This window comes from Zingiber officinale, chromosome 4B, assembly GCF_018446385.1.
Source record: "Zingiber officinale cultivar Zhangliang chromosome 4B, Zo_v1.1, whole genome shotgun sequence".
Taxonomy (NCBI): Eukaryota; Viridiplantae; Streptophyta; class Magnoliopsida; order Zingiberales; family Zingiberaceae; genus Zingiber; species Zingiber officinale.
This window is the reverse complement of record NC_055993.1, coordinates 139,671,328-139,793,223: the sequence shown is the minus strand read 5'-3', so window position 1 is coordinate 139,793,223 and position 121,896 is coordinate 139,671,328. Positions and strand designations below refer to the sequence as shown.

The following is a 121,896-nucleotide window of genomic DNA, read 5'->3' as shown; positions in this document are numbered from 1 at the left end:
TCATCCTGAACCTCAGCAATGTACCAAGCAAGATCATCTTCTAAATCAAGCAACATCTTCTTGTGCACATCGAAGAGTCTTCCAAGAAAATAAGGCAGTAGGACATAGATATAATAGTCAAACTTAGGCGCCAAGTAGGACATAGATAATACAGTCAAACTTAGGCGCCAACTCTTCAACGAGGGTGATTATAAACTCAATAGCCAAATGTCGTGTACCCTCCTCGTGTCTATCTAACTCATCAATCTGCAGCATGAAAATAATAGCCCCACCAAACTTCTGGTAAGCAATGAACCTTGCCTTTGCACCTGCAAGTTCGACGAGGAGTTTGAGGGCCTCTTTAGTGGTAGCTTCGTTGCCATAATTGATAGAGTCGGTTAAGAATATCATCATGGCAAAGAAGAGTTCACTATCAACAAAATCCAAGGAAATGATAAGAAGGTTGATTGCCACAGACAATGCAGCCAAGACAGTGCAGCCAAGCAGACATTTGTAGAGGAAGGGAGGGAGAGGCTGGCGAAGAGGAGAGTTTTAAGGGTGGCGAGGTGAGAGACGACGACAGAGGGGACATTAGCGATCTAGGAAAATATGAGGCCATACTCCTGTAGGTGAGGATGGGTGTGGGAGGCATCAAAAGTGCTAAAAAGGAACAGGAGAAGATCAGGCCAGGTGGAGTCAAGGAGGAGGAAGGAGACTGCGAGGGCAGAGATGGTGTCGGCAACCTTCTTGGCAGTGGATTAGTCGGGCTCCAAGCGGAGGGCGGAGATGAGGCGGGACTTGAGAAGGTTCTGGGAGGCGGGGCCAGAACGCAGCATCAGAGTGACTATCATCGCTGTGGGTGATGAGTTCACGGAGAAGGATGGCGGACATGGCGCGTAAGTCAATGGCGGTGGAGGCGTGGAGGACGACGGTGAGCTTCAAGACGAGGGTGTCCGGGTGATGCTCGCGAAAGTGGTTGAAGAGCAACGCAGCATGGTAGCGCTGCTCGTTCGCCGCGGACATTAACTGGCCGATAAATGACTCGAAGGGGCGGATGGTCGAGCCAAGAATCACGGCGTCAATTTGTTGCTGATCCATTCTTTTCTTCTTCTGCCTTCTCCACGGTGCCAAAGTGACGAAAAAGGAAATTTGCGGTGGTGATACGAGAGGGGAATCGATACTGTTTTCTTTCTCGAAGCTTCGAATGGCGAGCTCGTCGACCCGTTTATCTCTAGGGTTTTCGAGAACGTGGGTTCACAACAATCGGGTTCGAGGTAAGTGGCCAGAGACGATGCTTTCTTCCACGAACTAGTAAAATTAGTGGGTTCGCAGCAATCAGATCACAGTTAATTCGAGGTAAGTCGACAGAGCCGATGCTTTCTTCAACGAACCAGTAATATTAGTGGGTTTCAATCAGGTTCAGAGTTAGTTCGAGATAAGTCGCCAGAGTCGATGCTTTCTTCCACGAATCACTAAAATTAGTGGGTTCACGATAATCAGATTCACAGTTAGTTCGAGGTAAGTCGCCAGAGCACTTTCTTCCACGAACTATAAAAAATATCCATTCCCCGTTCGAGGTAAGTCCCCAGAGCGCTTTCTTCTGCGAACCAGTAAAAATATCTCTTCCCCTTCCGTTGACTTCACACGTACATATAACCACGTATATTTAAGTAACTAATTATAAAACATGCTAACATAACTATTGACTTTAAAACATAATTATCTACTATATAACTTCTTATGTATTAATTTTGTCCAGGACCTAACCATGTTTTGGGCTTGTTTCCATATAATGCAAAGTGTCCACATCTGGAACTTAGTTCCCATATAATGAAATGTGAAAGATGTATGTTTATTTTGAAAATAATGATCCTTCCTTCACCAATAAGAGAAGCAAATATCTCATCGTTTATTAGTAATTGCCAATTGTGACAACAAAACTATAAGGGATTTAAGTACCTATTATTAGAGATTGATGATATACGGATATCTCTCTAAAACATAATTGTCTACTTTTGCACACATATTTATATACAAGTAATTAGGATTTCACAGTCAATGCATGTAAGTTGCAACTCTCCTTCTTGTTGGATATAAGTGAATGAAGAAGAGGCGGAATAGGAAAGAAGTTCCATTGTAAATAGGACTTTAGTCCCATATTAGGAGCTTCAAGACATATTGGTTAATTTATATTGATTCACATGCATTGATGATTTGAACAAATATATAGAGAGAGAGACTCTCTCTCACACGTGGGTGCAAATCCAGGGTCCGGATTACACCGAACCAAGTTGACTCGTGTGCGAGCACGACATGCACGCGTTAAATGCTCTCAGTTCGCCATGACCATCAGTGCTCCATGGAAATCACGGTAAAAACGACTCGCAGCTCACTCGCTCGGCCCGCTCAGCCTCTCTGTCTTTAGGTTGTACTGCCTTTCACTGTAAGACTATACTACTCAGTCGGCCTAATTGCTCGCACGACCTGTCTATCCGGTCGGCCTAACTGCCCGCACGGTTGCTCTACACTCTCCTTGGTCTACCAATCTACTACTCGTCCATCCGAACCTTTAGTCCATTGAGACTCAGTGCTCGATCTGTACTCAACAATTAACAGAAATCAGTCCTTACTAATAATCTAGTAAAGTACTCAAAATTTTCGATAGATTATTTTATCTAACCCTTCTGCGCCAATTTTAATGTAATGGATTCTTGTCCTCTATCTGTAATTTTTTTAATCACCTATAGTTTTCTCTTTGTTTCTTGCTTTATGCTTTATGTTGATTAGCTAATCTTGATATTATTGCTACAATTTTTTAGACTTCTGACGCTAACAAAGAGAATATTGAGGGTGCGCTTGGTTCTCGTACCATCCAACCCAGCACCCTGAGTGTCAGGCCTTCCCAGCTTCATTGGCAATAAAAAAAAATTTCTAATGTTTCAGACAAAGCATCGTTAGCAGCACCAATTTGACCCGTCTTCAAACTTTACAACATCTGCTTTCCACCAAAATAAATGAATTTGACTAATCTACTAATGCCATAAACTAGAAATTTTCAACAGGAAAATAATACTATGGATTAAGGTATGTAAAAAAGACAATTTGAGTATGTTTCTTTCATTATTTTAGGGGTAATAATAAAATTGACTTCCTTGCATAGTTCTCTGCAAGGAGAGAAAAAAACAAAAAAGGTCCAGCCGCTTGAATTCACGACGACAAAACAATTCGGGGGAAAGAGTGGCATTCTTAAAAGAAAAAGAAAAGAAATGAAAAAAAAAAAAGAATGAATTTTGTAATAAAAGAACGGTAAGAGGAGTAAATCCCTAACAAACTATTCCAGCGATGCATCTCGGCGCTGCCGCAGTCGCAGACATCCCATGGAGTTCTCTTGCTGGTGCGCGCGCGCTAATCTGTCTTTTTTTTTTTTTGGATTGCAATGTACATCCATAAGGTCCTAGGTCTGTATGCCATGTTGATTTCTGGAGCTGAATTATTCTTACCAGAAGAAAAGAGACTTGTTTTTACATTTGTTCAGATCGGATAGAGTGACGTAGTAGTATAATACTGAAAATTTTATCTCAGGTTTAGGAGCGTTATTAAATGATTTTGCATTTGCGGGGTAATATACAAAAAATAAAACTTAAGACATAAGCGAATTCATTGACAGGAGAAGCAAACTGGATGTGTTCACGAGCATTTTTGAGTGAACTAGTTGTTTGCTTGTATCGTTATTTCAGGAAAGAAAAAAAATATGTTTGTATGAGAATAAAACATTAAGTTGGTCAATTGGAACAGCTACCGTCTTCATAATTCAAGGAGGATCACTCTGTCATCACTTGGAAGTAATAGTCACACTGTAATTTCTTTTTTATCATTTTGTTTGGGAAGATGATATATCATATTTATTCTGTTTTGAAAAAGGCAGACTATTCTTCAATTTTTTCTTGATTTTGGAGAAGTGGTTCTACATGATGCTGATCCTAGTTTAAAGACCTTCGGTTCATGCTAAGTAGGTAATTCTTTCTTCTTTATGCCTGGGTACCTTCAACATTCCTGATTTCTTCTGTGTTGCATTTATATTTCGTTTGTGGTCATAAGCAAGTAGCCAACAAGTAAATGCCAATTTATATGCTGTCGCAAGTGGACAATAGTGTAAGAGTTTTATTTATGATTGTTGATTCTCATTTTACTTTGTAATTGGCTCTTGGCTTCAATTTACTGCTACAACGTCATCAGGCCCTTCCCTAATTTGAAGAGATCAGACATTCTTGTCATTTAGGTGCATGAGCTGAATTCCTGATTAATGAAATATATCATGATCTGTGTTTTTGTGGTAGCTTTCTCATGTTTTAAGAAGCTTCACGCTTTTATTGGTGCATGGTTGTACAACATCTTGACTAAACTAGCCTCTTGTTGGAATGATTCTGAATACTGAACCCTTCTTAAACCTCAAACTTGTATTGGGCTTACAATTTTCTTTAGGCTTGGCATTGTGTGTAAAACCAAAGAAAATCTTGGTGGATTTTTTTAGGTCATGGACCGTGCGACTTTATCTAACAATTTTTCATATGCATGTAAATACATTGTTCCAACAGTTAGAAATCAGCCCATTGGTTCTCTTCCTCATACTTCTAATATGAAATCATTAACAATTCACTTTCCTAAACTAGATTTCCCACAACCTTGTGTTAGGTTGCATATAGGGCTTCTGATGCATCATAAATACAAGAAACACCACCTTTCCTACTTGTACAATTTCCTACTTTCATTTCCCTCGTAAGTTTCCTAACTAAAGTGTACATTATTATCGACTCAGAGGTTTCCTAGAGCTAATTTCAGATCCTTGCTATTGAATTAATCTGTGTCATGCATATTTCTAGTCGTCGACCATGCTACAAAAAAAAAGGATTTCTTATTAATTAAAAATAGGGAATGTGATGCTATCATGCTAATCGGGTGATTTTGTAACTGCACCAATGTAGATGAAGACATTTAAAATTTTGGGATTGACAATTATGGTTGGAATTTCAGTCCTGTTGTAGATTAAAATGGTGTTTTTCATCTGCTGAAGTAGAACATAAAAGTTGAAGCATTCTATATATTAGAACAAATTTGTCATGTGGTACCAACTTAAGCTGTCTGGAGACAAGAATGATAATGATAAGATGATTTTCCAACAGGCTTTTGCTATTTTTTCCCTTCTCAGCTTTTAGTCTGCTGCTGAAGATTAGCTAAAGATAATATACAATATTTTTTTTTGGTGATTTTGTTTTTAGGGAGTTTGCAGATCCAGTTGTTGCAAAAGCTACATTGGATTTTCTCAATTTGAACAAACCAAAAATTTTGGGTGATTTTCCAACCCTACTTCCACATGTATTATCATGAAAGGAAACTAATAATTTAATAAGTTCCAGACAGTTATTGGCTTAGCTAATTTTTTTGTTTCATAATACTGTTTTTGAGATACTGAACTTAGAAAAATGCCCAGAGTCACTCATTTGATGTTTTGATATGTAATGCTTTCTCTTTGTATGTGATGTTTTTTGAACTTTTTTTTATATGATGTTAAAAGTTACTGTAATGTTACAAGCGTAAAGAATGCAACAATTTTTTTTCCCACTTACTACCTTGTTTTCTAGTTGTTGGATGCCTACTTCTTACAAAATTCACTACTTGTAATAAGTAGCTAATTTTTTTGTAATTAACTTTCCAGATTGGTGAATGCATTTATGATGCTTTTGCCAGCAATGATGTCAACCGGATCGTTCCTTCCACTTTTCCATACACTTATGGATTTACCAAGTGAGCTTACATTTATAGTTTTCTTGTAGTGCTCGCACAATTTAAATTTTTCTTAATATCTTAGAATCTTCTAAAACAATATATTGCAACCTAGCAGCTAGAAGTGTATATTTTAATGTGCTCATAAAAGTGGATGCATTTGTCATTATTAATTTTGGACTATATTCTTAGAAGGATAACTCATCTTTTGCTCCAACTTTTAATATTTTATGGCAACTCCCGTTGGGAGTTGTGTTTTGTTTATCCTTTAAGGCAGTTCCATGGTTGAAGAACAACATTCCAAAACTTTTTTTATAACCTGGACAGATTGTTCTTGTGGGATTGGTTCACTGCTTCAGGTACTGGCTAAAGTATATTGTATTTGGAAAAACCAAAAGGTGAAATAGAACCAGGTCACCCTGCATGTCTCATCACTGTTTTTTTTTTTTGTTCTTGAAATGCTTGGTCTCGGGCTTAATAGGTTTGTAGCCATCATTCTGATTGAATCAGTCTACCAGTCAGTCCTAATCATTTTTGTTTTAAAAAGAAGTGAACTTTCTTTGAGACCTACAAATTTGAAAATTAATGTATCAATTTTCCTTCATTTGTCTTGTAAAGTTGCTAAGTACAGAGCATATGTGAAAGGAGTTTGGAACTCTGAATGTACTTTTACTCTCCCTTAATCAGTACTAGTTGTGGCTTTGGAAAAAGTGGAAAAAAGTTCTGGGTCTCTGGTTGGCAGCAGCATTGCTTCGATCCAGAAGAGTGCAGCACCTGAGCGGACTAAAGGTCCGGGTGGACAAGTAATAGATTGGCCGACCAAGGAGAGTGTAGAGCGATCGGGCCAGCAGTTAGGCCGACCGGATAGACAGATCGTGCGAGCAGTTAGGTCGACTGAGTAGTATAGTCTTACAGTGAAAGGCAGGGCAACCTAAAGATAGAGAGGTTGAGCGGGCCGAGCGAGTGAGCGGCTGAGCAAACTGACCGAGTTACAGCCGGACGGGCGTGCGACCATGCGAAGAAGAGGCCGAACAAGCTGGCTACCGAGCGAGTCAGCCTTCGAGGCCTGTGATGATCGCAATTTCCTTAAAACAGATTCGCCCTGCCTCTGACTATGCTTCAAGGCTTTTACGAGTCGTCTGTTTCCAAGAATACAATAACTAACCGTGATTCCCACTGAGCACTGATGGTCATGGCGAACTGAGAGTATTCGACGCGTGCATGTCGTGTCCGCACACGAGTCAACTTGATTCGGTGCAATCTGGATCCTGGATTTGCACCCACGCGTGAGAGAGAGTCTCTCTCTATATATTTGTTCAAATATCAATGCATGTGAATTAATATAAACTAATCAATATGTCTTGAAACTCCTAATATGGGACTAAAGTCCTATTCACAATGGAACTTCTTTCCTCTTCCGCCTCTTCTTCATTCACTTATATCCAACAAGAAGGAGAGTTGCAACTTACATGACATGACTGCGAAACTCTAATTACTTGTATATAAATGTGTGCAAAAGTAGACAATTATGTTTCAGAGAGATATCCGTATATCAATCTCTAATAATAGGTACTTAAATCCCTTTTAGTTTTGTTGTAACAATTGGCAATTACTAATAAGCGATGGGATATTTGCTTCTCTTATTGGTGACGGAAGGATCATTATTTTCAAAATAAACATACATCTTTCACATTTCATTATATGGGAACTAAGTTCCAGATGTGGACACTTTGCATTATATGGAAACAAGCCCAAATCATGGCTGAGTCCTAGACAAAATTAATACATAGGAAGTTATATAGTAGATAATTAAGTTTTAGAGTCAATAGTTATGTTAGCATGTTTTATAATTAGTTACCTAAATATACGTGGTTATATGTACGTGTGAAGTCAGCGGAAGGGGAATGGATATTTTTACTGGTTCGTGGAAGAAAGCGCTTTGGCGACTTACCTCGAACGGGGAATGGATATTTTTACTAGTTCGTGGAAGAAAGTGCTTTGGTGACTTACCTCGAACTAACCGTGAACCTGATTGTCGTGAACCCACTAATTTTATTGGTTCGTGGAAGAAAGCATCGGCTCTGGCGACTTATCTCGAACGAACTCTCAACCCGATTGTTGCGAACCCACTAATTTTACTGGTTCGTGGAAGAAAGCATCAGCTCTGTCGACCTACCTCGAATTAACTGTGAACCCACTAATTTTATTGGTTCGTGGAAGAAAGCATCGTCTCTTACCTTGAACCCGATTGTTGTGAACCCACATTCTCGAAAACTCTAGAAACAAATGGGTCGACGAGCTCGCCATTCGAAGCTTCGAGAAAGAAAACAGTATCGATTCCCCTCTCGCTATCACCATTGTAAATTTCCTTCTTCGTCCCTTGGAGAAAGCAGAAGAAGAAAAGAATGGATCAACAGCAAATCGACGCCATGATTCTTGGCTCGACAATCTGCCCCTTCGAGTCATTTATCGGTCAATTAATGTCGACGGCGAACAAGCAGCGCTCCCACGCTGTGTCGCTCTTCAAGCACTTCCGCGAGCATCACCCGGACGCCCTCGTCCTGAAGCTCACTATCGTCCTCCACGCCTCCATCGCCATTGACTGACGCGCCATGTCCGCCATCCTTCTCCGTGAGCTCCTCACCCACAGCGCTGATAGCCACTCTGACGCTGCGTTCTGGCCCCGCCTCCCAGAACCTTCTCAAGTCCCGCCTCATATCCCCCTCCGCCTGGAGCCCGACCACTCCACTGTCAAGAAGGTCGTCGACACCATCTCTGCCCTCGCAGTCTCCCTCCTCTTTGACTTCACCTGGCCTGATCTTCTCACGTTCCTTTTTAGCACTTTTGATGCCTCCCACACCCATCCTCACCTACAGGAGTATGCCCTCCTCATATATTCCAAGATCGCTTATGTCCCCTCCATCGTCGGCTCTCACCGTGTCACTCTCCTCCCCGCCGGCCTCTCCCTCCCTCCCTCCCTCTACAAGTGTCCTCTTGGCTGCACTATCTGTGACGGTCAACCTTCTTGTCACTTCCTTGGATTTTGCTGATAGTGAACTCTTCTTTGCCATAATGATATTTTGAACCGACTCTATCAATTCTGGTAACGAAATTACCACTCAGGAGATCCTCAAACTCCTTGTCAAACTTGCAGGTGCAAAGTCAGGGTTCGTTGCTTATCAGAAGTTTGGTGGGGCTTTTATTTTCATGCTGTAGATTGCTGAGTCAGATAGACATGAGGAGGGTACACGACATTTGGCTATTGAGTTTATAATCACCCTCGTTGAAGAGTTGGCGCCTAAGTTTGACTATATTATCTATGACCTACTGCCTTATTTTCTTGGAAGACTCTTTGATGTGCTCATGAAGATGTTGCTTGATTTAGAAGATGATCCTGCTTGATACACTGCTAAGGCTCAGGATGAGAATGCTGAGGAAACTAGCAACTAGTGTGTTGCGCAGGAGTATCTTTATCGATTTGCAATAGTAGTTGTTGGAAGGCCAATAGTTCTGGTAACCTTTGAGCTGATACAAACTTTCCTGCATGCGTCCGAGTGGAAGAAATGCTATGCGACCCTCATCACCTTTGCCCAGACAGTTGAGCTTTATTCAAAGGTTGTTCTATGACTTTATTTACTTTTGTTGAGACGTATTATTTTATTTCAATAGTCATTCTTACACTGTGCAGATGATGTCACAAGATCTGGAGCAAGGGATGAACATGCTCCTACTGTCCTTTCAAGATCCCCATGTCCGTGTTCGTTGGGCAGCAATTGAGGCTATGAGTCAACTCTCCACTTTTTTGCAGCCAGATATGCAAGCCAAGTATTATCATATGGTGCTTCCGACATTGAAATTAGTAATGAATGATTTTCAAAATCCCCATGTGCAGGTAAGTATTTTGGAAAATATTAAACTTTGACTTCATAGTTCTGAGTTGTAAATATGATAAGGCATGCATGTAACTGACTTTTGAATTTCTTGCTACTTTTGTTTGTATTTTTCTGAAAGACAAGTTTAATCTATATCTTGTGTTGATTGGAGTCATTTATTACTACCATAGTTGAGAAGTTTAATATTGGGATTCAAGTTAGTTAATGTGGAATACAGTGGATTTAGCTATCAAAGTTGATTGAGAAAATAAAAATTTTATGTAAATTAAACCAAATAAATAAATGCAATATGAGAAACATATAATATTGAAATACTCTGTTTACTTTCATTTTTAAATCTTGAAGAGCTCTTACACAAGAGAAAGTGATGGAGATTATTGAAATGTGTCGACATGTTATTGAATGACTACAATAACAATTAAGCATTATCCTACTATGTGGGGTTGACTATATAATTTTTTTTATGTCATTGAGCTTTATCCCCCTACTATATCATCATTTTTACTTAAATAAATTTTTTCTTAAATTGCTAATCAAGTCCTTTTTGGTCTTTCGCTCGACGTGACGGCGGACGACATGGACCAAGGCCGATCAGCCGAGTGGCTCTATTGCTCGGCGCAACAGTCGGCTTCCGATCGAGCGATCATCTCGCTTGGCCCGGCAAAGGATGACACTTGGGTAGGGGACTCTCGACCGAGCGACCATTCCGCTCAGCTGAGCAACAGACACAGCAAAATATCCTTCAACATCCTTTTGGGAGTTAGTGTCGCCGACGAACGACATGGTCAGACAGAGGATCGTAAGGCGGAAGCTTCTACTGTCACTACAAAAATATGCTCGGCCCATTAAGGTATTGTGTCAGGGACACTTTACTGACATGTCTCTTCAAGGGAAGCGTGGAATATCGTGCCCGCTTTAAAAAGCGTGCACACACGCTATAGGAAACTTATATAAAAGGGGATCCAGGCATCGGCGGAGGTATGCTTTTCTCGCAATCTTTATAGTTGTGCTACAGTTCCCCTTTGCTTCTTGTTTCACCGAAGATTGACTTGAGCGTCGGAGGATCATCGTCGGAGACCTCTTCCCTGGTTCGATACTGACGCTACTTGTGTTGTAGGCAGAAGCGAAGTCCCTTGGAGGTCAACAGGAGCACCACGTCCCAACATTCACCTCCTCGACTTTCGGACAAGATCACTAGGCATAGCAAATTTTTACATTATTGTTAATTCATTCTTGCAACAAACACCTTGTCCCCTCCATTACTTGATGCTTTACTTATCCTCGCTTAAATCTAAATCACCTTCAACTTATGGTTTTTCTTCCTATCTATACCCTCACGTAACCTTATCTAGCAAAGAATGTATTTGGGAATAACCCCGAATTTAACAAATGGATCAAGTGAAGTCTAATTGATTTTGAAAACAACCATAGATTCTCTTGCTCCTCGGTCAAATTGCAACCGATTTTTGTGTGATGGCTAATTGCTTCCAATTATTTTCTTCAAGTAAATTGGCATGCCTCAGTAGGGTGATTGATCTTGCTGAATCTTTTGGCAAAAACGAAATCAATCATCACAAATTTTAATTAGACTAATCCATATTAGATCAATTGAGTTTGTCGATAAATGGGATTATTCACCACTTCAGACTTGAAGAAACTACATTTAAGTCTTTCAAACAATATATAAGATAATTATTTTCCATATAAAAATATGTTTAATAGTCATTAAGTAACGTATCAGCAAGGACCGTTATATTTCCCTGAAAACTTGAGTGGAGTGTTAAATAGATAAAAATTCTCACACCATAAATTGGATAAGAACAAATATTATAAGAAAACTAATAGTCTAAGATTTGAAACCCTCATTGATAAAGCAATGGAGATAGTAGATGCGATAATTAGGAGAAGCATTAATATTTTCTGTGTACAAGATAAAATGAATAGACGAGAAGACAAAGATGATAGAGAACTCGGATTTTAAGTTATGGTACATAAAAAAGAGTAAAACAAGAAATGGAATGAGTATTGTTGTAGATAGTTCGTTAAAGGATAAAATTATAGAATAGTTAGAAAAGGGGATACAACTATGAACGTAATTAATATATATGTACCTCAAGTAGGATTAGATGAAACTATCAAATCAAAGTTTTGGGACGACCTAGATAAAGTATTACAAAATATTCCGTCAAGTGAAATGATTTTTATAGGAGGCTATCTAAATAGACATGTCGGAGTGAAAAATGAGGAATATGAGAGAGTACTTGGAGATTACGAGTTTGGAACAAGAAATAAAAAAAAAATTATATTAGATTTTACGATAGCATATGATCTTATATTAACTAATACATATTTTAAGAAAAGAGAAGAATGTTTGGTCACATTTAAAAGTGAGAATAATAATCACAAACTGACTTTATTATGATTAGGAAGATAGATAGAAAGATTTGTAAAGAATACAAGACCATTCATGGAAAAAAGCTTAACTACCCAATATAGGTTAGTAGATTTGATATATGTCTCGAACATAGTATTAATAGAAAGTAAATATATATGACTCATAAAATTAAGTAGTGAAAGTTAAAAAAATGGGTAATGGTCAAAAAATATATATGACAATCCCTGCGTCGAGCATGCAAATCAGCTCACAGCCCATCATTGAGTCCATCTTATCTATCCTGGCAACGGATAGAAGTCTTTTGGGCACACCTTGTTCAAATTGCGAAAGTCAATGCACACCCGCCATTTGTTGCCCGGCTTGGAGACTAGCAAGGCATTGGCTAGCCAGCTCGGGAATTGAACTTTCCTGATATGGTCGACCTCCAACAACTTCTCTATCTCCGCTCGGATGATCAAATTTTGCTCCACGCTGAAGTCCCTCTTTCTATGCTTTACCGGCCGAGTGTCCGGTCAAACGTGAAGCTCGTGTTGACCCACACTCGAGGAGATGTCGAGAAGCTCGTGTGTCGATCAGGTGAACACATCATGATTTCACTTAAGGCAGACGATCAGCTCTACCTTCTTCCCCTCCTCCAGGTCGGCGGCAATAAAGGTCGTTGCTTCCGTCCGACTTGGGTGGATCTGAACCTCCTCCTTTTCTTCATACACCAAGGTAGACGGTTTCTCAGTGAGAGCGTTTACCTCCATGCGCGAATTCTTCCGAGTGCTTCTTGCTTCAGCCTTAACCATCTCGACATAGCATCGTCGAGCGACCAGTTGATCGCCTTTGACTTCACTGACCCGATTATCCACCGGGAACTTGATTTTTTGACAGTAAGTTGACACCACCGTCGGAATTCGTTAAGGGCCGATCGGCCCGAGATGACATAAGCTGACGGTGCGTCCACCATAATGAAATTCGTGGTTCTGGTTCTCCTCAGCGGTTCTTCCCTGAGCGAGATGGTCAATCGGGCCTGTCCAAGCGGTAGCACTTCATTGCTCGTAAAACCATAGAGACGGGTCGTCATGAGCAGCAACTCATTTTGATCAATTTGTAATTGGTCGAACGCCTTCTTGAAGATAATGTTCGCCAAACTTCCTGTATCAACAAAAATTCGATGAATAGTGTAATTAGCGATTATTGACCGGATGATCAACACATCGTCGTGAGGGATTTCCACTCCCTCTAAGTCGTTGGGGCCAAAGCTGATATCCGGCACCTCAACCTTCTCTTTGTTGTATCCCACCGCGTAGATCTTCAACCGCCGAGCGTAGGACTTATTGGCTCTGTTGAAGTCGTCGTCGGTCGGCCCACCAGCGATCATGCTTATTCCTTCTCGGACAACGTTGCTTCTGTTATTTTCCTCCCAAGCGGTAGGTCTATTTATGTCAGTCGAGATTCGGGAGGGATCAGTGTTATCCCTCTGTTATTGCTGATGGCGTCGCTCGACCGACCTTCTGTCGTCCTCTCATCGCCCGGTAGATCGATGTCTGTGTCTATGATCGAGGGAAGGAGATCAACGGTGGTATCCTCTTGGAGTTGGTCAGCTGACGATGGGTGTTAGACCACGGCAATCACGCGTGTTGTGTGTCACCAACTGGTGGAAAGAGCAGAATATCGGTGTCCACACATTGCCTTTTGTCGTTTTCTACCGACCGAAGGCCACATGTTGCACGGCATGTGTCCTGGTCTCCTGGTGTGGCTGCGCTCCTTCGGCCCTCGGCCCCTTGGGCGGTTAGTGGCTGCTTGATGGTCGACGCTCGATCGTTGACATGGGTTCGATCGACGCCTCCTATCTTCTCGTCGTTTGGGTCTCTTCTACATTTATATACTCGTTTCTACATTTATATACTCGTTGGCCTTCTTGAGCATATGGTGGAAATCCTTGGGCGACTTCCTGATGAGCAATCAGACGAAGTCTCCCTCGACGAGCCCTTGCATGAAGGCGTTCATCATAGTCTCGGATGAGACCGAGGGGATGTCCATGGCTACCTGATTAAAACACTATATATACGCTCGGAGTGCTTCTTTCGATCCATGCTTCATGGAGAAGAGGCTGACGCTCGTCTTTGATAGCGTCCGCTACTGGCGAAATGATGTAAGAAGGCAGCTCGGAAGTCCTTGAAGCTGCGTATCGATCCGTCTGACGGTCTTCGGAACCAGCGCTACGTCGAGTCGGAGCGAGTAGCGAGAAAGACTTGACACTTTACCTCATCTATATATTGGTGCAGTGTGACTTCATTATCGAACATATCCAGATGATCATCTGGATTGATCGATCCATTGTATGCCCCGATCGTCGGCGGAGTATAATGTCTGAGCAAAGGCTCCTGTAAGATCTCCTTGGAGAACTGCAGTTGATCCATTCGGGAGATGTGTTGCCTCGGGACGCCTTGCCTTTTCGTGCATCTCGAACGAGAGCATCATCCAAAGACGATCCTTGTTCTTGGTTCAACTGGTCTATCTCTGAGGGGTTTGAAAAAGGGCGTGATGGAAGGAGATCGGTGCGGGCGGCGCTTCCCCTGGTGTGCCGGTAAGCCCTCTATTTTGGCCTCATACGGAGATTTGCTCCACTCAGTCTTCCTTCCCCGCTTGGTCTTCTTGCCCCGCTCGTCCCCTGGCTGTCGTGTCGCGAGTTGTGACGCTTGTCGATCGGCTAACGCCTGTTGTTGCTGCTGTTCGATCATCTTCGCTGCTGGGGCTTGCACGAGCATGTCGAGCTCTTCTGAGATGAGCGTCATAGTGGTGAATCGTCCAGCGTCCTCCATCTTCTTGACTCGGATGCAGGTTACCTTTCCATAGACGGCGTTAAATATGATTATGTCCGAAAGTCGATGAGATGGAAAGCTGGAGATGTGTCGCTCCTGCTGACCTCCTAAGGACTCCGCTCCGCCCTGCAACACAGAAGACGTCAGTGCCGAGCCAGGAAAATGGTCCCCGGTGTTGGTCCTCCGACGCTCAAGTCAGTCACCGGTGATGAAGTAGAAGGCGGAGCAACAAGAACAATGAACAGTAGCAACAACAATGTATTGCGCATATCCCCGCCGATGCTTGGACCCCCTTTATATAGATCTCCTGTAGCACACATGCACGTTTCCCCAGGCGGGCACGCTTCTCAAAGCTTTCCCTGAAAAGACTTATCAATAAAGTGTCCCTAACACAGTATAGTGGAAGCTTCTGTCATACGATCTTTTGGTCGACCATGTCGGGTGTCGACGGCACTAATTCCCAAAAGAGTGTCGATGGATAACAGAGAGAGTATGATATTGGGTCGAGCGGGTTGGCCGCTCCGCAGGAACTCCACTGTTCCTGTGTCTCGTCCACTTGACCGGGACTTCGTTGCATGCGTTCGCTCGGCCGGAACTCCACTGTTCCTGATGTCTCGTCCGCTCGGCCAGAACACCACTTGTCAGTGTCGCGTCCGCTCGACCGTGGCTCCATTATGCCAATGTCGAATCTTGCTGCCTGTCTGAGTGGTGTAGCTACTTGGCTCGGCTTCTATATATCGTCTCCTTTGGCGTCCTTCCTTATTGAGCATCGACTGTTCGACATATTACATGAGTCAAAGGTGGGGTCGGAACGGGCCTTCTCCTTTCGGTCGAGACATGACCACCCTCGATCGACCAATAATATCTTAACGTTAACCGCCTTGATTTTGACTTCCAACGTGGCAACTATCCTCCATGGGGTGGGATCCCTCCTTATCATCGCATCAAAAGATTTAGGCGATCAACTTAACTTAGGTAATTTAAGTAGGTCAAATGAATATAAAAATTTAAATTTTTATTGTATAATTCAAACTTCAGAAGTAGAACAAGATTTAAATGGGATACACAATGGAAAAGTCGTTGGATCCGATGATATTTCGATAAAAGTATATGAGTGTCTAGGGAAATAAGATATTGAATGATTTATAAAATTATTTAACATGATATTGAAAATGAAAAAAATGTGAGTAAATACTCTAGTTCCCTTATATAAGAACAAGAGAGACATATGCAAGCTATAACGATATTAAACTAATGAGTCATCCCATGAAATTTTGGGAAAGAGTAATAGAAAAAAAATTAAGAAAGGAGACCATCGTGATCGAAAATTAATTTGAGTTTATGCTTGGAAGGTCGATAATAAAAGTTATACATCTTCTTATGTAATTAATTGAAAAATATCAGGAGCAAAAACAAGATCTACCCATGATATTCATTGATTTAAAAAAAGTTTATGATAGAGTCTCAAGAGAAATTATATAGAGAATTTTAGAAAAAAGAGACGTTAACATAACATATATTGAACTAATTAAGGATATGTATAAAGATGTAATGACTAGAGTAAAAACTTCAGGCGGATTAACCAAAGCATTTCCAATAAAAATAAGATTACATCAAGGATCAGCTCTAAGTCGCTATTTTTTTACACTAATCATAGACGAACTCACTGGACACAATACTATGGTGTATGTTATTTGCATATGAAATTATTTTAATAAATGAGACACGTGAAGGAGTAATGTTAAACTAAAATCTCAATGTTAACACTAGAAGTGAAAGATTTTAGATTTAGTAGAGTAAAGACAGAATATATAGAATTTAAGTTTAGCAATATTAGACGTAATGAGACAATCGTAAGATAAAAGATAACGAGTTATGTGGAACTGAGAGCTTTAAGTATTTAAGATTATTTTTGCAAAACGATGGAGGAATTGATAGAGATATCTTACACAGAATAAAAGCAAGATGGTCGAAATAAAGGAAAACGTTGGATGTTTTATATGATCATAAAGCACCTCTAAAACTTAAAAAAATTATACAAAACGGTAGTTAGACCTGCTATGTTATATGGAACTGAATGTTAGCTATGACTCAAACACATGAGTAAAATATGAGAATTGCAGAGATGAGGATATAAAAGTAGATGTGTGGACATACGAGGATAGACATAATAAGAAATGAGAGCATTAGAGAGAAAGTTGGAGTAACATCTATTGATGGAAAACTCCGAGAGACACGCTTGAGATGGTACGAGCATGTATTTAGAGAACCAATAAATGCTCTAGTTACTTAGGCGATGTAAAACTATGATAAATATACATATCAAACGAAGAAGATCAAAAAAAACTTGATTGACAATAATAAAATAAGAAAAAATTTATTTAAGTATAAACGATGATATAATAAAGGGATAAAACTCAATGACATAAAAAAATTATATGGTCGACCCCACATAGTAGGATAATACTTAATTGTTATTATAGTCATTCAATAACATATCCACACATTTCAATAATCTCCATCACTTTATCTCGTGTAAGGGCTCTTCAAGATTTAAAAATGAAAGTAAACAGAGTATTTCAATATTGTATGTTTCTCTTATTGCATTTATTTATCTGGTTTAATTTACATAAAATTTTTATTTTCTCAATCAACTTTGATTGCAATTTTGATAGCTAAATTCTTAGTATTCCACATTAACTAACTTGAATCCCAATATTAAACTTCTCAACTATGGTAGCAATAAATGACTCCAACAGAAGATATAGATTAAACTTGTCTTTCGGAAAAATGCAAACAAAAGTAGCAAGAAATTCAAAAGTCAGTCACATGCATGCTTGATCATATTTATAATTCTACTCAGAACTAAGGAAGTCAAAGTTTAATATTTTCCAAAATACTTACCTGCACATGATGATTTTGAAAATCATTCATTACTAATTCCAATGCCGGAAGCACCATCTGATAATACTTGGCTTGCATATCTGACTGCAAATAAGTGGAGAATTGGCTCATAGCCTCAATTACTGCCCAACGAACACGGGCATGGGTATCTTGAAAGGATGGTAGGAGCATGTTCACCACTTACTCCAGACTTTGTGACATCATCTACACATTGTAGCAATAGACTATTGAAATAAAATAATATGTCTCAACAAAAGTAAATAAAATCATAGAACAACCTTTGAATAAAGCTCAGCTCTCTGGGCAAAGGTGATGAGGGTCGCATAGCGTTTCTTCCACTCGGACGTATGCAGGAAAGTTTGTATCAGCTCAAAGGTTACCAGAACTATTGGCCTTCCAACAACTACTATTGCAAATCGGTAAAAATACTCTAGTTTCCTCAGCATTCTCATCCTGAGCCTTAGCAGTGTACCAAGCAGGATCATTTTCTAAATCAAGCAACATCTTCATGAGCACATCAAAGAGTCTTCCAAGAAAATAAGACAGTAGGTCATAGATAATATAGTTAAACTTAGGCGCCAACTCTTCAACGAGGGTGATTATAAACTCAATAGCCAAATGTCGTGTACCCTCCTCATGTCTATCTGACTCAGCAATCTGCAGCATGAAAATAATCGCCCCACCAAACTTCTGATAAGCAACGAACCCTGCCTTTACACCTACAAGTTCGACAAGGAGTTTGAGGGCCTCCTGAGTAGTAGTTTCGTTACCAGAATTGATAGTCGGTTCAGAATATCATTATGGCAAAGAAGAGTTCACTATCAGCAAAATCCAAGGAAGTGACAAGAAGGTTGACCGTCGCAGACAGTGCAGCCAAGCGGACATTTGTAGAGGGAGGGAGGGAGGGAGAGGTCGACGAGGAGGAGAGTTTTAAGAGTGGCGAGGTGAGAGCCGACGATGGAGGGGACATAAGCGATCTTGGAATATATGAGGAGGGCATACTCCTGTAGGTGAGGATGGGTGTGGGAGGCATCAAAAGTGCTAAAAAGGAACGGGAGAAGATCAGGCCAGGTGAAGTCAACGAGGAGGAGGGAGACTGCGAGGGCAGAGATGGTGTCGACGACCTTCTTGACAGTGGAGTGGTCGGGCTCCAGGCGGAGGGCGAAGATGAGGCAGGACTTGAGAAGGTTCTGGGAGGCGGGGCCAGAACACAGCGTCAGAGTGGCTATCAGCGCTGTGGGTGAGGAGCTCACGGAGAAGGATGGCGGACATGGCACGTAAGTCAATGGCGGTGAAGGCGTGGAGTACGATAGTGAGCTTCAGGACGAGGTGTCCAAGTGATGCTCGCGGAAGTGCTTGAAGAGCGACACAGTGTGGGAGCGCTGCTCGTTCGCCGTCGACATTAACTGACCGATAAATGACTCGAAGGGGCAGATGGCCGAGCCAAGAATCATGGCGTCGATTTGCTGCTGATCCATTCTTTTCTTCTTCTGCTTTCTCCAAGGGACGAAGAAGGAAATTTGCGATGGTTATAGCGAGAGGGGAATCGATACTGTTTTCTTTCTCGAAGCTTCGAATGGCGAGCTCGTCGACCCATTTATCTCTAGGGTTTTCGAGAACGTGGGTTCACAACAATCGGGTTCAAGGTAAGAGGCCAGAGATGATGCTTTCTTCCACGAACTAATAAAATTAGTGGGTTCGCAGTTAATTCGAGGTAGGTCGACAGAGCCGATGTTTTCTTCCACGAACCAGTAAAATTAATGGGTTCGCAACAATTGGGTTGAGAGTTAGTTCGAGATAAGTCGCCAAAGCCGATGCTTTCTTCCATGAACCAGTAAAATTAGTGGGTTCACGACAATCGGGTTCACAGTTAGTTCGAGATAAGTCACCAAAGCACTTTCTTCCACGAACTAGTAAAAATATCCATTCCCCGTTCGAGGTAAGTCGCTAGAGCACTTTCTTCCACGAACCAGTAAAAATATTCATTCCCCTTCCGTTGACTTCACACGTACATAGAACCACGTATATTTAGGTAACTAATTATAAAACATACTAACATAACAATTGACTCTAAAACATAATTATCTACTATATAACTTCCTATGTATTAATTTTGTCCAGGACCTAGTCATGTTTTGGGCTTGTTTCCATATAATGCAAAGTGTCCACATCCGGAACTTAGTTTCCATATAATGAAATGTGAAGCATGTATGTTTATTTTGAAAATAATATCTTTCCGTCACCAATAAGAGAAGCAAATATCCCATCGCTTATTAGTAATTGCCAATTGTTACAACAAAACTAAAAGGGATTTAAGTACCTATTATTAGAGATTGATAATACGAATATCTCTCTAAAACATAATTATCTACTTTTGCACACATATTTATATAAAAGAAACTAGGGTTTCATAGTCATGTCATGTAAGTTGCAACTCTCCTTGTTAGATATAAGTGAATGAAGAAGAGGCGGAAGAGGAAAGAAGCTCCATTGTGAATAGGACTTTAATCTCACATTAGGATCTTCAAGGTATATTGGTTAGTTTATATTAATTCACATACATTGATTATTTGAACAAATATATAGAGAGACTTTCTCTCACGTGTGGGTGCAAATCCAGGATCCGGATTGTACCGGACCAAGTTGACTCGTGTGCGAGCACGACATGCACGCGTCGAATGCTCTCAGTTTGCCATGACAATCGGTGCTCGGTGGGAATCACGATTAGTTATTGTATCATTGGAAATAGACGACTCGTAAAAGCCTCGAAGCATAGCCAGAGGTGGGGCGAATATGTTTTAAAGAAATTGCGATCATCACAGGCCTCGGTGGCTGACTCGCTCGGTAGCCAACTCGTTCGGCCTCTTCTTCGCATGGTCGCACGCCTGTCCGGTTGTAACTCGGTCAGTTTACTCAGCCGCTCGACCCGCTCAGCCTCTCTGTCTTTAGGTTGTCCTGTCTTTCACTGTAAGACTATACTACTCAGTCGGCCTAATTGCTCGCACGACCTGTCTATCCGGTCGACCTAACTACCCGCACGGTCGCTCTACACTCTCCTTGGTCGATCAATCTACTATTTGTCCACCCGGACCTTTAGTCCGTTAAGACTTAATGCTCGATCTGTACTCAACAATTAATAGAAATCAGTCCTTACTGATAATCTAGTAAAGTCCTTACAATTTTCTATAGATTATTTTATCTAACACTTCTGCACCAATTTTAATGTAATGGATTCTTGTCCTCTATCTGTAATTTTTTTAATCACCTAGAGTTTTCTCTTTGTTTCTTGCTTTATGCTTTATGTTGATTAGCTAATCTTGATATTATTGCTACAATTTTTTAGACTTCTGACGCTAACAAAGAGAATATTGAGGGTGCGCTTGGTTCTCGTACCATCCAACCCAGCACTCTGAGTGTCAGGCCTTCCCAGCTTCATTGGCAATAAAAAAAAAATTCTAATGTTTCAGACAAAGCATCGTTAGCAGCACCAATTTGACCCGTCTTCAAACCTTTACAACATCTGCTTTCCACCAAAATAAATGAATTTGACTAATCTACTAATGTCATAAACTAGAAATTTTCAACAGAAAAATAATACTATGGATTAAGGTAGGTAAAAAAGACATTTTGAGTATGTTTCTTTCATTATTTTAGGGGTAATAATAAAATTGACTTCCTTGCATAGTTCTCTGCAAGGAGAGAAAAAAAAAACAAAAAAGGTCCAGCCGCTTGAATTCACGACGACAATACAATTCGGGGGAAAGAGTGACATTCTTAAAAGAAAAAGAAAAGAAATGAAACAAAAAGAATGAATTTTGTAATAAAAGAACGGTAAGAGGAGTAAATCCCTAACAAGCGTCCTAACCTAAGCCAATTATCCAGCGAACATCGTGCCGCGGCTGGCGGAAACCGCGACGGGTCGCAACTTGGAAAGAAGCGAGAGCCATGGAACGAGGTAGCGGGCAGGAAGCCCAAGTCAACATAGTTGTATTATAAATGCACAAGCTAAATTACAAATACTCAGGTTGGATGGAAGTTTTGTACCAGAGGTCATGCCATGGGATAAGGAGGTGCTAAAACAGAGTTTACAGGGAGGAGGTGATGACCTGAGAAAGAAGAAGAGGGGAGCAGCCGGCGGCCGACGTCGTCGCCGGCGAGGAGCGTGAGGACGAGGAAGAAGACCCTCTTCTTGGCGGCGGCATCAAAACCCGAACCAGCCTCCCCTGCTATAGTGCCTCACTTCCCTCTTAAAACCTTAACTAGTGAGAAGACTAAAATACCCTCCCTTCTCCCCTTAACTTCTTCTCTACCCCTAAACCGTCTCCGTATCATCAAGGTTTTGCGACTTTGAAGAGAGGCTTTTTTACAGGAAAATAAAATTTGATTCGGGATACTATTTCTTTACTTCAGACGAACAGCCAATGTGGACGAGCAATTGACATAGAGAAGGGGTAAAATACATACAACATAAATGATTTGATAATTTATAAAGTACCTACGTGATTTGATAGTTACTAAATTTATCAACGGGGTTCGATAAAAAACTATTTATTTATAGAACTTATTTATTAAAAATATTAAATTAGAGCCGGTGATTAATTTTTTTATACAGCTCAATTATCTTAATAAATTAGTTAAACATTTATTTAATTCATGATTTTTTTAATATTAATATATAATGATCCTGTCCGAGAGTTGAGTCGATGAGCGTTGGAGATGTGCGCTCCTATTAACTGGTCGAGGACTGGTGACGTAGATCCCTCGTCGTCATGAACTTGCAAACACAGCGCCGAGCCAGGGAGGGGTTCCCCGGTGATGGTCCTCCGACGTTCAAGTCAAATCTCCAGCGGAAAGAAGTAGAGCAAAGAAGAAACGAGAACTGTAGCTACAGTAATAATGTGAGCATACCTCCTTCGAAGTCTGGGGGTCCTTATATAGGGCTCCCGAGAGGCGCGTGCACGCTCCTCGAGGTGCGCACAGTCATCAGAGTATACTTGGAATGGATGTGTCAGGAAAGCGCGTCTGTCGCCATACCGCAACAGCACGAGCATATCTCTGACATGACAGTGGAAGCTTCCACCGTATGATTCTCTGTCTGACCATGCTGTTGGCCATGCCTCCTGTTGATGGCACTGGTTCCTAGGAAGATATTGCTAATCGCTCTTTCTGTCCTCTACTGGTCCGCGCGGATGGGTCGTTCGACGCGCGAATGGGTCGTTCAGCGCGCGCCCTCCCTGGGCCGAGAGGAGGCCACATCGACTAGCACCCTCTAGAAGGATGCCCGCTCGGCCACTTGTTTGATGTTCGAGTTCACCGTGTCGGGTGAGTGAGTTTTAACTGTAGGATTGATGTCGTGTCTACCGTTAGCCGAGCGGGATGGCTGCTCGGCCCTTGTCTCTTTCCGCCTTGCTTTATGAGCGTCGGAAACTCGGCGTCCGGCCGAGCTGTCGATTTGCCGGGTCGGCTATTCCTCCTGCCGATCAGGAATGTAATTCGCCCGGTTGAACGTCTGCCGAGTGTTGACCACGTTGACCCCTTGCCGGGCAGGTCCCCCTCCCTTTACCACCGGATCACATGCCCTCCCTTCAAGTCTAGTCGAATGAGACTGAAAGTCCGACTGACTAGATAAGTAGCCTGGTGAGAAGTTGGCTGGTTGGTCGGAAGATGAGCTGGACCCCACCGGTTTCCGTAGGACCGACCTTTTTCTCCCGGTCGGTGCTTCGTGCCTCTGTACTTGGTCATTTTAGATACTTTTCCTTATCGCTGTCGAGGGGGCGCGGGCCGGTTAGCTACTGCTGACATCATCCGAATCTCCTCTTGATGTGTGCAGATCGTTTCCATTAAGGCCGAGCACACACCCATTAAATGCTGACCCGTGGAGGGCGCCACGTGTCGCCGGCACAGTCGTCGCACGTCCGAGGTGACAGCTGTTGCTGTGACGTTTGGCGGTTCGAATTCGACGGTCCGATGCGCACTTCGATCCCTGTGCCCTAGATCGGACAGCTCAACTCGATCGCGCCTATCTTTATAAAGCTTCAGCGCCACCGCTTCCTTTGCATTCTGTTTCCGCTTCTCCTCCGTTTGCTCTGGCAATCTTGTTTGCTTCCGACGCTCCGGCGACTCCCAGATTTCTCCTCCGGTACTCCATTTTCCTGTAAGCTATAACTTCCGTTTCTTTTCTTTTGGCCTTCCTCGCTCTCCGGTATTTTGTCATTTTGCTTAGTGAACCCCTTGTTGATCCTGCTTTATTCTTCCGTCGACTCCCTTAGCAAATCCCTCTGCCTCTTTGTTTTCCAACTATGGCCAGTTCCTCCCAGCTAGTCGACTCGGCCCCTGGTCCTTGGTATACCACCATGGAGACCAGGTTTGATGCGGACGACTCAGCGCACCTCATTAACGCTTTTGACCTCCCGCCCGACCATGAAATCGTCCTGGCTGGACAGTTCGATCGACCACACAACCCGCCGACCGACACTATTTGTTTCTTTCGACAAATAAAATTGGGATTTTGAAATCAACATTTTTCTTAGAATTTTAAAAAATACAAAAATCAAGCTGAATACATTCTATTCAACTAAACACATTCCTATTTGTCTTCTAAGTGTACTGAACTCAAGTTCATGTAAGGATTTTGTGAATATGTCAACTAGGTTTAATTTTGACTCAACATAGTTAAGTACAATATCTCCCCTAGCTACGTGATCCCTTACGAAATAACGTTTTACATCTATGTGTTTATTCCTTGAATGGTGAATTGGGGTTTTGGTTAAATTGACTGAACTTATGTTGTCAATTGAGATTTTAGTATTTTGATATTCTAATTGGTAGTCTTTTAGGGTATGCATCATCCATAATAATTGAGACACACATTCTCCTAGAGCTATGTATTCAACTTCAGTGGTAGATGGGGCAACACAGTGTTGCTTTCTACTTGACCAACTTACTAGGCACTGACCTAGAATTTGGCAGCTACCACTTGTGCTTTTTCTGTCTAATTTACACCCGGCATGGTCTGAATCAAAATAGCCATATAGGTCAAAGGTGCAAGTTCTAAGGTATCAAAGTCCTACATTTAAGGTGCCCTTAATGTACCTAAGTATTCTTTTAACATATATTAGGTGTGACTCTTTTGCACAAGATTGGTATCTTGCGCACATACCTACTACAAATAATATATCGGGTCGACTTGCAGTTAAGTAGAGTAAGACCATCTCCAACCACAAAATCTATTTTGGTGCACTTTCAACACTAATTTGGTGTCATTTGAGCACCAAAACTTTTTCCAACTCCAATCAATAGACACCATTTCCTACACTAAAAGAAATATTATTTAGAATATTCTATTTTTCCATCTTATAATTTATTATTCAACACATATATTAATTTGTTAAATATTTTTATTATGATAATAATTACTATTAATTTTTATGATATTATTATATTTTTAGTTACAAGAAAATTAAAGTTAGTTTTTTTTGTAATTTTATTAGAAATAATTTAATAAACATACTAATATCTAATATTTAAAGATAATACACAATCATAAACAATTTAGATAATTTTTTAAAAAAATATTTTCACCAAACTAATAACACCTAAAAATATTTTAAATATAACTTGTTTATTAAAATATAATATATTTTAAAAATCCGTACTTGCACCAAATTGGTGCAAGTGAACAGTGCAGCACCATCTTGGTGCTGCACTGTTCACCTGCACCAAAATGGTGCAGGTTTTGGGGTCTCCATTGGAGGAGACCTGGTGTCCCTTTTACACTAAAATGGTGTAAAAGGGCACCGGTTGGAATTGGTCTAAGCTACCTATTAGACCATCTCCAACCACAAACTCTATTTTGGTGCACTTTCAACACCAATTTGGTGTCATTTGAACACCAAAATTTTTTCCAACTCCAACCATGAGACACCATTTCCTACACTAAAAGGAATATTTTTTAGAATATTCTATTTTTCCATCTTATAATTTATTATTTAACATACATATTAATTTGTTGAATATTTTTATTACGATAATAATTACTATTAATTTTTATGATATTATGTTTTTAGTTACAAGAAAATTAAAATTAGTATTTTTATAATTTTGTTAGAAATAATTTAATAAGCATACTAATATTTAATATTTAAAGATAATACACAATCATAAATAATTTAGATAATTTTTTTAAAAATATTTTCACCAGACAACTAACACTTCATTAATAATACATCATTATGAACCTTAATTATCAGAATTACCAAATTGTTATGTATTTTGAAATTTTAAATATTTAATTGTGTGTTTGTTATGAAATTACTAATATTATAAATTTTAATATATTTATAATCTTATCAACATAACAAATATTAAAATTTATAATATATATTTAATTGAAATTCATATATTAAATTTATAATATATAAAATTTATATAATAAATTAAATTAAATCATATTAATTTATAATATTTAAAAATATTTTAAATATAACTTACCTATTATGATATATTATATTAAAAAAATCTCTACTTGCACCCAAATGGTGCAAGTGAACAGTGCAGCACCAAGATGGTTCTGTACTGTTCACTTGCACCATTTTGGTACAATTTTTGGGGTCACCATTGGAGAGGATATGGTGCCCTTTTTATACTAAAATGGTGTAAAAGGGCACCGGTTGGAGATGCTCTTAGACTTTTATAGTACTTTGGATCTACTGATTTTCCTTCTGGGTCAGAATCAATGTTGATATTAGTTGTCATTGGGGTATTTATAATTTTTGAATTTTCCATGCCAAATTTTTTAATTAGTTCCTTAGCATATTTAGTTTAATAAATATAGATTTCATCTCTAGTTTGTTTAATTTGTAAGCCTAAGAAAAAATTTAGTTCCCCCACCAAACTCATTTCAAAATTCATTTTCCATTAATTTAATAAATTGTTTTAAAAGTTTAGTGTTGGTTGAGCCAAAAATTATATCATCAACATAGATTTGGGCTATAAAATTATTTTTTTCTAAGGTTTTGATAAATATGGTCTGATCTATTTGACCTTGGTTAAAGCCCTTGGATATTAGATAATTAGATAACCGTTCATATTATGCCCCTAGGTGCTTGTTTTAATCCATATAAAGCTTCGATCCAGAAGAGTGAAGCACCTGAGGTTACATATTTTTAACTTTTCAATTTACGTCTTTGCTGCTAAGAGAATAAAATGCTTGTTCGTTTCATGAAAAATTAAGGATACTCACCATTTATGATTCTCTACTTGTATGGCAGATGCTACTTGCTCTAATGGATGAAGCTTATACAGGGTCAGCAATAGAAGATCGAGGAGGTGACTCTGGATCTGATGATAATAATGGCATAGATGTTTCAGACCCTGTATTTCTTGACTTTCTTAAAGATGAAAATGATGGGATTACTGTAAGTTATTATCCATCTACCAGTAGCATGTGGACAGCGGCAGTCAAGCTCCCAGGACGTAGCGTAGACGGTGGGCGCATGGTATCTCTGGCGTAATGGCCAGGGGTCGATTCTCAGGAACTGACGACCTGGGGTTTACCCCACCATACACCTATGGCCTATGTACCTACATGAACCTCCCTCCATATCCGTGGAGCCAGTACTAAGGGGGCCGCTAAGGTAACGGATCTACCTTTGGACAGCGGCAGTCAAAATTGACATATCATCATCATCCCATATTGAGCTCAGCTATATAAATCTCAAACTTTTTTTGTCCCAGCTACATGTCCCACCTTGTCATATTAACCTATCACATTTCAAATTATATTTTAATTTATCAAAAAAGTGGCCTATTTTTTGTTGTCAATTGCCAAGATTCTCAATCATTGTTTTTAGTCCATCCGGGCAGGCACATGGAACTTTCATATTGTTAAATTCTTACTAACAGGGTAACAACAGAAAATCTATGATATCAAATGCAGAAGCATAATGGTTTTATACATTCTGACATTCTAGGCTTCTAGCTAGTGGTTTTACACTCACTACAAGGTGGTCTAGCATTTTCACTTGCTGCTGCTAGAACTAAACCTATTCACACATCTCATTTCAGGAACACCACTGGACATCTCCTGCTATGGCTGCAATATTACAGGCAGCTATAAATAATACAGTCCGAAAGGCTAAAAGAGGTGCTTGATATGACACCTCAGTTCCTTTCTCTGTATTTTTCACTGTGTTCTAAATTGTGCCCTCGGCGGCCGTCTAGGCGCTGCCCAGTCGCTTGGCGCTCGTCAGTCGCACCGGAAAGATTGGCGCTCGTCAGCCGCACCGGAAAGATGGAAGACGGCCAACCTAGGTGGCGCTCGGCGGCCTTGTGTGGCGCTCGATGGCCCACAACGGTGCTCGGTGGCCAATTTTTCGGCATCACGGACGTCGTGGGACGTCTCCTGCAGCGTCGGACGAGTCGCAGGAGGAGTCCACAGCCACCGGAAGCATCGTCGGACGTATCCGTAGCCGCCGGAAGTGTCACACTATCAGTTTGGCGATGCTTTCAGCATCGCGGGATGCTTCTAAAGGTGGAGTCCACTTATAAAGGTATGTTCAAAGCTTGTCTTAATATGAAATTGAAGTTGCTCATGTATATTTGCTTGCCCATTTAATTTTGGCATAATTCACATGTTTAATCAATTGCCTGGAATTACTCAAAAATTGTTCCTTTCGAGGGTCCTCAAGACTGTTATGCTTCAACACATCAGTTGTTCAACTTATTTCTGTAGACTTATAAGAAAAATCTGATGAATTCCTGTTATATCAAAGTAACATATTCTTGTGTAAATTATATTTACATGAGCATGACACGATAGCCACGCTTTAGGTATATTCACTTTAAGATAAATGCTTTTTGTTTTTATTATGATTGAAGTAATTGGACTCCATTTGTTTGTTACTTGGCTTATTATTTGAGTGATGGTGGCTGATTGTGCACTCATTGATTTCTCTGTTGGAATGTACCTGCAGAAAGCCCATCACAGATAGACTAGGAGAAGCCTGCTACAGCCTTGCAAAGGCAAGCATTTAATCTGTGCAATCTCAGACATTTTTTTCTGCAATTACAGACACTAGAAAATTCTGTTAGATGATTACTCTAGTGCTTTCTTCTTTTTATCTCCCATTGCATTTAGTAAATTAGACAATTGGTTCAATCAGACAGAGTTGGCATTAAATTTATGTTGGGCAATTGGTGAGCATGGAGCTGGAGGTTCATCCTGCCAAGATGTAGCTCGGGAACTTTTTGAGAGCTTAGAATTGCTTCTGTATGAGAATCTTTTATCAAGGTCTGTCTTCACAGCTAAAATATCTTTTTAGAGATTGTTATGTAAAGACAAATTTTCATGCTCTCTCTTCTCAAGAGCAGTCATCTGGGCTCGAGCCAGGAATTAGAAGTCGAGTGGAATAACGTGGCTCCCAGAAAATCTTCTCAAGCTAGACTTCTTTCTTTTGTGGTGACATCTATTGCAAAGTTAGCAACATGCCACAAGGAGCTACTTCCAACGGCTCGGGTATCTCCCGTGCCGCCCTTCTCATTAGTTACATCTTTTGTTCAATATCCTATACTCCTAAGTTTCTGCATATTTAGACACAGGATTAAACTCAATAGGATCTAACCTAACTTGTTTGATCACATCAAAAACAACCCTCGGATACCAACATGTCCCTAATTTTTTTTGATGTAATCGAAGGGAGAGTGATAAAAGGGAGAGAAGATTATGTTTAGGGGGAGACATATTAAAATTTTATTAAGCAATTTTCCTTATTTTAAATTGCAAAATTGTTGTAGTAAATTGCAAAATCAAAATTTGCTTATGTAAGTTTGGTTTTATTACTTTAATTAAATTTGGGGTTGATGCACATCAAAAAGGAAAATATTGTAAGTATCCCAAATAAGTTTTAATGTGATCAACCGGATTAAGTTAAGTCTTATTATATTTGATCTTTGTGTCTAAGTGTGGAGAACTTAGGAATACAAAAAATCGAGCGGAAGATGCGGTAGACGAGAATGATGACACAGAAAGCGAGTCGGCGGACTTGATGTATCCGAGGGACGAGAAGCTGTAGAAGAGTATGCCGATGGAGTTGGAAGGATGCGCGGGACATTTCCAAGGACGAGAAGTCGGAACAAAAGACTGCTCGAGAAGAAGACTAGAGTTGGGTTCGGATGAGCTCAACTCTAAATGGCCGGAGAATCACTTAAGCGACCATAGCGGAAGACTGGACAAGTCAACACTGTGTTGACTTGTCCAGGCGTCCCGACTCCCTTGAACTCCGCACGCCCGAAGCTGGTCCAAGCGCCCAGATAAGGATAAAATTTTATCACTGCACCGTTGAGTAGTCATTGCGAGCAGATAAGTTGCACATTTAGGGGTGCTCAGATTGGGTCAAGGCGCCCTAAGATGCCACGTCAGCAAAATGACTAGTTCGACAAGTAGACTATAAATAGAGCCCTAGTCCTCTTCATTTAACACAACACTCGAATAGGAACTCAGTGCTTTCATTTGTTTTACTGTCTTTACGATTTTGCGTTATCAATGTTATAAGAGACTACTCCGCTTTCGTTTAAAGGAGATTTGTTGAGTGAAGTTTTCACTGCCTTGATTAGTAATTTTCTGATTGCAAACTAAGTAAATCCTGTCTCTTCTTTTTCATTTATGTACTTTTGCTCAACTAATTTATGTTGTATTTACTAAAGCATGAAAGCAAATAAAAGTTTTAAATTTCTTAACAAGACAATTCATCTCTTTTTACCTATCACACTAGACCAACAACTATTCCTTCTTTAGCAGGGTTATAATATTTTTTCATAAAAGAAATTAAAGTAATATTGTTAAAAAGAAATACTTAAGAAATTAATTAATTCAAATAATAGTAACACAATGAAAGAAATTAAAGCAATTTTTTTTTCTATAAAAGCAATCAAAGTAATACTTTTTCTAATATAAAAAAGAAATTTTATATGTACTAAAAGTGTCATTTCCTAACCAAAAAAAAAGTGAAATAAATTAATTCTCGTATTACAATTTTAAAAAACTATTGATCAGCTAAAATTTATTCTATTCATATCCAATGGCCATGAAAAAACAAAAGAAACAACGAACTAACTTCTATTAGATGCATATTAATAGTTGTTACGGTGAAATTTGAATGCTCGTCACCAAGTTTTTGTCCAAGATTAACACACAACGTATCAAAGTATCCATGATGAGAATTCCCTAGAAGCTCTCATTTCTAATGTAATAGTGGTGAGAGAGCTCCCTCGCTTTTCCGTAGAGAGAGGCTTCCTATTCATAGAGTCACTCCTTACTCTCTTACCCTCTCTTTTTGTAAAAAAATTAAAAAAAGTTTTTTAATTATATTTTTTGTTTTAAAAAATAAAAATAGTAAAGGAGTTATTGAGAGGTTGTTATTTTGTAAGAAAATGTGGGAACCATAAAAATAAAAAGTTATGCTTAATACTTAGAAAGAAAAGTGGAAATGCGCTTTGCAAAAGTTAACCTAATCAGTAGTATTAACATATCAAAATTTAGTAGGTGATTGCTACTCGATCCCATGCTGAAACTCTCTCTGATAGCATCTTCAGAAATGCGGATCGAATATTTTCACTCTTGATATTCACCGAGATCCATTCCAAATACTTTAAGGGCTCATTAACCCTTGATAATGAACTCTCCCATGCTGAAACTCCCTCTGATAACATCTTCATAAACGCGGATCTAAGTTCACTCTTGATATTCACCGAGATCCTTTCCAAATCCTCAAAGGGCTCATTACTCACCCATGCTGGCACTGTCTCTGATAGCGTCTTCAGAATCACGGATCGAAGTTCTTCACTGTTGGTATTCCTCAACAGTCTTTCCAAATCCTCAAAGGGCCCACCATTAAACCTTGATGATGAACACCCCCACTCTTCCAAATCCTCACAACACGGTCGCTGAAATTGAAAAATGGTATAAAGAGATGATCAGTCAATTGGCTAAAGAAATTGCATCGCCATTAACAAAATGCTTCTTCAAAATCAGTATCCCAAACTCAAACCTTTTCGCATTCAGTTAAAACGAGCGACTGCAGATTCGGTGTGCATCGAAGAAGATCAGATACGGTGTCCAGGCTGAATTGATCCGCGACATCCATCTTGATCTTCAACTTGAGCAGTCTGTGAAAGATGGGAAATCCTTGGACGACGGCCTTAACGTACCAGGAATCTAGGAGTCGTGTCTGACACAAACAAAAATACTCAGTATAATATCTGCATAATTCGTTCTAAAATATACCAAAAACGTACCTGGAATTTAGGGGTCGTGCCTGGAAGACATTCAGCCGACACAGTTAGTGTTACTGCAGTGACATCGCATACCGCCTTAGCAAATGTTCTAAAGCGCCAAATACTGTATAATTCAACAGAGATCAAGGAGGGTGCTTGGACATGCAAGTACATCAAATTGAAATAGGGCTTTAGCCTTAGATATTCGAGTTTCTGACAATTGATTTGAAGCTTCCATGGAGTAGGAATCAGAGTCAATCGGAGAAGATTTGGAGCTTCTATTTGAATGAGTTCGCCCCAGTGATATTTTACAGTTAATAATAGTTCTTCCAAAACAGGACAGCCGGAGAGTAGCTTCGCCAAGCCCTCGTTTCGAATTGTGATTTCAGGGAGTGAGAGGGAAAGCGTCTTGAGATTGCTCAATCTGAAGATGCATTTGGATAATGTGATACTCGTAAAGTAGATGACTTGCAGATTCAGCGACTCTAGCGATGGCCAATCGAACAGAAGGTCGAAAAGAGGATGGCGGCAATCCTCGAAGAGGAACCGGAGGAGAGACACGTGCCGGGCATCGTGAGATTTGGCATATTTGACTGAGTCATAGACGGGAGTTTCATTATCAATGCTGTCTCCGGTGAGGTGAAGACGAGAAACAGATTCACCTGCGCCGAGGGAAGCCATGAAGCGCTTCATGATGCTGGGTTCTAGTTCGAAGTCGGAGAAGTCGATGACGGGAACGCAAGTCCAGACGTGACGCCATCTGCGGGCCAGAACGGAGGTGCGGATGGAGTCGAGGGTGGGGAGGAAGGAGAGGATGTGGCGGAGAAGCTCGTCCGGGAGATTACTCAGGTAGTCGTCTTCTTCCCCTAATTCCGATTGCAGGTGGCGGCGGTGGCTGTTACTCAATTCGTCCATGAAGATAGGGAGGCTGCTGCGGCGGCGTTAAAGGTATGAGAGGCCGCCATCTCTAGACATATATATTTATAGCAAAATAATTTGACCCAGAAAATTAAGGAAAACCCCGACAATATCAAACCGAACAGATATTCTATAAAAGAATTTGAGTAATGATTTTTAATAAAAGAAAAAAATAGAATAATATTTTTCCTAACGTAAGTACGTAACAGAAGGAAGAAAGAAAGAAAGAATTAATTTAAATAGTAAATATTTTTTAATGATATTTAACCAAATAAAATATTAAATATCCTTTTAAGGCCGCTAGATCATATTACAATTAAAAATAATAATAATAATTATAAACTATTTAGATCCAATGGCCATAAAAAAGGGTAAAATAACTCCTGATTCCTGAACTAGTCAAGTAAGACCTATTAGATACATCTTGACAGTATACTAAAGCAAAAAAAAAGTTGATTTATTATATCAACAATGCTATGTACCTTTATAGAATTTCTGTGACACAATCTTTTCTAGACGGACATGAAAATTCTGGTTGCCCAGCTAAGGATGTTGACATCTTTAGGTTGCCGGTCTGTTCGGTATTGGGTAGAGATGCACTAAATTCTCCATTGGGTGACTCTGGCTTGTCTGTTTCAAGCATGAACTCATCAAAATTTGACAGCAATTTTAACTGATGGTTGAGGGACGCTATTGTTTTTTGGCACTCAGCGAGCTTTTCGACGTCCGGCACAATCACTTTATCCTGTTGACATAGTAAGAATGCTGAAGACGTTCTCTAGCTAGTAAGAGCAGAGAACATAATTGGTGCAATCATGCAGTTTTTAGAATAAGATATAAGCAATCCTAATGAACTGAACAAATTATGATGATGCAACTGCACTACCTGTCTAACTATTGGCTTCTCATTACAGGTTGCAGATGAATAGAATTTAGTGGCTTGCTGCTTGATCTGGAGTTGGTTCTCCAATATGTGGTATTTTGATGCATGATCTCTGGATTCTGCCGCATTCTCATCTTCCATTTGCTTTTCTAAGGTGCCCAGCTTCTCATGGAGGTTCCCGACTTCTTTATGGGCTAACTCAAGTTGCAAAACCAACTCGCTTCTCTTTGCCCTTTCCTTCTCAACATTATCTTCCAGAATATTCACCTTCTCCTGTAACATGACTAGTTCTAGATCTTTGGAAGAAAGTTGATGCTCCAGTTCTTTGTCCCTTACATTTGTCAATTCTGTAGTTTCATACTTGATCAAAAGTCCGGCCGAAAATGCCTTCTCCTCCTTGAGTTTCCTTTCAATTAGACCAACCTTCTCATGTAGCTTACAAAGCTCCAAATTTGTTGATTCAAGCTCCCATTCCAATTCCTCTTTCTTTTGTTTCAATACATCTATTTTCGAACACCTAGATGCTAGTTCTGTAGACAATTTTTTCTCTTCTTCGACAACTTCTTCCAACAATCTAACCTTTCCCCTCAGTTCTATAATTTCAGCAAATGCTGACTCAAGTTGAAGTTGCATTTCGTTCCTCTTTGCTTCTGTTGCTTCCATATTTTGGCACCGCACTCTCAATTTGGAAGATAATTTCTTCTCTTCATCAAAGTTTTTATCTAATGAGGTTATTCTTTCACATAAGTTGTGGTTTTCTGTATGTGCCAATTCAAGCTGAAGTTCCAGTTCATTTTTCTTACCTTCGGCCGCCTCTAATTCTAATTCAAGCACATGTTTCTCCCCATTAGTCAAATTGAGCTGCCTTTGCAACACAACTATCTTACCTTCAGCTGCCGTCAGTTGCATACATGTATCCTTCAGCTGATTGTTTGTTACAGCTAAAGACCTTTCCATTTCAACTTTCTCAGATTTCATCTTCTCAATCGTCTCCTCCAACTCAGTTATATGTAAATGAACAGCTTCAAGTTCGTTTCGTGAAGAGTGCTGTCTAGTAACGGTACGATCTGAATCAGCATCATTATCGGGGCTGTAACTTCCATGGTCAACCTCTGGCAACGCAACAAGTCGTTCCATCTCAAGGAAGTCATCCATTAGGCCAATTTCTACAGCTGTGTTAAGACTTCTTGGACTATCCTTTTCCTTGTTGAACTGATCAAGCTCTGATATTAGAGCTGATGCACATGAATCTGAACCACTCTGCTCATGATCTAAACTTAACTGCCTCTCTCCTGCATCTGATTGGCTATCAGTGACAGACTCAACATACTGCGAGGTAGAAATGAATTTGTGCTTGTTAGCTGATGACAATTTATGTGCTGCAGCTCGTAACTTATGACACTCAGCTTCAAGTCTTGCCAGTTTCTTTATGCTATCCAAATGCTGTTTACTACTTGTTTCTGCTGTTCTGGTGATTAATTCCAATTCTAGTGTTCTCATGTGAAGATTCTCAGTAAGGGTAGCAAGATCAGCCTTGAGGACAGAATTTTCCTTCTTGAGGTCTTCGATTTCTGAGCAAAGATCATATTCAAAGGAGGTTGAAGTTTCAATTTTAGCTTCCATCTGAGCTTGCAACTCGATAAGCTGAAGCTCAAGTTCTGATTTTTCAGATTTCCATTCATGAGTTTTCCTGAGGATGGCATCTTGGACTTTCTGCTCTTGCTCTTCCCTTGTTAACCGAAGCTGCCTGACACATTCCTTCAGGGCAGCATTGAGATGAGTAGCTTTATCTTCAAGGGATGAACTCTTCTTTAATGCATCTTCATGCTGCTGCCTCAAAATTGAAACTTCCTTTTCAGCATTTTCCCAACCTGGCAAGCAAGAAGTAGAAGCAAGCTTGCCATCAATCGATCCACAAATTTGTCTATCATACAGAAGACATCGGCGAGCAGGCTTCAAACATATCTAATTATCTGCATTCAGATACTAGTGTAATGAGACGTTTAGACGGGTAAGATACCTAAAACAGCTTCTTCTGCAACTTCAGCATGCTGCTTGACCAATTCTTCTTTGGCACTAATGTTCAAAAGGGCAGCAGATAGCTTGTCATTCAAAATTTTTGTAGTCTCATCAACTTCGTGATCAACATCCTTCGAAGAAACCTCTGGCAATTGAGCATGTTTCGGGGAGCCAATCGAGGAAGTCCTTGTCGCCTCCTATTAAACAAATAAAGAAAATCAGTTATTGGTTAAAGCATTAATAGTCATCACATTAATTCGGTTATCTTGAGAAAAGAATCATGATCTAGCTAATGGACCACTGAATTATGGCTACCAAGAGATTTATGGAAAAGTTATACTCTTGAGTGTGACACCTCAATCAAGATATCCATGTGGATTGTGGAGAATCATTTTCATGGTGCATTTTATCTACAGGAACAACCTTGAAATTCATGGTAGACTTTTTGTTCATGCATAAAAAGAACATAAATCCTTATCTATTAACTTGTTAGGTTTTAAGAACCAGAGTTATTGATGCACTTGTAACTCAATCTTCCTGACTGGATAAATTGAGCTTGGTCTCTTTCTTTTTTCCCCTCAAAAAGATCGTTTCTTTGATGCATGCTTGATCTGTGTTCTTCCAATCTATTAACTTTGAACACTCACAAATAGCAACAGGTACAAGGGCAAGGCATGGAACTGACCTGTTCACCGGAGTACCTCTCTGAAGATACAGAACCCGAGCTCTCGGTCTCACAGCCGCCCTCCTTTTCCGATGACTTCCGTCTCCAGATCCAACTGCGGCGGTCCATCTCGCAACCTCAACCTTCCAATTTGCTTCGCTGATCACCGCCACCAAGCTCCCAAGTGGTTAGCCGCCCCTTCAGATAAAACAAAAGGTACTCCAAAATCCATGAACTGAAATCTAATAAGCGACAACATGTGCTAGGGCATTCGACAATCACACCGATAGCGAGTGCCAAGTAGACCAAACAAACGAAGGAAAGACCAAAAAGGGGGAAAAAATCAAAATCCTATCGAAAATCACAGCTTCGGACTCAGGATCCGCCGTAGAGTACTTTGACTGATCGCTAACATTTCGAACTTAAGATCGCCCCCCTTTGGGGGAAATCGAAGTTTTTTGATGATCCGGCCTTCACAATACACACAAAAACAAGGTATTTGATTTCAGTAACTGAATGCTTCTCTACCTGATCGATCGACGAGAAGACGGTTGAAGAGAAGAGGCAGATCGAATCGAAGCCGATCATCTGCATCAAACGCGTCGGATTTCCTCTCTCCAGGAAAAGAGCGATTCCCGCCCAAGAACGGAGGAGGTAGGCGTTATATGTTGGTAATAAATAGGGTAATTTTGAAAATGACCCGTTTTAATATTTTAATTTTATTATAATAATACTAACTCTTTAAATTTTAAATGTTTATTTTATTTAATAAAATAATATGATAATTTTGTAAGTGCCCGGGAATATTTTCGGACGCCCGGACAAGTAGGGCTGTAAATAAGCCGAGTCGAACCGAGCTTTGGAGTGTTCAAGCTTGTTTGATAAGATAATCAAACCGAGTCGAGTCGACCTTAAAATGAACCAAGCTTTTGAAATGAGTGTACAACCTTGGCTTGGTTTATTTTTTATGAGCTTAAGCTTGTTTAAAGTTTAGCTTGAGCTTGATTCATTTAGATGTTATCAAACTCTCATTTTAAACTTGGCTTGAGCTTGGTTTGAGCTTGGCTTGAGCTTGATTCGAGCTTGGTTCGTTTAGATGTTATCAAGCTCTCAATTCAAGCTTATTTGATTGTTTGAAACTTTTAGTTGTTTGATTAATTATTGAGCTAGATAATTTAAATTTATTTATTTTATTATTTATTTAGCATATTGAAAAGAGTTTTATTAATGAATATGGTTCGTGAACATTGTTCACGAACATTGTTCACGAATGTTAACGAGCTAAACACATATGTGTTCAAGCTTGTTTGTTTAGCTTAATGAGTTGTTTAAACTTGTTTGTTTAATTAATTTTATGTATATTGAATGAACATAAATAAATTCTTATAAAGTCGAACACTATACTTGTTCATGAATACTTGATTCATTTACAGTCCTACGGACAAATAAAGATCGTTTAAGAGTGTGCATCGAATAGATGTGCAGATATCATATCCTTATATAATATAATAATGACAAAAAGTTATTTTAGAGAGTATGGATTTATAATAATTTCGATAAAATTCATAGAATATGTATCTGCAAATTTGATCAATGAATTTATATATTTACTAATAAAAGAAAAGGGAATTCATATGCTTCTTTACACAAATAATAGTTGATGTAAACCTCATTACAAACAAATTATAGATTATGCATAAGTTGTTATTATTTGAATGTGACATATGCCTAATTTTGTCCCAAAATCTTTAATTTACTTGTTGATAATAAATTTTTAATTTCAATCCATTCAATCATTGATTCATCTATTACAATTATTTTATTTTGGTGTGTCTTTTCAAACTCTTGGGCCTTTATGCCCTAAATTACGAACACGCAAAGTTCTTTTAAAATATTTCAAATTTTATTTTTTTTCTTAAGATTATTTATCAATCATGCACTTTTAATATTACATCTTTTTGTAGACGCTACATAGATTCATTCTACACTAATTTTAAAGCATAATATTTATTTGATGAATCTTTTAAAATATCAAATTATTCATGTTTCTTTATTATACTTGTAAATTGTAAGTTTATAAATAAAATAAAAGTTATCTACTCCCTACATTTTCTTTTATTTTGAATATGAAATGTCTACATTATTACTATATTTTATTAATTATTATATTTATAGATTTTATGTGTTTATTAAAAAATGATTTTATGATGTGATTGCCTTCTCTTGGATCTAAATTGTCACCATAAGAAGGCAATATAATTATACATCTAAAGTCATAGGACCACCCTTTTGATTTTCAACCTCAATCATCATCATCTTGCAAACCATTTATTTGGTGCCATCTTCTCATATTTTGTTTTCTTCTTATGGAATCTTTCTCAAACTATTTTATCTAAAATTCAAAGATTTTTTTTTCATAATGTAGAACACAAGCAAGAGATGCAAAGGGGTATGTGAGGGTCCTACAACTCCATGAAAGGTCATTTCCTCCATTATCTTTGATGTGTAGTGGATGTGTAAGCCACAAAGAGCACAAACATGCAATGAATTGAGTGCCCTAAGACATGAAGGTCATTCAAATGAAATTCAAACCCTAAATTATTTCACAATTTATGCTACAGCTAAGCACTTCACAGCAACAGAACACTGACTGGTCGCGAACAATCATTGCTTCATGCACTGAACAGAAACACAAACTATCGACAGATGCAAAAATCCATCAAGTTGATTCAGATGTGTAAGCCACAAAGAGCTAAACATGTGATGAGTTGAGTGCCCTAAGGCATGAAGGCCATTCAAATGAAATTCAAACCCTAAATCATATCACAATTTATGCTACAGCTAAGCACTTCACAGCTACAAAAACACTGACAGGTCGCAAGCAATTGTTTCAGGCACTGAACAGGAAGTGAAAATCCAACAAGTTGATTCAGATTGCTGAACAGAACAGCAAGCAAAGTTAGGATACGATATCAACTGAGACATTTGATACTGATCAGCTCATATTACTTAATCACATGACGAGAAAAGTATATTGACTACCGGTATATTGAGCATCAATAGCCTAAAGTTGTCGACCCTTCAGCATACTGCTTTTCATATCAACTCCATGAATTCCAACAAGGTGAGCCTTCTATCAACTGGGCATGCCATGAAGATCTTCACTCTGTCCCTGTTTTGTACTAAGTAGCAAACATTTGAAGTATCTTCATTTCAGGGACACCAATCTTTGTGAACTCATCAAAGAACTTCACTAGCTTGTTTTCTTTTTCAGAAATACCGTTTGATCTTTGCCAAACATACTTGATGTCTCATTAACTGGCGTTTCTTCAGACAGCTTCGACCACATGTTCAAACTCATTGGAACTCGATGGCTTCATATTTCTGCAACATATAAATAATAAATATACAGGTATCATAGCTCTGCTGCAATTAGCATGTTACAATCTAATGGCTTTGCTGATGGCACATTGTTTTTCAAACATTACTTCTCCACACTATCAATGATTACTTCATTCTCACCATCAGAAAATGTATCCCTCCATCATATGGTTAAAAACTTGTCTCAGTTCTATCATATCTTGGAACAAAAAAATTGAATCAATATGAAGATATACAACATGAGATATATTTGAAAATGAGTGGTACATTTAACCATTATGAAAAAAAATGCTAAACCAAACAATTAATAGGAAATCAGATATTAACATGTGCACTGATGTTCATATTGATATGCATGGGATTACATATAAGATGTGTAGCATGTGGTTATCTTGTATGTGGGTGATTCCTTAGTTAAATAATAAGCCTTCTAGCATGTGCTACCGAAATCATTTGGCAGCGGCAAACACAACAACAATATGTTGAAAATGATATGTTCACGATTATATCAGCTTATCTAGATGTTTTACATTACCACATCAGTTCATCACAAATAAAATTTCTGCTAGGCTTGTTTCACTGTTTTGGCTGGGCAAACAAAGAGGAAGACAAAGAACAAACTGAAAAGTGCAACAAAAAAGCACAGGTAGATCAACCACTGGTTACAGCAAAGTTAAACAATTTTTGACAGTATACAGGTGAAATCAAAGATGACAAATCATGGTGAAACGAAGCATAAAATAGGCGAGCAAATTTGGATTCTATCTAATTACTTACCTGAGTGGTCGACAAATCTTGGGCAGTGAATCAAGTCTTGAGAAGGAGAAGGTTTACTTCAACTAACCTATTTCACTTCCCTTTCATTTCCTTCACAAAAAAGCAGTCAGAGCAAAGGTCGCCCAAGAGGTATATAGAGAACTCCTCGGCTTGAGACAGGAAGCCATCCAGAAATAGAAAGCAGAAAAGAAAGAGACTGAAAGAAGAGAAGGTATCTGTAGTATTCCATGTCTTTTTACAATGGTATCTGTAGTCTCATGGGAATCTGGAAACAAACTTGTTTTTTTTTTCTAAATGTAATTTTGTTGTTTATAATTGTGTTGTGATCAATATGTTGCCAAGCTACTCAACTAGTTTCCACTATACTCTTCATGGTAATTTATTAGCATAAGAAGTCACATAAAAAAAGGAAAAAAAAATCATGATTATATCGAATGGTTTATGTTTCCTTTTGTCTGTTTTATTGTTGCAGAATTTTAGATTTCCCATCACTCTGTAAATAAAGAAATTTTCCATGTTCATTGTAGCTTTTGTGATGTTAAGAACAAGTTTATTTGTTTCCTAAGTTGGCTTCTCTGGATGCATTGTTTCGCTCTTGATCTTTTCTATACACTTCTACAGATAAAACAAGCAAACAATGACCAAACATTTCTACAACTACATGAACCATTCAAATTATATGAATAGAGATATGGAAGAAAATGAGTGGTATCAAACACTCTAAAAATGATAAAGTTAGCATAGTACAAGCACCATTTGATATTATGGAAATAGGTTTGCTAAAATTGCATTGTCGGATGTTTCAATAAATGAGAATCTGTTCAAGTTTCAAGCTGAAGAAATGAGCTGGTACTGCTTATAAGAACATAACATCTCAATAGAAAATTTCCATAATTTGGTTTTTGACTCTTAAGAAATTTACCACAAATGTCATCTTCAATCAAGTCACTTTCATATGTGATGCTAGGTGGGACATTTTAAGCACCTCCATGGCGATTCAGAAGTAAACTGTGGTACAGAGTAGCAAGGTGGATGAACACCATCACCAGTACTAAGAAATCATCGAGAAAACCAACAAAACCAAAAATCCCTGCACAAAGAGCACACATTTTGTTGTTTGAAATGACACGTACCATTGTCGGATTACTAACACTTCTTAACCAACTATGCTTCAGCATCAGCTCCAGGTCCAGCTCCAGCTCTAGCTTCAGCAAGGGTGTTGATAAATTCACCAGACAAGTCTCATGTATCCTCCTCGTGTTGAGCTGCCTCAACAATGTGCATCATAACTCTAGCAACACCATCATAAGACCGAAAACTAAAGAACCGTGGTCATGCAACTGCAATATCGATAAAGAGCTTAAGGACCTCCTGAAGGTAGTCTTCGTCACCAGAATCGACAAAGGTTCGCATCATGGTATATCCGAGTTCAACAAATAGGATGTTTCAACAAAAGCGGACTTCAAGGAAGTGACAAGGTTGACTGCCACAGACAGTGCAGCGACACGGACATTTGAAGAGGAAGGGTGAGAGAGGGCGGCGAGGAGGAGAGTGCTAAGGGTGGGGAGGTGAGAGACGACGAAGGAGGCGTCGCCAACGAGGACATAAGCGATCTGGGCAATGATGAGGAGGGCATACTCCTGTAGGCGAGGACGGGCATTGGAGGCAACGACAGCGTGAAAGAGGAACGGGAGAAGATCAGGCCAGGTGGAGTCCGGGAGGAGGTAGAAGGCGGAGATGGTGCCAGCGACCTTCTTGGCAGTGGAGCGGTCGGGCTCCTACTGGAGGACGGCGAGGAGGAGGTGTTGGATGCTACTCGGAAAACCTATAGGTTCCACTGTACAAAAATTTTGTACAAAGGTCTGAACCTTTTCCTAGCTACTATGTGTTCTTTTAAATTAAATTTTGGATCGCCTGCGGAACTTAACACGTTTGATCCAAAACTTAATCTATTTGTTCTTTTAGGTTTTGACTTGGATCTCCTGCGGAACTTAACACGTTCGACCCAAGTCTCCTTAAGTTATTAATTCCATTAAATATTAATTTCCATAAAAGGTTCCCAGTACTGACGTGGCGAGGCACATGACCTTCTTGGATATGGGAGCAACCACCACCGACTAGACAAAACCTTTAATAGAAAGCTAATATTTAATTTCCTAAAATAACTTTAGGTTAACCAAAAGGAACAATCAAATCACAAGGAAAAGAAAGAAACAAAAGAACACAACTTCGAAAAACATATTCGAAATTCTAGAACGTAAGCCTCTTGTATTTGGTATTATTTCCATAAATAACTAGCATGATGCGGAAATAGAAATTACTAGTTATACCTTGTAGAAAAATCTCTTGATCTTCTACCGTATTCCTCTTCTAACCTCGGACGTTGTGTGGGCAACGATCTTCCGAGACGAGAAACCACCAATCACCTTCTTCTCTTCCTAGCTAGGTTCGGCCAACAAAGAGGAAGCTTCATCAAGGAAGAAAAACAAAATACTAACCAAGCTCCAAGAGATGCTAGCTTTCTCTCCTTCTTCTTCTTCTTCTCCGAGTAGTATCCGGCCACCACAAGAGCTCCAATAGAAGGGTAGGGTTCGGCCACCACAAGAGGAAGAGAGGGAGAGATTGGCCGGCCACACCAAGGAACAAAAGAGGGAGAGGAATAATAGATGTTGTCTCTTGTGAAGGCACCCTCACCCCTTCTTTTATATTCCTTGGCCTAGGCAAATTAGGTGTAACGCCCCGGCCCGGGCGAGCCCCACCCGGACCGAACCAGGAACGACACCAGAATTACCTATCGGTTTGATGACTAGCTCCACAGACCACCGGAGGTCCTTTCAGCGTGCTTTGTCCTCACTCGCACGCACCCTGGAAAACTTCCCAGGAGGTCACCCATCCTCAGATTTCTCCAAGCCAAGCACGCTTAACTTTGGAGTTCTTAAGTTTGGGCTTCCGAAAAGGAAGGTGCACCTTGGTGATATGGATAGTACCATCTAACCTTTTAAGTCATACTTAACCAGAATCTCAGAACCGGGGTATTACAATCACCCCCACTTAAAGACACAACGTCCTCGTTGTGTAACCACAAATCACACCACAAGCAAACCCCAGAATCTCCCTCGCTAGGTGGTGCCCTGGGTGCTCCTACCACAGGCGCACTCACGGTCGCAAGGTCGCTCCGATACCATCTGTAACGCCCCGGCCCGGGCGAGCCCCACCCGGACCGAACCAGGAACGACACCAGAATTACCTATCGGTTTGATGACTAGCTCCACAGACCACCGGAGGTCCTTTCAGCGTGCTTTGTCCTCACTCGCACGCACCCTGGAAAACTTCCCAGGAGGTCACCCATCCTCAGATTTCTCCAAGCCAAGCACGCTTAACTTTGGAGTTCTTAAGTTTGGGCTTCCGAAAAGGAAGGTGCACCTTGGTGATATGGATAGTACCATCTAACCTTTTAAGTCATACTTAACCAGAATCTCAGAACCGGGGTATTACATTAGGAAATTTAATTACAATAAATTTTCCTTAATTTCCTTGACATGATTTAATTGAGAGAAATAAAATAAAATTTCTCCAATTAATTTCAAGTGGCCGGCCACATCATTGGAAAACAAAAGAGGACAAGTTTTAATCAACAATTAAAACTTCCTAATTTGTTTCCGGAAATTTTTAAAAAATAAAATTTCTCTTTAAAATCTCTTCATGGTTGATAAAAGGAAATTTCTATAATTTTAATTTTATCAACATGTGAATAATTTTTAAAGAAAAAATAAAACATCTCTCCAATCTACAAATAAGGAAAGAGATCTAATCTCTTTCTTTAATCTTTTGTAGATCTTTTACAAGAGAGATATTTTAATTTTAATTCTCTTTAAAATATATCTTCCACATAATAATAAAAATTAAAATTAAATTTCTTGTTAATTTATTTTGGCCGGCCCTACTAGCTTGGGTTCAAGCTAGGGCCAACCATACCTAGGCCGGCCCTAGCTTCGATCCCAAGCTAGCTTGGCGGCCCCCTATGGGTGGGTATAGAAGGTGGGTATAGGTGGGTATAGAACTCATAAATAAGAGGCTACGATAGGGACCGAGAGGAGGAATTGGTTTGGTCTCCGATAAAATTAAGCATCCGTGTTCGCCCAACACACAACTTAATTTTATCAATGATAATTCATTCCACTAGAGAACTATCATGAACTACCGCACCAATCCCAAATTACATTTTGGGCTCCTTCTTATTATAAGTGTGTTAGTCTCCCGTGTTTAAGATATCGAATGTCCACTAATTAAGTGAGTTCTCGACAACTCATTTAATTAATGTCTAAGTCCAAGAGTAGTCAACCTTATCGTCATGTCGGACTAAGTCCACCTGCAGGGTTTAACATGACAATCCTTATGAGCTCCTCTTGGGGACATTATCAACCTAGTATCTCTAGGATACAGTTTCCTTCTATAATCAACAACACACACTATAAGTGATATCATTTCCCAATTTATCGGGCTTATTGATTCATCGAACTAAATCTCACCCATTGATAAATTAAAGAAATAAATATCAAATATATGTGCTTGTTATTATATTAGGATTAAGAGCACACACTTCCATAATAACCGAGGTCTTTGTTCTTTTATAAAGTCAGTATAAAAGAAACGACCTCAAATGGTCCTACTCAATACACTCTGAGTGTACTAGTGTAATTATATAGTCAAGATAAACTAATACCTAATTACACTACGACCTTCTAATGGTTTGTTCCTTTCCATTCTGGTCGTGAGCTACTGTTTATAATTTATAAGGTACTGATAACATCATCTTCTGTATGTGACACCACATACTATGTTATCTACAATATAAATTAAATGAACAACTATAAACAAATGTAGATAATTAGACGAATGTGATTCTTTATTCATAATGAATGTTTACAAAGCTTAGGCTTTCAATATACACTCAACAATCTCCCACTTATACTAATGACTAGGCTGCCATATCTTCTACCATACATCCGATTCTCATTCCTCCACATGCCGATCGAAAGCTTTTAGGAAGGGCCTTAGTGAAAGGATCCGCCAGGTTCGCCGATGCAATCTTGACGATGACAACTTCTCCTCGCTCACGATATCTCGTATCACGTGGTACTTGCGCTCTATATGTTTACTTGCCTTATGAGTTCGTGGTTCCTTCGAGTTTTCGCTATTATCACAATAAATTGTGATGATTTTGGGCAAACCAGAATCACATCTAAGTCCATTAGAAAGTTCCTGAGCCATACCGCTTCTTTAGCTGCCTCTGAGTCAACTTCTATGGTTGAGTCCGAAACGTATTTCTGCTTAATACTCCTCCATGAAATGGCTCCACCTCCTAAAGTAAACACATAGCCTGATGTAGACTTACTGTTATCCCTATCTGATTGAAAATCTGAATCCGTGTAACCCACAGGGAGCAGATCGTTTGCTTGGTAAACTAGCATATAATCTCTAGTCCTTCTCAGGTACTTTAATATATGCTTTACCGCAGTCCAATGTCCTTGTCCAGGGTTACTCTGATATCTGCTGACCATGCCCACGGCAAAACAGATATCAGGTCTCGTACATAGCATTGCATACATTAGGCTTCCTACAGCTGAAGCATAAGGAACTGCTTTCATGTCCTCTATCTCTTTCGATGTCTTTGGAGACATCTCTTTAGATAGAGCTACTCCATGTCTAAAAGGTAAGAAACCTTTCTTGGAATCCTGCATGCTAAAACGAGCAAGGATTGTATCTATATATGAAGCTTGGGACAGACACAACATTCTTTTCTTACGATCCCTTATAACTTTGATCCCAAGAATGTGTGCACAATCTCCTAAGTCCTTCATATCAAATTGTTTGGACAACCATACCCTTACGTCTGATAATACCTTGACATTGTTGCCAATTAACAAAATATCATCTACGTATAGTACAAGAAATACCACCACGTTTCCGTTACACTTCTTGTATACACAAGATTCATCCGGACTTTGAATAAATCCATATGACTGGATTACTTCATTAAATCGGATGTTCCAAGACCTTGAAGCTTGCTTCAGTCCATAAATGGACCGATTGAGCTTGCACACTAGATGCTCTTTGCCTTTTTCAATGAACCCTTCTGGTTGCTTCATATGGATGTTCTCTTCAAGACTTCCATTAAGGAAAGCTGTCTTGACATCCATTTGCCAAATCTCATAATCCATATGAGCAGCAATGGATAAGAGTATCCGGATAGACTTAAGCATGGCTACCGGTGAAAAGGTCTCCTCATAATCGATTCCCTCTTTTGAGTGTACCCTTTGCAACAAGCCTAGCTTTGAAGGTTTCTACCTTCCGTCATCCCTCTTTTCCTTTTGTAGATCCACTTGCATCCAATGACTTTTACACCATCGGTGGTTCTACAAGCTCCGGACCTTATTAGAGTACATAGACTCTATTTCGAATTCATCGCCTTTTGCCAAGATCCTCTATATCTTGGAGTGCTTCATTATATGACTGGGATCGGGTTCATGTTTACCCGGATCAAGTCCAAGACTCTCCCAAAACATGAATCTCTCAGTCGCCTCACAACCCTCCCACTACGACGAGGCATGCGTGGTTGTGTATCATGTGTGACACGTGTTGCGATCTCTTGTGGTACTTCATCTTGTATCGTTGGTATCAAGTAGACATGCCTCTCTAAGTTCTTCTAAAACGACTTTACTCGGGCTTGTGATCCATTATATAGTCTTCTTCTAAAAACGGGCATTGGTGCTAACAATGACCTTCCGGTCTTAGGACTATAAAATAAACCACCTTCGTTCCTTTGGGATATCCTACAAACACGCGAACTTCAGCGAGATTCTAACTTATCAAGATCTGGTTCAAGACATGTGCCGGACTACCCCAACCGAATATGTCTTAGACTGGTTTTCGCCATTCCACAATTCCATGGGAGTAGAAGAAACCGATTTAGAAGGTACTAAGTTCGGAATCTTCTGTTTCCAGAGCGTATCCCCAAAACGAATTTGGTAATTCTGAATAACTCATCATCGATCTAACCATCTCCATAAGAGTCCTATTCCTTCGTTCTGCCACACCATTCTGTTGGGGTGTACCAGGTGCAGACAGTTGGGATTGAATCCCGGCCTCTGATAAGTAATTCCTAAACTCTCCTAAGAGGTATTCGCCACCACGATCAGACCGTAGTGTCTTGATACTTTTACCTAGTCGTTTTTCCACATCAGCCTTGTATTCTTTGAACTTATCAAAGCACTCGGACTTGCGGCGCATTAGGTAAATGTATCCATATCTTGAATAATCATCTATAAAAGAGACAAAATATTCAAAACCTCCTCTTGCCTGGACAGACATAGGACCACACAAATCAGAGTGAACCAATTCTAACACTTCTTTGGCTCTATACCCCTTGGCCTTGAACGGCCTCTTGGTCATTTTACCTTCCAAGCAAGATTCACAAGTTGGAAAATTTTCCAACTCTAATGAACCCAAAAGTCCATCGGCTATAAGCCTCTGAATCCTACTTAAGTTAATGTGACCAAGCCTTAGATGCCAAAGATATGCTTGGTTCATTTCCGAAGGTTCTTTTCTCTTATTAGCATTAGAAGATGAGTTATAAATTTCCATGTTTTGCTTTGTGGAATAAATTGATTTAAAATATACAAATTGCCAACTAATGCACCGAAGATAATCACTTTATTTCTTTTAATAACTACATCGTTCATTGAAAGAAACCGAATATCCATCTAAAAGCAGTTTAGAAACCGAAATTAAATTCTTTCTAAAAGCGGGTACATAAAGACAATTTCTTAAAACCAAATTTCTATTTCTACTAAAAGACAAGTAGACGTCTCCCATCGCAACAACCGCCACCTTAGTAGCATTGCCCATGTAGACGGTAATCTCCCCTTCAGATAGTCGTCGGGTTTCCTGGAACCCCTGCAAGAATTGCAGACATGATCGATGGCTCCCGTATCTACACACCAGGTGTTGGTAGATAACACCGCTAAACATGTTTCAACAACTAGAGTATGAGATATACCTTTGTTTTGGTTCTTACGAGGACATTCCGCCTTCCAACTGCCTGCTTATAGATGAAGCACTTGCCCTTCGGCTTCTTCATTCCGACTTTAAATCCGTACTTTGAGATTTATTCACTTTCTTTCTGAACCAGTTTGTTTCTTCTTCTTCTTTCCTTCGGTTTAGAAGTAGAACCATTTTCAAGATAGTGAATTTGAGCATTGTGACGAAATAACCCTTCTGCAGCTTCAGTAGTTCCCCTAATGAATAAATCCTTTTATTCATATTATAGTTCAGCGGAATCGCTCAAAACTTCTAGGTAGGGTTTGGAGGATCATATCGATCCGGGTTTCCCATCAATTTCTCCTCCAAGGATCAGATTTCGTTCGGATAAGCCATCATCTTTAGGATATGATCCTACAGAGTACCCTCTTGCATGGTGGTGCCATTATCTTTCTCATGGCTTCTTGCCTATAAGCCCTATCCTCGATGACCAAAGAGTTCCTTGAGATTGTTCATGATATCATAGGTCATTGGTATTAAATCTTGATGTTGCAATACATTTGACATTGAAGCCAAAATGTAACACCGCGCCATCTCATCCGCTTTTACCCATTTCCTATGATATTCAATCTCCTCTTGGGTAGATTCACCAAGAGGTATGATGGGCAATGGGTCGAAAGTCAATTTATAGCTTTCAGAAGTAAGAACAATGTCCGTGTTTCTTTTCCAATCTATGTAGTTTGGTCCAGTAAGTCTATTCTGTTGAAGTATGATGGACAATGGGTTGAAAGACATCCTAAGAATCACAAATAACTTTTGGTCAGAACTCTAAATTTAGAATAATATTGATTCCTCAAACAATACTATTTTAAATTAACCAACACCTCATAACACCGTGAATTTTGTATGCCACGTTAGTGTGGACGTATACAAATTCAACATTTGTAAAAGGAGGGTTTTAACCCATTAATTTTATTATCTTGTCAACCTAACTTTTTGACAAATAAAAATAATAGTTGGTATCATTTGGTCACACAAATAATAGCAGTGACTCCGTTGGGGAGGATACTATTAGATGTGTCTAAGTGTATACCATTACTTGACACTAAGTCCATTAATAAGATTATGCCCCTTCCGTTGGGGAAGATCACACGCTCTTAATTAACTTCCTATAGTCATCCAAAAATAGAAGTCTGTTCTAGTGATCCACAAACAAGCTCATCCGTTATGGAGGAAGGCACTCAGAGCCAACGCGCAAGCTTGTTTGCATCACTTACAAATCAGTAATGAAGGCCATGGGATTTATTTAAAAATCCCGCTCCCACTTAGTTATTTATAAATGAGGAATTTTAACTATGCTAGCCTACTAAACTAACATGCACACACAGCATAATATAAAAGCAATAAATAGAAAATTTAATTTTCAACTATTATGGCTTTTATCTCTAATTGTCCTCCGTGTGTTGTCATCCCAAGCTGCTGCCATATTTGGCCACCGCCACCGGGTCTAGCTGTCGCATCCATCTTGCTCCTTGTTCCGCTGCTCCTCTGGTCCTTAGAAGGTTCCACGCTTTGCAAGATTCGACCCGCGATATAAATAGAATTTTACATTTTGATCCTATATTCCATAAAAGGAATGTACATGTATCTAGATCACAAATAAAATCCTAATAAATCTAAATACAGCTCCTGCTGTATTTTAATACAATCATGCATACACATATAAATGCCCTTGACATGTCCAAGGGTCCAATCACACACATAATAACTAAAAGCCATAATAGTTGGATCCTGCATCCACAAAGTTAGCACATCCTACTATTAACCTGCCTAAATTATGTATGACATGTGCATAATTAAACTAAATACCAAATACACAGAGGCAAAACCCTAGCTCTGATACCAATTGTTGTATGCTACTCGGAAAACCTATAGGTTCCATTGTACAAAGGTCTGAACCTTTTCCTAGCTACCATGTGTTCTTTTAAATTAAATTTTGGATCGCCTGCGGAACTTAACACGTTTGATCCAAAACTTAATCTATTTGTTCTTTTAGGTTTTGACTTGGATCTCCTGCGGAACTTAACACGTTCGACCCAAGTCTCCTTAAGTTATTAATTCCATTAAATATTAATTTCCATAAAGGTTCCCAGTTGGCGTGGCGAGGCACATGACCTTCTTGGATATGGGAGCAACCACCACCGACTAGACAAAACCTTTAATAGAAAGCTAATATTTAATTTCCTAAAATAACTTTAGGTTAACCAAAAGGAACAATCAAATCACAAGGAAAAGAAAGAAACAAAAGAACACAACTTCGAAAAACATATTCGAAATTCTAGAACGTAAGCCTCTTGTATTTGGTATTATTTCCATAAATAACTAGCATGATGCGGAAATAGAAATTACTAGTTATACCTTGTAGAAAAACCTCTTGATCTTCTACCGTATTCCTCTTCTAACCTCGGACGTTGTGTGGGCAACGATCTTCCGAGACGAGAAACCACCAATCACCTTCTTCTCTTCCTAGCTAGGTTCGGCCAACAAAGAGGAAGCTTCACCAAGGAAGAAAACAAAATACTAACCAAGCTCCAAGAGATGCTAGCTTTCTCTCCTTCTTCTTCTTCTTCTCCAGTAGTATCCGGCCACCACAAGAGCTCCAATAGAAGGGAGGGTTCGGCCACCACAAGAGGAAGAGAGGGAGAGATCGGCCACACCAAGGAACAAAAGAGGGAGAGGAATAATAGATGTTGTCTCTTGTGAAGGCACCCTCACCCCTTCTTTTATATTCCTTGGCCTAGGCAAATTAGGAAATTTAATTACAATAAATTTTCCTTAATTTCCTTGACATGATTTAATTGAGAGAAATAAAATAAAATTTCTCCAATTAATTTCAAGTGGCCGGCCACATCATTGGAAAACAAAAGAGGACAAGTTTTAATCAACAATTAAAACTTCCTAATTTGTTTCCGGAAATTTTAAAAATAAAATTTCTCTTTAAAATCTCTTCATGGTTGATAAAAGGAAATTTCTATAATTTTAATTTTATCAACATGTGAATAATTTTTAAAGAAAAAATAAAACATCTCTCCAATCTACAAATAAGGAAAGAGATCTAATCTCTTTCTTTAATCTTTTATAGATCTTTTACAAGAGAGATATTTTAATTTTAATTCTCTTTAAAATATATCTTCCACATAATAATAAAAATTAAAATTAAATTTCTTTTTTAATTTATTTTGGCCGGCCCTACTAGCTTGGGTTCAAGCTAGGGCCGGCCACCCAATCTCATACCTAGGCCTAGCTTGATCCCAAGCTAGCTTGGCCGGCCCCTATTGGGTGGGTATAGGTGGGTATAGAACTCATAAATAAGAGGCTACGATAGGGACCGAGAGGAGGAATTGGTTTTGGTCTCCGATAAAATTAAGCATCCCGTGTTCGCCAACACACAACTTAATTTTATCAATGATAATTCATTCCACTAGAGAACTATCATTGAACTACCGCACCAATCCCAAATTACATTTTTGGGCTCCTTCTTATTATAAGTGTGTTAGTCTCCCTGTGTTTAAGATATCGAATGTCCACTAATTAAGTGAGTTACTGACAACTCATTTAATTAATGTCTAAGTCCAAGAGTAGTACCACTCAACCTTATCGTCATGTCGGACTAAGTCCACCTGCAGGGTTTAACATGACAATCCTTATGAGCTCCTCTTGGGGACATTATCAACCTAGTATCTCTAGGATACAGTTTCCTTCTATAATCAACAACACACACTATAAGTGATATCATTTCCCAATTTATCGGGCTTATTGATTCATCGAACTAAATCTCACCCATTGATAAATTAAAGAAATAAATATCAAATATATGTGCTTGTTATTATATTAGGATTAAGAGCACACACTTCCATAATAACCGAGGTCTTTGTTCTTTTATAAAGTCAGTATAAAAGAAACGACCTCAAATGGTCCTACTCAATACACTCTGAGTGTACTAGTGTAATTATATAGTCAAGATAAACTAATACCTAATTACACTACGACCTTCTAATGGTTTGTTCCTTTCCATTCTGGTTGTGAGTTACTGTTTATAATTTATAAGGTACTGATAACATCATCTTCTGTATGTGACACCACATACTATGTTATCTACAATATAAATTAAATGAACAACTACAAACAAATGTAGATAATTAGACCAAATGTGATTCTTTATTCATAATGAATGTTTACAAAGCTTAGGCTTTCAGTATACACTCCAACAGGAGGGACTTGAGTGAGGTCTGGGAGGCGAGAGAGAGGCGGAGCCAGAACGAACCGCGAGAGTCGCGGTGGGTGAGGAGAATGCGGAGATGGACGGCAAACATGGCGCGGAAGTCAAGGGCAGGGAGGCGTCGAGGACGGCAACGAGCTTTAGGGCTAGGGCGTCTAGGTGGAGATCGCAGCCGAGGATAAAGAGCGACTCAGCGTGGGAGCGCTGTTCGTTCGCCGCGGACGTCAATTGACCGATCAAAGACTCGAAGGGGCCGAGCTCCGCCAATTCAAGAATCACGGCGATCTTCTCCCGTTCCGACACCATCTCCGCCCTCTACCTCCTCCCGGACTCCACCTGGCCTGATCTTCTCCCGTTCCTCTTTCACGCTGTCGCTGCCTCCGACGCACGTCCTCGCCTATAGGAGTATGCCCTCCTCATCATTGCCCAGATCGCTTATGTCCTCACTGGCGACGCCTCCTTCGTCGTCTCTCACCTCCCCACCCTTAGCACTCTCCTCCTCGCCGCCCTCTCCCACCCTTCCTCTTCAAATGTCCATGTCGCTGCACTGTTTGTGGCGGTCAACCTTGTCACTTCCTTGAAGTCCGCTTTTGTTGAAAACATCCTATTTGTTGAACTCGGATATACCATGATGAGAACCTTTGTCGATTTTATCGATTATGGTGACGAAGACTACCTTCAGGAGGTCCTTAAGCTCTTTATCAATATTGCAGTTGCATGGCCACGATTCTTTAGTCTTTGATCTTATGATGGTGTTGCTAGAGTTATGATGCACATTGTTGAGGCAGCTCAACACGAGACTTGGCTGGTGAATTTATCAATACCCTTGCTGAAGTTAGAGCTAGAGTTGGAGGTGGACCTGGAGCTGATGCTGAAGCGTAGTTGGTTAAGAAGTGTTAGTAATCCGACAATGGTACGTGTCATTTCAAACAACAAAATGTGTGCTCTTTGTGCAGGAATTTTTAGTTTTGTTGGTTTTCTCGATGATTTCTTAGTACTGGTGATGGTGTTCATCCACCTTGCTACTCTGTACCGCAGTTTATTTCTGAATCGCCATGGAGGTGCTTAAAATGCCCCACCTAGCATCACATATGAAAGTGACTTGATTGAAGATGATATTTGTGGTAAATTTCTTAAGAGTCAAAAACCAAATTATGGAAATTTTCTATTGAGATGTTATGTTCTTATAAGCAGTACCAGCTCATTTCTGTAGCTTGAAACTTGAACAGATTCTCATTTATTGAAACATCCGACAATGCAATTTTCGCGAACCTATTTCCATAATATCAAATGGTACTTGCACTATGTTATCTTTATCATTTTTAGAGTGTTGGATACCACTCATTTTCTTCCATATCTCTATTCATATGACTTGAATGGTTCATGTAGTTGTAGAAATGCTGGGTCATTGTTTGCTTGTTTTATCTAGAAGTGTATAGAAAAAATCAAGAGCGAAACAATGTATCCAGAGGAGCCAACTTAGGAAACAAATAAGCTTGTTCTTAACATCACAAAAACTACAATGAACATGGAAAATTTCTTTATTTACAGATTTGATGGGAAATCTAAAATTCTACAACAATAAAATAGACAAAAGGAAACATAAACCATTCGATATAATCATGATTTTTTTTTCCCTTTTTTATGTGACTTTTTATGCTAATAAATTACCATGAAGAGTATAGTGGAAACTAGTTGAGTAGCTTGGCAACATATTGATCACAACACAATTATAAACAACAAAATTACAATTAGAAAAAAAAAACAAGTTTGTTTCCAGATTTCCATGAGACTACAGATACCATTGTAAAAAGACCTCTCTGAAGATACAGAACCCGAGCTCTCCGTCTCACAGCCGCCCTCCTTTTCTGATGATTTCCATCTCCAGATCCAACTGCGTCGGTCCATCTCGCAACCTCAACCTACCAATTTGCTTCGCTGATCACCGCCACCAAGCTCCCAAGTGGTTATCCGCCCCTTCAGACAAAACAAAAGTTACTCCAAAATCCTAAGCGACAACATCAACATGTGCTAGGGCATTCGACAATCAAACCGATAGGAGTGCAAAGTAGACCAAACAAACGAAGGAAAGGCCAAAAAGGAAGGAAGCGGGGGGGGGGGGGGTGAAAATCTTATCGAAAATCACAACTTCGGACTCAAGATCTCAGGATCAGCCGTAGAGTAATTTGACTGATCGCTAACATTTCGAACTTAAGATCGCCCCCCTTTGGGGAAATCGAAGTTTTTGATGATCCGGCCTTCACAATACACACAAAAAAAGGATATTTGATTTCAGGAACTGAATGCTTCTCTACCTGATCGATCGACGAGAAGACGGTTGAAGAGAAAGATAGATCGAATCGAGGCAGATCATCTGCATCAAACGCGTCGACTTTCCTCTCCAGGAAAAGAGCGATTCCCGCCCAAAAACGGACGAGGTAGGCGCTATAAGTGGGTAATAAAGAGCGCGAAAAGCTTAAGGATATAACAGATCCATCATTTTATTTTTGTATAGGTCCCATTATTTTATATGTCTATCCTTAAATTTTTTTTCTTGAGCATATCATTTTCTGATAATAAATAGGGTAATTTTGAAAATCACCTCTTTTAATATTTTATTTTTACTATCATAATACTAACTCTTTAAATTTTAAATGTTTATTTTATCTAATAAAATAATATGATAATTTTGTAAGCTCCGGGGAATATTTCTGGGTGTCCGGACAAGTAAAGATCATTTAAGAATGTGCACTTAACGGATGTATAGATATCATACTCTTATATAATATAATGATGACAAAAGTTGTTTTAGAGAGTATGGATTTATAATAATTCTCATAAAATTCATAGAATATGCATATGTAAATTTAATCAATGAATTTATATATTTACTAATAAAAGAAAAGGAAATTCATATGCTTCTTTACACAAATTATAGTTGATGTAAACCTCATTACTAACAAATTATAGATTATGCATACGTTGTTATTATTTGAATGTGACATATGCCTAATTTTGTCCCAAAATCTTTAATTTACTTGTTCATAATAAATTTGTAATTTCAATCCGTTCAATCATTGATTCATCTATTACAATTATTTTATTTTGGTATGTCTTTTCAAACTCTTAGGCCTTTGTGTCCTAAATTACGAGCACACAAAGTTTTTTTAAAATATTTCAAATTTTACTTTTTTCTTAATATTATTTATCAATCGTGCACTTTTAATATTACATTTTTTTGTAAACTCTACATAAATTCATTCTACACTAATTTTAAAGCATAATATTGATTTGATGAATCTTTTAAAATATCAAATTATTCATGTTTCTTTATTATACTTGTAAATTGTAAGTTTATAAATAAAAAAAAACTTATCTACTCCCTGCATTTTCTTTTATTTTGAATATGAAATGCCTACATTATTACTATATTTTATTAATTATTATATTTATATATTTTATGTGTTTATTTAAAAATGATTTTATGATGTGATTGCCTTCTCTTGGATCTAAATTGTCACCATAAGAAGGCAATATAATTATACATCTAAAGTCATAGGACCACCCTTTTGATTTTCAACCTCAATCATCATCATCTTGCAAACCATTTATTTGGTGCCATCTTCTCATACATATTTTTCTTTTTAAGGATTTTTTTTTTCTCAAATTATTTTATCTAAAATTCAAAGATTTTTTTTTTTTCACAATTTAGAACACAAGCAAGAGAAGCAAAGGGGTATCAGGTATGTGAGGGTCCTATAACTCCATGAAAGGTCATTTCCTCCATTATCTTTGATATGTAGTGGATGTGTAAGCCACAAAGAGCACAAACATGCAATGAGTTGAGTGCCCTAAGACATGAAGGTCATTCAAATGAAATTCAAACCCTAAATTATTTCACAATTTATGCTACAGCTAAGCACTTCATAGCAACAGAACACTGACTGGTCGCGAACAATCATTGCTTCATGCACTGAACACAAACACAAACTATCGACAGATGCGAAAATCCAACAAGTTGATTCAGATGTGTAAGCCACAAAGAGCTAAACATGTGATGAGTTGAGTGCCCTAAGGCATGAAGGCCATTCAAATGAAATTCAAACCCTAAATTATATCACAATTTATGCTACAGCTAAGCACTTCACAGCTACAAAAACACTGACAGGTCGCGAGCAATTGTTTCAGGCACTGAACAGGAAGCGAAAATCCAGCAAGTTGATTCAGATTGCTGAACAGAACAGCAAGCAAAGTTAGAATACGATATCAACTGAGACATTTGATACTGATCAGCTCAGTCATATTACTTAATCACATGACGAGAAAAGTATATTGACTACCGGTATATTGATCATCAATAGCCTAAAGTTCTTCCTCCGTAGCGAATCGCCTTTTGCCACAATCAATAGCCTAAAGTTGTCGACCCTTCAGCATACTGCTTTTCATATCAACTCCATGAATTCCAACAAGGTGAGCCTTCTATCAACTGGGCATGCCATGAAGATCTTCACTCTGTCCTTGTTTTGTACTACGTAGCAAACATTTGAAGTATCTTCATTTCAAGGACACCAATCTTTGTGAACTCATCAAAGAACTTCACTAACTTGTTTTCTTTTTCAGAAATACCGTTTGATTTTTGCCAAACATACTTGATGTCTCATTAACTGGTGTTTCTTCAGACAGCTTCAACAACATGTTCAAACTCATTGGAACTCGATGGCTTCATATTTCTGCAACATATAAATAATAAATATACAGGTATCATAGCTCGGTTGCAATTAGCAAGTTACAATCTAATGGCTTTGCTAATGGCACATTGTTTTTCAAACATTACTTCTCCACACTATCAATGATTACTTCGTTCTCACCATCAGAAAATGTACCCCTCCATCATATGGTTAAAAACTTGTGTCAGTTCTACCATATCTTAAAACAAAAAAAAAAATGAATTAATATGAAGATATACAACATGAGATATATTTGAAAATAACTGGGTGGTACATTTAACCATTATGAAACAAAAATACTATACCAAACAATTTATAGGAAATCAGATATTAACATGTGCACTGATGTTCATATTGATATGCATGGGATTACATATAAGATGTGTAGCATGTGCTTATCTTGTATGTGGTGATTCCCTAGGGGGAATAATAAGCCTACTAACAGGTGCTACCGATACCATTTGGCAGCGGCAAACACAACAACAATATGTCGAAAATGATATGTTCACGATTATTTCAGCTTATCTAGATGTTTTACATTACCACATCGGTTCATCACAAATAAAATTTCTGCTAGGCTTGTTTCGCTTTTTTGGCTGGGCAAACAAAGAGGAAGACAAAGAACAAACTGAAAAGTGCAACAAAAAAGCACAGATAGATCAACCACTAGTTACAGCAAAGTTTAAACGATTTTTGACAGTATACAGGTGAAATCAAAGATGACAATTCATGGTGAAAGGAAGCATAAAATAGGCAAGCAAATTTGTATTCTATCTAATTTCTTACCTGAGTGGTCGACAAATCTTGGGAGATCAATCAGGTCTTGAGAAGGTTTACTTCAACTAACCTATTTCACTTAACTTTCATTTCCTCCCATCCAAATAGATACAATATTTGTTAATGCACAAAAAGTGCTAAATTTTAGTAGAGATATTGCCTTGCATAGAGCTCAATAAACTCGGTGTAGCCGACTCTGATTAGTTGGGATTAATTCAACTTGAAGCTTTATTGCTGTAAGCAAATTACAACTCCGCAAGGAATAGAGATAAACAAGGGGAAACACTATTGCAATTTACCTTAATTCTACACTGTTGTTTCCCTACAGTTTGATGCTTCCTAGGGTGTGAGGATTAGTATCCCATCTTCTTGCTCAACCAATTTCAAGTTTTAGAGGCGAATGTTGTGCTGAAAAGCCCTAAAAACTGAGCTGAAGCCTAAAAAGAAACAAATTTGGTTTAGATTGCAGTAGAACTTGGGCTGAAAACTCCAAATGTGCATTTCAAATGGTTGAAATTACAATTAATACTATGGTTTTTTTTCTTTTGCTATCGCAACTCATATGTTGAATCAATGTATTTGCTTGAATCCCAAATCGAAGGAAAAGCCAAAACAAGGAACCCTAATCCAAAGAGAATAAATCGTCCACAGAGAGAGAGAGAGAGTACCAGGACTTGAAGTCGGAGCCGAGGCAGCGCCAGCGATCGCTGAGAGCTCCGAAGCCGAGGGAATGCAAGTGAAGACGGTGATCGTAACTCAGTAAAAGAGGGCCATGTGGGACCGAGCAGGAGCCACCAGCAGAAACTAATAACTAAGCAGGTACGCCAGTTGGTAAATGAAGCGAGGGTCACTTTCGTTCTAGACGCGCAAGTCTTGGGCAACCCGGTCTAGAACCGACCGAGTTTGTCGGATCCGATGCTTCGCTCAAGCCGGCTTTTATTAATGGACGGGAGAGAGCAAGTTGTATATGACGTCAAGAGCCATCCATGATGTCACCTGAGACATAATGCTCTTATTAGTTTGATAGATATCCTGTTTCCTGATTGTTAAAATACAGGAAATACCATGCCTCAAATGGTCCATACTTTGTAGAGGATCCTGCCTGAAATTAGAAGCCCTCATCGGATGCTCCTCTCTCTGTCTCTCTCTGCTTCTCGTCCATGGCGATCCGGTGGCCGCGCAACCTCACGGCCGTCGTGGCTCCCCGTGGTGACACCTTTCTCCTCCTCGTTGCCGTCCTCTCCATCGTATCTCTTCTCACCCACGAACTCTCTCGCCACTCCGCCCTCGCCGCCGACTTTGAGGGATTCGATTCCGACGAACTCGACGACGCAGAAGAAGTAACTTACCAGGATGACCTCCCCCTATCCGGTTCCGTCCCTCCTCCGGCCACCTTGCTATCAAAATCCGCCTCACCGGAGACCCACCACGGGCCCCCGCCCACTCCCAACCCCTCTCCGACCTCTGATGCTTGGGACGAGGATGAGTTCGAGGGCATACCCGTTTCCGTCCCGCCTCCTGATCTGACCGCTGCCCCCGAAGGGGAGCTCCCTTCCCCCTCTGTTCCCTCGCCTTCTCCGCCGCCACCATCCATCAGATCGTACACCACCGAGATCGTCTGCGTTAGCTTCCTGATTTGTTTCTTAATCAATTACTTCACTGGGAAGCGCGAGAACGAGACCATCGCTCTCGCCTGGGCCACCAAGTTTGCCACCAAAGACTCCATCTTTGAGAAGAACTTCAGCCTCTTAGGCACCGGAGACGGCAAGGACAGTGCTCTCCTGTTGAAGGAGGGGCAGGACGTGTTCAAGTTCTATGCCAGCGGCCGGAGATACTGCCAGAGTTTGCTAGCCACGATGGAAATGCGGAGCCGGCATGACCTGATCTCTAGGGCGATTGATTTGGTACTTTCCAATAAGGATGTGATCACTTTTGAGGTGGCGATGAATGAGGAATCGATGGATCACGTCGTCCTGGCAGTAGCAAGGAGGAAGCTGGCTAAAAATATGCACAAGGAAGAGAGGGACCTGCAAAGGTATGCAAATCCAGGGATGAACCCACCATCTGGAAGGAAGTGGATAGCAGATGAGCTGCTTGTGGTCACTGAATCAAAAGAAGTCGCTGGAGATCTGATAACTGATGCCGTTCTGGATCAGGTTTGTTTTTCCTATACAATCTTTGGTGCCTTTTGTATAATTTGCCTGTGGGCTTCACCTTTTGCAGGAAATTATTCAATCCAAATGCAAATAATTTCTGTTTGCAACTTTGAAATATTCTCGAATTTAGTTAACTAATGGAGCTTAAAACCACTTCATTAGATTGAAATAGTTGTAGTAGTAGTAGTAGTAGTAGTAGTAGTAATAATAAAGAAAATATAAGTGTTGATCATGCACATAACTAGCTAACTAGAAAATTCATCATAATTATTGTGATCAATCATTTTAACTTACTTTTTTGCAACTTTAGCTGATATGAATGTGATGGATTTGCTAGAAGTTCTTAATGTTTGTAATTTCCTTTGAATTTTCATTTGTGATTTGTTTCTTTACAAACGTGTGAATACAGGTAGATAATGAAGATATGCCCCATCTCTAATCATATACATTTTCTAATAGTTTAGGCTTTCGGGCTTTCAGAATGTTGTGGTGTTTTTACAGCATATTACAGTTAATCTTTTAACTGTTATAGAACTAGCTTCTGACCTTAGTAGCGAACATGGCCATAGGAAGTTGAGTTGGCTGGAATTTAAGTGAGTTCGAATTAGGTCAAATGGGTTCATCTGAATTGAAACTAGTTCGGCTAAATTCAACATGTAAGTGAGATGATTGCCAATGTACTAAAGTTCAGGGGTTCAGTTGAATGCCTGAATGGTTTTGATAGCCAATGGAGCTTGGTTGCAATTGTTTTATCTTGCGGGTTGAAGTGAAGTCAGAGTGTTCGAATTGGAGAAAGCTCTGTCGCCTTGCATTCGATCAACATAGCCTCAAATGGTTAAGAGTGTTTTGCCTTTTACAGGCGCTAGAAGTGAGTGTTTGTCCAATGGCCTTCTAACTGCTCTTTAGAGAAACATGATCATTTGCACAGAAATTTCAGGATGGTTAACCGTGACGATAATCTAAATGCATATATGATGTCGTTTCCTTAAATAAATGAAGTATAACTGGTAGACCTTTACTTGATGCTCTTTGATCTTTGTTTGTTTTTGAAAACAACAGCATCACTTTCTGCACTTCAGGTCTTCGGTGAGAAGGCATTTGAGAAGTTTGGGAAATGGTTCATCTCTATGCATTTCTCAGATCAACGTCCAGGGTCTCACAAGAAGACACTCACGTTCAAATTTGCACTTCCAGATGCCAATAGCATGTCCGACATGACGAGATTAGTTGCTCTTGTACCATATTACATCGACTTAATTGGTCGGTACAAGCTAAGTTCTCATGTAAGTGAAGTTAGTTCTTTTTGTTCACTTTCTCGATGGTTAAATCTACGATGATTGCAAATTTGAGTGTTTCTTGTGTTCCACAGGCCCGTTCCAAAACTGAAGCAGTCAGAGAAAAGGTCGCCCAAGAGGTATACAGAGAACTCCTCGGCTTGAGACAGGAAGCCATCCAGAAAAAGAAAGCAGAAAAGAAAGAGACTGAAACCAAACTCGGCGCTGAGGCACTTCGCAAGAAAGAAGAGAAGGACCGTGCTCGGCAACTGAAGAAGTCAATGCCCAAAGTCAAGATGCTTCGATCTCACTAGAACCTCTAGTCTCTTCTACCTCCGTCTTATAGTTTCATCGACATTGGTGATGCTCGACCAAACTATCCTCTTACCATTTCTAGTGGTACTCGTCAAAGAGGACCAGCTACTGGATCTTCAAGTTCCTGCTTAACAGATTAATTATTACTGACTTAAGGTGAGTATGGGTACACCTTTTTTGTTTTGGGAACTGATACATTAATATTTAGACTAAAACCCATAGCATGCCATGTCTTTTTACAATGGTATATGTTGTCTCTTGGAAATCTGGAAGCAAATTTGTTTTTTTTTTCTAAATATAATTTTGTTGTTTATAATTGTGTTGTGATCAAACACTTTAAAAATGATAAAGATGATGAAATACATTTATCACAAAATAAGGCATAGTACAAACACCATTTGATATTATGGAAATAGGATTGCTAAAATCGCATTGTCAGATGTTTCGATAAATGAGAATCTGTTCAAGTTTCAAGCTGAAAAAAAGAGCTGAAAAAAAGAGCTGGTACTGCTTATACATACACACATTAAGAACATGACATCTCAATAGAAATTTTTCATAATTTGGTTTTTGACTCTTAGGAAATTTACCACAAATACTATCTTCAATAAGTCCCTTTCATATGTGATGCTAGGTGGGGCATTTTAAGCACCTCCATGGCGATTCAGAAGTAAACCGCGATACATGTTAGCAAGGTGGATGAACACCATCACCAGTACTAAGAAATCATCGAGAAAACCAACAAAACCATAAATCCCTGCACAAAGAGCACATATTTTGTTGTTTGAGATTGCACGTACCATTGAGAATTTTATTTGGAGTTAAGTCAACGGCAACTTACTTTCTGATAAAATGTCGAAGGGGCTCGCAACATAACCAATACTCAGTAATACCTACAAATACAAGTCACATTAGATGCACTGACTAAATCAAACTTTATATACTTATATCCCATGACTGAGTTCACTCTTTCATTAATAGAAGGTTTTACAAAGCTTAAATAGCACAGCACGAGGTTAGTTAGTTTTTATATCTCGAAATATGCAACATTCATTTGTGAGTCGATATTTTAAATCAAGCTACAAAAGTTTCTAGATTAGTTGCAGTTACGAAGAGAATGTAAATGATCAAAGTAAATGATGGGATGAAGTGAGCAAGTCAACTCATACTGAATGCTGCTAAATTTAGGACAGGACCAGCAACTTCTATACCTCCTGCAACATAAAGCTGAGACTACTAGCATTCTGTGACTCGACATGTTTCAAAAATGTTGGATGCATCAAGAAACTTGTAATGTCAATTAGACATTCAGATAATATTGCATACATTTGGAATCTTCATGAATGCATAGTGTTGACATTGCTAAAATACAAAAGTAGATCTCAAAAAATATGCTACTTGCTCTTAGAATCTAGATAGCACAGTTATGAAACATTGAGATAATAGCTAGTTTATGTAGTGATCTGCACACCATCCATTTGATCATTGATGAACTTACAGACAAGGCTGTTCGTGCTCTGAAGACGAAGGGAAGTGCTCTCTGAGGATCCATAAATTCTCTCAATAACCTTCTTATGAAGAATGGAACATCCTGAAACCTCTTCAAAATTGAACCTTTTTAGATTCTTAACACTCGTGAATGACCAAATAGATACGTCTAATATACATCTATACACACACAAATTAAAAGGAATCTTTAAGACAATGCCATGTGCTGATGTTTCAAGCTGTCATCTCTTTTTATGCAACTTATTCTTTAAAATTCAAAATTATAAGAGTGCCCTTTAGTTATCTAATTCTAAGATATTTGTTAAAGTTCTTTAGGCATAGTTTATATATAATTATTTGATTCCTTGTCTTAAATATATGGCAATTTCAATTATTTGAAATTAATATTGTTTAAAAATCTTTTATTTAAAGAGAAAAGAATTGGAAGGATAGCAGATGACTATAAATTTTCTGAAAAATTACTCTAAGCAAGCAATTGTCAGAATAGTTACTACTACTACTACAACAACAACCGATCTTTATCCCATTAAATGAAGTTGACTATATGATCCTTCTACGCCAACTTATCAGAATAACTGATTTACATAAAATAACAAGACTGATTAATTGCTTAACAAGATGATGTTAAAGACAGAAACATAAGATGAGATTCATGGGGATGATCACCACTTCTTTTTTCTTTCTATTTTTAGATGAGGTGTTCCATTTGAATAGTGTTTCATTATGTTACTGGACCTTGATGAATATTTAGCAGGCATCTAGGATGGCGATGTTATCTAAAGCTCAACAAACCTGAATAAGGCTTGGGTTTCTGCCGAACTGGCGATTGTAATTCTCAATACTCTGAAGTACTTGATAAGCTTCCCGGTCATGGTCCTCATTTATCGTTGATGCAGGTATAAGCAGAGTTATAGCACGACGGCATAGGGGACACTTGCATGGCTGGAGCACAAATCCAGAATTCCAGACCCTCAGAATACAATTCCCTAAGAAGATCAAAATTCTTTAGCTACAAAATTCCAGACCCTAAGAATACAATTTTGAAACCCCGTTATTAGGCAAGTAATCTCATTTCTTTTCTGTTTAGAAGTATCGCAAATGACTTTGTGATCATTTCTCACAATCTAAAGTTGGTAAATTAACTCAGTAGGTTTGAACATTTAATGACAGTATCTAGCACTAGGCATTATAAATCAATAGAACTAGCCCAAAACCTCCAATATCAGCTGCTAAATTTGGGTGTCACAAATTGTGGCATTATCTAGAACATGAGTCTTCCATCGATACGGAGGTGAGTAGTTGCTTTTGCAACCTAAACACTATTTCAGAATTGGCTAACTTTGTTGCTAAACCAAGGTTTACTTGGTTCAGGAATCTGAAAGAAGAGTTTAATTAAAAAAAAATCTGATAAAATCAAATCAAAAGGGATTCTCAAACGAATCGACACCCGGTCTATCAATCAACGTCGTCAAAGGCAATGAAATCGGCTCTACGGGCTGAAATCGAAGAGCTGAAAACCTAAATGCACGAATCCGACCTCCCCCCGATCTATCGAAGCAACAAGGAACTCACCGCAGAACCAGTGCGAACAGTTGGCTTGGCAGGGGAGCCGAAACCGCTCGTGGCAGACGCAGCACACATCGCCGGACGGCGGCATAACCATGGCTTCCCCCGGCGTTCCCTCGTTCCCTGGTCAATCCCTCGGTTGCAAGCGCCGGGATTGGTATGAAGAGGATCTCCCGAAGCCCCTCCCCTCGATCGAAGCGCTCACCGGCAGCAGATCAACGCCTGCTCCCGTTTACTTCGCGAAGACTTCGGCTTATCGCTCGCCATTCTCGTTTGATATAATCATAAAATAAGGAGACTTGAGAAGACCCAGTGGAATTTATAGGCAGCAACTTGCCTGAAAATCCCCTGAATTTTCAATATTGGCACAAAAAAAAATCTTTATTTTTTAAAAAATTAAAATAGAAAAAAAATCAAAACATATCTCATCGTAAATTTTATTACCAAATTAATGTATTAATTTTTTTGTCAAAATTACTATAATATAAAGTAATTTTAACTAAAAATATTATTAATGAAGTAAATTACTAGATTTATCGAGCTCATAAGGATCTCAACTGCCCATGGCCGATACTGACTAATGACGATTCACATATAGTGGCTAAGAGTTAAAAAAAAATATCATAGTTTGATTCTTTACGTCATACGATATCTAGATTATAAAAAAAATAATATTATTTTTATTTCGTTTCAATCATTTAACTAATTAATGATTCGAATTAATTCATTTTATACCAGATCAATTAATAAATAAACTTACACCACTCGTTAAATCAATAAATAAATTTTTATTTACGAAGTGTGTTCTTTAATAAAATTATTATCAACTTATTAAATAAATAAATAAATTTTTAAACTAAACAAATAAATTTTAATTATCAAACTCATTAATCTTAAATTTTAAATAATCAAACAAATTCAAGTTTAAGCCCAGCTTCAATGAAACACAAATTTATATAAAAAAATAAATCAAGTCAAGTTTGAATAATCATTTCAATGGCTTAGTTTATTTTAAGTTTGGCTCAGTTCGACTTAACTTGATTATTTTATCAAATAAACTTAAATACTTTAAAGTTTAGTTTAGTTCGTCTTTGTTCGGATAGTTCAGAGCTAGAGGGGGTGAATAGCTTGTCGTGTTTATTTGTTTACTTCGTGATGATAATTTGCAGCAGAATAGACTCGAAGCAAACTCTCCAATGCTAACACGTAGATTTACTTGGTATCCACCGCAAGAAGAGGTGACTATCCAAGAATCTACACATGGCACACTCTCCACTTAGAAAACAACTCCTTGAAACAACTAGAGGTGGAGAAACCTCGTACAATACTCAACAACAAGATACAACTGGAAGCAAGAAATAAATACAAGAATACAAATGAAAAACTTCTTTTTATTTGATCTCTTGTTGATGAAGATGCCTCTGGACCTGTTGGAAACTACAACAACACTTCTCTTCCAAGCTCGAAGTCCGGCGGCAAGTATGGGAGAAAAATCATGTAAGCGCTACGGACAACTACTGTGTTTGAACTTGTCGTCACCATTATATCTGTGCTTCTAGGGCTCCCAATCGATTAGGTCTGCTCCCAAACAATTGTCACGTTAAATCCTAGCGATCCCAGCCGTCCAAACCTCGTAACCTATGCAACGGTCATATCCCAATCAATTGGGGAGGCTTGAATCGATCACCGATCGATTCAGAGTGCCTCTGTGCTCCGAAATCGATTGACCAATCGATTCCGACCTCCTCGCATCCTTGCGAAAAATTCAACCTCAATCGATTGGCTAATCAATATGAAACTTCTTTGTGCTCGTGACACTCTCCCAATTGATCAGCTGATCGATTGGGCTTTGGCTCAATCGATCACTTGACCGATTGACCAACCCTAACTTACCTAACTCAAGTCTAGGGTTCTCAAACCTAATATTCGATCAATCGTGACCTATTGAAACTCTTTATGCCTAGCATCCGGTCAACCTTAACTTACTGGGACTTCGTCACCAAGTATCCAGTCAATCCCTTGACCCACTTGGAATTTTTTCCTTGTGTCAAGTATCCGTTCAATCCTTTGACCAACTTGGACTTCCAATCACCAGATGTCCGATCATTTTTTATCCACCTGGATTTCCACTGCTTGGCTTCACTCACCACTCACCAGGTCTTTTTCACTGCCTAGCTTCACTCACTAGGACTTTCACCTGGCTTCACTCACTAGTATTTCCTTACTGTCTAGTTTCACTCACTAGAACTTTCACCTGGCTTCACTCACCAGGATTTTTTTCTGCCTAGCTTCACTCAATAGGACTTTCACTTGATTTCATTCACCAGGATTTTCTTTCAACTGCCTGGCTTTACTCACCAGAACTTTCCAACTGCTTGGCTTCACTCACCAGAACTTCTCTTTCAACTGTCTGCTTCACTCACCAGGACTTTCTATACCAAGTGTCCGGTCAACATTGACCCACTTGGATTTTCTTCTTCTGACAACCTTCGTGTTGGACTTGCCCTTACCTGACCTCCGATTACTCGGTTAGGACTTTCCAGTCAAGTATCCGGTCAACCTTAACCTACTTTACTCTTCTCCACATGAAATTGGTCAAACCTTTACTAGAGAGGAATTGTTTCAACAATCTCCCCAAATGAACGATTGCACTTGCAATCTCCATACATTGTCAAAGATCGAAACTCAAACATTAAGACTCAAACTTGAGCAAACTCAAACCTAGTCAACCTGGTCAACCTTGACCCAGGGGATATTGTACCAACAATCTCCCCCTTTTTGATGTTTGACAATACATTTAAATTAGGCTAATCTCATAATCTCAATTTCTTCTTATGTCAAAGTATGAATGAGAGTTTCCTTCATTCTTTCCCTTTCCTAGAGGGCAAATTGTTGGTCCTCTAGCGGTCGGTTAGAGGGGGGTGAATAGCCCGAAATAAGAAAACGAACACCTTTCTCGACTTATAGCTTTATCAACGTAAAGACTTGTATAAAAGAAATAACAAGTAAATAAACAGAAGAAAGAAGCACAGAGATTTTACTTAGTTACAATAAGAGAGGTTGTTAATATAAGGAAGATGAAAGTCAGTAAAGTCTCCTTCAGATGGACAAGTCTCTTACAACAATTAAGCACTCAATTACAAAGCTAAACTTAGAAAAGAAAGTATACAAGTGGCATTCTTTGTAATTTTTAGTTGTATTTAGCTTTTAGGAGCAAGGCTGCATTTATAGCCTTGCTCGGGGTGTCTGGAAGGGTTCCAGGCGTCTAGAGGGGGATAGAATTTTATCCCCGTCGTAATAGAACGCATCATATTGCGTTTGGCTGAATTTTCGGGTATGGGCGCCCGGAGGGGTTCCGGCTCCCAGACCAAGTTAATTTCCTAGTTGACTTTTATGTCCGGTCCTTCCGCTCTGGTTCTACTCGCTTGGATGATTTCGACCATCCAGAATATGGCTCACTCGAATTCAACTTTCGGCCTTCTCGAGCAAACTTCTACTCTGGATTCTTGTCCCTCGGAAACATCGTGCGCCTCCTTCTCATCCATCTGTGTACTCTTTCGCAGCACCTTGTCTCTCAGACGCACCGAGCCCTTCGGCTTTCTCCTATGTCGTCCTTCTCGCTAGCTGCGTCTTTCGCTCGACTTCTTATGCTCCTAAGTTCCTGCACACTTAGACACAGGGCATCAAAACATAACAGGATTTAACCTGACTTGGTTGATCACATCAAAACTACCACGGGATACTTGCAATATCTCCCTTTTTGATATAAGCAATCCCAAGTTAAGTTAGGATAAAATAAGTCGATAAATTAAAGATAAGACAATAAATCAAACAATAATATGCAAGTCAAGTTTTAAAACTTTAGATAATGCAATAATATACTCTCCCTTAAACTTAACTTCTAATTCTCCCCCTTTAATCACATTAAAAATAGGGGTTTTACTAAGTTAAAATTAAAGTCTAAAGAATTTATACTTGAAATTTTGATTGTTGTGATTAACATGCAAATTTAAAAAAATAATTTTAGACTAACAAAAATTTTAAAAACTTTATAATAGTTGAATAGTCATATATAAAGCAAATGTAATTTTAAAAATAAAATAAAATTTTAAACATAAATAAATTCATTTCTATAAAAAGACTTATTTCTAAAAAAATAAAATACTTAAAAATATTTTTATAATAGTTAGTCCATTAAATATTTATTTCAATAATTAGTTTTCAGACTATGACGAGGTAGGCCTTCTTGAATATTGGAACAATAACCATTTCTAAACAAAGTCTTTTAAAGAAATTAAATATTTAATTTTCTTTCTGCAAAATTTTGTAGGTTTAATTTAATCTAAGCAGAATTTGGGAATCCAATATAAGTTCTTTCCTACTGGATTAATCAGGTATTTTCTAGAGATGTATATTTTATTATTTTTCTAATTTGCCCCTTGTGAAATCTATAATATCAATTTAATCCTTGATAATTTCTAAAATTTGAAACATAAAAATTTAAGCATGCAGATTTTTTTAAGTTTCTAATTGTTCTTTCAAATTAGTATTTTCAAGTTTCAATTTATCAAAATCTTCTATCAGACATGATTTTACTAAAATTCTTTTTATTTCTAAGTTCTTCTTTTTCAAATTAGCATTTTTACTTTTTAATTTGTACATTTATTTAGTCATCGATTTTATGTCAAAATAGAGTTGATTAGGAGGTAAGAGATATATGTCACTTACCATGTTAGATCTGAAGCTTGAGTCTCCCCCTGCTTCACTGCATTCATCTGATGTTGCTCCCCCTTCATCGTTGTTGGCTTATGAGGAGTTTTGTTCTTCGTGACTAGCCATCAGTACTAGTCCGACGTATGCTTCTATTTCTGACTCGGATGAGCTATTGTTCCAAGTGACCTTGAGATTCTTGTGTTTGTTTTGCTTAGGCACCTTGTCTTTTTCCTTTTTGAGTTCCAGGCAATCCTCCTTTATGTGTTATTCTTTTTTACACTAGTAGAATTGAACCTTTCTTCTATTCCTTGGGTTTTTTCTATTCTGCATCTCTTTAAATTTATTAGATCTAAAAAATTTTCTAAACTTCCTTACCATGTAAACTTTTTGATCTCCTTCTAGATCTGAGTTTGACTCAGGTTCGTCCTTCTTTATAGCTCTCAGTGCCAGATTCTGGCTTGACTCTTTACTTGTCCCTGCACATATGGATTCATGTAATTCTAAGGTCGAAAATAGTTCTTCTAAAGTACTTACCCTCAAGTCCTTCGAGATGTAGTAAGCGTCGATTATTGAAGTCCATTCTGGAGTTCTAGGAAAGACATTGAGTGTGTAGCGTACCGAGTCTTGGTTGGTTATTATTTCACCGAGGTTGACCAGTTCGGTGATCAGTTCCTTGATCATCGCATGTAGTTCCGCTACCTTCTCTCCTCTTTCAAGTCGGATGTTTGTCAGCTTGTTTCGAAGAATATCCCGTCGTGCGAACTTCGCTTCGGATGTGCTTTCGTGGAGTTCCAGGAATTTCTCCTAGAGATCTTTCATCGAGGTGTAGCTTTCGATGTGATTGACTTCTTAAGGCGGTAATACACTCAGTAGGTGATATTCTGCTCTGCTATTCGCGACGAAGTCACTTTTCTCTTTCTTTGTCCTGACATATTCCTCCTTCTCTTCACCTTGCTGATCTTTAGGAACTACAAAATCATATTTAATTATAAAAAGTATTTTGAAATTAGTTTTTAGGAATATCCCCATTCGGTATTTCCAGTGTGTGAATCTTTCCTCAAACTTTAGTGGGATGAGGCTTGGTCTGGCTATTGGTTTATTTGCTTCGGTAGGCAGTTACTACTTCTAAAGTATAGCCTTGCTCTGATACCACTTGTTGGTCCCCTAACGGCCGGCTAGAGGAGGTGAATAGCTTGAAATAAGAAAATGAATACATTTCTCAACTTATAACTTTATCAATGTAAACACTTGTATAAAAGAAAATAACAAGCAAATAAACAGAAGAAAGAGGAAAGATTTTACTTGGTTACAACCGAGAAGGTTGTTAATCGAAGAAAGATGAAAGCCCACTAAAGTTTCTTTCAGGCGGAGAAGCCTCATACAACAATTAAGCACTCAATTACAAAGTTAAACTTAGAAAAGAAAATATACAAGTGTTGTTCTCTGTAATTTTCAGTTGTGTTTAGCTTATAGAAGCAGGGATGCATTTATAGCCTTGCTCAAGGTGTCTGGAAGGGTTCCAGGCGCCTGAAGGGGGATAAAATTTTATCCTATCATAACGGAACGCGCCACGTTTCGTTTGGCTGAATTTTTAGGTCCGTGCGTTTGAACCGTCTGGGCGCCTGGACTTGGTCTAGGTGCCTGGACCAAGTCAACTTCACATTTGACTTTTTAGTCTGACTCTTCCGCTCTAGTTCTACTCGCTTGGGTGATTTCGACCATCCGAAATAGGGCTCACCCAAACCTAACTTCCGGGCTTCTCATCCCTCGGAAACACCGCGTACCTCTTTCTCGTCTATCCACGTACTCTTCCGCAGCACCTCGTCTCTCAAACGCAACGAGTCCGTCAGCTCTCTCCCGTACCATCCCCGCTAGCTGCGTCTTTCGCTCGACTTCCTGTGCTCCTAAGTTTTAGCACACTTAGACACATGACATCAAAACATAACATGACCTAACATGACTTGGTTGATCACATCAAAATTACCATGGGGTACTTACACAAACTCTCCCTTTGAGTAATGAAGGCTTAACTTAAACCCTACATTCTCTCCTTTTGGCACACATTAAAAACTCTCCCCCTGAAGAGTTATCTATATATTGTTCACAACCTCACTTGTTGTTCACAATCCCACAATGAAGATCTCATACCCTTCATTGTCTCCAATGCTCATCCTTGAGTATACTTTGTTAGGATTGATGATCGCGGCTAGAGAGGGGGGGTGTGAATAGCCGCCCCAAATTCTTCGTTTTCTTCCTACGATTAGGGTTAGCGCAGCGGAAATGAAACCGTAGAAACGAAAAGAAAAAAAGACAAACCTCAAACTCGATGGATGTAACGAGGTTCGGAGGTGATACTCCTACTCCTCGGCGTGTCCGTAAGGTGGACGAGCCCTATCAATCCGTCGGTGGATGAGTCCCCGGAAAACCGGCTAATATAAACTCCTTATGGGTGGAGAAACCTCGCCACAATAGCTTGCAACAGCAATATGGAGATACAAAGAAGAGCAAGAACAAAATACACAATGAATGTACAAATACTCGCTTGCCTTCTCGTCGACTGAAGTCCCGGATGAAACACCAACTTCACGAACCAATGCCAACAAGCAACTTAGTCAAAGAAGCTCCCCCGAAGCTTTGGAGCTCAGCAAAGCTCAAGCACAGCTTTCAGAAGAACAGCAGCTCAAGGAGGAAGAAGAAGAGCAGTAGTCAGCAACCCTCGATCTCTTCTTATAACCTCTGATATCCTGCGCCAACCTGCGAACCTGCAAGCAAAAAGAACAGAACACAGAAGCCCGAAATAACCTAGCCGTTGTCTCTCACAACGGCTAGTCCTGGACCGATTAGGCTCCAACCTGATCGGTCCACACTGTCCCTGATCGGTCCAGGAGGAGTCTGATCGGTCCCTTGGACCGATCAACCTTTCTCCTTCTTCTCTTCTGTTTGCTTCCTGATCGGTCTTCAGACCGATCAGATAATCCACAGAAGCATTCTGTTTGATTACTGATCGGTCACCAGACCGATCAGCCGTATCACTGGATCGGTCCCCAGATCGATCCAGAGCTTGGTTTTTGCCCAAACCAAGTCCCAAACCTTCCAAACCAACATCTGGTCAACCTTGACCTGTTGATACATCATGCTTAGCATCCGATCACTTCCTTGACCTGCTAAGACTCCCTACCAAGTGTCTGGTCAATCCCTTTGACCCACTTGGACTTTTCTCTTCGTGTCAAGTATCCGGTCACTCCCTTGACCTACTTGACCTTCTCAACACCAGATGTCCGATCACCCTTGATCCATCTGGATTTTCCCTTGCCCGGCTTCACTCACCAGGACTTTCACCTAGCTTCACTCACTAGGGTTTTCACCTGGCTTCACTCACCAGGATTTCCAATCTGCCTGGCTTCACTGGACTCCAACTGCCTGGCTTCACTCACCAGGACTTCCCAACTGCCTGGCTTCACTCACCTGGACTTTTCCACATCCGGTCCAGAGAACGAGCTACCGAGCCCTCTCTGACCACAGTCCGGAGAACGAGCTACCGAGCCCTCTCCGACTTCCATCCGGTCCAGAGAACGAGCTCCCGAGCCCTCTCTGACCACAGTTCGGAGAACGAGCTACCGAGCCCTCTCCGACTTCCATCCGGTCCAGAGAACGAGCTCCCGAGCCCTCTCTGACCACAGTCCGGAGAACGAGCTACCGAGCCCTCTCCGACTTCCCATGTGCCAAGCTTCCATACTTGGACTTCTCCGTGCCAAGTCTCCATACTTGGACTTTTCCCGTGCCAAGCTTCCTGCTTGGACTTTTTACCATGCCAAACTCCCTGCTTGGACTTTTCCCGTGCCAAGCTCCCTGCTTGGACTTTTCCGAGTCAGGTCAACTCACCTCGGGTCAACCAGGTCAACCTTGACCACGGGTTGCACCCACAATCTCCCAAGCTTGTATCCTTGTAAAACATCAAGATACAGCTTTTCTGTTCACGTCAAACATCGTCAAACATAACTCGTCAAATATCAAAACACAACTCGAGTCAAGTCAACTCGAGTCTGGTCAACCAGGTCACCCTTGACCTAAGGTTGCACCAACAATCTCCCCCTTTTTGATGTTTGACAAAACCCATAATCAAACCCATAATCAAGTTAGGTTAACCCGATAACCTAACTTAGGTTTTCTAATGTTCTTCCTTGAACATTCTCCCCAATCCTACACTCTCCCCCTTTTTGACACACATCAAAAAGAGTGAATCAAGGTCAAGAGTTTCTTCCTAATGAAAGTCTCATACCTTTCATTGAAACTCTTAATTTCCCCCTTGATACTAAGGTTCAACAATTAACTTAGTGATAATCCCATATCACTTAAGTCTTTTAGGAGTAAAAACTCCCCCTAAAAGTCAACTCCCCCTTGATTAATAGGTAAAACTCCCCTTAAAGGTCAACTCCCCCTTGACCATTGCACCAACAATGTCTTGGAGAGTTCCAAACCTTTAGAAACCTAAAACACCACTTCCCGAGCTGAAATTTCAGACAACCAGTCGAATTTCAGCAAGTCGGCACGCCCTGATGGGTCACCAGACCGATCAGGGATTCCCTGGATCGGTCACGGTGACCGATCCAGGCATCCCTGGACCGATCAGAATCCCCTCTGATCGGTCCACAACTCTGATTTCTGATTTCTGAATTTTTCTTCTCCCGAAATTCAGAAACCTCTAGAAAATTATAGAAAATTCCAAAAATTGTGAAATTTTGAGGATACATTCCTCATAACATTTGATCCTGTCCGAATCAGGAGTCAAGGGACGCTGGGCACGTGGCGCTTCCTGCGGAGTCCTCGAATGCTCCGGTGAACCTGCAACAAAACCGAGCCGGGAGGGGTGTCCCGGCGACGGTCCTCCGACGCTCAAGTCAGGCGAGGAATAACTAAAAGGTGGCTCCTGAATCAAGATTTCGCTTACCTCTGGTGGAGAAATGGAGGCCTTATATAGACCTCTGGAGGAAACCTGGGTGCTCCAGTCAAAGCAACCACATGCCTTTGACCATGCTCAAGTATGAGTCTGTCAGAAGGGCCATGCCTGAATCATGGATCTGTCAGGGAGACGTCCATGAGAACATACTGTTACTGCGCCAACCTTCCCATGATGTGACAGCAAGATCTTCCATCGTGCGATTTTGTGCAAGGCATAATCATCGGACGTGCTCCTGCTGATATCCCATAACCCGAGCCGAGCGCATAGGCCGTTCGGCCACCTTTGTACCCTCGCCCCTATCCTGACCGAACGGATCACTCGATCGGCCCTTCGGTCCCAGCCGAGCGGACTTCCGCTCGGCCCTTCGATCTTCTTGCCTTGGCGTCGGAAACCCAAGCCCACGGATGGGTTATCTCTAGCTCCGCTCGGACCAGTACCCGCTTGGCCAGCCTTCCATCCGTCCTTAGGTTGGGACCCTTCAGAAGGTGGGCCCCCCATTCTTACCGCCGGATCACTTGCCTTCCCTTCAAGTCTAGTCGAAGGAGGAAATGAGTCCGACTGACTGGACCATATGTGTCCGAGCGGGCGGTCGCCGTCTTTCTGTAGCTTATAATATCCATGGGGCCGTTCGGCCCTTCTACCAGATTCGGCCGCTCGGCTCTTTATTTTGGTTGTCTTGTCGTTCCCTGTTGATGTTCACTTGTCTAGATCTCCTCGAAAATTGTGCAAATCCTCTCCATTAAGTGGGAGCATGCGCGACGTAGGCGCATTAATTGCACTCGGTGACAGAGCGCCACGTGTCGATCTTTATGTGGCGGCGACGTTACTTACGATGGGATGCGCTCGTTTGAAATGGACGGCCCGATGGCATCCTTGTTTCTCGTAACCTGGATCGGACGGTGGAGGCTAACCGGCCTCGGCTGTATAAAGCCTCCGTCCCTTTCTCGGCCGCACGCTCGCTCGTGCTTCCTCCTTCTGCCTCCTCTGCCTCTGCAGCCTCCGGCGATCCAGTCCCACTTTCCGGCTGCTACCTCTTCCCCGGTGATCTTTTCCGCCCGTTTCCTCCTCAGTGAGTCTTCTTCCTTCACTTACTAAGTCTTCCCTGCTCATTTCGCCCCTTTCGTTTCCCTTCCCTCGCTTTCTTGCTATTCTTTCGCCTCTCCGAGATGGCAAGCTCCTCCGAACCCGCGGTTGGGGTTCAGGGCCCTTGGTACCTGACCATGGAGAGCCGATTTGATGAGGAGGGTGCTCGGCGACTGGTTCGGACATATGAGCTTCCTGATGACCACGAAATAATCATAGCCGACCCGACCGACCGGCCACATGACCCGCCGACCGGCTCTATTTGTTTCTTTCTAGACCAATTTCAGGGCGGCCTCAGATTTCCTACTCATCCCTTCATTTTGGAAGTTTGTAACTATTTCCGCATCCCGCTCGGCCAGCTTGTGCCGAATTCCTTTAGGTTGCTGAGCGGGATGGTCGTCCTCTTTAAGTTGCACAGTATCCCCCTCGACCCTAAGATATTCCATTTCTTCTTCTACCCCAACCAATCCGAACCGGGCACTTTTATCTTCCAAAGCAGAATAGGCTTTAAATTTTTTGATAACATGCCGACCTCCAACAAGCACTGGAAGGAGTTTTTCTTCTATCTCCGACTTCCCGATCGGCCAGCCTTCCGAACCCAATGGCAGACCGCCGTGCCGGCCCAGCCGGAGCTCGGCAAATTCAGAAGTAACCCAGCCTATCTTCATGCGGCGAACTGGTTGTCCGGTCAGCGATACAAGATCGACAAATTGCTCTTGCAGGGGGTGCTATATATTTTCGGATTATCTCCCGTTCGGGCGAATCTTCCTTCCGCATGAGTAAGGACTCTTTACTCTCTTAGTCTTTTTTGTCTAACTGATTTTAATTTCTTTCACTGCAGCTGACGTCATGTGGCGATCCAAGGCCACCACTCACTTGAAATTGAAGTCTGTAGAAATTGAATCGGCCACCAAGAAGGAGCTCGCAGCGCGGGGTTTAATCCCTAGCCGCCCGGCAGGTACAGGAGAGGGAGGGGCACAGTCCGCCCCTGAAACAGAAGCTGCCTCGTCCGACTCTGCGGCGGTTGAGGCGGAAATCGATCCTGTTTCCTCGGCTCCCGCCGAGCTGGGCGTTCCGCATGTCGAGGATCCCCCATTGGAGGTGCGACGGAAACGTCGAAGAGACCCGAACCCTCCGCCGACCCAGGAGGAGGGACCACAGGCGCCGATCGGCGTGACTTCGCCCGACCGCACGCCATCACAGATCGGGACCCCTATGGCGTCGCCACCGGCACAGCTTTCTGGTTCTCCTCCCCGGACTCGTCGTCGCCTGCGACGGTTCGGCGAAACTTCCACTATAGGGGAGTCTTCGAGCCAGGCTACTGCAGCTGCAGAAGCGGCGTCCGGCCATCCGACCCTCAAGACCACCCTCCGATTCCCATCGGAGGAATATTTGCTATCGGCCGATCGGCCGTCGAGCCCTGTCCACGAAATAACCTTGACGGGTCCGCTCGCCAAGCTCTTCGAGGGGCGATAACAATATGCAGCAGGCGACTCAGGTAAACCCATCTTCATTCCCGTGTCATGCTATTGTTTGATTCCCGACATTATTATTTCCCTTACAGCGCTGGGCTGAACAAATTGCCACTAGCCGTCGGCTAGCCGAGTTAGAGGGCCTTCTGGAAAAACTCCAAGTGTCGGAAGGTTCCACGGCCGAGCGGGAGAAACAGGCTCTCGAGGCCGAACAGAAGAAGGCTGCCGACCTGGCTGCTGAGGTAGCTCGGCTAGGGGGCTTGGTGAAGAAACGCGATAAAGAGGTGAAGCGCGCCGGTAGCCGTAAGAGGCAGGCGATCGCTGACCTGGACAGAATGAAAGTGGATGTCCATGCGCTAGGTCAGCGATCCAAGGATCTGGAGGCCCAGCTGAACGCCGAACGGGAGGTCCGTTCGGCCGAACGCACAAAGGCTGAAGCAAACTTGAAGGCCCTCCAAGATTCCTTAATTGCTTCCCGGGCACTGCTCAAAAAATACCAGGAGGGAGAGCCGAGTCGCCTAGCTGCAGCGCGCCAAGAATACATCCGCTCAGAACGATTTGGCGAAAAGTTTGGCGGCAACGTCTCCTCAACCTTCCTCGAGGCAGTCAAGGTCACCACAGCGTACTTCAAGAAGGGGGGGCATCTTCCTGCTGACCTTAGCATCTCATCTCCCAAACTGACGGCCATGCTCGACGACATCCCGGACACCTTTTTTAATTTTGAGGATCCGGAGTAATGTGTGTTATTTAAGTATTTTTTTGTACTTCCTCCACTCGGCAGATGTGAACTTTTTGTATGTGCCGTACGGCATAATTTTTCTTTTATGGAAACGTTCTCACTCCTTGTCCATGATATTCTCTGGTTTGCTTAACATCAATGCTTGTAAAATTTTCGCCAGCCGTGCTCTTAAGCTTTCTCCCTCACGCGTCCGATCGGCTCGGCTCGTGTCCCGCTTGCGCGGAGTCAGCAGACGCCGAGTGTCGGAGGACCAACCTCCCTTCGGGCCTGACTGTTTTAATATTCATAGTTTCCGTAGTTTCTTACTCTGATATTCGTTCCGCTTGTTATATTCATAGCCGGTCGGCGCGGCTCTCGATTTTTAACGTCGGTGCTCGTTGACGCGGTTTTTATAGCCGGTCGGCGCGGCTTTGCGGTTTAACGTCTGGGCTAGACGGCTCGTTCGCGCGGACTATTTATAGACGCCGGCTCGTCTCTCGATATTTATCGTCGGAGCTCGACGGCGCGGTTTTTATAGCCGGTCGGCGCGGCTTTGCGGTTTAACGTCTGGGCTAGACGGCTGCGGTTATTTATAGCCGGCTCGTCTCGATATTTATCGTCGGAGCTCGGCGCGGTTTTATAGCCGGTCGGCGCGCTCTGCGGTTTAACGTCTGGGCTAGACGGCTCGTTCGCGCGGACTATTTATAGACGCCACTCGTCTCGATATTTATCGTCGGAGCTCGGCGCGGTTTTATAGCCGGTCGGTAGCGGCTGCGGTTTAACGTCGGGCTAGAGCGGCTCGTTGGACTATTTATAGACGCCGGCTCGTCTCGATATTTATCGTCGGAGCTCGGCGCGCGGTTTTATAGCCGGTCGGCGCGGCTTTGCGGTTTAACGTCTGGGCTAGGCGGTCTTCCGCTTTATAGACGCCGGCTCCTCTCTCGATATTTATCGTCGGAGCTCGGCGGTTTTCCGCGTCGGCGCGGCTCTCGATTTTAACGACGGTGCTCGTCGGTCTTCAAGTGAGACTATATACCCCGAACGGCTCGGGCCTTCACATCGGCTCGGATACTATATACCCGTCGGGCCTTCACATCGGCGCTGGGCTCGGATACCATATACCCGTCCGAACGGCTCGGGCCTTCACATCGGGCCCTGGGCTCGGATACCATATACCCGGCCGAACGGCTCGGGCCTTCACATCGAGCCGGCTCGGATACCCGTCCTACCGGCTCGGGCCTTCACATCGAGCGCTGGGCTCGGATACTATATACCCGGCCGAACGGCTCGGGCCTTCACATCGAGCGCTGGGCTTGGATACCCTATACCCGGCCGAACGGCTCGGGCCTTCTATTTCAAGCATCGCTCGTATCCCATACGCAGCCCGGCCAAACGGCTCGGGGTCTTCGGGTTCGAGCCCGTGGCTCGGATATAAACCTCCCGGCCGAACGGCTCGGGGGCCTTCGGCTCTTAATGATCAAGCCTTATTTTTGCTCTTCTGACTTTCCATTTCTGCATTTTCAGTAATCGGTCGGAAAATGTACACGTGGTGATTTACAGTGATACCCCATTCACCCCGCCCTATAAGGCTGGAGGTGGTTCGCGCTCCACGGTCTATCTAGCTGCCGACCGTCTTCATCCTCCAGATAATATGCGCCCGAGCGGAGCTTTTCGATGATTTTGAAAGGACCTGCCCATGGAGCTTCCAGCTTACCGACGTCGCCAACCGGCTTGACCTTCTTCCAGACAAGATCACCGACTTGGAATGATCTGGGAATGACGCGTCGGTTGTAGTTCTGTTTCATCCGCTGACGATATGCCATCAGCCGGACGGACGCCTTTGCCCTCTCCTCTTCGACCATATCTAGCTCCATATTTCTCCGCTCGGCATTGCCTTCATCATAGCACTGGATCCGAGCGGACTCGACGCCGACTTCAACCGGAATGACGGCCTCACCTCCGTATACCAAATGGAACGGGGTGACTCCTGTCCCTTCTTTTGGCGTCGTCCGGATGGCCCACAAGACGCTTGGCACTTCATCTGGCCAACTCCCTCCCACATGGTCGAGCCGAGCGCGCAGAATACGAAGAATTTCCCGGTTGGCGACTTCAGCTTGGCCATTGCTCTGAGGATAGGCCACGGATGTGAAATGTTGCTCAATGCCGTAGCTATTGCACCAATCTTCTAACATCTTCCCTGTGAACTGCCGCCCGTTGTCGGACACTAGTCGGCGAGGGATGCCGAACCGACAAATGATGTGTTGCCAGATGAATTTTTTCACCATTTGTTCAGTAATCTTTGCGAGCGGCTCGGCCTCCACCCACTTGGAGAAGTAATCTACCGCCACTAGTAAAAATTTCCTTTGCCCGGTCGCCATCGGAAATGGACCTACAATATCCATTCCCCACTGATCGAACGGGCATGAGATGGTTGATGCCTTCATCTCCTCTGCCGGTCGGTGGGAGAAGTTGTGATACTTCTGACATGAAAGGCAGGTAGATACTGTCCGAGCGGCGTCTGCTTGTAATGTTGGCCAAAAGTGTTAGGATCCTTTGTACGGCTAGAGAGGGGGGGTGTGAATAGCCGACCCCAATTCGTTCGATTCTTTCTACAATGTCGAGTTAGCGCAGCGGAAATAAAACAATAGAAGCGACAAGGAAAGAAATCAAACCTCAAACTCGATGGATGTAACGAGGTTCGGAGATTAGGGCTCCTACTCCTCGGCGTGTCCGTAAGGTGGACGAGTCCGGTCAATCCGTCGGTGGATGAGTCCCCGGAGAACCGGCTAATAATATACTCCTTGTGGGTGGAGAAACCTCACCACAGAGTCTCTTGCAACAGCAAGATAAGTGTACAAGAAATACAGCAAGAAGCAAGAGCAATATGAATGTAAAAACAAACGCTAGCTTGCCTTCGACTGGTTTCCGTTGACGAAGCAGCAACTTCACGGAAGAACAGCAGCAGCTGACCAGCCGGGGAAGCTCACACGAAGCTTCACGAGGTAGAGAGCTCAGCAAAGCCCAAAAGCACAACAGCACTTAGCAGAAGAGAAGAGGAAAAAAAAAAAAATTTCCCTGTAAAAACCCTCAGCCCCTTTATACCTGCGAAGAAAGCGAAGAAAACACAGAAGAAATCTAGCCGTTGCGACGCAACGGCTAGTGCCTGGATCGGTCAGGGGACCGATCAGGACCTATTCTGATCGGTCCCCAGATCGACTTTCTTCCGCCCACCACATGCGGGTTACGATCGGTGGGACCGATCGAGCCGGATCGGCTCTGACCGATCCCAACCTCAGCGACATCGTCTGATCGGTCCCCCGTCGACATCGATCGATGCATGGCCGTCGGACCACCCTCTCTTCGCCTCTGTTAAGCTGGCGATCGGTCACGGATCGACAAGAACCAACAGAGCTTCGATGATCGATCGGTCACCGGACCGATCGAGAAAAGTATCGGATCGGTCGGTGACCGATCCGAGCTTGGGTTTGGCCCAAACCAAGTCCCAAGACTTCAAACCAATATCCGGTCAACCTTGACCTATTGGTACTTCATCCCTAACATCCTGGTCACTCCCTTGACCTTCTAGAACTCCCTGCCAAGTGTCGGTCAATCCCTTTGACCTACTTGGACTTTCCAACACCGTAAGTCCGATCATCCCCGATCCATCTGGATTTTCCTTGCTCGGCTTCACTCACGGGACTTTCACCGGCTTCACTCACCAGATTTCCACATTGCCTAACATCCCAGCTAGGACTTTCCCCGGCTTCACTCACGGGACTTTCCACCGCCTGGCTTCACTCACGGACTTTCCACACCGCCTAACATCCAGTTAGGACTTTCTCATTCACCTAGCTTCACTCACTAGGATTTTCACCGGCTTCACTCACCAGATTTTCCACTCGCCTAACATCAGTTAGGACTTCCCATTCACCTAGCTTCACTCACTAGGATTTTCACCGGCTTCACTCACCAGGATTTTCCCCTGCTTCACTCACCGTGACTTTCACCTTCACCTAGCTTCACTCACTAGGATTTTCACCGGATTCACTCACCGAGATTTCACTGCTCGGCTTCACTCACTGGACTTTCCCAATGCCCGGCTTCACTCACTGTGACTTTCACCTTCACCTAGCTTCACCACTAGGATTTTCACCTGGATTCACTCACCAGGATTTCCCATTGCCTGGCTTCACTCACGGGACTTTTCCCGCCAAACTCCCTGCTTGGACTTTTCCCCGCCAAGTCTCCATACTTGGACTTTTCGCGCCAAGCTCCTGCTTGGACTTTTCCGTGCCATACTTTTCCATCGCCAAGCTCCCTGCTTGGACTTTTCCGTGCCAAGTCTCCATACTTGGACTTTTCCGAATCAGTCAACCAGTCAACCTTGACCTACGGTTGCACCAATAATCTCCCAAACATCTATTCTTGTCCCACATCAAGAATAGAACTCTCTCACGAGTGTCAAACATCAACATGCAACACAACTAGGTCAACCTTGACCTAAGGTTGCCGACAATCTTCCCAAGTCAAACATCAAAATACAACTCGAGTCACGTCAACTCGAGTCGGGTCAACAGTCAACCTTGACCAAGGTTGCACCAACAATCTCCCTTTGATGTTTGACAAAACCATAATCAAGTTAGGTTAACCCGATAACCTAACTTAGGTTTTCAATCATCTTCCAATGTCCAATGTTCTTTCCTTGAACATTCTCGGACATTCTCCCCCTTAGTTTAACCGATAACCTAACTTGGGTTCTCTAATAATTCTCCCCTTTTGACACACATCAAAAGTATTCCAATGTTCTTCCTCGAACATTCCTTGACAATCTTCCCTAGCTTAGGTTAAACCGATAACCTAACTTGGGTTCTCTAATAATTCTCCAATGAACACTCTCCCTTTTGACACACATCAAAAAGAGAAAGGAGGGTATCAAGGTCAAGAGTTTCTTCCTAATGAAAGTCCCATACCTTTCATTGAAACTCTTATTTTCCCTTGATACTAAGCTCAACAATCCACTTAGTGATAATCCCATATCACTAATCCTCAAGGAGTAAAACCTCCTAAAAGTCAACTCCCTTGACTAATAGTTAAAACTCCCCAAAGGCCAACTCCCCTTGACCATTGCACCAACAATGTCTTGAGAGTTTCAAACCTTTATAAATCTAAAAACCAACTTTCGTGAAATTTCGACATGCGATCGAAATTGACATTACGCTTATCGGACCTCCGGATCGGTCACGGACCGATCCACACTGGATCGGTCCGGTGGACCGATCAGCCCTCTGGATCGGTCCAGCGACCGATCCGAACCTTGATCACGAGGATTTCGATTTTTCTTCTCCGAAATTCGAAACCCCTAATAAATCCAGAAAATTTGAAAAATTGTGAAATTTTGAGGATACATTCCTCATATCATACACTATCATGGAAAAATAATTTTCTATGAAAATAGTTTCCATTTTCAAATCTTGATACAAAGTTCAAAACTTTGAAATAGTTCAAGTTTTAACTCAACTTTGTATCACAATGTTCAATGATGAATGCTATCACTAGGAAAGCTTCATCAAGGTTTTCCAAATCAATTTTAAAATGCTTTTAAAACCATTTGAATTTAGGACCATAATCTTAGGGCTAAATGTACATGACTTGTACACAAGCTTTCCCTATGATCCCTCATTTCTTGAATTAGGGTCATCTAGGTACAAGAATTATGCACCTTGATCCTAACTCATGATCCTAATATCTCACACATATCTAAAGTGTATCAAACCACATTCAAGTCAATTTGATGTGAGATATGGGTTAAGGTCAACTTAGGCTAAGTTCTCATGCATTTTCTAAACATCAATTTGATCTCAATATCAAAATGTGTTTTTCCTTAAATCAATTACATTGATTATAATGCAAGAGATGATGACATGGCATATAATGATATCATAAGTAAAAACATGTGCCAATGTCATGATGTCATGGCATAAAGTATGAAACTTAACTAAAACATGACATATAGATAACCTAGCCTAGCACTATCATGACATTTCAAATGATGATAAAACTAAACATGATGTCATGACATGTCATATGGCAAACAACCATGGTAAGTTAACACAAATAAAATACCTAGATTACCTATCTAAGTATCCTTAATCTCTTAGTTAACTTAAATTCTAATCCTAGATTGCCCATATATCCCTAAGAGAAAACCAAAATCCCAATTATGGTTTTTCTCTAGGTTTCCTTAAATTGTGCCAAATAAGATTAAAATATTCTCACTTTGGCACACTTTACTCTTCCAAGGAGTGAATGATAAAGATTATCCCCTTTCATTTTCAAAGATTCCCAAAAACCTTGAAAATGCTCCTTGAGTGTCAATTTCCTCAAAGTTGGGTTAACTACCCTTCTTATTGGAGTTGACACTCTCTAACCCATCTATGGGGTAGAGAAAATGCTCCTAGGAACCCAATACCTACTTGAGCTCATTGGGTTCACTAAAAATTCACTAGGGATGACTTCCCTAGCAACCCTCCTAATGACCCTCTTAGGCTTTGAAGCCTTGGTCATTTGGGTCTCATCAAGGTCAACTATAGGGGTGACTCCCCTTGTAACCTTGGTAATGGTCTTCCTAGCCCTAGGTTTTGTTCCATAATCGAATGGAACATTATGATAGGTGGGCTTGACCATTTGGGACTTAGGTTTGTGACCCAAACCTTTCTTGTCCTTGGACTTGGGTTTTTGACCCCTAGACCCTAGAGTCAAATCCTTAAGAGCCTTTTCTAGAGAGTCAAGTCTTGACCTCAAGACTTGATTTTCTTTCTCTAATACCTCAAGTTTTGGTTTGTCATTCTTTCTTGAGGTGTTCCTAGGCATGTGTCTAGTCTTCTTGGGATTTCTACCTAGGTTTTCCTTGATTTTAGAAGCGTTAAACCTAGGGTTGGTATTTCTAGTGTTATCCTTACCTAGGCTAACATGTTTAGCACCTAAGCACATGTGTTGATTCCTAAGGTTAACATGCTTATCATTATTGACTAATGCAATAAAATTACTAGCATGTATCCTACTAGAATTGCACGAATGAGCCTTAAAAGATACCTTAGGGTTTGCCTTAGCTCCCCCTATCGATGTGCTCGATCTCTTGTCCTTGCGAGGTTTCCTCCCCTTCGGACATTGGCTCCTATAGTGTCCCCGTTGCTTGCATTGAAAGCACACCACGTGCTTCTTGCCTTTGCGTGTTGGGACTCCGGCTTCCTTGACCTTTGGTGCCGGTGGAGTCTTCCTAACTCTCTTTGGACATTTGCTCTTGTAATGTCCACACTCCCTACACTCAAAGCATATTATATGTAACTTATTTGAAATTGAAATGCTTGAGTTACCTAGGTTTGGGCATGGGTGTGAGCTCTCTTCCTCATCCCTTCCGGAGGTAGATGCCTCTTCTTCTTGCTCCGAACTTGAACAAGAGGAACTCTCCTCCTCTTCTTCCTTGGATGTTGAGTAGCCCTCAACTCCCAATTCGCTCCCTCCATGATGTGAGCTACTTGGCTCACTTAGCTCCTCTTCATGGCTTGAACTTGAGCTATCCTCATGGAACTTTGCCAAGTTGTTCCACAATTCCTTGGCATCGTTGTATCTACCTATCTTATGCAAGATATCACTAGGTAATGAAAATTCAAGGATTTTCGTTACCTCGTCGTTGATTGTGGATTGGTGGATTTGCTCTTTCGTCCACTCCTTCTTCTTGATAGGTTTTCCTTCCTCATCCATCGGTGGGGAAAACCCTTCTTGTACACAAAACCAATTTAACATATTAGTCCTAAGAAAATACATCATCCTTACCTTCCAATATGTGAAGTTGTCGTGAGACTCGTAGAAGGGTTGAATCGTGACATCTTCTCCATAGAGATCCATCTCTAGCCCGTGCTCCCCCGGGTGTTGATCCGTCGAAGAGCAACCTCGCTCTGATACCACTTGTTAGGATCCTTTGTACGGCTAGAGAGGGGGGGTGTGAATAGCCGACCCCAATTCGTTCGATTCTTTCTACAATGTCGAGTTAGCGCAGCGGAAATAAAACAATAGAAGCGACAAGGAAAGAAATCAAACCTCAAACTCGATGGATGTAACGAGGTTCGGAGATTAGGGCTCCTACTCCTCGGCGTGTCCGTAAGGTGGACGAGTCCGGTCAATCCGTCGGTGGATGAGTCCCCGGAGAACCGGCTAATAATATACTCCTTGTGGGTGGAGAAACCTCACCACAGAGTCTCTTGCAACAGCAAGATAAGTGTACAAGAAATACAGCAAGAAGCAAGAGCAATATGAATGTAAAACAACGCTAGCTTGCCTTGATGGTTTTTGACGGCAACTTCACGGAAGAGCGGTGACCGGGGGAAGCTCACACAAGCTTCACGGTGAGAGCTCAAGAAAGCCCAAAAGCACAACAAGACTTAGCGAAGAGAAGAGGAAAAAAATTTCCTGTAAAACCCTCGGCCTTTATACTGCAGAAAGCGAAGAAAACACGAAGAAATCTGGCGGTTGCGGCGCAGCGGCTAGTGCTGAATCGGTCGGGGACCGATCGGGACCTATTCGATCGGTCCCGGACCGATCAGCTCTTCTGACGCCCACCTTGCGGGTTACGATCGATGCGTGGACCGATCAAAGGCCATGGATCGGTCTGCACCGATCCCAACCTCAGCGACATCGTCTCGATCGGTCCCCCGTCGGGACATAACCTGATCGATGGCCGATCGGCTGCCTCTCTTCGCCTCTGTTAAGCTGCGATCGGTCGCCGATCGATGCCGAACAACTTGACCGATATCGATCGGTCACCGGACCGATCGGGACACCTCTGGATCGGTCCCCGACCGAGCTTGGGTTTGGCCCAAACCAAGTCCCAAGACTTCAAACCAATATCGGTCAACCTTGACCTATTGGTACTTCATCCCTAACATCCGGTCACTCCCTTGACTGCTAGAACTCCTGCCAAGTGTCCGGTCAATCCTGACCTACTTGGACTTTCCAACACCGGAAGTCGATCATCCCCGATCCATCTGGATTTTCCTTCGGCTTCACTCACGGGACTTTCACCTGCCTCACGATTTTCCATTGCCTAACATCCAGTTAGGACTTTCCTGCTGCCTTCACTCACCGGGACTTTCCACCTGGCTTCACTCACGGGACTTTCCTACTGCCTACTCACTCGGGACTTTTCTTTTGCCTAACATCCAGTTAGGACTTTCTCATTCACCTAGCTTCACTCACTAGGATTTTCACCGCTTCACTCACGGATTTTCCAAACGCCTAACATCCAGTTAGGACTTCCCATTCACCTAGCTTCACTCACTAGGATTTTCACGCTTCACTCACCAGGATTTTCCCAATGCCCGGCTTCACTCACCGGGACTTTCACCTTCACCTAGCTTCACTCACTAGGATTTTCACCTGGATTCACTCACCAGGATTCATTGCCTGGCTTCACTCACGGGACTTTCCAAATGCTGGCTTCACTCACGGGACTTTCACCTTCACCTAGCTTCACTCACTAGGATTTTCACTGGATTCACTCACCGAGATTTCCATTCCCGGCTTCACTCACGGGACTTTTCCCGTGCCAAACTCCTGTTTGGACTTTCCCGTGCCAAGTCTCCATACTTGGACTTTTCGCCAAGCTCCTGCTTGGACTTTTCGTGCCAAGTCCCCATACTTGGACTTTTCGATGCCAAGCTCCCTGCTTGGACTTTTCCGTGCCAAGTCTCCATACTTGGACTTTTCCCGAATCAGGTCAACCAGGTCAACCTTGACCTACGGTTGCACCAATAATCTCCCAAACATCTATTCTTGTCCCACATCAAGAATAGAACTCTCTCACGAGTGTCAAACATCAACATGCAACACAACTAGGTCAACCTTGACCTAAGGTTGCACCGACAATCTTCCCAAGTCAAACATCAAAATACAACTCGAGTCACGTCAACTCGAGTCGGGTCAACCAGGTCAACCTTGACCTAAGGTTGCACCAACAAAAAGTACCCGGCCAAAAGGATCTTCTTGGCCAACGAGCGTCCTCCCGGATGACCGCCGCATGATCCTTGGTGTACTTCCTGAAGGATGTACGCTGAGTCCTCTGAGCTTACACATTTCAACAAAGGGCGCGAGAAAGCTTTCTTGTACAGCTGATCTCCAATGAGTGTAAACCGCCCGGCCCTTCTCCTGAGCAGCTGGGCTTCGTCCCGGTCGGCAGGTATTTTTCCCGATTGGAGGAACTCTATGATGGATGTCCTCCAGTCGCTTGGAAATGAGAGGCCTTCCATCCGATCGACGTGCGCCACCAGTAGTACTCTTTCGATTGGTTGTTGAACGGCGATCGGCATTATAGAACTCGCTAGTTTGGCCAACTCATCGGCTGCCTGGTTCTCCGTTCGGGGAATCTTTTGGATAAGGACCTCTCGGAAAGTGGCTTTGAGTTTTTCAAAGGCTTCAGCGTAGCGCTTAAGCCGAACGTTATTGATTTCAAAGGCACCAGAAAGTTGTTGAGCGGCCAACTGTGAATCGGAATAGAGTGTCACCCGACCGGCTCCCACATGCCGTGCTGCCTGTAATCCGGCTATAATAGCCTCATACTCTGCTTCGTTGTTGGTAGCCTTGTAATCCAGCCGGACGGATAAGTGCATCTTTTCTTCTTGCGGTGAGATAAGCAATATCCCAATCCCACTTCCGAGCCGAGTGGAAGACCCATCCACATATATCCTCCATAGAGCTTCCAGTTCTGGCCTCTGTACCTCGGTCACAAAATCAGCCAAGGATTGGGCCTTAATCGCCGGGCGAGGCTGGTACTGGATGTCAAACTCGCTTAATTCTGTTGTCCACTTGATAAGCCGTCCGGACGCTTCTGGATTCAGCAGGACTCTTCCGAGTGGACTGTTCGTCCGGACAATGATTATGTGGGCCAAGAAATACGGTCGAAGGCGCCGAGCGGCTAGAACCAAAGCAAAGGCCAACTTCTCGAGCCCGGTGTAGCGAGATTCAGCATCTTTCAAAATATGGCTCAGAAAATACACCGGCTGCTCTTTGCCGCTAGCCCTCACAAGTGCTGAGCCTACAGCATGCTCAGTCGACGACAGGTACATATACAGTGACTCGCCCCCGATCGGCTTGGCCAGTACAGGTAGGGAATTTAGATATGTCTTCAACTCTTCAAATGCTCGGTCACACTCTTCATCCCACTGGAATTTAGTAGCCTTACGCAGGATCTTGAAGAACGGCAGGCTCCGGTCGGCGGTTCTGGAGATGAATCTGGATAAAGCAATTATCCGACCGGTCAACCTTTGCACTTCTCTTGTATTTCTTGGGGGCGGCATGTCTTGCAGTGCTTTCACCTTGTTGGGATTTGCTTCGATCCCCCGCTCGGTCACTATATACCCCAAGAAACGCCCTCCTTTAGCTCCGAACAGGCACTTCTGGGGATTTAGCTTGACTCCATATTTGCGCAGTGTTCGGAAGGTTTCTTCCATATCCTTGAAAAGATCGGCTGCTCGGACGGATTTGATAAGAATGTCGTCCACGTAAACTTCCAGATTCCGCCCGATCTGCTCCTTGAATACCTTGTTCATCAAGCGTTGATAGGTGGCCCCGGCATTCTTCAATCCGAACGGCATCACATTGTAGCAGTATGTGCCGTCGGCCGTTACGAAGCTCACTTTTTCTTGATCTTCCCGGGCGAGCGGCACTTGATGATATCCTTGGTAGGCGTCAAGCATGCAAATTAATTCGCAGCCTGCCGTAGAGTCCACCAGCTGATCTATCCGGGGCAGAGGATAAAAATCCTTGGGGCACGCTTTGTTCAAGTCTCGAAAGTCGATACAGACCCTCCACTTGCCACCCGGCTTGGAGACCAAGACTACGTTGGCCAACCAGCTCGGGAACTGCACCTCGCGTATGTGGCCTGCCTTCAGAAGTTTTTCTACTTCCGCCCGGATTATGGCATTCTGCTCGGCGCTAAAATCTCTTTTTTTCTGCTTCACTGGCCGAGCGTCCGGTCGGACATGTAACTCATGCTGCGTCAGGCTCGGCAAAATTCCGGGCAACTCATGTGTCGACCAGACAAAGACATCATGATTTCGCTGGAGGCATTGGATCAGCCTCTCCTTCTGTTTTCCTCCAGATCTGAGGCGATGAAAGTGGTGGCCTCCGATCGGGTCGGATGGATCTGAACTTCCTCCTTTTCATCATAAATTAAAGCAGGAGGTTTCTCGGTTATGGCGTGTACCTCGATTCGGGGGGCCTTCCGAGCGGAAGAAGCTTCTGCTCGGATCATCTCTATATAACATCGCCGAGCTGCTAGCTGATCTCCACGCACTTCTCCTACTTTGTCTTCCACGGGGAACTTTATCTTTTGGTGGAAGGTTGAAACAACCGCTCGGAATTCGTCGAGCGCCGGTCGTCCCAAAATGACATTGTAGGATGATGGGGAGTCTACCACCACGAAATTTATTGTTCTGGTCCTCCGGAGCGGCTCTTCTCCCAGCGAGGCAGCTAGCCGGATCTGTCCGACCGGCTGAACTTCGTTGCCCGTAAACCCGTAGAGCGGGGTCGTCATGGGCAGCAGCTCGGCTCGATCGATTTGTAGTTGATCGAATGCCTTCTTGAAGATGATGTTGACTGAGCTCCCTGTGTCAACAAATATGCGGTGAATGGTATAATTTGCTATTACCGCTTTAATGAGTAGTGCGTCGTCGTGGGGCACTTCTACCCCTTCTAAGTCTCCGGGCCCAAAAGTAATTTCCGGTCCACTCGCCCGCTCTTGGCTACAGCCGACCGCATGGATCTGCAGCTGCCGGATGGCCGCCTTTCTCGCTCGGTTGGAGTCTCCTCCGGTCGGCCCGCCAGCAATGACGCTGATCTCGCCCCGGGCAGTATTGCTCCGGTTTTCCTCCTCCCGAGTGGACGGTCGGGATCGCTCCCTGGACGCCCGGCGATTCTCCTGTCTTGGGGATCGGTGCCGATCGGGCGTTTGGTGATGTCGCCTCTCGGTGCGGGTCCGGTCAGCTCCACAGGTCCTTTGTCTTCTGTCGACGGGAGGAGACCGTCGTTCGACTTTCCTGGGAACGGGGTTAGTCACGAAGGGAAGACTTCGACAATCCCTCGTGTTGTGCGTATCTGACTGGTGGAAGGAGCAGAACATAGGGGTCCACCTCTTCTTTGGCTTGGGCCGAGCGGCAGCCACTTCTTGTACGTGCGATTTGGTATGGGAGGATCGAATTGCTTCAGCCCTCGGTCCTCTGGGTGGTTGCTGAGTGGCGTGCGGCTTCCACTCGGCATGAACAGGTGCACGTTCGGTTGGAGCTTCCTTTTTCCGAGCTGCTTGAGCTTCTTCCACGTTTATGTATTCGTTGGCCCGGTGCAGCATGTGATCATAGTCTCGGGGCGGCTTTTGGATGAGTGACCGGAAGAAGTCCCCATCCACAAGGCCTTGTGTGAAGGCGTTCATCATCGTCTCCGATGTGGCCGTTGGGATATCCATTGCCACTTGGTTGAATCGCTGGATGTAAGCTCGGAGCGATTCTTTTGGTCCTTGCTTGATGGCGAACAAGCTAACACTTGTTTTCTGATACCGCCGACTGCTAGCAAAGTGGTGGAGGAAGGCCGTTCGGAAATCCTTGAAGCTTGTGATAGATCCGTCCGGCAACCTCCGGAACCACCGTTGAGCCGATCCCGATAGAGTGGTAAGGAAGACGCGACACTTCACTCCGTCGGTGTATTGATGGAGTGTGGCTGTGTTGTCAAACTTACCCAAATGATCATCCGGGTCCGTTGTTCCATTATACTCGCCGATCGTAGGGGGCACGTAGTGCTTGGGCAGAGGATCTCGCAGAATGGCCTCCGAAAATTGGCGGTTGGTCCGCTCGGGAGATGAGTCCGTCCGGGGGGCTTTCCCTTTTCTGTCGTCCCGCCTTGGCATTTCGTCTGAAGAGGAGCCTCTATCTCTTCGAGCTGGTGCTGCTTCAGGGGTGCGAAATAAGGCTCGATGGAATGCGACGGTGGCTTGAGGTGCTTCCGCTCGGCCACCGGACGCAGATGTCGCTTGTTGTTCCGGCCGCTCGGCTGTTGCTTTTTGTCTTTGCTCCACTAGTTTGGCAGCCCTCATCTCGACCAGAGCTTCGAGTTCTTCGGTTGAAAGCGTCACCGCGTGTTGTCGTCCAGCCTCATCCATTGTTTCCGATCGGATGCAGGAGCGTTCCCACAGACGGCGCCAATTTGATCCTGTCCGAATCAGGAGTCAAGGGACGCTGGGCACGTGGCGCTTCCTGCGGAGTCCTCGAATGCTCCGGTGAACCTGCAACAAAACCGAGCCGGGAGGGGTGTCCCGGCGACGGTCCTCCGACGCTCAAGTCAGGCGAGGAATAACTAAAAGGTGGCTCCTGAATCAAGATTTCGCTTACCTCTGGTGGAGAAATGGAGGCCTTATATAGACCTCTGGAGGAAACCTGGGTGCTCCAGTCAAAGCAACCACATGCCTTTGACCATGCTCAAGTATGGGTCTGTCAGAAGGGCCATGCCTGAATCATGGATCTGTCAGGGAGACGTCCATGAGAACATACTGTTACTGCGCCAACCTTCCCATGATGTGACAGCAAGGTCTTCCATCGTGCGATTTTGTGCAAGGCATAATCATCGGACGTGCTCCTGCTGATATCCCATAACCCGAGCCGCGCGCATAGGCCGTTCGGCCACCTTTGTACCCTCGCCCCTATCCTGGCCGAACGGATCACTCGATCGGCCCTTCGATCCCAGCCGAGCGAACTTCCGCTCGGCCCTTCGATCTTCTTGCCTTGGCGTCGGAAACCCAAGCCCACGGATGGGTTATCTCTAGCTCCGCTCGGACCAGTACCCGCTTGGCCAGCCTTCCATCCGTCCTTAGGTTGGGACCCTTCAGAAGGTGGGCCCCCCATTCTTACCGCCGGATCAACATATACTATCAAGGAAAAATAGTTTTCTATGAAAATAACTTCCATTTTTCAATCTTGATACAAAGTTCACAAGTCTTTGAAATAGCTCAAAGTTAACTTATCTTTGTATCAACTTGTTCAATGATGAATGCTATCACTAGAAAAGCTTCATCAAGGTTTTTCAAATCAATTTTGAAATGATTTTAAAACAATTCAATTTAGGACCATAATCTTTGGGCTAAATGTACATGACTTGTACATAAGCTTTCCCTATGATCCCCAATTTCGAATTAGGCTCATCTAGGTACAAGAACTATGCACCTTGATCCTAACTCATGATCCTAATATCTCACACACATCTAAGGTGTATCAAACACATCCAAGTCAATTTTGATGTGAGATATGGGTTTAGGTGAGCTTATTCTAAGTTCTCATGCATTTTTCTAAACAACAATTTGATCTCCATATCAAATTATGTTTTTAACCTTAAATCAATTTCATTGATTATAAATGCAAGAAATGATGACATGACATAAAATGATATCATAAATGAAAACATGTGCCAATGTCATGATGTCATGGCATAAAGTATGAAACTTAAATAGATCATGACATTTAACTAACCTAAGCATTATCATGACATTTCAAATGATCATAAATTAAATATGATATCATGACATGGCATATGGCAAACAATACATGGCAAATAACATATAAAGGTATAGAAAATACCTAATTCAGCCATTATAAAGGTATAGAAAATACCTAATTCTAGCCTTAGTTGTCATTTTTGATAATTTTGATCATTTTGCCATAAATTCTATATTCCTAAGTGTAATAGACCTAAAATCATATCCTCAAGACTTTTAGATCACTATGTGCCAACTAGATTGACTCTAGAAAATTCCTCAAATGTGGTTGGCACATCCTAATTATCTTAGGAATAATTTTCCATTTCATTTTCAAGGCTTGATTACCCCTTGAAAATTCCTAAAGTGCCACCTTTTGCCATGATTAGGTTAACTACCTAGTCAAGTAAGGTTGACACACCCTAACTCATCTAGCGTGATGGAATCACGCTCCTAGGAACCCAATACCTATTGGAGCTCATTGGGTTCACTAAGTATTCACTAGGGATGACTTCCCTAGCAACCCTTCTAATGACCCTCCTAGGCTTTGAAGCCTTGGTCATTTGAGACTCATCAAGATCAACTCTAGGGGTGACTCCCCTTGTGACCTTGGTGATGGTCTTCCTTACCCTAGATTTTGTTCCATAATCTAATGGAGCATTGTGATAAGTGGGCTTGACCACTTGAGACTTAGGTTTGTGACCCAAACCTTTCTTGTCCTTGGACATTGGTTTTTGACCCTTAAACCCTAGAGATGACTTCTCCAAGTTCTTAAGAGCCTTTTCCAAAGTATCAAGTCTTGACCTCAAGACTTGATTCTCCTTCTCTAATACCTCAATTCTTAATTTTTCATTTTTCTTTGAGGTATTCCTAGGCATATGTCTAGATGATTTGGGATTTCTACCTAGGTTCTCCTTAGCCTTAAATGAGTTAGTCCTAGGGTTGGCTTTCCTAGTGTTATCCTTATCTAGGCTCACATGTTTGGCACCTAAACATGTGTATCGATTTCTATAATTATCATGCTTATCATTATTGTCAATTGCAATCAAACTACTAGCATGCATCTTACTAGTATTGCAATAATGTGCCTTAGAGATTACCTTAGGGTTTGCCTTAGCTCCCCCTATCGATGTGCTCGGTCTCTTGTCCTTGTGAGATTGCCTCCCCCTCGGACATTGGCTCCGATAATGTCCCCTTCGCTTGCATTGGAAGCACACCACGTGCTCCTTGCTCTTGCGTATCGGGACTCCGGCTTCCTTGATCTTTGGCGCCGGTGGAGTCTTCCTAACCCTCTTTGGACATTTACTCTTGTAATGTCCAAATTCCCTACACACAAAGCACATTATGTGTAATTTATTTGAAATTGAAATGCTTGAGTTACCTAGGGTTGAGGATGGATGAAGACTTTCTTCTTCATTCCTTCCGGAGGTAGAAGCTTCTTCCTCTTGCTCCATTCTTGAAGAAGAACTCTCCTCCTCTTCTTCCTTAGATGTTGAGTAGCCCTCAACTTCTAATTCCTCTCCTCCATGAAGTGAACTCCTTGGCTCACTTGACTCCTCTTCATGGCTTGAAGTGGAGTTCCCCTCATGGAACTTAGCCAAGTGGTTCCACAACTCCTTGGCATCGTTATATCCACCTATCCTACACAAAACATCATTAGGTAAAGAAAATTCAATGATTTTCGTTACCTCATCATTGATGGTTGATTGGTGGATTTGCTCCCTCGTCCACTTCTTCGTCTCCAAAAGTTCTCCTTCTTTATCCAATGGAGGAGTAAAACCTAATTGCACACAACTCCAATTTTCAAGGTTAGTCATAAGAAAATACCTCATTCTTACCTTCCAATACGCGAAGTCGTCGCGGTCATAGAAAGGTAGAATGGTGATGTCTTCTCCGAGTTGATCCATCTCTAGCTTGTGCTCCCTCGGGTGTTAATCCGCGCGAAGAGCGACCTCGCTCTGATACCACTTGTTAGGATTGATGATCGCGGCTAGAGAGGGGGGGTGTGAATAGCCGTCCCAAATTCTTCGTTTTCTTCCTACGATTAGGGTTAGCGCAGCAGAAATGAAACCGTAGAAACGAAAAGGAAAAAGACAAACCTCAAACTCGATGGATGTAACGAGGTTCGGAGGTGATACTCCTACTCCTCGGCGTGTCCGTAAGGTGGACGAGCCCTATCAATCCGTCGGTGGATGAGTCCCCGGAAAACCGGCTAATATAAACTCCTTATGGGTGGAGAAACCTCGCCACAATAGCTTGCAACAGCAATATGGAGATACAAAGAAGAGCAAGAATAAAATACACAATGAATGTACAAATACTCGCTTGCCTTCTCGTCGATTGAAGTTCCGGATGAAGCACCAACTTCACGGACTAATGCCAACAAGCAACTCAATCAAAGAAGCTCCCCCGAAGCTTCGGAGCTTAGCAAAGCTCAAGCACAGCTTTCAGAAGAACAGCAGCTCAAGGAGGAAGAAGAAGAGCAGTAGTCAGCAGCCCTCGATCTCTTCTTATAACCTCTGATATCCTGCGCCAACCTGCGAACCTGCAAGCAAAAAAGAAACGAAGCCGAAATAACCTGGCGTTGTCTCTCGGCTAGTCTGAACCGATCGAGCTCCGATCGGTCCACTATCCTCGATCGGTCTTGGGGACCGATCGGGCTATGCCTGGTCCAGAGGAGTCCGATCGGTCCCTTGGACCGATCGGCCTTCTTCTCTTCCGTTTGCTTCCTGACCGGTCTTGAGACCGATCAGATAATCCATGAAGCATTCTGTTTGATTCGATCGGTCACGGACCGATCAGCCGTATCCGATCGGTCCCGGATCGATCGAGCTTGGTTTTGCCCAAACCAAGTCCCAAACCTTCAAACCAACATCCGGTCAACCTTGACCTGTTGGTACATCATGCTTAGCATCCGGTCACTTCCTTGACCTGCTAAGATTCCCTACCAAGTGTTCGGTCAATCCCTTTGACCCACTTGGACTTTTCTCTTCGTGTCAAGTATCCGGTCACTCCCTTGACCTACTTGACCTTCTCAACACCAGATGTCCGATCACCCTTGATCCATCTGGATTTTCCTTCCGGCTTCACTCACGGGACTTTCACCTAGCTTCACTCACTAGGGTTTCACCGGCTTCACTCAGATTTCCACTGCCGGCTTCACTCACGGGACTTTCCTGGCTTCACTCACGGGACTTTCCAACTGCCTCACGGGACTTTCCAGCTGCTTCACTCACCGGGACTTCCACATGCCGAACCGGTAGGCCTCTCACCACTCAAGTCGAGAACGAGCTACCGAGCCCTCTCGACTTCCATCCGGTCCAGAGAGCTCCGAGCCCTCTCGACCACGGTTCGGAGAACGAGCTACCGAGCCCTCTCGACTTCCATCCGGTCGAGCAGGCTCTCGAGCCCTCTCGACCACGGTCAGGAGAACGAGCTCAAGGCCTCTCCGACTTCCCATGTGCCAAGCTTCCATACTTGGACTTCTCCGTGCCAAGTCTCCATACTTGGACTTTTCCCGTGCCAAGCTTCCTGCTTGGACTTTTTACCATGCCAAACTCCCTGCTTGGACTTTTCCCGTGCCAAGCTCCCTGCTTGGACTTTTCCGAGTCAGGTCAACTCACCTCGGGTCAACCAGGTCAACCTTGACCACGGGTTGCACCCACAATCTCCCAAGCTTGTATCCTTGTAAAACATCAAGATACAGCTTTTCTGTTCACATCAAACATCGTCAAACATAACTCGTCAAACATCAAAACACAACTTGAGTCAAGTCAACTCGAGTCTGGTCAACCAGGTCACCCTTGACCTAAGGTTGCACCAACATACTTCTCTTTAACAATGAAGATATCCAATCTTCCATTGTTTTCTAATGCTTAACCTTGAGCATTCATCACAACGAAGGTTTTACAACCTTCCAATGAAAGGAAAATTTAATTCATGTTTTTAAGGAGTATCTCCCCTCAAAACATGCCTAAAATTCTATCATTGCACCAACAATGATTTGGAGTTCCTAAGACTTTAGAAAACCCAAAGTTTGAAGTTTTGAGGTTCAAATATCAATATTGAATGTAAACCTCAATCTAAACTTTAACTTAGTCTTTCTTATAACCAATCTTTTCTTGTTTCAATAAGAAAATCACCCTCAAATGTATATAAATATATTTTGAAGGGTTAGAAATGATTAATATGACTAAAAATGGCTTATGGTACTGAAATCAGATATTTACAATCAAAATCAGCTTTTTCAATCGATTGAAGTTGGGACTCAATCGATTGAAGTCATTCAATCGATCCACTAATTGATTCCGCAAGCTTTTGTTCGTGAGAAATGCACTTGAATCGATTAACTGATCGATTCAGGCAGGGTTGAATCAATCGACTGATCGATTCTGTGAGCTTATGCTCATGAATAACCCAATTCAATTGATCGGTTGATCGACTGAACACTCCCAATCAATCGGCTGATTGATTAGGCTTCTGATTTCCTGAAATTGAATTTCATACAAAATTCAGAAATCCCTAACTAATTCTACACTTATAAAAAATTCACAAAATTTTGTGTAGACATTGGTTATATCATATACTATCAAAGAAAAATAGTTTTCTAAGAAAATATATCTTATTTTCAAAGTTTGACACAAACTTAAAAACTCTTGAAAACTTCAATGTTTTCCTCTAGTTTATGTTTAGCTATGCTATGATGATTCCTATCAAAAGATAGTCTTCACCAAGGTTTTTCAAAGTATATTAAAATAATTTTCAAAACTAATTTCCAACCATGTTTTTTGGGCTCAATACACATGACTTGTATGCTAACTTTCCCAATGATTGGATAACACATAACTATATGTTTTGATGAAATCAAAACTCAAAAAGATGCACTAAATCAACATCTTGAGTTTTGTTTATTATCTTAACATCTCACTAAAACACATACAAGTCAACTTATAGTGTTTGTGAAATGTAGATATTGGTTTCCCCTAATCTAAGGGATCATGCATATCTATCTAGGGATTTTGAATTATGAGCATCCACCTAGGATGTCACTTATTGATAAATTCTTTTACCATTAGTTGGTAAATGTCATTGCCCTTAATTACAAGAAATTTAAAATAATACATGATGATGATTTTGACATTTATCAAAATAAATAATTTTCAAAAGAAAACATACTACACACTATAACTATATGATATATGTATGACATGACATGATATTTTTATTTATTTTTCATAATAAGCATGAATTCAAAACATGATGTCATGACATATGATGGACAAACAATCATGGTAATTTAGCATAAATTAATATATATAGATTATCTATCTAAGTATTTCTAAATATTTGCTAACTTAAAATTAATCCTAGATTGTCTTCATTTTCTTTTAAGAAAATGGCAAAATCCAACTTAGTATTTCTTTTGATTTTTCCTATTTATGTTAATTTAAATTAAGTTCAATTTCTCAAAGTTTGACACATTTTACTTTTCCAAAGAGTAAACATTTAATCTTTTTTATTTTCAAGGAGTACAACTACCTTGAAAATGTCCTCCAAGTGTTAACTTCTTCAAGATTGGATTAACTATCCTTCCAATTAGAGTTGACACACTTTAAACTCATCCAGGGTGTAGAGAATATACTCTTAGTAAACTCAAAACCTATTGACGCTCCTTGAGTGTTCTAGGTACTCACTAGAGATAACTTCTTTAGTTATCTTCCTAATAACCTTTCTAGGCTTCTTAGAAGTGTAACGATCCACCTTCTACTGGCTAGGCTGTAAGGTCGGGGTTACATTATGCTAAGCTATTCTATGCGGAAAACTGAAATAATTTAAATGTTTTGCTAAGCTAATGTAAATTCTTCTGTGAATCGCTATAACAATCTAAAATTCATGTCTAAACTACATCTTGAATTGTAGTAGCTATGCTAGGGGAGGTGTTCTGGGCTTCAGCTATCACCAAGAGTTGAACTGAGGTGTTTACAGCTGATATCAGACCTCTGATCGATCCACAGATCGACTCAGCTCGTTACTGTACTCGGGTAAAATTCTGGATCGATCGGCTGATCGATTCAAACTTGTCAATCGATCCAAGGATCGATTCCAGAGCTCTCTGTTTGCGACAGAAGTTATTGATCGATCCAGTGATCGATTCCAAGGCTCTCTGTTCACGACAGAACACGACCGGATCGATCAGCTGATCGATCCCGGAGCTTACTGTTCGCGAGGAAAACTCCCCAATCGATCAGCTGATCGATTGAGGGCCCCCAATCGATCGGTGGATCGATTGGGGTTTCTGATTTCGCAGCTAAGCTCTGATTTCAGCACTGTTTCGTGCCAAGATCACATACATAAGTTCTACAATAACTGGGGAAAATTCTAATAGCAAACAACTAGTGTTCTAAGTATGTCCACTAACCATCTAAGCATATCTTGCATAATTCGGACACTTAAATATCTAGAAATACAGAAAAGTAATACTATAAGAAAATACTAAGTTCTAAAGGTTGCTAGTTTCTCCAAGAATCTTTATTCCAAGTTCCTGTCCACACACATCTTCATCGCATTGACCTCCAGCCTCCGCTAGTCCATCTTTCCTTTACCTTTATCTGCAGTATAAGGAAAAGAAGTATCTGTAAGCTTTCGCTTAGTAAGAAACCATCTACCTCACAAAAACATGCATACGATGAAATCATGCTTTTAAAACATGTTGCTTGAAATACATGCTGACATGCTGAAATTTAAATACTGAAGTTACTGATCATGTATACTAAAACATGGCATCAAAACTAGTCATGGCATATCAAGAGCTAAGCATGAACTAACACATGTATCAATGGAAAGAAGCTAAATTGATACAACACTGAGCTGAACTGAACTAAGCTAATACTGAATTTAAATCATGTTCACATAACTGATTGTGAGATTTTGAAAAACTATTTATAATAATAGATCAAAATACTAATCATGCTGCTGATGGGCCCGGCAACTGTACTTGCTGTGCGCGCATCCCTAACTAAACCCGGGGTTGCAAATTCCGAATCTAGTAGGGTCTACTAGGTTATCTAAACCTAGGGACGACTGTGGGAGCCCAACCCAATGGACATCTAGTTCAGTACAGTGCCACTGCTGAAAATAAAATACTGGTTATAGCTGAATTTTTCTTATCTTGCTATTTCTAGGTTATCTGAACCTAGAGCTAGGTTGTCTGAACCTAGAGGCGACTGTGGGAGCCCACCCATGGGACCGTAGTCCCATATAAGCTGTAATAACACTGACTGCACTAAATAAATGCTTCTCTTGCATTTAACTAAGCTATTAAATGCCTAAGTTGCATTTTAAATGGGTTGCACATACTATCGAGCACTTGGTATGCGCTATTGCTCACCCTATGTGCCAAGAATCCATATACTACTAAACTAAAGCATGAAATCATACGAGAACTACTTATACTGCAGGTGAGGGGTTTCTTACCTCCTGCGCTAGTTTTTCTTACAATCCAATCGCTAGGTTTTCAGGTGGAGACGATTCCCTCGACGATCCTCTTGCGTCTACGTGCTCTTCTCGCGGAGAGGAACACCCTCGTGTCGGAGTCATTGCCGGAAGGTGCCCTTACGTCTCTAGGAGTGAAATCCTAGGTCTCTCGGGGCCTTAGTGTGCCGTGAGGTGAGGAAGAGGAGGGGGCGGCGTGAGGGTCGAGGAGTTGCCGAAACATGAATAAAACCAATCTCCACTTAAGTTTCCTATTTATATTAAGTGGTTAATTCGGCCAACTTAAATATAAATATAATTGGTTCCCTCTTCTTTTAGCATGGTTCTGCTGGGTTCACTTGGTTACTAGAGTCCTCTATAAGGCATAGGGCCCATAGGTCTCGGGTTAAATTCCCGCCTAGACCATTTTACGTTTCTATTTGTTTTTGCTACTTCCGCTATTCTAAAAAATTCCATAAAAATATCCTAAAATTCCAGAAAAATTATAGAATATTTTTAAAATTAATTTGAGAATTTTCAGGCGTTACAAGAAGCCTTGGTCATAATTAACTCCTCTAGGTCAACTCTAGGGATAGCTTCCCTTGTAACCTTCTTAGTGCCCTTAAACTTATTAGAAGGCTTAGTCACATTGGTGTTTTCAAAAATACTTCTAGGGATAACTTTCCTTATATCTTTGACTTGACCCCTAAACCTAGGATTGATTTCATAACTATATAGAACTCTATGATAAGAAGGGACATCCTTCTTGGCTTGAAGTTTATATCTCAAACCCCTCCTACCGTTGGATGATTCTTGTCTAACTATCCCTAGGACTTGTCCATTTGAATCTTTTAAGATATTTTCCATTATTTTAAGGTTATTTTCTAATTTATCAAGCCTTGACCTCAAGACTTAATTTTCCTTCCTTAAATCCTTAGTATTGGATTTTTCATTAACCATTTGGACATTTTTATTTTTGGGACTATATCTATATTCCCTAGAATTTTTGCCCAAGATTTTTTTTCTACCTTCCTATCCTTAGGTAAGGTAGTCCTAGCATGATATGAAACATATTTCTCCTTAACTCTATCATACCTTCTATTTTCATGATAAATAATATTAAAATGATATAAATTATTTCTAGCATGTTTATTATCATGATTAAGAGAATTACCACTAATTAGTGGTACCTTAACTTTGTCCTTGGAAGCTCTCCTTTGATTTAAGCTTCCTCCTTTACTCTTGGCCGATTTCCTCCCCTTAGAACATTGATTTTGATAATGCCCTCTTTGATTATATATACAAGAAACACATAATATGTTCCTTGCTCTTCTTTGTCATGAGGCCAACCTCCTTGGCCTTCTCCTTAGCCTTTAATGTCGGTTGACCTTTCTTCTTGGTCAACCTTGGAGTCATCTTTGCCTTTTTCATTGCCCTCCATTAAGGATGAAGCTTCTTATGTTGGTGCAGCGGGGCATGCAAGAGGGGGGTGAATTGCCTGTAAAAATAAGATTATACCCTCCTCAAGGCTTTCAACTCAAAGGCGCAACACTATAAAAACTAAATAATAGAAAAAGAAGAGAAGACAAGGATTTAACTTGGTTACAACCAAGATGGTTGTTAATCCAAGACAGTTGAACAGCTCCACTAGAGTATCTCCTTCACTGTAAGCGGAGAAGGTTTTTTACACACTTAGAATGCTCAGAGGTTGCTAGGAATGAACACAGAGTTGAATGCTTGAATCAAAGATTATTTTCTAGCTCCAAGGGCTTTTAAATAGCTCCTGGAAAACCTATCTCGAAGGTCCAAGGCGCCTCCAGCAAAGTCCAAGGTGCCTCCAACCAAGTCAAGCGGATAAAACTCTATCCGCGCTCAAACGGTCGAATTGACCCAGGCTGAGGCGCCTCAAACAAGATTGAAGTCGCCTCCAATGTGGAGGTGCCTCCAATGCTGATTGAGGCACCTCCAATGTTGAGGCGCCTCCAATACCTGATGAAGGCGCCTTGAGCTGCATTTCCAGCATCATTTCTCCTTTGTTTTGACTTCCGAAGCTTCATGAGTTTGGGTGATTCCGGCCAACCGAAATAGGGTTCACCCGAATCCAATTTTCGGTCTTCTCCTTAAGAAGTCTTTCGTCCCGGCTTTACATTCCTCGAACGTCGCGCACGTTCTTCTCGCCCACCGGTGTACTCTTCCGCAGCTCTCTCGTCCTTCGGACGCACCGAGCCCGTCGGCTCCCTCCCGTGCTGTCCTTCTCGCTAGTTGCGTCTTCTGCTCAACTTCCTACGCTCCTAAGCTCCTGCACACTTAGACACAGGGATCAACAACAAACAGGACCTAACTAACTTGGTTGATCACATCAAAACAACCACGGGGTCCAACAATCTCCTCCTTTTTTATGTGCATCAACCCAAGTTCAAGTTAGGGTAAAAATAAACAAATAGTAATTTTAAGAAAATTACGAAACTAACATTTTAAGCACATAAATTGCAATAATAGAATTTGCATAAGTTAGAATAATAAAAAAAATTTAAAAATTAAATTTTCCTAACTCCTCCTAAACTTGTTACCTAAACTCTCCCCCTTCGATCACAGCAAAAACGGGGGAAAAAATTTCTAAGTCATGTAAAACAACTTTCTGAGAATTTTGAAAGAATTTTCTATGTTAAAACTTAGGCAAGAAAAAGAAATTTCTAATTTAGTTCTAATTTCAGAAGAAATTTTAAAAAAATATTATGGACAATTTTCCTAAGTAAAAAAAAATTCTACAAGAAATATTTTTGTTGAATTAAAAAAATGTTAAAGAAAAATTTTCTAAAGTATTATTTAATTTTAGTTTTATTGCTTTACCAGAAAGTTAATTAAACATTTTATTTCAATATTTTGGTTTCTAGGTCGTGGCGAGAATCTGGGCCTTCTTGATTATTGGAGCAACAACCACTTCCTTAGACAAAACCTCATAAAGAAATTGTAATGTTTAGTTTTCTCGCTTTAAGCCCTAACTTAAAAATAATTTAAACTAGCAAAGATTTTGAAACCCAGTATAGGTTCCTTCCTATAAGATTGTTTAAGAACTTAGGGGGTATATAATTTCTTGGAATTCGTTTAAGTTGTCCCTGATGCTTTCTTATATACCAGTTTAATTTTTCATAAACTTTAATTTTTGATTTTTGAAAAACATTAGTGTTTAAACATGTATCAAATTTTAAACTTTCAATTTATCATTTTCAGATTTCAAATTATCTAACATTTTATTTAAGTTAGCAATTTCTTTTTCTGATTCAGCTAAGTCTTTAGAAGAGCTTTAATAAATTGAAAGGACTGTTTAGGGTTTAGAGCATGTACCTTACTTACCTTACTTTATGATTCTCCCCCTTTATCATAGCTTTCCTCTTCTGATGTTCCTCCCCCTTCATCTATGCTCATTTCTGAACTTGACTCTTCATCTAGCTGGTGGTTTGCCATCAGCACTAGTCCCGAGAAGACTTCGACTTCATATTCGGAGGACGTTGAATCGTTCCACGTGGCCTTCAGGATTTTGTTCTTGGAGATGTTTGGCTTATGTTTTACCTTCTCCTTGTCTTTTGTCTTTTAACTTGGATTGTAAGGCGATGTCAAGGTTTGACCTCACTTTTTCTTTAGGCTTTGCAATTCGAGACTCGTGAAGTTCGAAGGTAAAGAATAAACTTTTTAAACTACTTATCTCAAAGTCCTTAGAGATGTAGTAAGCATCTACTAAGGAAGCTCATTCCAGAGTTCTGGGGAAGGCGTTTAGTGCATACCGGATGGAATCTCGGTTTGTTACCGTTTCAATGAGATTTGTCAGTTGGGTTATCAGCTCCTTGATCCTCACTTGAAGTTGCGCAACATTCTCGTCGTTGTTCATCCGGAGATTTGTTAGTTGTGTCCGGAGGATACCGAGCCTTGCTAGCTTCGCTTCTGAGGTGCCCTCGTGGAGCTCCAGGAATTTATCCCAGAGGTCTTTGGCAGAGTCGTAGCTTCCGATCCGACTTACATCTTGGGACGGCAGAACACTGAGCAAGTAAAATTCTGCCTTTTCATTGGCCACGCAATTGGCCTTGTAAAATATCGTAACAAATAATAATTAAATAATAAGGTTTAATAGGTTAATAGCCTTAATGGAATTTTTAAAAAATTTTCTGGGATTTTTAGAAATTTTCTGGGATTTTTTCGATGCTCGTATGACGTATTTAGAGGGGATGCAATCATGGGCTCGAGAAAAGCCTGTTAGGAATACCCGGAGGTGGGAGTTGATTGAGAAGTCCATCTAGGGTTTGATTTAAAATTTCCTAAGTTATAAATCACTAACTCCCAAACCCTTCCTTCTCTAAACCCCTCACTCACGCGGTCGATTCCCTCTCGCGTCGAATCCTTATACCCGAGCCCTCGTAACGCATCCCCCTCCTTCTTCCCTCTCCCTCGCCCCGAGCACCGCACAGTCTGCACTCCTCCTCACGCGAGCACCCCAGCCACCGAGCCACAGCAGACGCCGGCATCTCTCTTCCTCGCACCCGAGCACCGCAGCAGCCGACGACGTCACCTCCTCACACCAGCACCGGGACGTCGCGACGAGCCAAAGGCCGACACCGATCCTCTTCTCTCCGAGCCGCGCCCTTACTGATCCAGCAAGTACCTCCGATTATGTGAGTATGATATTGGAAAGGTAGAGATTGGGCGATAGGGAAGTTTTTATGGTTGTTTCTGAGTATGGGTGGATTGAACGAGCCGTGATTTGTGATGTTAGGGATATTCTTGTCGGTTTTGCTTATCCTAGAGATGTCGCTTGTTTTTTTTTTGGATTTCCTCGATGGATTCAAGAAATTACACGAGAAGATTTGGTTCTATTGGGTTTGCTTGGGATAATTGCCATTTTCCGTGGATCTTAAGATTGAACTAGTTAAATCGTGAGCCCTTCTTGTGGCGATTGTTTTGTTTTTGGGTTGCAAGGGATTTGGTTTGGATTAAGCACAAGTTTCCGCTGTTATCCCTTGTATGGCTGTTGATTCCAAGATTTGGTGCGCTAATGGTGCCCAAATGTTGTTGATACTAGGTGCTTGAGGTTTGATTTGCTGGGTGACCTTGTATGTCATGTTGAATCGAGTTTCTGGTTATAGAACTTTTCTCTACATACTGTTCATTTTTTTTCTTGTGTTGGGTTTCTTGATTGATCGAGGTTTTAAGTGGTCTAAGTTTAGGTTTTCATCGTTATTACACTTTACTGATTGTTGTCATATCTAGAAGAATTCTTTTGTGGCAATACCTTGTTATTTGGCTTTGTTGGGTGTTTTATTTGGAATTGTTGAGGAATCGGCAGTTGTTGGGGCAAATTCAGTGAGTTTAAAGTATTTCCAAGATGGTTCTGGCTTTTCCTTGGTGAGTTTGAAGTTTAGATAGATTTGCTTGATTGAGACCGACTATTCATCGAGTTTTGTTTTTTTGTATTGGTTGTATTCTATTTGAAAGGGGTTTGAGATGTATAGATGGGTTTCAGTTTCCTTTGATCTTGTGTTATTTTATTTGTGAGGTTTGTACTCTTGAATGTCGATTAGATCTGGGTTAGATGTGATAAAGAACTGGTTTCTTTCGCAAGCTAGTAGCAGATTCGATAGTTGACCAAAGGACTGAATTTAGGAAGGGTTAATGTCTACGATCGATTAGGGTTCTTCTTAATTAGGTTGGGCATTTTGTTTAGCTGTTTAATTCATTTGAATTTAGCTAAATAAAATATATATATATGTTGATTGATGCAGGACGTTGATTTAGATAATTGATGTGACGGGGCGTGATTTGATTCAGACTATATGATAAAGGCGGGTACTTCTTATTTTGTCTCTTTAGTTCTTTGAACTAAGTGCATGAGCTATTTTTGGATAAGGACTGTTTTACCTTAACTCCATTCTTATTTACTTGCGCTTGATACTTTCACACAAACCTTTGAGTTATTTGTTTCTATATCCATACAGTCTTTTGTTGTCATCTATGATATTTAGCAGATACTAGATACTAGATACTAGATACCATGTTTGCATATTTTGATTGTTGTTTAGTTATGTTTTGTATTGAGCATGCTGACTTCCTGCAGCATGCCTGATTCTTGTTTATATAGATGTAAATGATGACTGTTGCATCTGGTGCATCATATCATGGCAGACAAGTCAACGGCCAATTCTCCCTTACGGTCGAGAGAGTCGTTGACCAGGGCCGCATCCTAGGCCACTCGACAGGGTGGTAGCTGGAGTTGATGCCGCTTGTCCTGTCGTGCCGCACTCGGCCACTTGCAGTTGGTGGTAGCTGGAGTTGCGAGCAGCAGGGACCCCGTTCGCTGTGTAGTTAGTTAGCTACTCAGCACCTGTCCATCCGGTCACTCGAGAGTAGTGGCGGCTTTTGGGTAGTACAGTTGTCATCGATCCAGCCTCTCGACCATACAGGGGTCATGGTGCAGAGAGGTGGGCAGGGTGACCATCCGTGCATACGCTGTTATCGTTATATCTGCTGATGTTGTTGTTGCTACTTTTGCTGCTGTTACTAGCTTATGCTGTTGTTGCTTGTTTTTGCTGCTGGTATTAGATTATGTGGTTGTTGCTCACTTATGTTGTTATGCTTGCTCATGTCGAGATATGCCCTCATTGTAGGTGTTTAGTCCATGGTTTACTTATTAGAGGTTTGTATATACCTTACATATTTCCTCTGTAGTTATGAGCAGTACTATAGCAGATTAGTACTACTTCTGACCTTCTATTAATAGCCTAAGATATGGTTCTAGGTATGAGCATTTATTATGGTTTTATTTTAGTAGCTGCTACTTTTTTTATGAGATTGTAATCCTTTTGGCATTCTCTATTTGTTTATATATATTCATGCACTATCTTCCCTTACCCGCTGAGTTCCAATACTCACCACCTCGCAAACTGGTTTTCTTTCGCCATGTAGTAGTAGATGATTCATGGATGCTTGGAGAGATGCCGACTGCCAGTCCTGAGTCCTGCGCTATATCGGTTTTATTTCTGCTTTACTTGTATTTTTAGTATATAGCGGTTTTAGTATTGTATGAATTGGTCTGTGTTTGGTGTTTGATTCGTGGTGTTTTGCTTTCGAGATCTTGTGGTGGTGCAAGTCTAATTGGCTAGTAAACTTTAGTTGTGGATTGTTCGCATTATTTTATGTTTTCCGCTATGCATGTTTCCAGCCGTGTGAGCTGTTATTAACTGCGTGATTATTTTCATTTTGTCCAGGTAGGTAGGCTGAGTATATTAACTGTGTGGTTGTGCTTATATCCAGCCGTGTGGGCTGTTGTATTATGTTATATGTTTGTGTGTATGTATTTATTGCTTCAGATTGTCACCCGTACAGGGGAGATGCTGTCGGATTTTTGTCTGACAATGACTCCTCTAGGGTGTGACAATTTAGTGGTATCAGAGCTCAAGTTGCGAAGCCTAATTTTATGTTTCAGATTTTTTTTATTTGTTTTTCGTGTTGTGAATTTCAAGTTAATCTGATACCAATTTAGTGATGTCAGAGCCATAGGTTTACGAGTCTTATTTTCGGTGTTTTGGATTTCGTGTTTTGGATTTTTGAGTTAATCTGATACCAATTTAGTGGTATCAGAGCAGGTCACGATGTCTGTTCTTTGTTTCTCGTGTTATGGATTTTCGTGAGTTGGTTTCGCGATATAATTTTTGAGTTTTGGGACCAGACAGTGGCAAGACATCTCCAAGTTATAGGAGGTATGTTTGTAAATTGTTATCATACATATTTAATAGTACTTGGGTAGTTGTTTGTACCATGTGTACTTGTTTAGTTGTTTGTATCATGTGTTTATACCATGTATGATTTGTGTGGTGTCAGTCATTGGTTAGATCAGATATGGTGATATGTTATCTTTTGATGATCTGTTAGTGGATATTAGACTGATGGTCTATTATTTAGTCTTTGATGTTGATAAGTAACTTAAGGAGTATAATGCCTTGATATTTATGGAGTTGGTGGTTTTAGTTGAAGATTAGATTACAGACTTTGTGCTAGTGATCTTATTTTTGGGTATGTTTGTTGTACGAACATGAGGAGTCCTTGATATGGCTATTTAGGTTTACAGTGCCCTAGATATTTTTATGGACCCGATGTATAGAGTATCGATTTACTCGCGTTGGTTTAATCGGTAGGAGACCGACTTACTCTTTCATAGGTCTAAGGCTCCCTGTATATATAGCAGTTATGGGAAGGGAAAATGCAGAGGATGATATTGTGAACTTTGAAGTCTGATTCTCTGTGTGTCAACAAGTGATGGCAGAATATCAGAGTGGCGCAGTGGAAGCAGGATGAGTCCATAACCCACAGGAACATCCATTTCGGTTAAGGATTTGATCATGACACTAAGATGGACTAGTATATGGGTGTGTTATTTGGTTGTTATCCTTATATGATGATCCCTGAGTTAAGTAGTAAATTTGGGGATCAAATTTTTATTAGAGAGGAAGAATATAAAATACCGTAACAAATAATAATTAAATAATAAGGTTTAATAGGCTAATAGCCTTAATGGAATTTTTAGGAATTTTTAGAAATTTTCTGAGATTTTTTTGGTGCTCGTATGACATATTTAGAGGGGATGCATTCATGGGCTTGAGAAAAGCCTGTTAGGAATACCCGGAGGTGGGAGTTGATTGAGAAGCCCATCTAGGGTTTGATTTAAAATTTCCTAAGTTATAAATCACTAACTCCCAAACCCTTCCTTCTTTAAACCCCTCACTCACGCGGTCGATTCCCTCTCGCATCGAATCCTCATACCCGAGCCCTCGCGACGCCTCTCCCTCCTTCTTCCCTCTCCCTCGCCCGAGCACAGCACAACCGGCTCTCCTCCTCACGCGAGCACCCCAGCCGCCGAGCCACAGCAGACGCCGACCTCTCTCTTCCTCGCACCGCAGCAGCCGACGACCTCACCTCCTCATGCCAGCACCGGGACGCTGCGACGAGCCAAAGGCCGACACCGATCCTCTTCTCTCCGAGTCGCGCCCTTACTGATCCAGCAAGTACCTCCGATTATGTGAGTATGATATTGGAAAGGTAGAGATTGGGCGATAGGGAAGCTTTTATGGTTGTTTCTGAGTATGGGTGGATTGAACGAGCCGTGATTTGTGATGTTAGGGATATTCTTGTCGGTTTTGCTTATCCTAGAGATGTCGCTTGTTTTTTTTTTGGATTTCCTCGACGGATTCAAGAAATTACACGAGAAGATTTGGTTCTATTGGGTTTGCTTGGGATAATTACCATTTTCCGTGGATCTTAAGATTGAACTAGGTAAATCGTGAGCCCTTCTTGTGGCGATTGTTTTGTTTTTGGGTTGCAGGGGATTTGGTTCAGATTAAGCACAAGTTTCCGCTGTTATCCCTTGTATGGCTGTGGATTCCAAGATTTGGTGCGTTAATGGTGCCCAAATGTTGTTGATACTAGGTGCTTGAGGTTTGGTTTGCAGGGTGACCTTGTATGTCATGTTGAATCGAGTTTCTGGTTATAGAACTTTTCTCTACATATTGTTCATTTTTTTTCTTGTGTTGGGTTTCTTGATTGATCGGGGTTTTAAGTGGTTTAAGTTTAGGTTTTCATCGTTATTACACTTTACTGATTGTTGTCGAATCTGGAAGAATTCTTTTGTGGCAATACCTTGTTATTTGGCTTTGTTGGGTGTTTTATTTGGAATTGTTGAGGAATCGGTAGTTGTTGGGGCAAATTCAGTGAGTTTAATGTATTTCCAAGATGGTTCTGGCTTTTCCTTGGTGAGTTTGAAGTTTTAGATAGATTTGCTTGATTGGGACGGGTTATTCATCGAGTTTTGTTTTTTTGTATTGGCTGTATTCTATTTGAAAGGGGTTTGAGATGTATAGATGGGTTTCAGTTTCCTTTGATCTTGTGCTATTTTATTTGTGAGGTTTGTACTCTTGAATGTCGATTAGATCTGGGTTAGGTGCGATAAAGAACTGGTTTCTTTCGCAAGTTAGTAGCAGATTCGATAGTTGATCGAAGAACTGAATTTAGGAAGAGTTAATGTCTACGATCGATTAGGGTTCTTCTTAATTAGGTTGGGTATTTTGTTTAGCTATTTAATTCATTTGAATTTAGCTAAATAAAATATATATATGTTGATTGATGCAGGATGTTGATTTAGACAATTGATGTGACGGGGCGTGATTTGGTTCAAACTATATGATAAAGGTGGGTACTTTTACTTTGTCTCTTTAGTTCTTTGAACTTAGTGCATGAGTTATTTTTGGATAAGGACTGTTTTACCTTGAATCCACTCTTATTTACTTGCGCTTGATATTTCCACACAAACCTTTGAGTTATTTGTTTCTATATCCATACAGTCTTTTGCTGTCATCTATGATATTTAGCATATACTAGATACTAGATACCATGTTTGCATATTTTGATTGTTGTTTAGTTATGTTTTGTATTGAGCATGCTGACTTCCTGTAGCATGCCTGATTCTTGTTTATATAGATGTAAATGATGACTGTTGCATCTGGTGCATCATATCATGGCAGACATGTCAACGACCAATTCTCCCTTACGGTCGAGAGAGTCGTTGACCAGGGCCGCATCCTCGGCCACTCGACAGAGTGGTAGCTGGAGTTGATGTCGCTTGTCCTGTCGTGCCGCACTCGGCCACTTGCAGTTGGTGGTAGCTGGAGTTGCGAGCAGCAGAGACCCCCTTCGCTGTGTAGTTAGTTAGCTACTCAGCATCTGCCCATCCGGTCACTCGAGAGTAGTGGCGGCTTTTGGGTGGTACAGTTGTCATCGATCCAGCCTCTCGACCATACAGGGGTCATGGTACAGAGAGGTGGGCGGAGTGACCATCCGTGCATACGATGTTATCGTTATATCTACTGATGTTGTTGTTGCTACTTTTGCTGCTGTTACTAGCTTATGCTGTTGTTGCTTGTTTTTGCTACTGGTATTAGTTTATGTGATTGTTGCTCACTTATGTTGTTATGTTTGCTCATGTCGAGATATGCCCTCATTGTAGGTGTTTAGTTCTTGGTTTACTTATTGGAAGTTTGTATATACCTTACATATTTCCTCTGTAGTTATGAGCAGTACTGTAGCAGATTAGTACTACTTCTGACCTTCTATTATTAGCCTAGGATATGGTTCTAGGTATGAGCATTTATTATGGTTTTATTTTAATAGCTGCTCCTTCCCTTATGAGACTGTATTCCTTTTGGTATTCTCTATTTATTTATATATGTTCATGCACTATCTTCCCTTATCCACTGAGTTCCAATACTCGCCACCTTGCAAATTGGTTTTCTTTCGCCAGGTAGCAGTAGATGATTCATAGATGCTTAGAGAGATGCCGGCTGCCAGTCCTGAGTCCTGCGCTATATCGGTTTTATTTCTGCTTTACTTGTATTTTTAGTATATAGCGGTTTTAGTATTGTATGAATTGATCTGTGTTTGGTGTTTGATTCGTGGTGTTTTGCTTTTGAGATCTTGGCTAGTAAACTTTAGTTGTGGATTGTTCGCATTATTTTATGTTTTCCGCTGTGCATGTTTCCAAACGTGTGGGTTGTTATTAACTGCGTGGTTATTTTTATTTCGTCCAGGCAGGTAGGTTGAGTATATTAACTGCGTGGTTGTGCTTATATCCAGCCGTGTGAGTTGTTGTATTATGTTATATGTTTGTGTGTATGTATTTATTGCTTCAGATTGTCATCCGTACATGGGAGATGTTGTCGGATTTTTGTTCTGGAAAGGACTCCTCTGGGGCTTGACACGCCTGCTCCTTCTTCGTCCAGTTGCATTCTTCTTTGTCTTTTGGCGTTGTATATCCATATTTCATTATTAAAAGAATATCGAATTCTGTCTTAAAAAATACCTCCATTTTACGTTTCCACGTAGCGAAGTCTCCGTTGACCTTCGGGGGAGGAATGTTAGCTTCGGCCATCATCTTGATCTTTGTGCTTCAGTTGGCGGTTAGTCCTTCTGAAGCGGTCGGGCTCTGATACCATTTGTTGGTGCAGCGGGACCAGGAAGAGGGGGGTGAATTGCCTGTAAAAATAATATTATAATCTACTCAAAGTCCTTAGAGATGTAGTAAGCATCTACTAAGGAAGCTCATTCGAGAGTTCTGGGGAAGGCGTTTAGTGCATACCGGATGGAATCTCGGTTTGTTACCGTTTCACCGAGATTTGTCAGTTGCGTTATTAGCTCCTTGATCCTCGCTTGAAGTTGCGTAACCTTATCGTCGTTGTTCATCCGAAGATTTGTTGGTTGTGTCCGGAGGATGTCGCGCCTTACTAGCTTCGCTTCTGAGGTGCCCTCGTGGAGCTCCAGGAATTTATCCCAGAGGTCTTTGGCGGAGGCGTAGCTTCCGATCCGACTTATCTCCTGGGGCGGCAGAACACTAAGCAGGAGGCTCCTTCTTCGTCCAGTTGCATTCTTCTTTGTCTTTTGGCGATGTATATTCATATTTCATTATTAAAATAATATCGAATTCGGTCTTAAAAAATACCTCCATTTTGTGTTTCCACGTAGCGAAGTCTCCGTCGAATTTCGGGGAATGAATGTTAACTCCGACCATCGTCTTGATCTTTGTGCTTCAGTTGACGGTTAGTCCTTCTGATGCGGCCGGGCTCTGATACCATTTGTTGGTGCAGCGGGACCGACAAGAGGAGGGTGAATTACCTGCAAAAATAAGATTATACCCTCCTCAAGGCTTTCAACTCAAAGGTGCAACACTATAAAAACTAAATAACAAAAAAAAAAAAGAGAAGACAAGGATTTAACTTAGTTACAACCAAGACGGTTAATAATCCAAGGCGATTGAATAGCTCCACTAGAGTATCCCCTTCACTGTAGGCGGAGAAGCCTTTTTACACACTTAGAATGCTCAGAGGTTGCTAGGAATGAACACAGAGTTGAATGCTTGAATCAATGATTATTTCCTAGCTCCAAGGGCCTTTAAATAGTTCTGAAAATCCTATCTCGAAGGTCCAAGGCGCCTCCAACAAGGTCCAAGGCGCCTCCAACCAAGTCAAGCGGATAAAACTCTATCCGCGCTCAAACGGTCGAATTGACCCAGGCTGAGGCGCCTCAAACAAGATTGAAGGCGCATCCAGTGTGGAGGCGCCTCCAATGCTGATTGAGGCACCTCCAATGTTGAGGCGCCTCCAATACCTGATGAAGGCACCTTGAGCTGCATTTCCAGCATCCTTTCTCCTTTGTTTTGACTTCCGAAGCTTCATGAGTTTGGGTGATTCCGGCCAATCGAAATAGGGCTCACCCGAACCCAATTTCCGACCTTCTCCTCGAGCAGTCTTCCGTCCCGGCTTTATGTCTCTCGAATGTCGCGCACATTCTTCTCGCCCATCGGTGTACTCTTCCGCAACTCTCTCGTCCTTCTGACGCACCGATCCAGTCGGCTCCCTCCCGTGTCGTTCTTCTCGCTAGCTACGTCTTCCGCTCGACTTCCTGCGCTCCTAAGCTCCTGCACACTTAGACACAGGGATCAACAATAAACAGGACCTAACTAACTTAGTTGATCACATCAAAACAACCACGGGGTCCAACATCTTAGACTTCTTCCGATGTTGAGCGCCTCTCAACCTCGGAGTCATCTTCCTCTTCGTTCAATGAATCACCCTCTTTGTATTCTTCTTAATTTGGTATAGTGGAGGGTTCTTCATGGAGCTTGGCCAATTTGCTCCATAATTCCTTGACATCTTGGAATTCTCTAATTTTTCAAATGATTATGGTTGACAATAAACTAACCAATAATTTGGTTACCTTGTCATTTGTCTCGTACCTTTGAATTTGCTCTTGGTTTCATTTACTCCTCTTGATGATCTTGCCTTTTGAATCCTTTGGAGCTTCAAAGCTTTCCATTAGAGCAAACCATTGCTCTATCTCCATCATAAAATAATTTTCAATCCTTGCTTTCCAAAAAATCAAAACTCATTTATGTGAATGATGGAGGCACTCTTGTGTCATATCCGAGTCCATCTAGGAATTCCATCTTGAAATTGAGATCTTCCTAATGAAGTCTTTGACTTGTTGAAATTTGGGACTATAACTTCTTCAACCTCTAGTTCCTTGTCCTTCCGACGATGATTCCGATGAAGAGAGGCTCACTCTGATACCACTTGTTAGGACACTTCGGAGCTAGAGGGGGGTGAATATCTTGTCGCGTTTGTTCGCTTGCTTCGTGATGATGATTTCCAGCAGAATAGACTCGGAGCAAACTTTTCAATACTAACACGTAGATTTACTTGATATCCACCTCAAGAAGAGATGACTAATCTAAGGATCCACACACAACACACTCTCCACTAAGAAAACAACTCCTTATTGAAACAACTAAAGGTGGATAAATCTCATACAACACTCAACAACAAGATATAACTTGAAGCAAGAAGTAAATATAAGAATACAAATGAAAAAACCTCTTCTTCCTTGATCTCTTGTTGATGAAGATGCCTCTGGATCTGTTGGAAAGTGTAACAACACTTCTCTTATAAGCTCGAAGTTCGACGGTGAGTAGGGGAGAAGAATCGTGTAAGCGCTGCGAAGAAGAACTGTTGCGTATGAACTCGTTGTCACCTTTATATCTATGCTTCTAGGGCTCTCAATTGATTGTCACATCAGATCCCAGAGATCCTAGTCGTCCAAACCTAGTAATCTATGCAACGATCATATCCCAATCAATTGACCAATTGATTGGGGAGGCTTAAATCGATTTATCGATAGATTCAGAGCGTCTCTGTGCTCTCACTAGAAATCTAGCCTCAACCGATCAGCGTTGCCCAATTGATTGACCGATCGATTTGGAACCTCTCTGTTCTCGCGACACTCTCCCAATTGATCGACTGATCGATTGGGCTCTGGCTCAATCGATACTTGACCGATTGACTAATCCTAACTTGCCTAACTCAAGTCTAGGGTTTCTAAATCCAACATCCAGTCAACTGTGACCTGTTGGAACTCCTTATACCTAGCATTTGATCAATCTTGACCTGTTGGGATTTTGTCACCAAGTGTCTCGTCAATCCCTTGACTCACTTGGACTTTTCTCCTTGTGCTAAGGATTCGGTCAATCTTTTAATCTACTTGGACTTCCAATCACCAGATGTCCGGTTATCCTTGACCCACCTGGATTTCCACTGTCTGACTTCACTTACCACTCACCAAGTCTTTCTCACTGCCTATGTTCACTCACTAAGATTTTCATCAAACTTTACTCACTAGGATTTCCTTTACTTCCTAGCTTTACTCACTAGGACTTTTATCTGACTTCACTCACCAGGATTTTCTTCTAACTATCTGGCTTCAGGACTTTCCAACTACCTGGCTTCACTCACTAGAAATTTCTAACTATCTGGCTTCACTCACCAGGACTTTCCAACTGCTTGACTTCACTCACAAGAACTGTCCAACTTTCTAGTTTCACTCATCAGGACTTCCCCTCCAACTGCCTTACTTCATTCATCAGGACTTTCCACATCAAGTGTTCTGTTAACACTGACTCACTTGAATTTTCTTCTTCTGCCAACTTTCTTGTTGGACTTGCCCTTGCCTGACCTCTGGTTAGGACTTTCTAGTCAAGTATCCTGTCAACCTTGACCTACTTTACTTTTCTTCATATGAAATCGGTCAAACCTTGATCAAAGAGGAATTGCTCTAATAATCTTTCCAAACCGATGATTGCATCTTCAATCTCCATATATTATGAAATATCGAAACTCAAATATCAAAATTCAAATTTGAGTCAACTCAATTTTAATCAATCTGATCAACCTTGATTCAGGGAATATTTCATCAACAGACTTGACTTGTTTACCTGCTTAAATAGAATTGAAGAAATAAATTTGGTAAAAAATAATTTTAATAAAATACATTAAAGATAAAAATATTTAAAATTGAAATGGCATTAATGGTACACATATAGGGTAAGGCAAATACTAATGTAAGTGGGGGTAAAACATTTTTAATATTTTTAAATTTAATAATAAATAAAAGAATAATTATAACATTTTATTAAATTTATATGTTTTATTTATTAAAATATTTATTTTAATCTTCAACTACAGTTAGAAAATCAATAAATGTTTATTAAAAATATTTTATGATATTAACTAATATTTATCTATCCTGAAAACAAAATTGAGTAAGCACAAATTTATTTCATAAAATCGATCAAATCAAAGCCCAAATTCTAATATTTTAATTGTTTGTTTTTAATGTCTTTTATGGACCGCTATTTATTTTTCCTATATATATTTTTCTTGCCCTTGATCCGGATTCGCTTCCGCGTGCCGCGTCTCTCCTCATTCAGGATTTGGCAGAGGAAAAGGTCGAATTTTTCTTCTTCTTTCTCGTGTATTGTTCTTCCCCAATTTGTTTCTCGCCTCTTCGTCTCCTCTCGATCAACGCTCTGCGTTGATGCGCGGAGATCTTGGGCTTTTGCTGGCCTGCGGTGGATGAGCAACCGGGCGAAGCTGCCGGAGCAATGGACGAAGCGCCGCCTGCGGCGGGGTCCTCGCAGATCTTCGCAGACAACCTTAAGGGCTTCATACTCGCCGTCGCCTCCAGCGCTTTCATCGGCGCCAGCTTCATCATCAAGAAAAAGGGCCTCAAGCGCGCCGGCGCATCCGGCTCCCGTGCTGGTATGCGATCTGCCATTCTCCCACTCTTCCTCTCCTTCCTTTGCCCTAGCCTTCCCCAGAGGCAATCGAATAATGGAACCTGCTTTTTTTGGTTGTTTAAGGCGGAGGCGGGTATGGATATTTGCGGGAACCTCTATGGTGGATCGGGATGGTCACCAGTAAGCCCCCTTTTCCTTCAATTATTCTCACCTTTCTTATTTTAATTTGTCTACTGGATTTTTTTTTCAGTGATAATAGGTGAAATTGCAAATTTTGTTGCATACATCTTTGCCCCAGCTGTCCTTGTTACACCACTGGGTGCGTTGAGCATCATTGTGAGGTAAGAGTTGCCAAATTTTGTAGATCGAGGGGGCACATATTTTAATTAATGGTAAGAAATATTTTTCATGCTGAGAAATGGTGGATGCAGTGCCGTTTTGGCCCATTTCATTTTGAAAGAGAGATTGCAGAGGATGGGTGTCTTGGGTTGCGTGCTCTGCATTGTGGGTTCGACAGTCATCGTGCTCCATGCCCCAGAGGAAAAGACGCCGAGTTCTGTTGAGCAAATATGGGATTTGGCAACCCAGCCTGGTATTCTGTAATGATTATTATGTGATTGATATATTGTATATATAATTTAGATGCCTTTGCGATTCAATCTACCTGCTAAATTTAATGTAAATGCGTATCTGATCCATGATATATTCCTTGTTTTCCCAGCCTTTCTATTGTATACAGCATCTGCAGTTGCAGTATCCCTGGTGCTCATGTTGCATTGTGCTCCACGAGTCGGGCAAACAAACATACTGGTTTACTTGGGTATTTGCTCTGCCATTGGATCTCTGACGGTAATGATTCTATGATGATTGTACTGCTATTTGTTTCTTTTCCTTGCTTTATTTAATTCATTAGCTGTGCAGGTGATGAGTATTAAGGCCATAGGAATAGCAATCAAGCTCACGTTAGATGGCATCAACCAAGCTGGTTACTTCCAGACATGGGTATTCGCTATGCTGGCAATCTCCTGCATTGTAATTCAATTGAATTACCTGAACAAGGTTGGTAACTGAAGACTCGCTACGGCTTGATCTCACTCTGTTTGTTCTTTTAATATGCATGTTCTATGCACTACAAGATGTATGGTATCTGTGTATAAAGTAACTTATGATCATACATGAACAAGTTAGGTTTCTATCTTTTCTTCATTTCACTATGTATCTATGTTGGAAGTAAATTATGATCATACACGATCGAGGTAGGTTTCTATCTTTTCTTATTTTTAGTGTGGTATCTATATAGGAAGTAAATTAAGATCATACATGATGAAGGTTGGTTTCTATCTTTTCTTCGTTTTAGCATTTTATAATTTTCTTCTTCCATTTTATCAAAATATTTTCATCTTTTTTGTACTCTAAGCTCGATATACAATGGCTTGTCTATTCCTAACATGAGGTCCAGCTCAGGGCTACACGAATATTTTGCTAGATCAAGGTAGTTTTTTTTTTATGATCAGAAATAGCAATCAGGGGTGACTTAAGGATTAGATTATTATATAAGAAAAATTATAGCCTTTCATTTTAAACTTGTACAAATATGTTTTATGGAAGACCCCATTTGTTTGAATATCATTATTCCTCAGAGAAGCTGTAAACAACTCGAACTGAAAACTTATATATTCATGCTAAAAGACTGCAACTTGTGTATTTGGTATATTTCCTAGACAAAAGATAGACAATCTAAGTAAATAGAAATAAATTCTGTGATTTGTCATAATTTGGAAGACCTAGAAGAAAATTCTCAAACTTGTATCAAAGTGTTTTGTACTTAAATTATCCAAGAGCTTCTTCTTGTTGTGCAATGCAATTGAGTTGCATGTGACTTGCTTAATCAATATTTTCTTGTGGAAGGTCTATTAATCATTCAAATACATGATTTGGTTTTATATCTAAAATATTTCTGTTTGTGGCACCAGGTTCCAAACTATTCTATTTGAGTGGTATACATTCAGCCCATTTAGCTATAATTCTCTAGTGCTGTTCAAGAAGACCTCTAGTATAATGAATTGCTGGTTAGATCTAAGTCTTGATCATCTGAAGCTAAAACTGATGCATTTGTATAATCTCTAGATAACATTAGAGGTGATGACATTCAGCAAGTTCAGTCGTGTTTTGTTTGAATTAATTTCCCTCCTCTTTTGTTGCTTCCAGATAGTTTTTGATGTTTCAAGGTGGTTCTGACAGTTTTAAGTTTGTTAGAAATTTATCAGTTGATTATATTTGCTCTGTTTTAAGGAGGTTCTATCTGCAGGGTGATCTTAGCTGTTACTGATCAATCTCTTATTAATTTCAAAAAGAAAACTTTGGTTATATTGTTCAGCCATGAATGACAATCAGGTCAAGGTTTGCCCTTGAAACAGATCTTTCAGTAATACACAGTTTAAACTTTCCTCGATATGTTTTTGTTTGGTGCAGTTGTATTCTAGCACATGATTTGAGTGAAAGAAGTCTTCCAGATATATATGTATATAAGAATAACAATACTGGAAGTCTTGAGAAAATATCAGTGGAAGAGAGCAATTAATATCCAGGTCCTATCATGATTAGGAAATACACTCCCTAACCCACATCGACAGGAGTCTCAAGCACCAGAAGTACCCTTTGGGTTCTACACAAAAGGAGCCTTGCGACCAATGCTCTAACTAAATTTAGTTTATGAGCCTCCAAAAATGCTTCTACATTATGTCCAACTTGAAAAATTAATTGCTCTCTTCCAAGTCAGATATGGATGTCAACCACTAGAGAGAGTTCTAAGGACAATTTGCCATCTTCTCTTGTTGGGAATGGACATTGGAACTTGTACCAAAAGGTTCAAATTCATGAAATTCAATTGATGTTCCAACTTAAAATATAGGAATTTATTGTCTTTGTTGGGCTTTGTTGTATGAGTTCTGAAAATAAATTAGTTTCCATTAATGTATTAGTGTATATTGCATTTTCAATTTGCATATAAGGTATTTATCTCTCAAATCCTAGCTATTTTACAAATTTTCGTAATAATATAATTTTCTTCCTTAAGCTATTACTCTGTTTTTCCTATTCAATTCAGCTACTTTACGATGTTTCTCTACTTTTTTTTTTTTTGGCCGTGCAGGCATTAGATACTTTTAACACTGCTGTTGTTTCTCCAGTCTACTATGCCATGTTCACAATCCTCACTATATTAGCAAGTGCCATCATGTTCAAGGTACTAAATACAGGAGAGCTGGTAATCTTTCATGATCGTTTTGTTTTTCTATTGAGGTTTGCCTATTGCTGACTTCTTTGCAAATCCAGGATTGGTCTGGGCAGAGTGCAAGCAATATTGCATCTGAGATTTGTGGGCTCATTACAGTAATTTCTGGAACCACAGTGTTACATTCTACAAGAGATCCGGATCCTCCTTCCTCAGGTAAACTGACTTCGGATTGTATAGTATTATTATTATTTTTTCATTAGGTCAATCATGTTTCTAGCTCAAGCCTATTGAAATTACTGCTTAAATTTGATAATTTCTGCCGATATACTGTCAATACCATTTTACATGATGCCCATCTGTGCAAAATCTCCCAGAGCATTTTGAGTTAGTTAAAGTCATGATAAGGAAAATAGTCTTAGAATTTCATGATGTATTGTGTTTTAAGTGTGGGCTTTCTTCTTTACGTGTTGGGTTTCATTTGGCACTTAAGTTTTCAATGATATTAGTGAATTCCGAGTACTAGATTTGCGATGACAGAAGGAATACTGAATTTTAAGTGCTCGGATTGTGATGATGAAACATTACTTTTTTTAGTTACATCTTTCACTTGCTTTGAGTTATATCTCTATTATTTGTTTAATCCGCTCAATCTTTCCTTTAAAATTTCCCATGCCTTCATCATGGAACATCTCATGTCTAACCTCG

At 41.2% G+C, this 121,896-nt stretch overlaps 7 protein-coding genes, 4 long non-coding RNA genes and 1 pseudogene across 23 annotated transcripts in view; 4 read left to right on the top strand and 8 right to left on the bottom strand.

Annotated features, from left to right (window-relative positions):
• The first annotated feature begins 5,559 nt into the window (after positions 1 to 5,559).
• LOC121978770 lies at positions 5,560 to 28,857 on the top strand (annotated as a pseudogene).
• Positions 17,556 to 21,992, bottom strand: LOC121977135. Its single transcript, XM_042529678.1, has 3 exons — positions 21,869 to 21,992; positions 18,041 to 18,250; positions 17,556 to 17,966 (listed from the first exon to the last, which is right to left on the bottom strand). Exons 1-3 carry the CDS (start codon positions 21,962 to 21,964, stop codon positions 17,943 to 17,945), a joined length of 330 nt encoding a protein of 109 aa, XP_042385612.1. The 5' UTR covers positions 21,965 to 21,992; the 3' UTR covers positions 17,556 to 17,942.
• Positions 28,858 to 31,295: 2,438 nt separating the features above from the next.
• Positions 31,296 to 32,948, bottom strand: LOC121978769 (putative F-box/LRR-repeat protein At3g28410). The gene is made up of 3 exons (XM_042531065.1): positions 32,055 to 32,948; positions 31,808 to 31,987; positions 31,296 to 31,703 (listed from the first exon to the last, which is right to left on the bottom strand). Exons 1-3 carry the CDS (start codon positions 32,946 to 32,948, stop codon positions 31,296 to 31,298), a joined length of 1,482 nt encoding a protein of 493 aa, XP_042386999.1.
• On the bottom strand, positions 32,825 to 37,178 carry LOC121977126 (filament-like plant protein 3). 5 transcript variants are annotated; one of them, XM_042529670.1, is made up of 6 exons: positions 37,046 to 37,178; positions 36,539 to 36,715; positions 35,855 to 36,050; positions 33,838 to 35,705; positions 33,434 to 33,696; positions 32,825 to 32,961 (listed from the first exon to the last, which is right to left on the bottom strand). In XM_042529670.1, exons 2-5 carry the CDS (start codon positions 36,644 to 36,646, stop codon positions 33,436 to 33,438), a joined length of 2,433 nt encoding a protein of 810 aa, XP_042385604.1. In that variant the 5' UTR covers positions 36,647 to 36,715; positions 37,046 to 37,178; the 3' UTR covers positions 32,825 to 32,961; positions 33,434 to 33,435. The 5 variants fall into 5 exon arrangements, with proteins under 5 accessions (XP_042385604.1, XP_042385605.1, XP_042385606.1 ...); XM_042529671.1 differs by having other exon boundaries at positions 32,828 to 32,964; XM_042529672.1 differs by having other exon boundaries at positions 32,865 to 33,000.
• Positions 37,045 to 40,681, top strand: LOC121977131. The gene is made up of 3 exons (XR_006110744.1): positions 37,045 to 37,171; positions 38,943 to 39,929; positions 40,468 to 40,681. It is a non-coding gene; the product is annotated as an uncharacterized LOC121977131 (long non-coding RNA).
• Positions 39,416 to 40,815, bottom strand: LOC121977130. Its single transcript, XR_006110743.1, has 2 exons — positions 40,676 to 40,815; positions 39,416 to 39,901 (listed from the first exon to the last, which is right to left on the bottom strand). It is a non-coding gene; the product is annotated as an uncharacterized LOC121977130 (long non-coding RNA).
• Positions 40,816 to 42,087: 1,272 nt separating this feature from the next.
• Positions 42,088 to 53,300, bottom strand: LOC121978767. The gene is made up of 2 exons (XM_042531064.1): positions 53,040 to 53,300; positions 42,088 to 42,453 (listed from the first exon to the last, which is right to left on the bottom strand). Exons 1-2 carry the CDS (start codon positions 53,298 to 53,300, stop codon positions 42,088 to 42,090), a joined length of 627 nt encoding a protein of 208 aa, XP_042386998.1.
• A 1,409-nt stretch (positions 53,301 to 54,709) lies between these two features.
• LOC121977132 lies at positions 54,710 to 55,428 on the bottom strand. The gene is made up of 2 exons (XR_006110745.1): positions 55,310 to 55,428; positions 54,710 to 54,971 (listed from the first exon to the last, which is right to left on the bottom strand). It is a non-coding gene; the product is annotated as an uncharacterized LOC121977132 (long non-coding RNA).
• Positions 55,429 to 56,993: 1,565 nt separating this feature from the next.
• On the bottom strand, positions 56,994 to 59,718 carry LOC121977129. 7 transcript variants are annotated; one of them, XR_006110742.1, is made up of 5 exons: positions 59,584 to 59,718; positions 59,167 to 59,494; positions 58,508 to 58,935; positions 57,863 to 57,920; positions 56,994 to 57,724 (listed from the first exon to the last, which is right to left on the bottom strand). It is a non-coding gene; the product is annotated as an uncharacterized LOC121977129 (long non-coding RNA). The 7 variants fall into 7 exon arrangements; XR_006110737.1 differs by having other exon boundaries at positions 56,994 to 57,225; positions 57,335 to 58,935; XR_006110739.1 differs by having other exon boundaries at positions 57,829 to 58,935.
• Positions 59,659 to 62,508, top strand: LOC121977127 (uncharacterized protein At5g49945-like). 2 transcript variants are annotated; one of them, XR_006110735.1, is made up of 3 exons: positions 59,659 to 60,654; positions 61,714 to 61,937; positions 62,024 to 62,115. XR_006110735.1 is itself a non-coding variant. In XM_042529674.1 (3 exons), exons 1-3 carry the CDS (start codon positions 59,659 to 59,661, stop codon positions 62,240 to 62,242), a joined length of 1,419 nt encoding a protein of 472 aa, XP_042385608.1. In that variant the 3' UTR covers positions 62,243 to 62,508. The 2 variants fall into 2 exon arrangements, 1 of the variants encoding a protein (XP_042385608.1); XM_042529674.1 differs by having other exon boundaries at positions 61,734 to 61,937; positions 62,024 to 62,508.
• Positions 62,509 to 62,626: 118 nt separating this feature from the next.
• On the bottom strand, positions 62,627 to 65,616 carry LOC121977128 (E3 ubiquitin-protein ligase RNF170-like). Of its 2 annotated transcripts, none has more exons than XM_042529677.1 (5): positions 65,325 to 65,616; positions 64,545 to 64,738; positions 63,742 to 63,834; positions 63,085 to 63,136; positions 62,627 to 63,000 (listed from the first exon to the last, which is right to left on the bottom strand). In XM_042529677.1, exons 1-5 carry the CDS (start codon positions 65,413 to 65,415, stop codon positions 62,888 to 62,890), a joined length of 543 nt encoding a protein of 180 aa, XP_042385611.1. In that variant the 5' UTR covers positions 65,416 to 65,616; the 3' UTR covers positions 62,627 to 62,887. The 2 variants fall into 2 exon arrangements, with proteins under 2 accessions (XP_042385611.1, XP_042385610.1); XM_042529676.1 differs by having other exon boundaries at positions 63,742 to 63,843; positions 65,325 to 65,615.
• Positions 65,617 to 117,607: 51,991 nt separating this feature from the next.
• The window catches only part of LOC121977125 (probable magnesium transporter NIPA6), a 4,783-nt gene continuing 494 nt past the window's right edge, over positions 117,608 to 121,896 (top strand). The window contains exons 1-8 of the mRNA XM_042529668.1: positions 117,608 to 117,978; positions 118,080 to 118,136; positions 118,207 to 118,297; positions 118,388 to 118,548; positions 118,678 to 118,805; positions 118,878 to 119,015; positions 121,108 to 121,200; positions 121,290 to 121,404. Of these exons, the coding sequence (XP_042385602.1) occupies positions 117,822 to 117,978; positions 118,080 to 118,136; positions 118,207 to 118,297; positions 118,388 to 118,548; positions 118,678 to 118,805; positions 118,878 to 119,015; positions 121,108 to 121,200; positions 121,290 to 121,404 (940 nt within the window). The 5' untranslated portion in view covers positions 117,608 to 117,821. The remainder of the gene's footprint in view (positions 117,979 to 118,079; positions 118,137 to 118,206; positions 118,298 to 118,387; positions 118,549 to 118,677; positions 118,806 to 118,877; positions 119,016 to 121,107; positions 121,201 to 121,289; positions 121,405 to 121,896) is intronic.

Coding starts and splice junctions, on each gene's coding strand:
- LOC121977135 (XM_042529678.1), bottom strand. CDS start 21,964: ATGCCGCCGCCAAGAAGAGGGTCTTCTTCCTCGTCCTCACGCTCCTCG. Junction 18,251..21,868: donor CCCCTCTTCTTCTTTCTCAG/GTCATCACCTCC, acceptor TGCTTGATTTAG/AAAATGATCCTGCTTGGTAC. Junction 17,967..18,040: donor GAGCTGAGCTTTATTCAAAG/GTTGTTCTATGA, acceptor TACAATGTGTAG/ATGATGTCACAAAGTCTGGA.
- LOC121978769 (XM_042531065.1), bottom strand. CDS start 32,948: ATGGACGAATTGAGTAACAGCCACCGCCGCCACCTGCAATCGGAATTA. Junction 31,988..32,054: donor GCACGACCCCTAAATTCCAG/GTACGTTTTTGG, acceptor TGTTTGTGTCAG/ACACGACTCCTAGATTCCTG. Junction 31,704..31,807: donor TTTTAACTGAATGCGAAAAG/GTTTGAGTTTGG, acceptor TTTCAATTTCAG/CGACCGTGTTGTGAGGATTT.
- LOC121977126 (XM_042529670.1), bottom strand. CDS start 36,646: ATGGACCGCCGCAGTTGGATCTGGAGACGGAAGTCATCGGAAAAGGAG. Junction 36,051..36,538: donor AGAGGTACTCCGGTGAACAG/GTCAGTTCCATG, acceptor TTTGTTTAATAG/GAGGCGACAAGGACTTCCTC. Junction 33,697..33,837: donor AGAAGCCAATAGTTAGACAG/GTAGTGCAGTTG, acceptor CTATGTCAACAG/GATAAAGTGATTGTGCCGGA.
- LOC121978767 (XM_042531064.1), bottom strand. CDS start 53,300: ATGGTGTCGGAACGGGAGAAGATCGCCGTGATTCTTGAATTGGCGGAG. Junction 42,454..53,039: donor CACCCACCGCGACTCTCGCG/GTTCGTTCTGGC, acceptor GTCCTCCAGTAG/GAGCCCGACCGCTCCACTGC.
- LOC121977127 (XM_042529674.1), top strand. CDS start 59,659: ATGGCGATCCGGTGGCCGCGCAACCTCACGGCCGTCGTGGCTCCCCGT. Junction 60,655..61,733: donor CTGATGCCGTTCTGGATCAG/GTTTGTTTTTCC, acceptor TCTGCACTTCAG/GTCTTCGGTGAGAAGGCATT. Junction 61,938..62,023: donor GGTACAAGCTAAGTTCTCAT/GTAAGTGAAGTT, acceptor TGTGTTCCACAG/GCCCGTTCCAAAACTGAAGC.
- LOC121977128 (XM_042529676.1), bottom strand. CDS start 65,415: ATGGTTATGCCGCCGTCCGGCGATGTGTGCTGCGTCTGCCACGAGCGG. Junction 64,739..65,324: donor CTGTTCGCACTGGTTCTGCG/GTGAGTTCCTTG, acceptor TGATCTTCTTAG/GGAATTGTATTCTGAGGGTC. Junction 63,137..63,741: donor GAGCACGAACAGCCTTGTCT/GTAAGTTCATCA, acceptor TTGTATTTGTAG/GTATTACTGAGTATTGGTTA.